The sequence below is a fragment of the Crinia signifera genome, unplaced genomic scaffold (genome assembly GCF_055691185.1).
Source record: "Crinia signifera unplaced genomic scaffold, ASM5569118v1 HAP2_SCAFFOLD_358, whole genome shotgun sequence".
Taxonomy (NCBI): Eukaryota; Metazoa; Chordata; class Amphibia; order Anura; family Myobatrachidae; genus Crinia; species Crinia signifera.
This window is the reverse complement of record NW_028142251.1, coordinates 1-113,157: the sequence shown is the minus strand read 5'-3', so window position 1 is coordinate 113,157 and position 113,157 is coordinate 1. Positions and strand designations below refer to the sequence as shown.

The window sequence follows — 113,157 nt, the reverse complement described above, 5'->3', positions numbered from 1 at the left end:
TGGATCCTAAACGCAAACCTGCAGACAGCCCCGTCTGAAGGAATAACAGAAGTCTGGCCTTTTTTTAATGCTGTTGTGAAGACCCCACGGCCTTCACACCAGGCCACATACGATCTCCAAATACGGTGGTAATGCTTTGATGTTACCTCCTTTCTCGCACTCATCATGGTCGGGATTAAAGTCCTAGGAATCCCTGCTTGTCTTAGGATGGACTTCTCAGTAGCCACGCCGTTAAATGAAGCTACTTTAAGTCTGGGAAGACGAAAGGGCCTTGAGTGAGTAGATCTTCTTGTAACGGGAGAGGCCACGGCTCTTCGACCAGCAGAGTTGTGAGGTTGGTGTACCAGGCTCGGCGAGGCCAGTCCGGAGCGATTAGGAGAGCCAACACCTTCTCCCTCCTTATGCGTTGTAGAATCTTGGGTATCAACGGAAATGGAGGGAACAGGTAAACAAAACTGAATGGCCAGGGAGCCATCAGGGCATCTACTCCCGCTACTGCTGGGTCTCGGGTCCGTGCAAAGTATAACGGAAGCTGATGGTTGAGACGTGATGCCATCAGGTCGACTTGAGGACATCCCCATTTTCGAACCAGTCGCTGAAAGATCTGAGGATGAAGGCACGACTCTCCCTGGTGGACATCCTGCCGACTCAAGTAGTCGGCCTCCCAATTCTCCACTCCTGGAATGAAGATCGCTGAAATGGCCGTCGCGTGGTCCTGAGCCCACAGCAGGATTCGGCTCACCTCCTTCATGGCTGCACGACTTCTTGTGCCACCCTGTTTGTTTATATAGGCTACCGTCGTCGCGTTGTCGGACTGAACCCGTATTAGTCGACCTTGAAGGAGAGGTTGTGCTTGGATGAGAGCGTAGTATACTGCTCTGAGTTCCAGGACATTTATATGCAGGCGAGATTCCTGACAAGTCCAGCGTCCCTGAAATAGATGGTCCAGAGTTAGTGCTCCCCATCCTCGGAGACTCGCATCCGTTGTGATGACTTTCTCACAACTTTCTCCGTGTCAGAACCGGGGTCCACTCTCTCCTTTGAAGTCTATAGTGGTGGACTGTATATGGACTTCAAAGGAGACAGTGGACCCCGGTTCTGACACGGAGAAAGTGCCCAGCTGCATTGCCTGTGGGGGATTTACTCTAGACGCAATTGGAACTGGTGACTTCTCAGTTCCCACAGGACCTGGTAATCCTCAGTCTCTGGGCCATATTCAATGAGAAAAATTTGCTGTGTTTTATGGCGAGTTTGTGCTATTTTCGTGTTGGAAGGAGCATTTTGCTCTCCAAAAGTGAACCACCCTATTCAATGCGATATTTTCGCCGTCTTTCTAAGTGATTTTCGCCGTGTCTCTCCGTGTAGCAATTCTCCATCTTTTCATGGAGAACTGGAATGTGAACTTTTAAACTAAAAGGTTTTTTTTTTAGTTTTGGTGTCAAAAAATCAGGATTTTTTTTCTGTGAAGGGGCATGTTATTTTTATTCATGTGCTTATAGCACATGAATATATATTTAATTTGAAAAAAAATATTTTTTTTATTTTTTTTGAAAAAAAATATTTTTTAAATTTTTTTTTTTTACACAGCAGCCAGCAGGGGGCCGGAGCTCTCGAGCCGCTCATTAGATATTCATATATTCACTGCACCCGATCATTACATATGCACGATCGGGTGCAGTGAATAATGGGTCCCCCGCTGGTTATAGGGGGGGGGCAGCTTGTGCTGCCTGGGTCCCGGGGAGCCCTCCTCCCCTCCACATATGTTCTGGGGCAGCCAGAGAGACTTTAATCTCCCTGGCTGCCACCGTCCCCCGGCTCCCTGCCAGCTCCCTACCGCGGACGCTCGTCCGCTGCAGGGGTTAAGACTCGCCGTGAGTGGCGGCGAGTCTTAACCACATTGAATAGTGGGAGCAGGAGTGGCAGCGAGCCCTCCGAAACAGGGCGAGTGCATGGCGTGAGAAAAAATCTCTCGCCATGCACGGAGAATATTTCTCATTGAATACTGCCCTTATTTGGATACCCATGCACTTTATTTACAGTGCAAATTTGTTTTTAACTTTTTAGAATATTTTTCAGCTGATGTTTTTATATTGTATACTGCTATTAAATCATGTGTTTGTGAATTACATACTTCACTATTGCATGTATTTATTCTTCCATATGTGCTGAGTGGATTTGAAAAAAACATCAGTGATACAAGATTCCAAGCGCCGGATAAGTTCCTTTCTCAATTTTTGTTCATATGGGGTAGTGAAGATGCCTGGCCCCGTTCAACAGGAGCTACAGGAGTAAGGGCCTTAGTTAACCCCTGTACTGCCATGGCTAAAGATATCTGCTGATCTCTTGCCTGCTCTCTGTCCTTCTGTGAGGCAGAAAGTTCAGAAGACAGACGTGCCATAACATCTGTAAGCTGTGAGGCCCACACAGGAACCTCCTGAGCTTTAGATGAGGAGGGGTTAACCGTACATTTTTCACAGAAGATTACTCCAGCTTCAGAAGGAGTAAACTTTCCTTACAGCCCTTGCATTTGGTGTTCCCTCCTGCTATACTGAACAGTATCTAACACCACACACACTCACTTCCACAATAACAGAGGATTAAGAGTGAGACTGACAGGGGAGACAGCTGAGAAAGAGTTAAGAGCTGGCCAAACTTGCTTTACAATAAAAGCACTGAAGCCTCTATTTTTTGCACAGCCCAATCTGTCTCACCCTACTCTAAACCCCCACTATGTACCTCACAGACTGGGTAGAGTCTTAAGCAGGACGGTCACCGGAGGTCTGGAGCTTAATCTAGCAGCGTGCAGAGGCGCCAATGACACAAAAATGGCTGCCCGCATCGCTGAGGAGGGTTGTACTATGCGGGGCCAACTGCAGCCTGCCCGCGTGAAGCCACGACCCCTCCGCCGCTCCGTTCCCGGTTAAAAAAACCAACCCTCTGCTAGCTGCCTTTGCTATCTGACCTCCTCCACTAGCTGGAGAGAGGTTAGTAATACTCACAGCTGGCCGGTCGGCGGCTGGGCTAGGGAAGCGTCCGTCGCCGCCATTTGCATTATGGGGCACGTGACGCCACACAGAGACGGAGGTCTCTTCAGCCGGGATCCCGGGCGCAGTGCTTTGAAGCAGCGACCGGGTCCTCACCGGCAGGGGGGGGGGGGGGGGGGGGAGGAGAGTTAGCCACACTGAAATTACATAGAGTGCCCTAGCTCCCTGTGGTCGCCCTTCTATCCCCACTGTCTACGCTCCAGTGACATTTAGTGGAGGAAGGAGAAATATACAACCCAGCATTAACATAGACATAAATAGATATAAAGGAGCAGGTACACAAACATAACACAAATAAGCCCTTGATCGGTCCTCCCTTGTTTGCATGGGGGACCGAGCTTTCTGCACTGCGCATATGCACATTTGCAGGGCTTCTATATGAGGGCGCCTTCGCTCGCACAGGGAGGGTGGTGGTGGGGGCACCACATGGGAACACCCAGCGTTTCATGGGCGTCTCCATGCAAATGCTGGGTGTTCCCATATAAATGCGGCTGTGACGCGGTGTGCCGGGGGTGGATGCCTGACGTCACATGGTTGCCAGCGGAAATGGGGGTGGCGGATATTCACCAGGCGGGCACTGTGGGACTCGGTAATCTACAGTCTTCAGAGCTAACTCTCTCTGCACAAGTAACATCTGTCCCACCTGTAGTGCACATGGTTTTGTCCATTTGAGAAGAAATTTGCCTTTGCAAGTGAACCAGAATAATGGATTAGATGTCTTCAAATTAGATCAGACACCAAAGATCTCAGACACTATGGATATTGCTGAATATTTCCAAACAATGCTTTCATTGCTAAAACTTGCACTAGACTAATCAAGCACAATTATTGGTTGCATGTTATATTAGAGATCTGCACCATCCGCAGTAAGTAATTTAAGCAATTCCTATACACGCCTCTTCCCAATGATGCTGGCATTGCCGAGTGTCCGTTATACCCCCAGCAGCACAGCTCACCCACAGGGGGCCAAAATCACTAAGGCCCACAGAATAGGGAAAGACGCTATTTGGCAAATTTCACTACTCTGCATATGAGCGCACGCCTTGACGTACATGTGCAACCCCATAAACTGCAGCAGCATTGCAAAACATGTCAGCACAACTAAGGGTTGGCTGGAGGCGCAACGGTTTTGCAGGCATGTCCAGACCGTTCACAGGGCAGACTGCCGCGGCTGCGTGATGAACCGGGAAGCCCCCCCTCTCAAAAAAAGTGCGGACATTCCTCCATTGTCCGGACTGCGCACCACAGTGCTGCCCATCCTCCCTTGCGCTGCAGTCAAATTTTCTTGCACGTGCGTGCAGTTTGCTGAAGATAGCCGAATAGCAATTTTGATAATCTGCGTCCCTTATTGAATTAGACCCACAGCTCGAAGACAGCAGACACTAAGATACAACAATTTATTATTTATTAACAGTTTCTTATATAGAGCACACATATTCCGCAGCGCTGTACAGAGAATATTTGAACATTCACATCACTCCCTGCCTCAGTGGAGCTTACAATCTATATTCCCTTCCACATGTACACGCACACACACACACACAGACATTCTAGGGTTAATTTTGTTGGGAGCCAATTGACCTACCAGTATATTTTTGGATTGTGGGAGGAAACCGGAGTACCCGGAGGAAACCCACGCAAGCACATGGAGAATATACAAACTCCGCACAGTTAGGGTTATGGTGGGTATTGAACCCATTACCTCAGCGCTGTGAGGCAGTAATGCTAACCATTACACCATCCGTGATGCCCCAACAACAATACAGGCATACCATACTGTAGCAGTAGAGCAGTGTAGATAGAATAAGCCTTTGCTTATTTATCAATGAGCTCGAACCTAGCTGCAAACTGTAGAAAATATTCATATTCATCCTTGTGATAAGATTGTCCCACATTACTTTGCTATCCAGTTGCCGCCAGTTGCAGGGGTGGGTGTTTACGCTATGTAAAGGCCAGTTCAGAGTAATAAATAGACCTGTTAGTATGCAGACAGCTGCCTAACACATACTGTAATAAGTGGCACATATCCCTGTGTAGAGACATATGAAAGCTTCAAACAAGTTTACACCAGTGACTGATAAGTTACGAAACAGTCACAACAGGAAAGCTGAGTTCAGGGCACCGTCTTCACACAAACCCTGTAGCTTTGTGCACTAGGTGCGAATTGTCTATCTGAAAGGCAAAGACTTGTTAATGAATTAACTATAATAATGAGCCAGTAGAGGGGGCCAATTTCCTTATAGTTTTCCTGAGACCTATTTAAAAATTCATACTATGTTCCAAGTAGACAAGTGCAAGAAAAAATCAACGCTGTAGTTTCACTTCTGTACATAGGGCCTAATTCAGTTAGACACGCAGATCTACGCATTAGGCGCCAGCCTAAAACTGAGGTTGCATTGCGATCGCAGTCTAAGGCGCAATGGTCTGTAGAGTGTTCGGACTGTTTGGGCGGGCACAGACCCTGCACAATGTCACATGCAGCCACTGCACCCTGCTGCGGGTTGTAGCTTTGTGACTCCTTGCAATGTCACAACCGTTACTGAATCAGGTCCGTAGCTGGGCAATTGCTGTAGATAACTGAGGGCCTTATTTTGGTTCATTCTTTCTGACAAAATCCTTCTTAGATGGGCAAAACCATGTGCACTGCAGGTGGGGCAGATGTAACATGTGCAGAGAGAATTAGATTTGGGTGGGGTTTTACTTCAAAGTGAGATCTATATTGCAGTGTCAAAATAAAGCAGTCAGTATTTTCCCTGCACAGAAACAAAATTACTCACCCAAATCTAATTCTCTCTGCACATGTTACATCTGCCCCCCTGCAGTGCACATGGTTTTGTCCATCTAAGAAGGATTTTGTCAGAAAGAATGAACCAAAATAAGGCCCTGAGTGATGTGTATACTCGCATCTCAGCCTTGCTCAGTGCTTCCAGTACTGTAAAGCTTTTCTTCCTCCACAGTGGGCCCATAATTATCTGCGATTCATCTGGATGTTTTTATATCATACAGTCCTCAATTTACACAGAAATGCTGAGCATTATAAAGCAATTCTAACAATTGCTGACTAGCCCTTGATCACAAGCAGAAGGAATACAAATAGCTGTAGTTTCCATCCTAGTTGGACTTCCATGATATACCAGGAGATTGTTACAGAACCCATCCTGCCAATCCTTTATAGCTAGTCATATCGACATTGGCACCAGGGGATACGGTCGTATTGTTGGCACCACTTAGGTCGTCATTAGGTTGACACAGTTGGGTCGACAGGTGGGAAGGTTGACAGGTGTCTAGGTTGACATAGGTGAAGGTCGACAGGTGGGAAGGGCAACATGGGTTTAGGTCGACATATTTTTGTTTTTACTGTATTCTTTTTGAGCCGACATGTGCCGACAGGCGGTATTTCATGCCCTACCATCCACTAGGGGGTGGTGGGAGAATAAAAAAGTGTGCCGAGCGCAGCAAGGCACCGCGCCCGAAGCATAGCGAGCGAAGCGAGGGGCTGCGGTTGACTTCCAACTGTGTCCATGTCGACTGTGTCAACATTCGGGTAAAAAAAACATGTCGACCTTCCGACCTAACCCATGTCGACCTAAATCCATGTCGACCTTGTCCCATGTTGACCTTCACCCGTGTCCACCTAGACACCTGTTGACCCAACGGTGTCGACCTAAGTGTGGTCGATAAAACGATCCACACCCGGCACCAGCCTGGGTATATATCCAGCTAGAGTGAAGCATGGTAACCTTATACATAGTGAAGGATTTATTTCATACTTCTAAAACTATTTAAATGGATAGAGTCACCTACCAAACAGGTTAAAGAAGGCTGTCATCTCTTGGCGCTGGATGATCAGACATGTTCCTTTCAGCCTCTTAGGTGCATCACTGTTACGCAGGCTTCTTTCATAAGTGTCTTGATTTTCTTTAAGCAGTGGGCGCTTCACAACTTTCTTCTGCTTCTGCTTCTGTGCTCTGGTTCCAGATTTCACATGAGCTGTATCTGTGCTGGGAGTCCGACAGCAGCTCTGATTATGTCTCATTCTGTAACAAGCGTATATAAGCAGACATCATGTTACTTCTTCTCATGCGGTAGACTAAAGCTGGGTACACACTAAAAAACATTGGAACAATATAACATCCACATCGTATAGTGTGTACCCGCATTTGCATGTTCACACTCATCGCCTGCATGGCATGCAGTTCAATAAATTGTATATTCTCCCTACTTGCATGGGCTTCCTCCGGGTACTCCGGTTCCCTCCCACAATCCATATATACTGGTAGGTTAATTGGCTCCCAACAATAAATTAACCCTAAAATTAATGTGTGTGCGTGTACATGAGGTAGGGAATATAGATTGTAAGCTCTGATGGGGCAGGGACTGATGTGAATGTTCAAATATTCTCTCCTGCGGAATATGTGTGCGCTATATTAATAACTGGTAATGAATAAATAAATGCAGGATATACTAATATATCACACCGACATATCATATATCATGAGGGAGGGAGAGAAACTTTTGTTTTTCTCTTTCACAAATAAAATCCTTTATTCATAGGCAGTAAAAATCACATAAACCACACTAGACAGACACGTACAAATACAAAATATAATTTAAAAATTCTGTGATAGATCAATATCATTGTTCCAGCACAGTGTAATTCACCGTAATCGAATAATTCATAAGATTTTATATTGCCATGAAGATAAATGATAAATTGACATATGGTTGATTGTGCACAATCCAATTGCAATGTGTGTGTGTGCGTAAGCAGTACAATCTTCAATCTAATCTGTGCCAACCAAATTCTCAAGGTGCCCACACACTAGAAAGATCTGCGATCGTAAGATGCGCGCATAAATTAGCCTTGAAATATTTTATCCGTCCTGGACAAAAGATTTCAGGCAAGTGCACATCTTCACAAAAGATTTCTCTTAAGATCCCGTGTGCGTTCCTATGGATCTTTTGCCAAATCTTCTGATCTTTCATGCGGCATGTAAGATTAGAAGATTTAGCAAAAGATCCACAGGAGCACACATCCGATTGATATGGACCGATTATTGGTTGGAAATCGGCCAATCAGCAAAAAAATCGTTCTAGTTTGTAGGCACCTTCAGAAATGGATACCCTGTATGCTATTATGTCTTCACATAGGAGAAGAAAGACACCATTGACTACCAAGTGCCTACATGAAACAAAGTATACAAGTAAATGTAACAGTCTAACATATATTTGCAAAGCAGTGTGCCTTATGGTGTGTACACATCGGCCAATCTCGGCAGCCGCCAACATTGGCTGGCAGCGAAGGAGGGGTCGGGGGCCATGCTGCATTGAGCCTCATGGCCGTCGTTCCGAGATAGCATAAATAGATGGTGCTGCACAGTCTATTTCTACTTTCCATTCCAATGCTGCGGGCCGTGCATTGGAATCGAATCAAGATCAGGTGCAGCAAAACATGGTACGATTTGCACTAACTTGCTATCGATAGCCCAAATCGCACCGTGTACATAGCTTTATTCATAAATAATCACATATTGACAGACTGAAGGAGTGGAGTGAGAAAAGATCTACCTGTTGGGTGGCGGACTGTATGGTATCGGTGAACACTGAATACCGTATAGGAGCGTGTTCACATCAAATGTGTTTTCAGTTGTAAGTATGTAACTAACATCTGCTCAGCTGTCAGTTTTTATAACTGCAAGCCATTGTGTAATTTGTACCTTATCTGATACAAAAGATGGTCCCGGACACAGAATTGGTCTCTGGCGCTTGGAGATGATGTCATCTCCAAGCAGTGGCTCAGAAACCGCCTGCGCCAGTGGGGAAAGCTCCGGTGTAAAAGGTAAGAAACACTGGGAACATGCATCGGGTCGGATTGAAAGTCAAACAGGACCGATTTGTCCAGTTTCCATCTGATATATTGGCCCGATCGGTCAGGATCAGATGAAAACAGGCCAAATCTGATATGTGTATGGGCACATATCAGAGATTTACTTCAGAGATTTGCCTTGAAAGTGTCAGTAACAAACCCTAAAAAAGCAGTAACCAATTTGTAAATAATAAAGTACTTTACTGAACCAGTGCCCCCGATGTTTCAACGGTGTGCCGCGCCCTGCCTAAATTAAAAATGTCAAAACGCGCTCTGCTCTTATGGTGACACCCCAGTGCCTCCCTCTTCTGTCCCCACGCGTGGTCCGCAGGTAGGAAAAGTTGTGCTGTAGCGCTCGCCACCAGTGAATAGATGTGAAATCACATCTATGCATAGCGAGGGTAGCACAGCATGATGGTTAAGTGTGGGTACACATTACCCCTCCTCGTGCCATTTTGGAAGTGCCTGTGACAAAGGCACGGGCAGAAGTTCTCACCATACCTAGCTGGCGCCCTGCCTACAGTTCACCCTAGCATGAACACTATGAACTATAATATACATACCAGTCTGGTTGAGTCTGAACAGTGTCATTAATTATTAATAAGTTGAATTAACCATGGAAAGTAGAATTACAGGTACTTGTTTCCTAGCAAGGCGCCCACTACGTAAATAGCTTAGTGAGCTATTCTGCATAGGAAAATCGCATAGCATACCGTCTATAGTGCTGTGCGATGCATGCCATGCGATGTCCATGTTAACTGCACAGGAGTGCTTATACAATGAAATATCGCATAGGATCGCATGGCACCAAATGCGATGCGATATTTTATTGTACAAGCACCCATGCCATGAGATGGGTGCTTACAATGAGATGTGATGGGTGCTTACAATGAGATGTGATGCTATGTGACGTGATGTGTGCATAGTATGTGATGTGTGCTTACAAGTGTAAGCACCTGCACCTACGCCATTGTTTAGCGTCAACCCCAGTATCCACGCCACCGAAGCCTGGCGAGCGGCGGTGGAGCGTGTCCTCTGAACTTTTCATACCCCCACTATCCACGTCGGCGTGGAGTTGATTTTAGATAGTGTTGCGAGCGCAGTGAGCCACCGAGCCCGAAGCATGGCGAGCCCTGCGAGGGGACGCGGAACACATGTAAAGTAATCCGCGTCCCATCACGGGGCTCGTTGCGCTTGCCACGTTTCAGGCTCGGTGGCTCGCTGCGCTGGCCACACTATCTGAAATCAACTACACGCCGACGTGGATAGTCAGGGTATGAAAAGGTCGGAGGCGTTGTGCACCTAAAATGACTCCTGTGGCTGTGGTTATGTCGTCTTGGCGCCTCTGGAGTTTTGACTAACAGGAGGCGTGAAATCGCATCGCATCGCATGGTAAAAACGTACCATGCGATGCGATTTCACTATATTTGCGTACGTAAGAAATCTGGGCGCCCTGCTAGGAATCAATAAAGAAAGGGGGAATTGGGGAGGTGGCCCTGCTAGGAAACAAGTACTCAATTACATACATGAGAATTTCAATTAAAGTATAAAATAATCAAATGGGAATGTGCTTTCTTGCTTGGGACTGGTTGCAAATATCAAATAAATCAGTAAATTTCAGCAGCCATATTAATAATAGTAATAGCATCAATAAGAGGCATTGAGATGCTGTCATCCAATAATTTGCACCAGTGATCACGCACTACAAGCGATACGCCCCATGACAGGTGCATGAGCGACTGTGCTGCAGCAGGCACTGGAGTCATGTGCATGAGCACGCTCTTTCTGTTGCTCTGCTCCCATCATCGTCCCTAAAGCAGAAGTGCAAATTGTAAGACTTTTATGTGCAAATGTGCAGTACGCACTTTAATGTGCAAGTGCGAATTTCCACACAAAGCAAGGTTCTTTCTACCAGTGCTGTATCAGTCCCAGTATGAGGGAGCCAGAACTGGGTTATTCTGTGGTTGTGTCCATAAATCGGGAAACTCATGTTGCTTTCACACCGCAAAACCTGCTTAGACCTGGTATTAAAACGGGTCTTAAAGCGGGTCAAAGCAGGCTTTAATGCCCCTTTCAGACCGCACTTAAACTGGGTCTAAACAGGTTTTCTGGTGTGAAAGAGGCATAACAGGTGAAGCTGAAACTGCACAACTACAAAAACTCTGCCCCTGACGTGACGTAGCTGCTGTATCCTCCACGCCCACTGCATGTTTCACTGATTTCAGATACCGATCCCCTGAGTGGGCGGGGCCTGTGCCGTGAGTTACATCTGTGTGTAGAACGTAGACCTGGGCATGCACACACTGCGCGGGACAAACCATCCCCCCCCCCCCCCCAACCTGGGCAGCGCAGCGCAGGGAATGATCGAGCTGGCGGTCCCTGCAGCGTATGTTAGATCAGTGACAGGGTCCCTGCAGCGGATGGGAACTACTAGTTGATCCCCCCACTGATCGACGATACACCTCACATCCCGCCAGCGTAATCATTCCCTTCCCTGCACTGTTCGGGGGGGGGGTTTGGAAGTATGCATATCTAACAACCGCACTGCATATTTAATGAGCTGGTCCCCACCCGCTCATTAAATATTCACTGCACTGGGTCCAGCTTATTAGATATGCACAGAGCGGGACCACTATCGGCTGGGTCCTGGGTTTCAGACCTGTTCAGACTGCAAAAAAAGGGTCTGAAATGGGTAGGACCCTGCTTTTTTACCGTTTCCAAATACCGTTTTTTTGGAAACGGTAAAATCACTCTGGACCTTTTAGACTGCACAGATTACTGTTTTAAAATGGTTAAAAAATCGGCAAAACACAGTTTTTTTAGTGCAGTCTGAAAGGAGCATCAAAAGTCTCAGAGATCCCAGGGGGAAGCACTTCGGTTACACTATAGGGAGTCAACAAAGTCTAGGTCAACCACTAATGGTCAAAAGAGATTAGGTAGGGATGGCCATCGACTATCGATGTTCCCACTTCGATGGTTGGGAGCTAGTGCCCGAAGTTTTGAGCATCGATAGGGGAGGTTCAAATAGTTTTATGCCATTAATGGATGGCATCCGATGGTATCGGCCGGGCTCATGTGCACTGTGTGAGCAGCGTCGCTTCCAGCCGCCTGCTCCGCCAGGAGGTGCGCACATGCGCTAAAGAAACTTTAACTAAATGCCCGCACTTCTAAGCGGGGCAGCCGTCCCATTCTTCTGCGCATGCGCTGCTAAGCGATAGCAAGAACCATCGATTGTAGGTAATAGAATGTTTTATAGCCATCGATGGTTCCTGCTTTAAAAGCCATCAATGGCAACCATCAATGGTGGATATGTCGATGGCCATCCCTATGACTAGGTCGACACCTGGAAATGGTCGACATACCATAGGTCAACATTGTCAGAAGGCCGACACAAGCTTAAGATCAACATGGACATGGTCAACACTCAAAAGGTTGACATGAGGCTTCCACAGTTTTCGTCTATGTGGACATAGACACAGTATAAGTGTAGCGCATCGATGTGGGAGAACCAGATGGTTTACCTACATCGATGGCAAAGAACTGATGTTTTGTTTTTTTAATGTGTCGGGACGTGGAGCATAGCTCCGCCCCCGACACCTGGAAGCCCCGTCCCCACATTTTGATTGGCCCTTGAGTCAAAGATAATAGATAACTGTCGATAGCTAAAACTATCGATGGTTATCCATCACATAGTTTATGACTATCAATGGCTGGATGCAGAATCACCATCGATGGCAACCATCCATTACGATCCCTATTTAGGTTGTCTGTCAATAGGTTATCAATAATAAATGGTCAACACTGACAAAAGGTCGACATGCAAGAGGTCGGCACAAGTTACAAGTCGACACGACAAAGGTTGACACACAAAAATGTTGGCATACGTTTTTCGTGTTTTTTTTTTTACTTTTTAAAACCGTATCATCCACATGGACTACAATTGGGAGCAAAGCGATCCATGTGAGGGTACGCACAGCACTAATAGAGGGTGCGTGTCAACAATGTGTCATCCGTTTTCTGCCTTTTACTTGTGTTAACAATTGTCAATGTCAACCGACTTTTGAAGTTTTGTTGTCGACATCACCTACCGACTGCTGATCTGGGCATTGTCAATCCACACCCTAACCCAGGCATGGCCATTACGTCCTGCTCATAGCAACATATACCTAGATGAACATTGTGGATAATTAATGGAAAATAAATAAATACAAATAAAAATGTAAGACTGCCAATCAATGGAAAGGGCTGTTGCAATTGGAAAACAAGTGGGGAAAGCAGAAGCCAGGTGTCTGGCTGAGATACGTGCCAACACTACACTAGCACACTCTGACACGTCATATGTAGTATCATACAGGCCACGTCACTCCTGCACGGCCACGTACTCTCCCACCTGGCTCCGGCTACTGTAACAAGGAGCCCGCCCCGGCGCCTCCCTCAGAAGCAGAATGGCGCCCGCCGTCCACAGAAGACGAGTCGGTCTGCGCAGGGTAGGGTTGGATTCCGCCAATCGCAGATAACTCAGGAAATAACAGCCAATCAGCAACGGCTACGAGCAGGCTGCTGGCCAATCAGAGAAGACCGGCGCTCCGTGGCCCCGCCTCCCGATAGGTACGCAGAGTGCCTGAGAAAGGGCGGGAAAGGTAGTCAGTCAGTCAGTGTCGGCCATTTTGTTTGACTTTGCTGACAGAGCTTTTTAATTCGACGTTTTATATGGGTTCAGTCTGATAATGAGGCAAAAATAGACTCAACACTGTAAAACAGGGTGAAATGGGAGGTTTATTGATTAGCAGCAAATAAAAGAGTGTAATAACGTAACATATGTAAATGTAGGCAGCACTTAGCAGATGCAAATCTGCATATACTAGTACTATACATGCCCTTACGTGTGTGTTTTATAAATGAACTCATCATGAAACAATAATACTTTATCCCCTGATCATCATTATCTCCTGATTGATGCAGCGGAAAACAAATGTGGCAAGGGGACGTGGAATACACGTCAAGTAATCTGTGTCCCCTCGTGGCTGCAGGGGGGAGTTACAGCAGCAGCTGCGGCCAGCATCCCCTCCGTCTCCCCTCTCAGTAGCCTGACAGCTCCCCTCCCCCCCTCAGCAGCCGCAGACACCCCCCTCCTCCAGTAGCAGCTGGGGACATCTTCACCAGTGCTGCACGCCGTGCATGGACCCTGCTGCTGGTGCCTCAACCCGCAGCGGGACCATTTACACCGGCCTCTAAACGGGTCCTAACCGTGTTCTACCCAGGTCAGGACCTGGGTAGAGGACCCGTGTAAATGGACACGGCTTGACCCCATTTACACCGCCGCAGATCCGGGTCTGACCTGCCGCTGACCCGGATTTTTCAACCGTGTAAAAGGGGTATTATTAACCCTAATTCATTTCATTCACCTTAATCACAAATCCTTCATCATCATCTCTTCATCTTCCATCATTCATTCACCTTCCAAAATTCATCTTACAAAATTCATCTTACAAAATTCATCTTACAAAATTCATCTTACAAAATTCCTCATTAAGGCCGACACCTGAAATAGGTACACTTTGACAGTGACTATGTCGACATTCAGGAAAAAAAAAAAAAAGTAAAAAAAGCTTATGTCAACATTTTGGGCGGTATTCAATGAGAATACCTGCGAGGTGCAGCGAATCCTTTTTTGGATTCGCTGCACATTCGCCACGTTCCGGAGCCTCGCAGGCTCCGGTATTCAACGTGTCAGGGGCTCGCTGCCCCTGACCGGCGAATATGAGCTCCTGCGGCGAACGCCGCAGGGAGCCTGAGGACGGTGGCAGGCAGAGAGATGGAAGTCTCTGTCTGCCCCAGAACGTTTGTGGGGTGGGAGGTGGGCTCCCCGGGTGCCAGGCAGCACAGGCTGCCCCCCGGGGGTGCCAGCAGGGGACTGTATATTCACTACACCCGATCGTAACGATCGGGTGCAGTGAATATATGAATATGTAATGAGCGGCTCGGCTCCGGCGCCCCCTGCTGGCTGCTGTGTAAAAAAATTTTTTTTTTAAATTAAATATATATTCATGTGCTTACAGGTTTTTTTTATCCTTAATTTACTGCATTTGCATAATTTTAGCCACTTTGCTAACGGCACATGCACAAAAATAATACGGATTGCGAGACAGATTGATAATGCAAAATTTGACTGTATTAAATACAGAAGTATTGATCTGAAACATTGATTCAACACTGCCGGCTCGCCACCCTATACCATACCTCCCAACTTTTAAGGTCCGTGAAGAGGGACACTGGCGCACGCCTGAAAATTAGGGGGCGTGGCTATCCGGAAAGGGGGCATGGCCTATACTCGCGTCTTCTCGTGAGGCCACGCCCCATTTTGACGAAGTGGGGGCATGGCCCAGAGGCACAGCGTTCATTTACCTGCCGGACCCGGTCGGGACGCTAGAATGTCCCCGAAACCAGGACATTCCCATGGGAATCGGGACTGTTGGGAGGTATGCCTATACCAAAATTGCCTACACTCCCAGAAAGCCCAAGATGCTCCCAAAAATCATATGGCACCCCGGATTTCCCCAGAAGAATGGACAAGTCTCCAAGAGCTGGCCCACTACATTCTGCCCAACTAATGTGGTATGGGCGGACCCGTGGCTAATGACTCACTCTGAATTGTGTCATGGTAGCCACGGTAGCACAGCCTTGATGGAATGGAGCAGATGGGGAATTCTGGATCTTGCATGAAATAGGCGTTACAGGAAATGACAATGTGTCATAGTTGCCTACCCTCCTGCATTCTGCAGGAGACTCCCTGACATAGCAGGAATCTCCCTCTCTCCCTCATTAGTCTATCAATATCCCTCATGTCACCTAGCCCACATTACACTGTTACACCATAGTTACCTCCCCTCCTGCATTTTGCAGGAGACTCCCTGACATAGCAGCAATCTCCATCTCTCCCTCATTAGTCTAGCAATCTCCCTCATTTCCCTTAGCCCACATTACAATGTTACATCATAGTTACCTCCCCTCCTGCATTCTGCAGGAGACTCCCTGAAATAGCACCAATCTCCCTCTCTCCCTCATTAGTCTAGAAATCTCCCTCATTTCACCTAGCACACATTACACTGTTACATAATAGTTACCTCCCCTCCTGCATTCTGCAGGAGACTCCCTGACATAGCAGCAATCTCCCTCACTCCCTCATTAGTCTAGCAATCTCCCTCATGTCACCTAGCACACATTACACTGTTAAATTTTTGGGGAAAAAGGAATAAGAGATAGATACAGCTACGTTGAATCATCAGCACCATTTCCCAGCACTTTAACAACTATAGTATCTCTTACTAACTGCTTTGGGGATCATCTGCATTTGGATATAAGTCATTTTAAAAGACTCCTCTCAGATGTAGAAGTACACACCTACGATTCTAGGTGCCACGTTCACAATCTCTTTTCACAATCTCTCCATTTATGGAACTAGACACGCCCTTTGGGTGGAGCATGACACGCCCCTTTCTATTCTATTATCAACTATAATCTCCCTGAAACTAGTTTTCAAAAGTAGGCAAGTACGCAATGTGTGTAGCTAGAGTCCCGCACTATTCTGAGTTATTTGTAAGGATAAGGCAAGGCGGATTCGGACTTGGATATGGTGCAGATGCCCTTACCAATGATGGCAGTGTCAGCTGTCAGTGGGAGGAGCGGCTCCCCGCTTGTAGCCACACAGGTTGTCTAATTAGCCCAACAGTAAGGTGCTTTAGCATAAGGCAGTAAAATGGAATCTGCAGCAACATGCAAACATAGTCACACTGGATGACCCATAACCAGGGCCGGCGCCACCACTAGGCAAATCTAGGCATTTGCCTAGGGCGCTGGCCACTGGAGGGCGGTATTTCGCCCCCCTTGCCGCCCAGGTACCTGTCCTGCGGCGCTGTGCGTATATAAAGCTGGCGGCGGCGGCAGTGGGGGGTCCCTGCAGTCAATAAGAAATAACGAGCGCTCTCCGCCGGGCTATGCGGAAGCGCTTCTGTTTTGGAAACACTGGCCGCACACTGAGATTTTGCCAATCAGCGTGCGCCGTGCGGCCAGTGTTTCCTAAACAGAAGTGCTTCCGCATAGCCCGGCGGAGAGCGCTCGTTATTTCTTATTGACTGCAGGGACCCCCCCGCTGCCGCCGCCGCCAGCTTTATATACGCACAGCGCCGCAGGACAGGTACCCGGGCGGAAGACACCGGGGCGCCCCCACCCCGACGCCTGGGGCGCTCCGGTGCCTTGCACCGGCCCTGCCCATAACCACCTCCTTTGCTCAATGGTTCTCCCACCCCACCCTGTTCCCAAAATCTGCCTGCAAAATCCAAGCTCATCAACCGGAGCGATGACTTGATTCAAGCTAAATCGCATCATCATAGCCCCACCCCCTGCTTTACATGTCGGTAATCTGGGCATTGTCAAGCTGCACAATGACATGATCAATACTCAATGCCCCAGGACTCTGATTCCCCGCTCCTTGTCTAACCAAAATGGCTGCCTCCTCCCAGAGGATTTAAAAACTGGGTAAATATACCTTGAGGGCCGCGTATGCAAATCTCTGCTTTAAACACAAATTAAAATATTGCCAGCAAAAAAGTCGTTTCCCAGCTGCCTGGCCAGAAGAGGTCACTCCATTTTGGATGGGTAATGTTATATTATAATCAACACTAGGTGATTCATCGCGCCCTACGGGCGCTCTTCACACCGTCGTAAGGGGCTGTGCCCCCTTAATTTGTCAACATTTGTATATGAGAAAGATGGTTAGAATTGTATGAAAGATGGCCTGTATTGCAACTTGAGTTATAGGTGAAATGTGTTAAATAGAGAGCATATGATGTGGAAGGGGGTGTGTATTGTTTTGTTTAATTAAAAAGCGGTTACAGAGTAAGATGTACATTGATAGTGTGGATGGTACAGTGACATTTGTGGGTGTGGGGGGGGGGCTGTGTGTGCAATAGTATAGTAGGGTGTTTCTGAGTCAGCGGCTCCCCACTGGCGGAGGTCACGACACAGGAAAACAGGAGGCTGGGTAGTGATAGGGGTGTGTGGGCATAAGGGGGACTAAAGAGGAGGGTGGGAGATACTGTGCAGCTTCTGCCAGTGGGTGAGGGTCCAGCGTGGCAGTACAGGAGTACAGGATGGTGGCCCTTAGTCAGTGTCTCCTCCTACTGGGTGGGAGTTCGGGTGCATGAGAGCAGGAGGCTGGGCTATGAGGCATGATAGGGGCATGTGGGCAAAACAGCGTCAGCGACTCCCCAGTGGTGAAAGTTACGGTTCAGGAGAGCAGGAAGCTGGGTAGTGATAGGGGTGTGTGAGTATACGGGGGACTAAAGAGGGGCTTAGGGGTGCCGTGAATTGCGGGAGGGGCGCGGGGGGTGCCGTGAATCAAGGGAGGGAGGGGGCGCAGGTGTCGGCGAATCGCGGGAGAGGGCGGGGGTCCGCAAAGCGTGGGAGGGGGCGTGAATTGCGGGAGGGGAGGTTGCGAATCGCGGGAGGGGGGTGCGCGGGGGGTCCGTGAATTGCGGGAGGGGGGGGGGGGCACGGGGCGCGATGAATCACCTAGTTGGTTATATATTCTTGTAGAAGGATGGTAGGATGTTGCTGTCATTCAGAATGCATTTACATAAACAGTAATAGTAGCAGTAAAAGGTCTGACTTAAAACACCTACAGTAAAACAGAACAGGTGTTATATATTATACAAAGAATTGGTTGATGATGTGTAGGTTGACGTGCACATAGTTCATAGTTTTCACTGGAAAAAAATTACTACAAGAAAAAATCAACACAGAAAGTTCAACACATGTAAATGTTGACATAAGTGTGGCACTTCATCGGTGTCCATGTCGACACATGAGAATGAATATGAAAACATTCAAAAAAAGAAAAATAAATCTTCAAAAACTCATGTCAACCTTTTTCATTGTCGACCATACCCGTGCCAGTGTTTTGCATGTGCCATTTAATCCTGGGGTTGCCGTGAATCACGCGCGGGGGGGGGAGGGAGGAGGTGAGCGGTGTCCGCGAATCACGGGAGGAGGGGTCGTGGGTGGATGCCGTGAATTGCGGGAGGGGGGGTCGCAGGGGGGTGTGTGGGTGCCGCGAATCGTGGGATGGGGGGGCGCGGGGGTTGCAGTGACTCACGGGAGAGTTGGTCGCGGGGGCGGGGGGTTGCCGCAATGACAGGAGGGGGGGGCAGGGGTAAGGAATCGCGGTAGGGGGGGTCGTGGGGGGCACCGTGAACCGCGGGAGGGGGGGCCCGGGGGGTTGGCGCGAATCGTGGGAGTGGGGGTCGCGGGGTGCCGCGAATTGCAGGAGGGGGGGGTGTCACGGGGTGGGGCCGCGAATTGCGGGAGTCACCGGGGGTGCCGCGAATTGCGGGGGGTGTGCTGCAAATCGCGGGAGGGGGGTCGCCGGGGGTGCCGCGAATCGCCACAAGAAAAAATCAACACAGAAAGGTCAACACATGTAAATGTTGACATAAGTGTGGTACTTCATTGGTGTCCATGTCGACACATGAGAATGAATATGAAAACATTGAAAAAGTGAAAAATAAATCTTGTCAACCTTTTTCATTGTCGACCATAGCCATGTCAGTGTTTTGCATGTGCCATTTAATCGTGGGGATGCCGTGAATGGGGGGGGGGGGAGGGAGGGAGGTGCATACCCAACATGACCCTCTCCAGGAGGGACACATTGCTCTGTTTCTGGACTTTCTTCTTAATTTATGGATTCCCATCACCTGTGCTTAAACACCTTTCTTTTTTTTTTTTAAGTTTTATTTTGTTATTATGCTTTCACCTTACGATACATTTGTCAAATGCATTATATGTACAAAATAATTGTGATGTTGTCATGAACACAGAGTTACTGGTATACATATTAACTTGAATCGCAATAAAGAGTAATGAGAAAAATAAAAAAAGTTCAAAATACAAATAGCATTGACAATTAACCTGTGTCCACATCAGTCATTGTTCGACACTTGTTTTCTGTGTTACCAAGTTAGTTTCAATTATTATATATCATCAGCGGGGAGGCCGTGTCCCCAGAAACTCCCGTCCCCCATTCCAGACCCTCTTCCTTGTCGATTTCCTAGGAAATTGGTGGATCTCCCTGTACCACTCTTGTTTCGTAATATTCTGTGTTTTGGAGGGTTTGCTTGATCCTGCTCTGAAAATCTCTCGGTAATGTATTAATATAACTCTCCCATGTGTTGAAATAAGTTTTTGTGAGTTTTCCTTTATGCAGTGTGGTCTCTAACCAATCCATCATGAATAGATGGTGGAGTTTTACCTTGAATAACTCTAAGGGAGGAGGGGAGGGGTCAATCCAATTTTGTAGAATAGCCTTGCAAGCTGCTGCACTGATTGCAACTGATAGCTTTTTGCAGCCTCTTGTTATCCTTTGTTGTTTAGGAAGTATGCCAAAAATCGCCCACTCCGCAGTAAATGGTATGTAGTTTAATAGGTGGTCTAGGGCGAAAGATTTTACCTGTAACCAGAATTTGCGGATAAATGGGCACGCCCACAGGCAGTGAAAAAGGTCGGCTTGTGGAGCTTGACACTTACCACAGTGTCCTGTGTTTGGCATGCCGGCCAAAAATTGTCTCTTGGGGGAATAATAGGATCTGTGTGTGATGTTCAGGAATAGTTCCTGGTACTGGGCGGCTGGGAATAGTTTGCGAGATATGGATAGTTGTTTAATAAATTGTTTGCAGGATAGCGTGGGGAAGTGCGTTAACCATTGTTTCATACCTGATTCTGAGTTGGAGTGATCGAGAGGATTGAATATCCTATAGTGTATTGAGATAGCTTTTCTAGTTATTTGTTGGGCGCGCAAAACCCCGTCGAGTGTGTTTGATAGGTCCAGTTTTGAAAGAGACTTCAACACTGAGCTTACGTAATGTTGCATTTGGAAAAACGCTATTGGGAAGTTTTTGAGAGTTGGAAAGGAGGTTTGTGCCTGGGAGAACGTCAGGGGTTTACCGCTGGATGGATCTGTAAGATCGCCAACATTTATCAGGCCTTCTCTACTTAAAGTTGAAAAAGGGAAGCTAGCCTCCCCGTGCTGGAAATCAGGGTTGCCCAAGAATGGGAGGAATAAGCTTTTATGTGAATTTAATTTATAGGAATGGCGTAATATATGCCACAAGCGATATGTAGACCACAGTAATGGGTTCTGGGATAGATTTGCAGGGATTTCCTCTTTTATTTTATGTAGAAAGGAAATTAAAGTGTCTTTTTCTAAAAAGGCTGATTCCAGATGTGTGTTGGCATATACTTCCGTATTTTTAAGCCAGTCTCTCAGGAATCTGGTGAGGGATGCGTAGTTGTAAGCTTGGACGCTAGGGAGACCGATTCCTCCATTGAACCTAGCTTGTTGTAGTTTATTCAGTGCAATCCTGGATTTCTTCCCTTTCCTTATAAAAGTTCTAAATAAGGTGTTAATTTTTTTGAGATCAGTATTGCTTAATAGAAGTGGCAAAGATTGTAGGACATACAGCAATTTGGGGAAAGTTGACATCTTAATTAAATTCGCCCTCCCTAAATAGGATAATGTTAAGTGTTTCCAGCTGTCTAGTTCTGAGGTCAATGATTGAATAGTTTCTTGAATGTTTTTTCGATAGAGTTCCGTAGGGTATTTGGGAAGTTTAATTCCCAAATAAACGATGTGTGATTTCTCCCAGGCAAATGGTAGGTTTCTACCCCAACCTGGTTTAGCTATTCCTGGTTGTAAAAAGAGACCTCTGGACTTCTGGAAGTTTACTTCGAAACCTGAAATTTTGCCAAATTTGGATAATATATCAAGAATTTCTTTGATCGAATCCTTTGGGTTTCCTATATATAATAAAACATCGTCTGCGAATGCAGATAGTTTTATTTCTGAATGGCCTATCTTGATTCCCTTGAAAGGAGTGAAGGTCTCCAGTATTCTAAAGAGGGGGTCGATGGATAAGTTAAAAAGGAGCGGGGATAGAGGGCAGCCCTGTCTAGTACCTCGCTGCATTTTGATGGGGATCCCTTTTTGGCCGTTTATTATTAAGGATGTCATGGGGCTAGTGTAAAAATATTTAATGAGGTTAATGAAGGTGGGATTAAAACCTCGAGCTTCCAGAATTGAAAACATGTGTGGCCAGGCTACTGTATCAAACGCTTTGTTTGTATCTAAGCTAAGTAACATGTTTTTAGAGTGAGGAGACTGATTAGAGGCCACAGTGGCCGCTATCGCCATACGTATGGCTTTAACTGAGTGACAGTCTCGAACAAAGCCAAATTGGTGCGGGGTTAGCAAGTCAGGGATAATACATTGAAGCCGATTGGCCATTATTTTTGCTAAAATTTTAAAATCGGTGTTAAGGAGGGTTATTGGTCTGTATGATTCTATCAATAAAGGATCCCTTCCCGGTTTAGGAATCAGTGTGGTGTGAGCCTGGTTAAATGTTGAGTATATTGGGTTGGTTTTGTGTATTGTGTTAAAGAGTTCTAGGAGGGTGGGAATTTGTTCCTGTTTTAATAACTTATAGTATACTCCTGTGAATCCATCAGGTCCCGGGGATTTATGAGCTTTGAGGCCAGATATGACCTCCGAGAGTTCTTCCTCTGTAATGTCTTTTTCTAGAATTTCTTGTTGATTTTGAGTGAGCTTTGGCATGTGTATAGGTGCCAACAACTCTCTCCGAATATCTTCTTGTAGTGGGATGGCGCTATAGAGGGAAGTGTAATAGTCAGTGAACCTGTTTAAGATATCTTGTGTTTTGGTGTGTGTTTTGTGAGCTGTAGCATCTCTAATTGCCGTAATATAGGATTTCTTCTTCCAGGGTTTGGACATGGTGGCCAGTAGTTTCCCTGTTTTATTGCCCCATCTGTAATAGTAGTTTTTAGTATAGTCCAGGCGGAGCTGTGCCTGAGATGTCAGGAATGATTCCAGAAGCTGTTTGTCCTGGAGATATAAGTTAAGATTGTCCTCAGAGGGAGTAGTATTATATGTTGCGAAGCTCCTTGTGACTGCGGAGTAAAGGGATTTGTATTTTAGTGTTGATTCTTTACGAGTCCGTGTTGTGTAGTTTATGATATGCCCTCTCATTACTGCCTTTGACGCCTCCCAGAACAGCACTGGGTTGTCCCAGTGTTCAATGTTGTCATCCATATAGTTTGCCCAAGATTGAATCAGGTATTTTTTTAAATCCTGGGATGAGGATAAGAAGTCTGGGAAGCGCCAAAATCTAGCAGGTGTTTGCATTAAGTCTGAGGTTATTTTTAGAAATATAGGGGCATGGTCTGAAATAATGATATTACCTATATCAACTTTTTCCAGTTTATTTAGTAAGGAATGGGATATGAGGAAGTAATCTATTCTGGATGTGGATCCGTGAGCTCTGGAGAGGTGTGTGTAAGACCTATCTGTGGGATTTAGGAGTCTCCAGGGGTCATTGAGTTGTAATGTGTTTTTAAATTCTTGGATGTATTTCCAGCACGGGGAGGAGGGGCGTAGGACTGGGTTTGATTTATCTAAGAGGGGGTAGTCTACTGTGTTGAAGTCTCCGCCAACCACTAGGGGGAAGTTAGTTCTTTTGGCCAGTAAGGAAGATATGGTGCGTATAAAATCACCCGTTGAATTATTAGGTGCATACAAGTTTACTAAAGTAAATTTGGATTCTTCAATTACCAGATCAACAATTAAATATCTTCCCTCAGGGTCAGCCATTGTATCTAGAATGTTATATCTGAGATTCTTATGGAGTATTATTGCCACTCCTCTGGATTTGGACGCATGTGATGCCTGGAGGCATTCTGCTATCCAGGGAGCTCGGAGCGTGCTATTGTCCCCTGACTTCCAGTGTGTTTCCTGTAGGAAAGTGATTGCTGAGTGCTGCTTCTTGATATGCATAAGAACCTTTTTCCGTTTAATTGGGGTGTTCAGGCCCCCCACGTTCCATGACATTACAGATAATGAGGCTGGTGGAGGGTTTGTTTGATTGGGTGTAGATATATTATGTACTGACATCTATTCTGTGTGGGTAGGGAGGGTCCAAATCCCCCCGACATGGCAGGGGTAGAGCTATATTTGCAATAGTGCGCAATAAGGCCTCTTCAGCCTTCAACCCTCTGTGTCCTATAAATCTTACAGTTCTACAAGGTCGAAATGTACATGACAGTGTGGTATCATTTTTAGCAGTGCAAGGTGAGGTAGCATATTTTTCAAAAACACAAAAGAAAAAAGGTGGGTCTTCAAACTGGCCCACTAAGTAAATCTGAGGATCCTCTATGGTGGCACAGAGGATGCTCCGAGGTGTTATCAACAACTGAACATGCAAAAGCATAAACATACATAAATGGGAGAAACATGAGAATAACATTATTACATAAAGAGAAGGTACTGATGTACCGAATAGTGACATTATATCCAATAATACTATAAAATAACATACATAGTTAGGCGATAAATATTGAAGCCACACCTATGACCTGAAGGGGGTGGAGTATATCGAAGGTCATTATAAAGCCGTGTGGCATATCCAGTGTAAGGTAATTACCTAGATTTAATCTCTAGAGCTAGCATTGGATCTCGCCGGAGAAGGTGGATTACTCCTTGAGAAGTAATTTTTTGCTGTCTGGGGGTCCTCAAAGAAACGTGGTTTGCCATTTTCCATGACCCTTAATTTGGCAGGGAAGAGCAAAGCAAATTTAATCTGCTTGTCAACAAGTATTTTACACACCCCTGAGAAGGCTTTTCTTTTCTGAGAAACTAGGGCAGAAAAATCCTGAAACACCATAATACGTTGATCATCGATTTTGAGTTCAGGGATGGAGCGGTATGCTCTTAGGATTTTTTCCTTATCCCTGTAATCGAGAAATTTGGCTATTGTTGGCCTAGAACGGGTGTCTCTTTCCCCACGATTAGCCCCAAGTCTATGGACTCTTTCTATTGGTATTGGGGTATCTGAGTCAAGGAGACCCAGGGCTTTTGGGATCAGCACCCCAACGTATCTCTGTAGTTGGGCGTCGCTGATCGCTTCTGGAATGCCAATGAAACGAAGGTTACTTCGTCTATTGTGATTCTCCAGTGAGTCTAGCTTCTCTGCCATAGATTTTATTGTTTGCGATTTAGAATCTAACTCTTGCTGGAGAGTGTGGAGTGTGTCCTCGGAGTCACTTGTTCTTTGCTCTAAGGTATTGATTCTAGAAGTATTCGAGTCTATTCTAGCCAGGGAGGCATCCAGCCTTGCCTGTAAGTCCTCGAATTTTTTGTCCATTAAGGGCATTAAAAGATTTATTACTTCTTTTGCAGTCTCGGCTGGGGTAGGAAAGCCTGTGACCGTGGATACGTCATATGACGTGGTATCTTGCCTACTCAATGGCGATGGGGGGGATGAGGAGAAGGTTCCAGCCATTGATTTATTGGCGGAGGTTTTTTTGGAGTTTGCGGATTTTGCGCTTGAGGAAGGCATATTATCGTGAGATGAGGTAGGCCTTTCAAGAAATCTGTCCATACCAAGATGGACAATATTAGTGTAAGAAGTTATATTGTCTTACTCGACCCCTTTAGACCTTATAATAACTATTTAAAAGTGGGTAATCCTTAAATTAGATGTACATCAGTACCTGCTAAGGTATTTATCACATCATGAAGGCATTATAAATCCAAATTCAACATCAGAATATGAAAAGGAAAACAACAACTTAAACACCTTTCTTATCAATTACCCTGTTTAAAATGACAGGTGATGACAATCATAAATTAAGATGGAAGTCCACAAACAGAGCATTCTGTCCCTCCTGGAGAGGGTCATGTTGGGAGGTATGGAGGTGTGGGGCGCTCACCTAGTGTTTCTGGTGAGTAGCTGTGTCTTTGCTGTGTAACATGGAGAGGCAGAGGGTGTCTGGCACTGTCTGTGGGCTCACTGGGCTGGTTCTCTGTCATGTGAGTCAGTCATGTGAGTCAAAGGCTCCACCCAGCGTTATAGCTCCAGACACACTTTGAGTGACAGATGTAGCCAAATATATAAGAGATGACAAATTGTATGTGTGGGTTTAGTAATACAAATGTACAAATATTCTTTGTCTGCACAGACCAACTTATGCTCCTTCATGTCTGTTTATAAATATTCTGTAGTTTAATTACTTAACTATTCATTTTATGGTTTTCGTAGAGGGTGGCAAACTTCACTTGAGCCAGAAGGTGGCACCACCACCCCACTTCTATGGATTTATGCTGAGTAATGGATCTCAACTGAAGATTCATAGTTATATAACAAGTAAAATCATATACATGGGTATTTCTTTAGATGTACCCAGAAGAACTCACAATCTTTTGTACCCACCTCATAAACAATAATCCAAATATAGTTATGCTTTCTTTTATTTAACATAATATGAACATATTGCTTGAACTATTTATCACCCGTTATTTATATAGCGCACACATATTCCGCAGCGCACAGAGAATATTTGAACATTGACATCAGTCTCTGCTCCAAGAGTTGTCCACTCCTGGAGACAGTGCATCAGTTTACTCTGACCCGCTGTCCCCTTCCCCCCGGCCGGCCAGCTGGACTGGGCATGTGCGGGATCTCGCTACTGCCCTGTCCCTTCTGTTGAGATAGGGCTTTGCCACCCAGTGGCGCTGCTGATCGTTCATACATTCCATTCGGCCTGCTATAACCCATACATTCCATGAATACATACATTGCCAACCAGGGCCGTCTTTTCATATTGGCTTAATGGGCACTTGCCCCGGGGCCCTATTCTGATAGTTGAGGATCCCCTTTTTCCAGGGATACCAGAATTTTGAAAATCGGCCCAGGGGAACTGGAGATATCCAACTTCAAAGCAGCAGTCCACATCTGACCTGTTAATTGCAATTCCCAGTCATATTTCTCAGGTTCTCTCTGACTTATAGTATATTCCAAAAGCTGGGACTCTTCCCTTTCTGTCGACACTAGCAGCTTGTCTCTATCATGCCCAGAACCAGAGATATCAGCCTTCCAGCAGTCGGTCCCTGCTCCAGCTCCAACGTCTGGTGTACAGTGTTATATTTTTGTCAATGGATTGCTCTGGCTCCTGATCTCTGATCCCCAAGTTCCCAGCACCTCCTGAAAGTTGGGACTCTAGGTTTTTATACTATTGAAGGCTAAGAAATCTATTTCCAGATAATGGCGATATCAAACAAGCTGCCCTTCCACCGGAAAATGACGAATATTAAGCCCACTCCATTATCCAACCCTCCCCTGCATATAAAACACCCCCTACCTCCCTGGAAGTCATTTGCAAGGGACCCTTCATTCAGCTCAGTGCCCCCTTCCACACGTTAGTGTTCTCCCTCCCACCACCTGTGCAGTAAAGGAGTAATCAGCAGAAGTTACTGCTCCAGGTCCTACATGTTGAATGGAAGATAGAGCACCCCCTGCCACCTGTGGGACATCAAAGCTGCTGCTGATAGCACCCCCCACCCCTAGGAGGGGAGAATGGGTAAGGGCCCCAGTGTATTGCTTTGCCCAGGGGCCCACACTGCTGTTAAGACGGCCCTGTTGCCAACATCTAATCCCTCTCTAGCTCTCCTACGTCTCCACGGGGTGTGGATTATTACGAAGACAATGTCAAAAGGGCGAGATGAAAAAGGAAGAGACAGGAAAAGGTCAACATGATTTGTTCACATTTTATTGGTGTCAATGTCGGCAACTGTCGACAAGAACCTCCAATTGGTTTATCGCGACCCGCGCATGGCTCACCTAGGCACACTATTATATTCTCCCTCTATGCTGACATGGATGGTGAATTGAACAAGTCTGTTAAAAAAAATAAAATCATGGAAAAACTCACGTCAACCTTGTCGTATCGATCTCCATCCTGTCGACCTTTTGGGGTAGACCTATCAACTGTCTATCTAGACACTGTAGATTTATCAACCAGACCCATTCTTATAGACAGGGGGTCAAAACTGCTCCTTTTACCACACAAAGTCAGACTAGAGACATAAGCTATGGACACACGGGCCGATGTGGTGGGCAACGATATCTATATGATATTGCTGGCAGGGAGGGCAGGTGGCATAGGGACGCATTTATCAACTAATATTTGCGGCTAAATCCCCGAAAACACCTAAATGTATCATAGGGGGACCGCAGCAGGAATCTCCGATCCCTGCTGCGATCCTCCCTGCAGCGCCGCCGGCCGCATCCCCCATAGGTTTCTATGGGGGAAGCAAAGCTGCCCAATGTATTAACATCAGGCAGCCCGGCATCGCACCCCTGGGCTATCACCATTCTGATATGGCGATAGCCCATTGTAGCCTATGGGCTATCGCAGTATCGGGCAGTACACATCGTACTGCCCGAGCAGGGCAGTGCGGTAAGAGGGGTCGGCGGGGGTCAGCGCATAACCGCGCATGCGCTGTCCCCCCGGCTTCCGGCTTAGCACTTCGCAGGGACAGGCTCCTTTCGGAGCCCTGTCCCTGCAGTGCCAGGGATGATAAATCCCAGTGATCTGATCGCATTTTACAATGCGATCCTGGGCGGTAATATTCCACCCAGATCGCATTGCAAATGCGATCATTGATAAATGTGCCCCTCAATCTCTTCATTAGCACCATGTAGCACCAGTATATCCATTGCTCTCTATTAGAATACACTCGCTGTAGGCAGCGATTGAATCATACCTGTAAGGCCGACAGGACAGCAAGTAACATCCTCACCTGAGCTGTAAGCTAGGAAAGGCATCTCCAGTGACGGTTTATTTCCAGTGGTGTACCGTTACTAGTGCAACATTTGTAGCAAATCATACACATTACAACAATTTAAGGGCCTGGATAGGCAACTGAACATCAGACACGAAAAATCATATTCGTATTCTTAATAGGAATGGATACGACGGCATATGGCTGTTTTACCCATATGCAAATTCGTGTTCCGGGGGTGACTGATTCGTATTTTCCGATGGCGTATCCATTCGTATTTTAGCCGATACGAATTCGTATTTTAAATATAAATTTGTATTTTTAAATACAAATTTGTACCGCCTTCAGTATGTAAAAAAATAGAGAAATAAATCATTTAAAAAAAACGGCGTGGTGCCCCCCCCCCCTCCCCCTCCCCCCCCCCCCCTCCCACGGTGGTCGTAACCAGCCCCAGGCTCAAAGAGCCGGTCCTGGTTGTAATAAATCAGGAAACAATTTTAATAGGGTACCTCTTATTTATTACAACCAGACCCAAGGGCCCGTCCTGGTTCCCAATATACGGGGGACAAACCGAGTAGGGGTCCCTCGTATTTTACGAACCAGCACCAGGCCCAACCAGCCAGCAGGGTAATGCCACAACCAGGGGGGGGGAAGACTTTTTACAAGTCCCCCCGGCCAAAGCATTAACCCCCTGACCGGTCAGCCTGGGCAGGGGTCCTGGGAGAGTGGAGACCCCCCCAATGAAGGGATCCCCCCCCCCTCCAGAATTACCCTACCCAGGTTGAAGCCAGCGGTCCCTTTAATGCTCCGCATGCTAGGACTTGTGTGTCTCCAAGTCCCTACATGTGGGGGAGGCTTGCTGAGACCATGGGTGGATCTAGACGTTTCTTCTGGGGAAGGGGGGGGGGGGCAACTCCTCCCCTTCCCAGTCCTTACTCTCTTACATCACACAAATAAATATATGACTCTGCACAGTAATAGGTGTATGTATACTGGCTATAACTACAGTACCTGCATATATGTATACTGGCAATATCAACATATACAAAAGTTTAACGTCCCAACATATTTAAAAGAAAAAAATAAACATCTGTGTGTAAGTGTGTATAATTACACGCAGCAATCTCCCATTGCCATACCCAGCACAGGCAGAAATTTACCAGGGACTGACCGGGTGCATGCACTTTCCTACTACTTCTCCATCCACTGCTCTGTCCTGTCCCAGCAGAAACTAATCTTGCTGCAGACAAGGAGAGAGAGGCACCAGGTGACATGGTAGGGGTATGTGTATTCAGTGCATAGTGCCCTGCACCCCCGCTGTACACACATCACACAACGTATAGTATTAGCCCAGGCACAGTCACCCGCACAGTCCAGCACGCAGCATGTAGTACCCCAGATCCACTGCATGCCGCGCACACCCGCAGTCAGCCAGTGACCACGAGAGGGATGAGCCACATGTAGCGGTGGGTGCGGGGACCTGTCATCAGCAGTACTGTGTCACACACAGCTTGGAGACGCAGCACCGTGCAGCAAACAGCGTGACAGCGCACACACAGCCACTTCCTAGTTCCCCGGTCATCACCACTGCCAGCAGTAGACCAGGCAGCACGCAGCATGGAGTGGGGCTGCTGCTGGCTGTCCGGGACGGCGGCCAGCATGAGGCGCGAAGACCCTAGGTCCTTTCGCCCCCTCTGTATCCGCGGCTGGCTGGGACTCATAGTTCCACAGCAATATACAATAGATTCAATCTATTTTTTTTACACACTTTAATCAGCGTCTGGGCACCGTTCCAGGGCCATCGGGGACAGCCCCAGGTTCCAACCTGGGTAGGATAATTCTGGAGAGGGGAACCCCTTCATTGGGGGGATCCCCACTCCCCCAGGACCCCTGCCCAGGCTGACCAGTCAGGGGGTTAATGCTTTGTAATGACTTGTATAAAAAGTCTCCCCCCAGCTCTGGCATTACCCTACTGGCTGGTTCTGACTGGTGCTTGTTCTTAAAATATGGGGGAACCCTACTCGTTTTCTTCCTCGTATTTTGGAAACCAGGACCGGCCCTTGAGCCTGGTTGTAAAAAATAAGGGCAAACCTATTAAAATTGTTTCCAGATTTTTTACAACCAGGACCAGCTCTTTGCCTATTTTACACTGAAGCCTGTCTGGATCTGACTGATCCGTGCAGGCTAATGCCAAATACGCCAGGAAATTGAAGTCTATTTTCCTGGCGTATTTGGCCGGCAATTAGCAGCCGCTTACCGCTAATTAGCGCCCGTATTTTCAATTTGGCCGCTTAGCAAATTAGGAATCACCCTTCTTTGAAAGGTGATTACTAGTCGTATTCTATCGATAGCGTATACATTCGTATTTGTAAATACTAATACAAATGTGCCATAACTACGAATTCACATATTTCTAGTAAATCCCGAAAATACAAATTTGTAAAAAATAGGTGGATTTCTGGATACGAATACACCTATTTTTTACGATTTGTCCTTAGTAAATTTCCCCCATTATCTCCTGCCCAAGGGAGCCTAGAAGGCCAGTTCGTATTGCAGGAGACAGGCTGGATTTTGTGTAAGAATATGGAAATCTGTTTATTGAAAAAGACATTCTATTAGTTTGTCAAAGATTTTTAATGTAATGTGTAGGTGGCATTATTGCAGCAGAGATATATCACATTTCTACATCCAATACAGGGGTGGATCCAAAACAAAATGACAGGGGAAGTGGGTTCTAAATGCGTATTTGTGGGCCTCCAAGGAAATCATCGCACCGAAAAACAATTGTCCTGCCGGACAACCGAGGGTAGCCATCAACTATTTGAAATCATCAAAGGTTTATGGCCGATGTCAAATACTTTTGCCATCAATGTGGGAGATCCAAATGGTTTCTACATCGATGGCAAAGGAGAACCGATGTTTCCTCTTTTTTTTTTTTTCAAGGTGTCGGGACACGGAACATAGCTCCACCCCCAACACCCAGAAGTCCCGCCTCCAAGTTCTGATTGGCCCACAGGCCGGTCAGTCAAAAACAATGGAGGACCATCGATAGCTAAAACTATCAATGGTTATCCATCAAATATTTTACCACTATTGATTGCTGGGTGCAAAATCGCCATTGATGACAACCATTGACAGCATCTGCACCGATGGCCAACCCTAGATCACAGTACATGCAGTTTGTTATGTGCAAGTCTGGAATTACCTAGATTTCAAAACAGGATCTTATTGGCTTACTCACACACATGTTTTGACTCCAAAACATGTGACTGCGGGATAGCCAATAAAATCCCGTTTTGAGAACCACATACATCTGGACCTGCACATCTCTAGTTAAAAGACAAAGGCATTTCTTTTATATATCACCCTGGTCTCTATCCAGTACATTTGGATCTAGTACGTGGAACTGCAAAGACTTTTTGTAAAATCCATCTTTTTAATTGCGCACCCAGGATTCATTACCAATCAGATGGATTATTATTGCTTATAGTGTAGGCAAATCACTGTGACATGCAGAGGCCGACAGTGGGGAAGCAGCACAAATAAATGTGTGGCAAGATTGCAACGAGTGGTTTGTAGGCAAAATAAGGATGAGGGCACTTGTTCTAAGTGCGGATAATCTACTCTTGTGGGCAAATCCATTCCAGTTCCAGGGAAGTAACATTTTTTGGAACATGTTCTCTAAAAATACTTTATAATAAGTTATAATTCATAGAGAATTATTCCAAGCAGCTGTAGAAGGTGTAACAAGGACGCAGGCTGTTGGGGGAGGGGGGGCAAACAACTGTGCTGCCCTGGCTGGTGACCGTGCTGGTCGGGGCAATGATAAGTCATGGGGAGCCTCTACTTGCAGCTGCTCCCGCAGAATCCACAGTCTGAGAACATTTTTCTCATACCTCCGTGTATTTGGTTTGGCTTTTCTTTCTCTCTCGTACTTGTCTCAATAGAGGCCTTTATGGCCAAGCGATTGTAATTTCACCATGACAGCAAAACACATCCTGCATCATGACAACAAGCCAGGAATGTACATAGGACAGCAGCCAAGACCTGTATACTGAAAGTACAAGGGGGCGATGATGGTGCCCAATTTTGGTATAGGTTATAGGGATGACCGTATGAAGGTCAATGTACATTAGGTAGACCACTAAAGGTCAACAGAGCTTAGGTCAACACAAGCATTGAGTCAACAAACAAAAGGTCAACATGGGGTTTTCACTTTTTGTGTGGCGAATGTCATTGTAAGACGACATTGACAACGTATCAATGTACGGCGTCCCCTCGCACGGCTCGCTGCGCTCGGCACATTCTATTCTCCCTCCTTGCCCTAGTGCAGGGGTGGGCAATTATTTCAGCTGGGGGGCCACTTAATACTTGTGTGTCTTTGAATGTATCGTATACACCATATACCCCTTTTACACATCATGCAGCACAATAGTAGGCCCCTTACATATTATGCCGCACAGATTGAGCAAAAGTCACATTATGCCACACGCAATGAGTGAAATTTCACACTGAAGTAGTAAAAATTCACATTATTCCAAACAGAATGAGCCAAAATTCACATGGAAGGAGTCAAAATTTACATTATGCCACACTGAATATGCCAAAATTTACATGGAATGAGTCCAAATTCATGTTATGGCACCCAGATTGAGACAAAATTCACATTATTCCACACCGAATGATTCAAAATTATGTTATGTGGTGGGAGGGAGTCTCTTCAAGTGTAAAGGCCCCCCTCTACTAGCGCAATTTGGAATGTTTTCATCTGACGCAGAGAAATCGAATTAAAATGCAAAATGGTGGTCGATTCTACCTCCATTTTACATTCCCTCTCCCCCAGGACCCAGATAGCAACATATTCTACCTGTTAGATTAGAAGATACTGCATTAGAAGATGCTGCTATCTGGGTCCTGGGGGGGAGGGGATGTAAAATGGGGGTACGGAGTACAACTGCTGCTGTCTGAATGGGGTATAGTCCTCTCTTCCTATTGGCCCATATTAATACACAACTCAGGGAGGTGACAAGCCAGGATGAGGTGGCAGGGCACATGAATCCAATGCCTAACCTCTGACCCCTACACCTTGTACGGTAAGGATACTGTACCACAGCTGTGGCAAGGTGACAGTCGTGGCTGCATTGTGTTCTCCGGCTTAACCCAAGGTGGAGATAGTCTATCTCTGATTTGGTAAAATTCCAGGCTCTGGAATGACAATCCTCTGTTCAGGCACCATTATGGCCTGGTTGAGAGGCGGAGGCAGACATTGCTCAGACTTGATGGTAAGGCATATTTATAAGGCAATAGTTTAGTGGCCGAAATTCTTGCATTATGTGACATCAATGAAGAGGACTCCACCAGAAGAGCAGGGGATAAGGGCCAAGAGGTTAGTAAGCTATATCCTATAGGTTTCTGCCTGGAAGGATGACGTGGGGACATTGCAGCCTTATGACTGCTGGTATAGGAGAGTCAGTTGAATTCATGAATCCAGCGGATGACCCTCCTGGCTAGCCACTGGGCTGAGAGGTAGACGTTCACATTTTCAATATGCTGTATAGGCCTCAAGTCCGCTGGAGCATGAGAGACCGCAGAGATGCCCTTCAGCTTCTTCTATGATGTTGTATGGACAGGAAGTGAGCCATCCTAGCCAGAGATGGTCTAGAACAGGGGTATCAAACTCAAATTCATCGGGGGCCGCATCAGCAGTTTGGTCACCCTCAAAGGGCCGGTTGTATCTGTAGGTCTCCCTGTATAATTATAATGCCATGACACCACAGGCTGCTCCCTCTGTATATTATAAAATGAATGCCATGACACCACAGGCTGCTCCCCATGTATAATAATAATGCCATGACACCACAGACTGCTCCCCCTGTATAATATAATAAAAGTAATGCCATGACACATAAATGATTATACAGGAGGAGCAGCCTGTGGTGTCATGGCATTATTATTATTATTATACACGGGGACCCCTCAGGAAACAGCAGATATATAAATTTTTTTATTGTGAGTGTAATCCTCATCCTCACTTACTGTTTCTCAGTCTGTCCTGCAGCTGCTGCGGCTTCCAGCTTTTCTTCACTGCTTGCTGCGGCCACACTGTCCCCGACTCCCGGTCCAGCTTCCCTGCCTGCTCCTACTTCTCTACAAACGCATGGGCGGGCGGCGTCATCGTCATGACGTCCCCACCCAGTGTCTGTCACTGCCGGGCATCAGAGGGAACAGGCGGCCGGGCCCTCCTCCACGTAGCCGTGGAGGCCGGCGGCCATGTTTCTGTAGCCGCATACATATGTGCCTACAGGAACATGGCCGCCGACAATGGAGGAACATGTAAGGCGGACGTGGACGCAGCCCGCAGCACTCCTGTTTTAGACACACTGCCCCTGCGTGCTATCTCCTCGCGCGGGCCACATGACGAGGTCTGTCGGGCCGGATTTGGCCCGTGGGCCTTGTGTTTGACACCCGTGGTCTAGAAACTCTCTAGACAAGATCGGTCATGGCTTGGCCGGGCAAGGGGATAGACGGAGGGTGAGTGAGCTCCGCTGAAACTCCAATAAATATCCTGCTTGTATGATCCTGGGGGACCCCTCACCGTCACCCCTAAAGGTTCTCTGCATCTCTTGGGCTCCCTGGCAGCTGTGATCAGGCCTGAGGAGACCAAAATTGGCTCCCTGGCCTGCGACGGACGGATCCTGTGCGGGCGCCATCTTGGTGTGATTCCCTCACCAAGCAGCTCCGTCTTCAGCCCAGGCCGGCGGCCAGCAGCGACAATGTCAACCATCAGAGGAGCCGCTGTCACTGATGTCTCCCTCCTGCAGGAATAGAGGGGTGACCAGGGGTCCTCGCGTAGGGAAGTGGCGCCTGCCCCGGCTGCATTGCTGGTGTGAGGCGTGATTTTGAGGTGCCTTCTGTGTCTGCCCTCCCAGGCCCCGGCGGTGATCCCTCGCTCTGCTGGTAAGATCATCCATGGCTGCTGAAGAGACTTGCGGCCGCTCTACTCCGGTGCTTGGAGTGCACTGTGTGGTCCCCCTGGCTCTGCGCTCCAGCCACGTGCAGTCTGACTTTATATATTATATACTTGTGCCTGCAGCCTGCCTGATTATTCTCCAGCGTCCCCTGTGACTGACTGTGCCGCTAATAACCTGTGTAGGATTAGAGGTATGCTAGCCACCTCCATCTTTTATCAAGACTCCGTCAGCGGCAGCTCACCTGCTCTCCTTTAATTTACAACCTAGTGGGGACTGTCATCTCCTTAACAATGGACACATCTGTCCAACAAATCCTGACGGCCATCTACACCTCTTCTGACAGGCTTATTAATAAATTGAATGCACTGCAGGGAGATGCTTCCCCTACCTTGTCTGCGTCTGGGGATTGTATTGCCAGAGACAACAAGATTCTGCATCAGCGCCATACACCCGAGACTCCTGCAGCAACTGTGATCGTTCTCCTGTCGGCTGAGAACTCTTGGAAAGACCTTCCTGTTTCTAGAAATGTTTGGTATCCTGAATATATGCAGCTGGAAGATGCTGTGGTGTACTTTGGATATTATCCAGTTCTCCTACCTACATCTGTACGATTGTGGAGACCATACTTTATCCTTCTTGGATGTGGGTGTGGTGTCGGGATCCTGACTGCCCGGACTCAAGACAGCATGGTGAGCGCAACAAAGCCCCTTGCGGGATTGCTGTGCTCGCTACCTATTCTATTCTACTCTATGACCCCACGAGGGAAAATAGCGAGTGGCCGTCGGGCACCCGTCTGTCCGCGTTTTTACTGTCAGGATCCCGACGTCGGGTAAATGACTGTCGGGACCGCATCCGGCACCCCTTGGTTGTCGTCCTGACTATCCTCCAGAACCTGGACTTGCCTTTAGAATCGCTTTACCTACCTACCTACCTGAAACACGTTGACACTAGGCCGGACTAAATGAATATGCTACATGTATCTGCAGAACTGAAGCGGTGTTTAAATTCTGTTTTACCTACATTTATATATCCTGTGTATTGCTTATCGCAGTGTTTTTCTGTCCGTTGGGTTCAGGGGACCTGCCCTTAGGTCTTAAAGTAATTTGATCCTGCTTTGTACTGCCCGTTAGGCATACGTTCTGTTTATCCTCTATATATGATGGGGGGGGGGGGGGTGGTGGGTGGTGGTGGTTTGGGGTTTAGATCGATACTATAGTGTAGGGGATGGGTGGTAGGGGTGAATTAGGATTTTAGGGGGGGGGGGGGGGGGGGGGGTAGGTTGTCCGGGATCCAGGTATACCTAGGTTGGGGTTAGGTCATAGAGGGTGGGGTTTTTTGGGGGGAGGTTTTTCTTCGGGCAGTATAGGTAGTATATTTAGATAGTGGGTTATTTATTTATATTTTTTCATACCCCGTCGGACCAGACTTGACTTTTTCCTAGTTTAGTAACTTCTCTTAGATGGGAAATGTACTGTCCTTTCAGACTTCAGCAGAGTGTTGTTTCAACACTCATGGTTTTCAATGTCTGTGTCTACAATACCTTACATCTGTATCGGGAGTTTATTTTGCATAATGCAAAATTTTCAATAAAAATTATTGAATTAAATAAAAAAGACAAAAGCAAGATCCTCTAGGACACCAATTCCCCTTCTGGCTGAGCGCAGGTTAACTTGTGACTCTGGAAGCAGCAATAGGGGATCACACATATTACGAGGATATACGCAGACTGCATTATTAGGATTCCAAGAAATTGTTTTGTCATGTCGTCTCCATGGCTCCAAGCGTCACCTTGAGACAAACTTAGGCACCAGAGCAGAAAACAAATGCTCTCCTAGAAAATGGCGGTAGGAATACCATTACGCCAATCCCTGTAAGCTAGAAATCACCACTGTGTGAAGTTTAACCGCAAGATTGCATGAGTATATATATAAAAAAAAAACCAAGTGGCACGCTGCCCAGCAGATTGTGAGACGTTCTCAGTTTGAAAGCCAAAGTCAGTCTCCAAAGGAATGTCTAATTTGGTTCACATAAAGCAACGCAGCAATTAAATCTAAAGACAGGAGCAAAATTAAAATCTAGAGCGACTTCCAAAAATAGCAACACAGCGTACTACAGCAGAGGCGCTCGTTAGTATTTAGACTGCATTCTGCTAGCCCACGCCGCACAGCTTCCACCGTCTCAGAGCGCGGCTGTGCATAGACTGGGAAGCAAACTTAATTGGAAATGCGCTTAGTCAGTTAGACAACTTTTATTAACAAAGAAATGAACCGAACCCCGGAGTTAAGTCCTGTAGTGGAAAAATCTATTCTCGCGCGGTGCACGTACATTTCTAATTCCTTTTAAGGTGGTCCAGCTGGGTTCTATAATAGCAAGCATAGGGAAGTGTGCGTCTGCATGTTAGCAGTGGGAAAACGGGTACTACAGTGTTAAAATGTGACTTCCCACAAACTCTGTCCTCAAGGACAACCCCTCCCCCCGAACAGTGCACGTTTTCTGGGTCCTCTCACAAATTCAGAAGCGAAATAATTAGCTCCACCTGTGAATCTTTTAAACAGTCAGAATAATGACTACACCTATGCACCTGCCAGGTGACCTGGAAAATGTGCACAGTTCGGGTTCTTTGAGGACCACATTTTTGAACCAATGATTTAACAGATCAGACAGCAGTGTCCATTCCTGTAATGTGTTTCATTTGAACATGACTTAAATGAAAGTCTGTTTTCATATCAGATGTGGGCTTATTAAAACGGCTCAAAAAAAACGACTCTATAAAACTATCTGGATAATTTCAATGGCACTGATGTGCGTGTATTTGATATATGCCTGCAGCAAAATCAGGTTTTCGCACACCTCTAATGAGTCCAAAAATCTGCTATCCAGCTACCACCCTGAACCTACACGCAATTAAAATAAAACCCCATATCTAGAGAGGAACACATGTAAATGGTCTCTAAAAACATACAGAAAACCTTGGGTTAGACCAGTGATGGCTAACTTCGACACTCCGGCTGTTTAATTACACATTCCAGCATGCCCTGCTACAATTTTACCATTTAGTCATGCTCAAACTGATGCAGGGCATGCTGGGATGTGTAGTTCAACAACAGCTGGAGTTTCAAGGTTAGCCATTCACACAGTGGTCAATATTTCCCCCAAACCAGTGGCCAGCAGAAATTAAATGGGGCTTCCACCTTCATACGACTTGTATTACACACCCTTCCCCATTGGTTAAACACAGCCTTGCGAGCTCAAGCAGAAAGATCTCCACGAGTCCACTCTGTTTTTTTGTTCCTTGCCCTTTGGAGAAATCTGGCACAGCAAACATTAAAGCAGTGTACACTGTAAAAAGTTGCATTACGGTGCATACAATCAGATTATTGAATGTCAACTAAAGGTGTAACCCCATTTATACAGTTTTAAGGCCGTCAGTGGGACATAATCCACTAGAGAGGAACAAGCAAACTGGTTTTCTTTATGACATTTTATTGAAATAACGAAAAGAAAACAAAAAAGAAAAAACAAAAATAAAGATATTTAAAGCAGTTAGTCGATGGCTGAGACAGAGTACAGTTGATTTTTAATCATGTGACTGCTACTTGCAAATAATTTAAAGTCTACATATATCCTACACAACGGAGATGGCCAGTTCACAGGTTGAACCAGTTTCGTTAGTGTATTACACTCGCTAAGAACCACTGAGGCACAAAGTGGCTCCTAGTGAACGGACCTCTCTCCTCCCCGGAAACCTGGGCACTCCGTTGTGTAGGCGACGGGTAGACTTTAATCCTAAAAACAAGGCAAGGGTAGACTAGCAGCACGTACAATTTGCAAACGGTCGCTTCTAAGCTTCCCTTCCAGAGTGTCGTGGCTCCAGATGGGATCTAGAAGCGATCGTGCAAATGATGCCATTGTAACGTAGAGGCGTTTCATGTGCAAACATTTATTGTATACATGCTGTATTATATCGGAACTGAAAACAGGAACAGGATAGAAATGGTAGAAGCAGAGGGAGACCGTTATCCATAGAGATGTCTCAGGACACGGAACGTCAGTATCAAAAGGGTACACCTAAGTGAAGCTGGATGTGTGGGGACATTACAGGAAAGATACTTTGCGGTTATCAGTTCATTCTCCTCACAACAGGCTGTACATGTCAGAAAAGCAAAGCTGTACACCGGCCGTATGTACCAAGAAGAGTAATCTTTAATGTCAAAAAGCAGATTAGAACCGAAAAAGTGGTCGTTTGTCAACAGAGTGAGACAGGAAGGAAAACAAAAAACAAAAAAACAAACTTGAAAAGCGTGGAATAGCGAAATACCACAGAGCACACAATCGTGATTATTATTCTTTCCGGAGACAGAAAATTACAATGCACGCTTTAATAAAACATTTTTTTAAATGTGGTGACGTTTTGGAGACAAAGGTAAAGTGTAACCCCTTCAATGCCGGGAGGAGGGATTAAGGAGGGGGGAAACTGCAACCGCTCGGCTGTGGCTGTTGCTATTGGAAATTCGTTTTTTGGGGGGTTCGTTTTTTGCAGAGCTAAGTCATGCAGATCCGGCCAGCACTGAAAGGGTTAACGCGACAGACTAACAGGTGACGCTGCCGGCAAGGCGTGGGGACTGATTTAGGACTAGGGACGAGGACTCGGCAATGCTGCTGGGGCACTTTTAGATGTGCATACTATTTACTGGTACTTTGGGGCGTTAAGCAGATTTTTTTTTTTTTTTTTAAATATGAAACCTCCTTCTGGAATCTTTTACCTGTCTCGTGAAGGTAAAACGTGCGTGACATTTTTAAAACGGGTCAAAAATAACTGGGTGATGTTAACAGTGCACACTTATTATAAGGTGGAGTTTTGTCTTGATGGGAGATCAGCTGCTGTCGTTGGGTGGGTAGGCTTTTCACCTCTTCTTAGGAGGGTTGGCTGTCCGAGGAGGCGTCACGGGGCGCCCAGAGTTCAATCCCCCGTACTGGTACTTCGCCTTCTTTTCTGATGGTTTTAGGATCTAAAATGAAGGAAAAAATAAATAAAAAATTAGTCACTTGAAGCCATCTGTAACCAACCCACCATCCCCCCTCCCCTGCCATAACGCACAGGGATAGCGAATATTCCCCTGATTGACAGTTAATAAGTCTACCCCAGAAGGGTAGATGTATGAAGCATTGATCAGGCGATACAGTTCCTGGTACTTTATTACCGGCCAATCAGCTCCTGACCGTCCCTTTTGAAACCCAGTCAGGTGCTGATTCATACATGTACCCCAGAAATATTAATAAACCTTTGCCACAGTTTTGCTAAAACTATGGCAAGGCATGCTGGGATGTGTAGTTTCACAACAGCTGGAGGGCCAGAGTAGAGACGTTACTATAGCAGCAGGCTTGCTACATCTCCCTTTTCATTATATAATACACTGATTATTGATGTGTGGTCATAAAAACTAGAAGGTTGTTGTGCTATACACAGATCTGCAGCACTGGAGGATGGCATTGTGACACCAGTGCTGCTGTGTACCGAGCCGTTTCATTACCCACCCTCTGCACACAGAGACCGCACACTTACTGGATGACCTGTCCCGCTGCTAAGCAACCACCTTACCTGGAAAGAGCACATCAAGGTTTCATCCACACTCATCATGCCGCCGGCATTATCAAACTCCCCGCAGTAGTTGGGGGCAGAGAACAGGGTGACCAGCTGCCGCTTGGCAAAGAACTCGTAGCCATCTTCTACCACCTGCGCAGGGGGACAGGACAAGGTCATTATATCATAGCGTATGTCAAATCAGCCTTTCCAAACTGTACCTCCATTACCACAATTATAACAGAGCAAAGTGCGAGGAATATTAACAGATCGGTATAAGAATCTGGGGCAGCATCCGCACGGCTTCTACCCATATATGAAAGAAGTGTGGAAAATGAAGCGCTTAGCTCCCCCATCAGCTCTGGTATCTACCAGGCAGCATCTTGTTCGGAGGCAATGTAGCACTGACCGTTACGATTCCTGCCGCTATCGATAAGATATCGATAGCTGCAGCTGTCTTTACCCATACACTGAAGGGACAGCTGCGGTGGGTGCTGGCTAATGTTCCCGCCTCCATTTCGGCATGGGAGAAGTTACCACATGTTGTTGGTGCTGCTTCCTCAGCAGGAAGCGTTCTACCCACACCTACAAAAATCATTGTTTATGTGCAGTCCTTTAATTCCATAGTTTGTGTTTTGCAAAATGATATTTCGTAAGTGTGGTATTTTGTATGGTACAATTAGGTGTAATCGTTATACCTATGTGAGCCAATCTGACCAATGAGGTGCTGTGTATTGAATCATGTGATCGCATCCATTCAGCCAGGATTAGGGGCAGATGCGGGAAGAGTGCTGATAACCACCTGCACTTGAGAACCTACAATGTCTGAGCCAGTGCAGTCATTACCATCACCCACAGGACACAATATACATTTATACTCAAACGCCAAATACATCCTTCGGGGGTTAATTTACTAAGATGCGAGTTCGATTAAAGATGGGAAGTTGCCCATAGCAACCAGAGTCTACTTATTTATTTAGCAACGTCGAGAAGAGAATAGATAGAACTCCCATGTTAGCAGATTTAACCCATCTCCAAGTACAGGAGCCTTTCCTGGTCTTTTTATATAACCACCAAAATCATTCACTGCTCATCCCTCCTGCTGCACGCAATTAGACAGTGGTTCCCAACCGCGGTCCTCAAGTATCCCTAGGTGGCTACACACGCAGATTTATCTTCAGATCTGTCTGGTTGGAACAAAAACCTGGTTATGGATGAGAGCAAATGACAGTTGACCATTTGCTTGGAAATGCTGGAAAACTGACAAACTGCCACTCATCCATAACCATGTTTTTGTTCCAACCAGCCAGATCTGAAGATAAATCTTACTAGTGTATGGGCACCTTAACCCTTCAGGTTTTCCAAGTCACCCAGTTGGTGTGCCGTGTATCATATGTGACCTGGAAAGCTGTTGGTGGTACTAGAGGACAAGGGTTGGGAACAACCGAGAGAGACGACCAACATAATAAGTTCATACAATGGGCCAGACATATAAATCTTCAAACATGATAAAATACAAAGTGATAGACAACCAGCTCATATCAGTAATTTTTCAAGCCCAGCCTGTAACATGGCAGTTAGGAGCCGATTGGCTGGTTGTTTATCACTCTCCACTTTTGAAGCTTGATACACATTCGGCCCAATATGTAAAGCACCTATAGGAGAAAAGCGGGTTTACCACAGCATTATACAAGTGTGGGGCCCCACTGTGCTACATTATAGAAGTATTCAGTTGGACTATAGGCTCTGAACTGTCACTGCTGTGTGAGGTCATTGGCTTACGGTTTCCTACATACTTGTAGTGTAGCATAGCTATTAGTCTCTTACTGCTAGATGTGTCATCACTATTGGCAACATATTTCACCCTTCGCTGATTACTCCTCCTCTCACCCCGCCTCGCAGGCTGCCCTGCGTACCACCGAGAATGCCGCCTCCCAGGCTGCCCTGCGTACCACCGAGAATGCCGCCTCCCAGGCTGCCCTGCGTACCACCGAGAATGCCGCCTCCCAGGCTGCCCTGCGTACCACCGAGAATGCCGCCTCCCAGGCTGCCCTGCGTACCACCGAGAATGCCGCCTCCCAGGCTGCCCTGCGTACCACCGAGAATGCCGCCTCCCAGGCTGCCCTGCGTACCACCGAGAATGCCGCCTCCCAGGCTGCCCTGCGTACCACCGAGAATGCCGCCTCCCAGGCTGCCCTGCGTACCACCGAGAATGCCGCCTCCCAGGCTGCCCTGCGTTCCACCGAGAATGCCGCCTCCCAGGCTGCCCTGCGTACCACCGAGAATGCCGCCTCCCAGGCTGCCCTGCGTACCACCGAGAATGCCGACTCCCAGGCTGCCCTGCGTACCACCGAGAATGCCGCCTCCCAGGCTGCCCTGCGTACCACCGAGAATGCCGCCTCCCAGGCTGCCCTGCGTACCACCGAGAATGCCGCCTCCCAGGCTGCACTGCGTACCGAGAATGCCGCCTCCCAGGCTGCACTGCGTACCGAGAATGCCGCCTCCCAGGCTGCACTGCGTACCGAGAATGCCGCCTCCCAGGCTGCACTGCGTATGGAGAATGCCGCCTCCCAGGCTGCACTGCGTATGGAGAATGCCGCCTCCCAGGCAGCACTGCGTATGGAGAATGCCGCCTCCCAGGCAGCACTGCGTATGGAGAATGCCGCCTCCCAGGCAGCACTGCGTACCGAGAATGCCGCAGCGAATTGTTACTTGTGCTCCATTTTGCTTACTGTAATGTAATGTTCTGTGTACCCGTCCCAGTGTTGCCAGATGTACAGCCCTGCGGACCACGTGTTATACTGTAGTAGCTGCTATCACACAGCGTCAGCTCTTATTCATTTCCAGCACAGTTTAGGGGTCTATTACTTTTCATGTGCTTATAAATCTGCGCAGTTCCAGATGTGAGCAAAGTGCTACTGACTCAATGTTTGCCAGTTGGGTTTACTACACATCGGACAAGTCTTTCCCTTTCCACCAAGACAACTTGTTATGTCCATACGGAGGGTTACGAGCAGCTGGATGCAATCATTACATCCTCAGGAATACCACAAGTGGCTCCAGAGTTGCCTGGAAGGACAATTATACCTAGAAGAGTATGTTGTAGAACTACAAGTTACACAGCGCAATCTAATGGACACTTACCTGATGAGCTCGACAAATCAGATCCAAGTCATGTCGGTTCAAGAATTTGCTAACAACGTCTGCCCCAAAGGTGAAGGAAACCCCACGGTCGTTCTCGCCCCATCCTTGGACATCTTTATCAGGATCTGACCACAACAAGTCGCAGAGCAAACCTGGGAGAGAGAAGGAACAGCAACATGTGACCAAAGAACAGAACCGGGAAAAACTAAGCCAGATACATACTGTATGTGCCCTCACATCTAGAAGTGAGCGATAACCATCGCAACCACATTCTAGCTATGGTCCTCGAGAAGGTGCTAGAAGAATGATCGCTACAATCTGATTGGTTATTATGGCCAACATCCCCCACTTTTAAAAATTCCTGGGTCTGACCGGTGTTTGTGATGTGCAAGGGGTATTCTTGTTCTCGTGCGACTGTAGTGCCCCCTATGTTCTTGGCTGTCCCCCAGCACCTGACCGGAGACCCCCCTTCTATTATCCCTTTCAGATCTCAAAATCAGGGCCGGACCAGGGTTTGGAACATGGATCAGACCTGGGTCCCACACGGGTCAGATGTTTATAACGCATTATTGACCCGGGTTATTGCAGGTTGTGCTTTTTTACGCAACCCGGGTCACCCATGTTAAAACCAGTGTGATGTCATTTTTAACGTACTTCATTGGTCTCTGAGGTCTGAACAAAGGAGGGGGTGAGGTCTATACAAAGGAGGGGGGCTGGGGAATGACTGATCCTAATAAAGACAGATCGCGCTAACATTTTACTGATATTGCGATAAATTATCGCATCCCTGACTGTGCCCGTGATTTGCCTACAGATTTCCTCCTCACCCCTGATCTGCAGCAACTCCATGATTTCTTCATCACTCCAGTGACATGGCTGTACGGTAGGTAGAAAGTACAGTACACTTCTTGCGGTTATGCTTTGTCCCCACAGTGCAGTGCAGTACTGTGCGCTCTGCAGGCCTCAGCGGATTGGACACGGAAACTGAAATCAGCACTCTACCCAGAGTAAGGAAATAACCTGGGTCTGCCGTTTTAAAATGCACAATAACCCGGGTCTGACCCGTGTTTTTCCTGGGGTTGACATACCGGATTATTGACTGTAACCAGAGTCAAATCAGCAATAACCCCGGTTATTTTTGCGACATGAAAGGGGTATTAGCTTGCAGTAATAACAGTGTGTGGAGGTGAAAAGACAACAGACGGAGGAATATTTTCCTCTAATACCACTTTTGATGCGACCCAGCAGTTGTTCCCTTTTACAACGGTAGGGGACGCCGGTGAATCCGGGCCCTGAGCTGACATCTCCAAGCGCTGGGAATCCCGCTGACCGTCACCCCGCAACGCCACCTGACACCCCTGCAACGACCGACACGCTGGCCGTGCATGAGGTGAATGAATGCCGCACACAGGCATCCATTCACCTCTGCTGCTGTCTGCATAGTACCGTAGAAAGCAGCGGAGGCTGTACGCAACCCCTGCCCAACCTCCAGACTGACCTCAGGGTGCTGCGGTCCGGAGGTTGAGGCTCCCTGATTGTAGGAAATGGGTCCCTGGGTCGGATGACCCGGGTTACTCATTTACACAGCCCCTGACTCCGGGGAAGCCCCGTGTCCGACCCTGTCCGACCCTGAACATTTGCCAGGTCGGACACCGGGTAACAGGACCCGGGTTATTTTTTTTTTCCCCGCCCTTTTACACCAAGCCCCGGCCTGGACTGGAGCAGCAATAATCCGGGTCGCGGCTGTGGTGTAAAAGGGGTATAGTACAGACTGTGGTCTCCTTTTTATATTGTCCAGCAGCTACTGGGGGCCTACGGCAGAGCCAACACTACAGCATACTGTACATCACTTATTATATAAACAAGTGCCGAGCTGCAGAGAGACAGCGTAACCGCTCTGTATACTATACTCTTACTAGAATAAGGATATTTCCACATTACAAAGCGGCTCACTCAGCCAGTCCATTCATTACCCCTCCCAATAAATTACATTAACATATATACACACACCCCCTGTGCATTACAATCTATACAAGACCCGGAGAGCTCATCTCAGCATCTTAAAAAGGTCCACAAATGGCAGCGTGTCCTGCTGTGTAATCCCAACCTGTGCACGGTTCTAGCTGGGCGCTGAGAGCAGAGCCAGGGACAATACGCCGTCAGGCTCAATCACTAATCCGCCCAACCACGGGGTGTGGTCACAGGCCACGGCGCTGCGGCAGCCGGCGGGGAAAGTGCATAATGGAAGCTTTCATTGTACAAACCCACGTTGTGTTAGCTAAACAACATTACTCACACACCGCTGCTGCCAAGGCAACCTGCCCTGTTTATGTGATGTCAGCAAACAGATTATGGGATGCTCACCCCAGGGCGCTCGCACACACAGACAGCCTGCGATGGATGATTAGAGAAAGACGTTCTGTGTTATTCCCTCGCTGCAGGGATCAGGGATACGTCAGTTGCAACTACACAATCCCAGGATGCCCTCCAGTATTTAGCTGTTAGATGTAAACATTGTGGTGGGGAACACTGGGATGGATAGTTCCACAGCAGACGGAGCGCCAGACTTTGCCTACCCCGGCAAAGACAAATCGCTTATAGACACAGGGTTAACTATAGGGCAGAGTACTAGAGTCAGAAGCTGTCAGAGGCTGCAGATAGAACGTTACATCAGATAGACCAGGGGGAGCGGGAGGAGACACAGAAAGAGGAAACAGACTGCCCCCAAATTCCAAGCATACAGCACAGCATGTTCTATACCTCGGGCAGGTGTGATTGCAGGCTGCAGCCCATGGAATCAGACTAGCAGTGACATGCAGGCTTACAGGAGGGTCTGCGCGGAGACCATGCATCGCAATCACATCCATTTGTCAGAGATCAGACCCCATAGAGTCACTTCTTACTGAGATCTCAGCGAGAGCAGCCATTCGCTAACCTCAGCACTGCCATGTCAGCACGAGCAGCCATTCGCTAACCTCAGCACTGCCATGTCAGCACGAGCAGCCATTCGCTAACCTCAGCACTGCCATGTCAGCACGAGCAGCCATTCGCTAACCTCAGCACTGCCATGTCAGCGAGAGCAGCCATTCGCTAACCTCAGCACTGCCACCTCAGCACGAGCAGCCACACGCTAACCTCGGCACTGCCATGTCAGCGAGAGCAGCCATTCGCTAACCTCAGCACTGCCATCTCAGCACGAGCAGCCACACGCTAACCTCAGCACTGCCACCTCAGCGCGAGCAGCCATTCGCTAACCTCGGCACTGCCACCTCAGCGAGAGCAGCCACACGCTAACCTCGGCACTGCAATCTCAGCCACACACTAACCCTCAACACTGCAATCTCAGCCACACACTAACCCTCGACACTGCAATCTCAGCCACACACTAACCTCGGCACTGCAATCTCAGCCACACACTAACCCTCGACACTGCAATCTCAGCCACACACTAACCCTCGACACTGCAATCTCAGCCACACACTAACCCTCGACACTGCAATCTCAGCCACACACTAACCCTCGACACTGCAATCTCAGCCAAACACTAACCTCGGCACTGCCATGTCAGCGAGAGCAGCCAGGCGCTAACCTTGGCACTGCCATCTCAGTGAGCTTAGCCACGCGCTAACCTCGGCCCAGCCATCTCAGCGCGAGCGCAGGCCACGAGCTAACCTCGGCACTGCCATCTCAGCGCGAGCGCAGGCCACGAGCTAACCTCGGCACTGCCATCTCAGCGAGAGCAGCCACGCGCTAACCCTCGACACTGCAATCTCAGCCACACGCTAACCCTCGACACTGCAATCTCAGCCACACGCTAACCCTCGGCACTGCAATCTCAGCCACACACTAACCCTCGGCACTGCAAAGCACTGATACAAATACTACATCCGAAACATCCCCTGATCCCAATGCAGCAGGGCTTTCTGTGCATATCAGGCCAAGACATGGGCCGCATGGAGCATTGCTTAGTGGGTCCCACCATGTACGAGAACCGTCACACTGCCCCCTTAGATGTACAGAGATCACACTTTATGTATCTATTTCCTGGCTTGCAGTGTGTAATGGGAGATCTAGTTATCAGCATCTGGAAAATCCTATATAAATGAGATGTTTCAGATGCTGTTAAACCATCAATATGGAACTTCAGAAAATGCCATCATTATCCTGAAAGTCCCAGTAATGAGGCATTGGCCTGAAATAGGACCCAGACCTAGCTATAAATCCCTCTCCGAAACAGGCTCCTTGAATTTCAGTGACGTTCATCCCCTTGTCTATTTATACCCAGTGCTGGGATGGGTTGCCGTCCGTCTGCATGTTTCCTCCATCTCTCCGCCCTGATTACTGACTGCATGGTCACAGACATTACTGCCCAGTCATAAAGACTAGTATGCGATGGGGGGGGTGCGCTGCTTGGTGTAAACATAGAAAGGGGTCCATCACAGGTCTGCTGCTTCTGCGGATGAGCATAGCTCAGAGTTGGGCCAATTTCTACCCAGAATTGGCAAATAAGCATAAGAGGCATAATATGCTATATGTGTATACAGTTAGAGTGGCACTATCCAGCACTAAGGCTGGGTACATACTATGCCACGCCTGGCCAACCTGTGGCACTGCTGCTGTTGTAAAACTCCAATACCCATAATGCCCTAATCGTTTTGCAGTTGGGGCATGCCGGGACGTATATAGTTGGAGAGTCACAGGATGGTAAAGGCCGCAGTATGCAGTTAATGAAGGACGTATAACTAACTGCAACTGTCCACTGTGTACAGACGACATGTTAACAACGTCACTCCCAGACCTATCAGGTTGGCCCAGGAGCAACGCCATACCCTCCAACATGACCCATGACCTGTTCCTGGACTTCCCTGCCAGTGGCAGTTAGAGGTTGGACTCCAGCACAGTCCAAAATTCAAAGAGGGGGGTCACATCAACTGCCAGTGAGTCCAGGGCAGTGATGTTTGGTGTGGCAGTAGGTGTGGCTCCCCTTTTTGAATTTTGGACTTTGCTGCAGCCCCAACTCTGCAACTGCCAATGGCAGGGAAGTCCAGGAACAGGGCATTTTGTATCTAATGGAATGGGTCATGTTGGAGGGTATGCAACACATGTGAATATACCGGTACATCTACCTGTATGTATGGCTGACCTGTGGCCCAGGAGCATAGCCGATGCAGATATACCAGTACCATCTGCCTATATGTATGGCTAACCTGTCAAGACGCTGAATCTATCAAACCTGTTGCATAATCACTAACAAATAGTAGAATAAAGGAGGTGGCAGAACACACCAGCTGACGCACAAGATCTATGGTAGTTTTGCATCACCAAGCGTCTAACATTCGCTCCCGATGTGCCCGGACGCTGGTACACCTATTATGTTACCTGGTATCCCTAGGTGCTGCAGTGTAATAAACAGTGCAGCCTCATTAAACATTTTGTTGTTTTGATTGGATAGTGTTATGCTGTGATGCAATTAATGGGATTTGCTGAAATAACAAATTGTTTGTAGAGATTGCATTATGCGGCTAATCCAATCACACTCATCCCAGCGGCCACCATAAACCTGGCTCATTACCCAGGAATTCTCCCAGCGTAGCCCGATACACACAAGTGAGGCTGCGGCTGGGGTCAGCGGCAGACTCTGGGAATGGGGTGCAAACTAGGAGACTAGAGAGAGAAAGGATGTTTATAGGAAGGCAGCAAGACGCCGGGTCGGTCATATTCAACCTCTACTGGAAGGCAAAACAAACCAGTGTGACGGCTGCCAATTACAGCCACAGGGGGTAGAGCACGCAAGAAAGTCATATGAATTAGATTCTCTAGAACAATTACACACCCCCCCCCCCCCCCCGCATGCCATCCACAAATTGCAGTTGCAGATACCGGTGTGTAGAAGGGCTTCCAATCTATTTTTACCAGTCAGTGAATTGGTCATGAGTAGGGAAGCCGATCCCGGGGCATTTTTTCATTCCCGGAAATCGGGGTTAAAAAATGCTCAATCACCGGGATTCCAGGGATCCAGACATTGCCTTTCCTAATAAAAAGAAAAAAATGCCCCGGCCTCCCAGCATATTTACCTGCACCGGGAGAAGTGCTGGCGGAGCCGGGCGGGGAGCGTTGCGGAGATGTGTCACTGTCTGGTGGGCGGCTGGAGCAGGGCCGGGGAGCAAAAGGCTGTGGGCGGATCAACTGTTCGGCCTGCAGCGTGACCTCCGACCGCCACGCTGCTCAGAGCCGCAGGCCGGGCATCGGGAACTGCTGGGCAGCGTCTGAGCGAGTGTTCAGACGCTGGCCGACATTAGACTGCGCACGAGCAGTCTAATCCCGGGATTGGAAACCCCTATCCTGGTATTGAAATCCCAGTGTTTTTGGGGCCAAATCCGGGGATCCAACAGATTCTGACCCTGGGATTGGCCACCCTAGTCATGAGATAAAGGCCCTTCCTGCACCAATATACAAAGGCTCTTCCATACGAAATAGACCACCCACGTCCACGGGCGCAGTCCTTACTATGTTGTCTCTGGTTGAATCAGAACATCATAGACTGGATCGCTCAGTGTGTATCCCCAATATGCCCTCCCCTGCTGTCATTGGCTTACAGTCTGATAAGGCCGCGGACAGGTAGTCACTAGAAACTGCTCACTTGGTTGCACCAACATTGCTCTGGACTCACCCAGTCACATTCATCTATAGGAATGAGGTCACCGTACCTGTGTCCGGGACATCTGTGGGCCTCATAATTCGGCGGATCTGTTCCATGGACTGGAGATCGGGGGAGAGCCCTGGAGGGAGGAAAGCAGTCATTACATATAGACTACAAGACATGTTTAGGTGCACATAGGAAACTTCATTATAGCATTTGTAATGGCTGATATTCCCAAGGACAAATAGTGATCCCGACCAGGGTCTCTGCCAGATGATGAAGTGGTGTCAGGTCCCCGGGGACAAGGGAAGGCTACAAATAGTACAGCTACTAATGCTTGTGAGTTGGCACCAGTGCCCAGCGCTGGATACAGCATTAGTCACCCTGCTAGCAGGTGGTGATGAGCAGCGATAATGACAGAGCAACGAACATTGGGGATATAGAGGGAAAAAAACAGCTTATCAAACGGTATTAAATACTGGTTGTACTTTCCATCAGCAGTCACCTATGAACAGGCATATAGAGAGGTCAAACTGCAGCCGACACCTACATGGACCGTAAGACACCAGAACAGGCACATAGAGAGGTCACACTATAGCCGACACCTACATGGACCGTAAGACACCAGAACAGGCACATAGATAGGTCACACTATAGCCGACACCTACATGGACCGTAAGACACCAGAACAGGCACATAGAGAGGTCACACTATAGCCGACACCTACATGGACCGTAAGACACCAGAACAGGCACATAGAGAGGTCACACTATAGCCGACACCTACATGGACCGTAAGACACCAGAACAGGCACATAGAGAGGTCACACTATAGCCGACACCTACATGGACCGTAAGACACCAGAACAGGCACATAGAGAGGTCACACTATAGCCGACACCTACATGGACCGTAAGACACCAGAACAGGCACATAGAGAGGTCACACTATAGCCGACACCTACATGGACCGTAAGACACCAGAACAGGCACATAGATAGGTCACACTATAGCCGACACCTACATGGACCGTAAGACACCAGAACAGGCACATAGAGAGGTCAAACTGCAGCCGACACCTACATGGACCGTAAGACACCAGAACAGGCACATAGAGAGGTCACACTATAGCCGACACCTACATGGACCGTAAGACACCAGAACAGACACATAGAGAGGTCAAACTGCAGCCGACACCTACATGGACCGTAAGACACCAGAACAGGCACATAGAGAGGTCACACTATAGCCGACACCTACATGGACCGTAAGACACCAGTAAATTCCACGTCCCAGAGCAGCCGACTGACATATAGCCATGCTGAATACATACGCATATAGTGAGATGTGGCAGAGTAGGGCGCCACACCTTGCCTAATTTTACAATGACAAAAATGACAATGACAACAATGACGTCCTCTGCCACCTCCACACGTGTGCCGCAATGCCCATGTGGGGGAAAACTTGCACAAGTGCATGACATCTATTCAGTGTTAGGAGAGCATGGGCAAAGTCCAAAATCTCTGTGTTGGGCGTGCCCCCAAAAGATACAAATATAAGGCCATGTTCCCTATTTTACCAAACAACGCCCTGTTCACCCTAACGTGGGCACAGAGCATTGCCAAACACCCCTCCACCTTTATTTATATCACGGATCCCACTCCACAGGTCTGTTAGAACTACCTGAGATCAGGCGTTCGCTCTACATAACACAATGACCGCAAACTGTTCTACTGAGGATGAGGGAAGACCAGTCCCTGCGCACACACATCTCTGGCCCCTGCACAGGCTCAGAAGGCTTCTGTGATGGGAGGCTCTGATTAGCACAGTACTATAATTCAGCAGGGCACTCCGTTCCCTCATATCATACGCAGTAAGCTCCCGGAAGCTCTCCAGCACACCCTAGCATTAACACACGGCCTTGAGTAAGAAAAAAAATCAATTGGTCAAATGAATGATTTGCTGCAATCACCATGAATCACGCAATGGTGGCTAATGTATAACTGTGTGGCCATTTCCATCTGCTATACAGTAATGTTTCTCCAGGCGGCTGGAAGATCACCGCTTACACAATCTGCGAGCATTTGTCATACGGTGGCTCGCTGACCGGTTCCTGTGTAACCAGAATGCACCTCAGCCAGCCACATAAGATGCAGGCAATGGATGCTACAACGGAAAAGTGTGTGTGTATGTAACAATCATTCCATGATATATGACATGACATGATTGTGATTTAGGGGGGGGGGGGGTGTGTGTGTGTGTGTGTGTGTGTTCAATCTTGCGGAATGAGACACTCAATAGACTGCATTCAACTCTGTTTATTTTCTACAAAAACCAACGCTATTTCGCCATGGACCGGCCATTGAATAACCGCCTTATCCTCACTCATTCTGTCCCATTAGGTGCTAGACATTTTTTCCTTGCACACTACTGTAACCGTTTTACAAACTGTCCCCCTTGTGCGTTCTGTGGTGTGAAGAGTTATGTCAGTAGAAGACCTAGCATGAAATCATCGAGCACGAGACCGTACTTTTGGAACCGGTCTAGCAGGTCCATTCGCACACAGTGTCCCAGTAACCGGATGTAGGAGGCAAAACATAACACATAAAACAAACTATTTACCTAAAAGAGATACACACAACATAAAGGAATAGCCATCTCTGGAATCCACACTGCGATACCCTGCACTTGTGCATCAGACAGGAAGGATTCCAGTGCTTTCCCCAGCTCCGATATAAATACCAACCTAGAGTTTAAATACCGATCAGTGTTTATCTCCAGGGCTGCACTAAGGGCCTTATTCTGGTTGACTTATTTCTAGTATGTCAGCTGTCCGCCCCCCTGCACGTGCGTCACGGATGCATTAGCATGTGTAAGCCTATGAAACGCTGGTCGTTCACATATGCTAATGACCTAGGCCGGCTCCCCGCTTGCAAGGCTGGGCGCGTGCACCCGGCAAAACATCGGTCCCTATGCGAACGAGCGGCCTCTGCGAATGAACCAGAATAAGAGCCTAAATGTGATGTTACGGGTAATTATCTGCTCTGGCCAGATCAACTGTTAAATGACATTATCCAACCAATCAGCTTTCACCTGCCCAGTACAAGTAGGTAAATTAGGGAAGACTCATTTCAGTGACGCAATCTATTAGATCGCACCCGATCTCCCGTCTGTAGTGATGGGAGATCGCGGGGATTTATTCAATTGATTTTTCTTTATGGTCGGATTTCGCCGTGCATAGAGGCTAAACCTGACTAAAGTAATGGGTGCGCCGTAAAAAGTGCCATTTGAGTGCTTAAATTGGTGGCTTTTCACGCATTTCAGCTAAAAGAAACCCATGTAATGGCCCGGATGGCCTACGCAACATACTTCCTACCACCATCCCTACCTCCGTGGCAGCAGAAAATCTTCTCATCTACAATGGCGGCAATAGGGAGGCAATTGAAGCAGTCAGTGAAAGTCTTCCACAGCTTTATGTTAAACCTCCGTTTGCCTAGAGAACACGGGAGAGGGTGAAAAAGGTCAGACACACAGAACATGAAGATACAAAACATTATCGCGCAGTATGGAAACAGAAGCTGGATACACACCAAGATATTTGTTAACCAAATAGCGCCTCCCCCCCACCCCGCTTACTCAATGCTGCCGTTTCTGACAGCATTGAAGGCAGTTTCTGACAAAACAGATCAGATTTTAAAACAAGTCGGATCGGTTTAGTTGGAAAGTGCCGCGGATTGGCAAATTCACCGCCGTTTTCCGACAATCTGCAGCAGTTTTTGCCAAACCTCGGACTTGACGACGCTCGGAATATTGAATTCCAACCATCTAGTTCCTGTCGAGCGGGATGACAACCGCCTGGGATTCTGAATGTCAGGATGTTCCGACAGTCGGAATCCCATATTGACTGCCCCCTATATCGTTAATGAATGACCATCTGAAAATGCAGTCAAAATTTGATTAGATTGCGAGAGATTCTGGGGTCTGGGTGATGTCACGGGACAGTGTTAGTCAGTGTGTATTCGCACGGTGTGTACCCAGCTTTACACTGGCAGTTATAAAACGTTATTGGAGAACTTTTAGGTTTCAGAAACTTCTATTGTTCTGTATGAAAGCTCCCGAGAGTGTACACGATGGGGCGGAGACTCACACTCATCATAGAAGCCGTAGATACGGTTGATGCTCGCACACTCGTGATTCCCTCTGAGAAGGAAGAAGTTCTCTGGGTATTTTATCTTGTAGGCCAGCAGCAGGCAGATTGTTTCCAAGGACTGTTTCCCTCTGTCCACATAATCCCCCAGGAAGAGGTAATTAGCTTCTGGAGGAAAGCCCCCGTATTCAAACAACCGGAGCAAATCCGTGTACTGCCCGTGGATGTCACCTGTGAGGACAGAAATAAAGTTTAGATTATGAACACAATAAATGTATATATGCAGTTTACACTGGAAGCAGTGCTGGCCTGCCACCTGTTCCCTCAATATCACTGCATGTAGTGGGTGTAATGCGTAGTGCTACTAACATATCAAAGTCTGTATTATACATAAAATACCCAGTGTTTATACTTCACATGCCCATCATGCTTTGCTTCACCCATCACACAGGCTGCCAAGTAAGGAGGGTGGAGCTTCTCTAACTGAGCAGCCAGAGAGTGACTGACAGTTTTGTAGACCTACACAGAATGGATTGGTGGATGCATAGACAGAGGCAGGGACCAATGATGTCACAGCAGCTTTATGACTTGCATCACACCGCACTGTCCTAGAGGTGTGGGAGAAGTAGTTGTGCCTGCAATGGGCGGGAGTTAATACTTTTATTATTTAGGAATGCTGAGGTGGAAGACTGAAACTACATATATACTGATACAAATCAGCAAGTGTTCCACCTCCATACCCCGGGCTGAGGTCAGCCTGCTATAAGCAATGTATTCCTGACCCTCTCGTATATACAGCTTCTGCTGGCTGACAACTTACCACAAATCTTTAGTGGGGCTTCCAATTCCAACAGGATGGGCTGGCTGAGGAAGATTTCCCGGGATTTTATGCAGAGTCCCCGGACTTCTGCTTCCGTCATTTGCACAATCTTCCCCGGGCGGCATCCTCGCACTGCAACAGAAGATTGGGACAGTGACACGGCAGCTCATTTGGTGTCATCCTCCTGCCGAGCGACAGTCCTGGCTGGGTGAGCAGCAGTGGACAAATCAGACAGTCGGATTTGGCCGCTGATTGAATAGGTAGTGTCTGATCCATTTCCACAAAGGGATCCGACACTAAGACGATGGACAGAGAAAGGAATGTCTCTGTGTGGCGCACCAGAGAAGAAGGATTACATAAAATATAGCTTTTAATTTATTATTTTCTAAAAAGGAGCGAAATAAAAACACAAATTGACACATACATACACAAACATGTATTTAAAACGGGATAAAGCTATCCCTGCAACGTGAGACCCCACTGTTGCCTGTACCTTCCAAATAATATTTATAATTTTAATATGACAATTTTTCAAAATAAATGCTTGGTTTTATACTGTTGTCTGTTTTTTACACATGGGCATTGGTGGTTCGCAAATATGTTTCTCTGTAGTGGGTATCACAGTTTATTTAGTTGACACTCACTGTGTCAGTAAGTCAGTAAATCTGATTATTTTTATTCCTCTGTGATATATCGAGGTGATAGAGAATTTTTACAGTCACTGGCCGTGATTTTAATAATGTGTTCGGGGTTTTGACATATATACGTCCCCCGTAATGCTGCTGCTGAGGAACGAGACCCGAAGCAGACAGTGGTCTGTCTTCTGTATCTCGTCTCCAACGCAGTTTCTAATAGCCGCCAGAGACTTATCACGAAGGCTGCAAACGCCGGGGAACGGATACCACCGGGTGTGCGCCTAAGTTAGCTGGGCACAGAGGTCGCGGTCACGGACGTCAAGTGCCGCGCCTCTGGTTCAGCTACTACAGAGTGCGATGCACCACTTAGATACTATGCCCTATCTAAACAGATCAAAATGCATTCAAATTGGGGAAGGGAACAGGGGGTCACACGGAGTGTTTGGTCAGCGCACGCTTCGCTGGGGAGCTTCGTCAGGACCAACCTGGAGGGGTGGCCGGAAGCTGTTTAAATACCTGTGCCACTCATGAATATGCATGATTGGTTCATCAGGTGAAATTAACCACTCGCACCTGTGTGCGATGTCACACCTTTATATGCAATGGTCTATTTTTGTATCATTTCATTATCTCAGGGGTATGCAATCCCAGAGGCGTATGATTTGCTAAGGATCCTTTCCCGCATCAGTACACAGGAAATAAAATGAAATAAGATACAATGGATATCTCCCAAAGAATCTCTTGATTGTTGTATTGTCTATTTGCGTACACACCGGGCAATTTCGGCCTAGGGTACATACCAGGTGATTCCCATTTTGTGCACACACCATGCGATTGCTTCCGATAGTACTTTGCATGATTGGTTCATCAGGTGAAATTAACCACTCGCACCTGTGTGCGATGTCACACCTTTATAGGCAATGGTCTATTTTTGTATCATTTCATTATCTCAGGGGTATGCAATCCCAGAGGCGTATGATTTGCTAAGGATCCTTTCCCGCATCAGTACACAGGAAATAAAATGAAATAAGATACAATGGATATCTCCCAAAGAATCTCTTGATTGTTGTATTGTCTATTTGCGTACACACCGGGCAATTAAAATGGGAATCACCTGGTATGTACCCTAGGCCGAAATTGCCCGGTGTGTACGCAAATAGACAATACAACAATCAAGAGGTTCTTTGGGAGATATCCATTGTATCTTATTTCATTTTATTTCCTGTGTACTGATGCGGGAAAGGATCCTTAGCAAATCATACGCCTCTGGGATTGCATACCCCTGAGATAATGAAATGATACAAAAATAGACCATTGCATATAAAGGTGTGACATCGCACACAGGTGCGAGTGGTTAATTTCACCTGATGAACCAATCATGCATATTCATGAGTGGCACAGGTATTTAAACAGCTTCCGGCCACCCCTCCAGGTTGGTCCTGACGAAGCTCCCCAGCGAAGCGTGCACTGACCAAACACTCCGTGTGACCCCCTGTTCCCTTCCCCAATTTGAATGCATTTTGATCTGTTTAGATAGGGCATAGTATCTAAGTGGTGCATCGCACTCTGTAGTAGCTGAACCAGAGGCGCGGCACTTGACGTCCGTGACCTCTGTGCCCAGCTAACTTAGGCGCACACCCGGTGGTATCCGTTCCCCGGCGTTTGCAGCCTTCGTGATAAGTCTCTGGCGGCTATTAGAAACTGCGTCGGAGACGAGATACAGAAGACAGACCACTGTCTGCTTCGGGTCTCGTTCCTCAGCAGCAGCATTACGGGGGACGTATATATGTCAAAACCCCGAACACATTATTAAAATCACGGCCAGTGACTGTAAAAATTCTCTACCACCTCGATATATCACAGAGGAATAAAAATAATCAGATTTACTGACTTACTGACACAGTGAGTGTCAACTAAATAAACTGTGATACCCACTACAGAGAAACATATTTGCGAACCACCAATGCCCATGTGTAAAAAACAGACAACAGTATAAAACCAAGCATTTATTTTGAAAAATTGTCATATTAAAATTATAAATATTATTTGGAAGGTACAGGCAACAGTGGGGTCTCACGTTGCAGGGATAGCTTTATCCCGTTTTAAATACATGTTTGTGTATGTATGTGTCAATTTGTGTTTTTATTTCGCTCCTTTTTAGAAAATAATAAATTAAAAGCTATATTTTATGTAATCCTTCTTCTCTGGTGCGCCACACAGAGACATTCCTTTCTATGTCCATCGTCTTTCTGCCATTATCTGATGTCCAGTGGCAGCACACCCTCCTGGTAGTATCCATAATAGATTGTATTATATCACAACTGAGGGGTCATACATCTCATTTCCGAAATTCTTTCCAGTGAGATTGGTCCCTGCTTGTCTTTGGGATCCGACACTAACTGAATATACCCCATTGTGTCACGGGGTGGAGCACACAGACGTCACCCTATCCCAGACGAGAACACCAGATGCACATTGGATACAAGTGCTTAAATGTAAAATATGAAAGTCAGCACCAAGCCTGCAACAGTGCAAGATTTAATATTCCTATATTAATAGGCCGGAATCTACAACATTTCCCTCTGATATTAAGCTGACCCTATGAGAGAGGGTTTACCGCAATATAACTCCTACACAAGGGGTAGTAACCCACAAGTGAATGTCAGCAGGTCGCCTGGGCTACATCGCCCCCTCTGCACACACAGCTCTCAGCACTGGCGGACTATTTTTAGACACTGGGAAGATCTGGCAGACACCCAGCTGCCTATGAATCTCCCCATCAGAATGGAAGGAAGGTTATGGGGATGACGTCACATGCCCAATACCCCGGGACTGAGGTGGAGGACACTGCTGTCGCACAAGGAGAGCTTACACCTGTGTTTGATGGCAGTCTGGGGGATTAATCAGTTCTGTGACAGGGACAAATGCAGAGGACACAGAGGATCTGATGGCTCAAGACAGGTTGTACAGCAGAATGAAACAAATCGCTTAACAGGATGTACACAGCGCTCTTAACCCCTGACTCACTGGGGCTGCATGCGCATGAGGAACCGCAGCCAATCAGCAGGTAGCACTAACTTGCTTCAAGTTTACATAGAAAGCAATTGGCTGCGGTGGCCAAGTGTAAGTGTTTCACACAAAGGCAGGGATAGCAAATTGTGTCTCAAGGGTCCCTGCGTCTTTACATGGGCAGATACAAACACACAAGCAATACGTTCATAGGGAGGAAACAAGTTACTGTAAGGAGCTATTCATTTAGCTGCCTGCAACTAGCCAATGGCCACCATTAAGTACTTCCTCAGGGCTAGTCCTGGATGGCTAACCAAACCGCTATGGTCACTTTACCTGCGCGGCCGAGGTCAGAGAACTGAATTCCCCCTAAGCCTCCTGTAAGTGGATCAGTATTTAGCAAAGTGCAGTAATGCAGACAAAACCCTCTAAATTTAGGGTGAAATGTAATCAAAGGGAGAAGCTGCAAACATTCAGCCTTAACACTGTATATTCTATGGGGGGGGGGGGGGGGGGGATATTGGGCTCCTTATCTGCAGCTTAGTATGGGAGAACCAGACCATCTCTACCAGCGGGTGGGGGGCTGATCGCTCAAATAGCTCCCGTCAATTTAGGCAGGATAGAGAAACAACCTCACCGCCCCTTCCCCTCCGTAGTTAGCGCAGTTCCCCAGTCTCTACACCAGAGGAAGGATAGGCAGGATCAGGAAGATAAAAAGGAGGAATTAAGACCTCACCTGGTATAATGAGGCATTAAGTGGAAGATGTGATTCCAGTATTATAGCAGCAGAGGACACACACTGGGGTCTAGTTGAACAAGTGCATTAACAGACGTTCAGGTTGAACGCGGAGAATGAGACTAAAACATTGGAGACCAGGAAGAACGATGGGGTACAGATGGCAAAACACTCTCCCTTAGATCAATGATGTTTAAAAGATCTTCAGACCCCGAGTAGGACCAGCAGGTACACTACATATACCACCATCATCCCCCACACATACACACATTTAGAGACCCCCTAGCATTACAATAATGCCCATGTTTATAGTTTTCTTAGCAGCCTCCTTAATTAGCAATTAACTTGATAAGAGATGCGCAGTTAAACCTCTCGCTATATACACAGTTCCCACATTTCTACAAGCTTCTGTCACTAACTGGGAATGACTGGAAATAATCCATACGATGGTGAATAAGATGCCATACTGGAAGGATAGTGCATTATATCGTACCATGTGTATCCGATGTACGGTGCACCCTCCCGCAGTTCGTATGGGAGGGAGCTGCTCGGATAAACATGTAACGCAATTCTAGCCAGAAAGTGTACAATAGTACAGCGTAGAACAGCTGTAACGTCATATCGTATTCCAGACGTTCCTGGGAAATCGTATACGATATTGTACGAAGAACGAATCGTACCATGTGTATGCACCTTAGCTTTAATGTAGCCAATAGCTGGGGGAACAAATCCATGCAATGATCACCCAGGACTGGGAGCTCAATAATGGCTAACACATGCTTTCAGCATTACATGCCACGCACACGGTCTCATACAACTAAAAAACCCCCCCATCTATGCTGGAAGAGGCATGATCTGCAACCAGAATAATTAAAAGTCCCCAGGCCAATAATGCAGCATGTTACTAGGGATGTGCAGATCCGGTTTTACCCGGATCTCAAAACAGGCTCTTACTGACTATCTGTAAGGTTTTGAAGCCAAACCATGTGACAGCTAATGGCTAATAAGATCCCGTTTTGAGATCCGGATCTGCACATCCCTACATGTTACTAGCTGAAAAACCATCTCCGCAAGCAGCCCGTGTCCAATCTGTACACCCATGCCGAGAGGCGACCGCCAGCAGCGAGTGGGGGTGACGGGGGTGCTTTATAGAAGTGATGGGGAGAGAAGACACAAAAAGCCACTATTCGCAGCAATACCTTTAATAGACAACAAATTTCCCAGCTTAAGGTTCTTTACAACCATCTTAAAAGTACAAGATAACAGCACCCACAAATAAAAGTTGTGTTTTGGGTGGCATTCAGAGTCTTGTGGCCCAGTGTTCCCTGCCAGCAGAGAATGCTTGCGAAGACTGCCTGGAACAGGCACGTGACAGGAGCAGGGCTGAGGCCTTGTAAGAATGTCCAGGGAGCTGCCTACCCAGGAGCAAAGATCAATCATCTCAGGTCACAGACTTCAGAACCATTAAACAAGGCCACACAGGCTTTATGCCATCCCCGTTTCAGTCTGGCTGAGCAGCAGAGACCCACTGCTTCTTCCACTACGCATCACCCACTCAGGACAGCAAAACCAACAGGGACTGTGACTGCAGACATACTGTAGATCAGTAAATAACTCAATCACTTCAAAACAGGGTTGGCAGGTTTAGACTGAACTGGGCGACACTACAGAAGGTAACCATACATTCGGCCGACACAGATAATAGGTCAACATGGGTTTTTCACAATTTTTTGGGAGCAGACAGGCGGTATTTCATGCCCTACCATCCACTAGGGCGTAGAAGGAGAATATAATAATGTGCTGAGTGTAGTGAGGCACCGTGGCCGAAGCATGGCGAACGCCATGTCAACATTTGCTACACAAGAGTGAAAAACCCATATCGACCTTTTTACCCTGTCAACCTTTTGTCTGTGTCAACCTACATAATGGCATCATAATGATCCATAACCCAAAGGAGTGGGGGCTAGTATGAAACTCCAGCACCAACAGACACAGCCTGGGTTACAGCATTAATGGGTCAACTGTATCTGCTTCTACCTCTGACTATAAGGCATGGACCCCACATCCTTGGCTACTCAAGGAGCACCTTACATACAGTTAGAGTCATGGGAACACGATCCAGATGAGTAGTGTCATACAGGCAATGCTGCCACATCTATCACAGCTTCTGTAAGGGGCGATTCATTCCTACGCGATGGCAGGGATTATTTCATTCTGAAACTGAACATGCAAGGTTTGCCTAGCAACAGGTGTGTGCAGGAAAACCTGCAATGGACAACCTATTATGAGTGGCTGATGTGTGCCGTCGAGCTTCACAGCGATGTTTGGCGGCACGCCGCACTGAACAGGACCTATATAGCCCGGACCAGCGTTCCATCTGAAATGTCCCTTTTTAATACTGCCCAAAACCATTCCTCTACATCTGGATACAACCCGACCTTACTACCGTCACTATAACAAGCACATGACCATTGATGTGGATCGTAGTTTCCAGAGTCTTCCTCAATATATATTTTTCATGCCCAGAAAGAGGGGAGAGGGAGGGAAAAAAAAAAAAAAAAAAAAAAAAAAAAAAAAATCGGGAAATGTCATTTTATTTGCATGGATTATCTCATTGCATGGATACAAAACGACTGTACACTTGAATGTGTCCAGGAAATATACAGGCATAATCCAGCCACCGCGACAAAAACAGACAATTGCGGGTCGACTGGGGAACGTGAGCATTGCCTACTGCAGAGCTGGGAAAGGTTACAAGTGTCAGGTCATTTGCTTTCAGCCGGTGTCTGGGCTTCAGTCTGCATTTACACTGTATGAAATAATAGCTTCCAGCACCTTCTGTTACCAGCGGCTGCAGCGTTCCTTCTACACCGGTCATTACAGCAGCTGCTCTGGCCCCAGATAAGGATTTACTGCCTTATGATTTACTCCATGGGGACTCATCTAGTTACAGGCGAGAACCAGCCGCAGCCTCTGATCAACAATGGCTCGGTGGGACAGCAATAACCAAGGTGTGGAAATCCCTTATTAGAGCACCATACAACATAGCCACTTCTTTACAGCTGTAAAGTATACAGTGGAGGAAGTCCATCTTGGTATTCCTTTATACGGGTGATGTGAGGGAATAGGATCCATACAATACACATAAAAGGGGAAGTTACGCATTAGCACTTTGAAGAGATTTGTGAGAAATGGTGACTAGTATGACAGCCTAGCCCGAGCAGCATTGCCAGAGGACAGACTAAACCAGTCTGGCGTAATTGTCGGATGCTCTGATCGGCCGCACAACCAGATTTGGTGTCCATAGCGGGTGCGCATCCGCCAACCAGTTCCAATCAACATCCAATAGCAATTGCCATAAACAGTCAAATGACACATCATAATCGGAGGGCAATCAGACCAAGAAGACCTAAATAACCACTTGGAACTTCTATTAGAGGACGGTGGTCAAACACAGGTTAATACTTTGCAGATTTGGCGGTACTCTTTACCTAGAAGGGCGCCCGTTAGACGCATCGCGTCTGTCGCATCGCATGCGACCAAAATAAAAGCATTCGATGCGACCGACGCCCGCGATTTCCCATAGGGAACAATGTTAAATGTCCCAATTGACCCGATTTTCCAGAGGAAACAATGTTAAATGGGCCACAGAGGCCAAATAGGCACCTTGAAGTGTGAAATGGCCCCCCAATTGTTAACGCCACCCCACGATCAACGCCAACCCGAAGCGTGGCGAGCAGCGGCGGTACGCGTCCTACGACCTTTACATACCATCACTATCCACGTCGGCGTGGAGAATAGAAAGTGCGGCGAGCGCAGCGAGCCCGAAGCGTGGCGAGCGCAGCGAGCCCCGCGAGGGGACGCGGACAGCTGTGAAGCCCGCGAGGGGACGCGTATACCTGTGAACGTGTCCGCGTGCGCTCGCCACGCTTCGGGCACGGTGGCTCGCTGCGCTCGCCACACTTTCTATTCTAAACTTCCCGCCGACGCCAGAAGTGAGTTCCATAGAGTCGGAGCCGCATGGCTAAAAGCTCCACCCCCAGATGAATTATGGGAGACTCTAGGTATTGCTACAAGTCCAGTGGCCAACCCCACTTGGATCCAACCTTACATTTCTGTCTACATATCCTTGTTACCTCTAGGATTATAGAAATGGACTGCAGGTGTACATCAGAGAGATTAGTGAGTGGCCAGGACAGGATTATGTACGATGAACAGGGGTCATCAGTAAAATGAGGAAGGACTCAGACACCCGGAGATAGGAAGAGTGGACAATGGAGGAGTCTGGGAAATGCAGGTTCAGCAATAAGATTCGGCTTCAGTCTACAGTCTGTAAACGCTCAGAACCCTCGTCTAGGAAACATTTACAACGTTGTACAAGCTGCAGAACTTTCATTTGTTTTCCTTCTGTAGCCTGATCATATAGGCAGCTCTTATCTTCAGAGATAAGACCTAAGCAGAGAATTTATGCTCTCGCTAGAACCCAATACTCAGCACCATCACTATCCACTCAGTCTCCATGCCATTGATCCCCTTTCTAATCCTCTTACCAGGTCTCATACATACCAACCCCCCCCCCCCCCCCCCCCCGTTATCATCATAATGGACTCCCTCAGCCTCCACAACTGGTCATTATTTACCCACCCCCAACCTTAACCCCATCATACAGTCTCCATATTCTCCTGTCTCACACTTGCTCCCCCCTGTGATCTGTGGGTGTAAGATACCAGTGCTTATTACAGGGCTTTTAATAGTGTCCCAAGCATAGCGAGCCACGTGACTGACCAGGTCTCTGTGTCCATGTCGACCTAGTAATCGATCACGTCCCCGTCGATCTAACATTCGCATATAACTTTTGTTACTTAATCTAGATGCTGTCTACCATCTTTATGTATCTAGCTAAATGCGTTCGACCACATCATTGTCCATCTAGACTCAATTGATCTGCTACACCCGCACCTTCCCAATGCACCGTTCCTATAGGATCCCAGATAACCCAAATCACAACATTTGTTATGCGATCTACAGGTCAGAACGAATCCCGTTGGCCCAAGGAAATGTCAGACCTGTTTCATCATCTGTAGCCATCCTGATTTTTGTGATTTGCTTTCTTCTTTTTAGATTAACTTCTGATTTCTGAAATTGCCAGGTAATTCCTACGTCCTACATGGAGATTGATCTGTAAAGTGGTATATAGTAAGGTGGGCGGGATGTTTGAGAACATTACTTCTTCCAGCTGGGATAACGCGCTGCCTGCAAACGTCCTGCTTAACATTCATTGGGTTTGTGTTGTAACAGCAGCAGCTTAATCAGCGCACGAGAGACTGTAAATTCCCCTAAATGGCAGGAAATGCACGGTACATGGCAGGCCTGGGAACAATGAGCTATTCACAGGCACTTCAATGGGAACTAGTTACATAGCAACATTACCAGCGTATTCCCTGGGGCGAGTCACCTTTACCTAATATACATACGGGGCATGCAGCAATATTACATAACTGTTATACGCATCGTCCAGGCCCACCTTCCGCTTACCGATCACTGCCGCCATCAAGTTCAAAGGATATCCATGCTTAGGAACAGGTGAATTAATTAGTATCTCATTCAGTTTAAGATCTTTGCACAAGCAGGGATGTTCCCAAAACTTGGACTGTTGGGGCGTCTGAGGACCACATTTGCCAATAAAAGTCCTAGATCAAACCTTAGGGTACGGTGTGAGCTCAGCTTTCTAAAAACAGCATTTGCCTACACCTAAAGACTACTCCCTCTACCTGCAGCAGTGCTCGTTAAAAACCGGGGGGCCAGGTCGCGATGGTGACCAGATTCTGCTTCCTGGTGACCAGGAAGCAGATTGTGACGGGCAGAGTGGCGCACAACCCACCCGGCTGTATCAGAGCAGGTCTGCAGTGCGGCTATTTCCAATCTCAAGATGCTTTGCGAGCGAATCGGAGTTTGTGGTTCGGGAGCTCCTGATTGGCTCGCGAGCCACCTCGATTTTTTTTAAATTGCCACACGCCTGTTCCAGTTATTGAGCATGGTAACTGTGGGGAGGCTCTTCCCGGCTGTTCCAGTTATTGAGCATGGTAACGGTGGGGAGAGAGGGGTAATCCATGTAGGTAAGCTGAACTTTTGTGTCTGGCTCCTACACTTTCACTCTGGATCATATATATATTTTTTTTTAATGGTCGAGTCCTGACCTACAGTAACAGAACCGCAGGGGTCTCGCAGACACTGAGGCTGCAGTCACTTCTACTGGGCTGGAGAGTTACTGTACAAACATAAAACAGGTGTTAAGGGTTAAAATGCATCTGAACAAGGGCGCAAATCCCACACAACACTCATGTTACTGAGTACAAAATGATTTTTTTTTCCTTTTAAATCAGAGCCTGACAAAGCCAGATATTACCTTGTTCAAGGCCAGAAGTGTTTCCACGTGTTTACCTGCATCCCTGGAATTATGTTTTCCATTGCGTTGTTGTGAGTCAGAGCCACTGGAACACAACGTTCCCAATAACGCACAAAAGCAGAAAACGCAGATACAGAAGTTGGTTGAAAGACTTTGTTTCCACAGTTATTAGCGCCAGTCCATACGAACCCTCAATATCAATACATTTGCCATATACTGTAACGCAGAGGGAAGTAATTCACTGTTCTGGGTGTGAGCCGCGGTACGGCGTGACTGGTAGGTGTCCGGCACATGGGACCACAAACTTCTATTAGCCGGAGAATCCATCTGTAATGACAGGGCCCATAGAACGGGCTAAACGCACAAAGCGTTCTAGTTAAATCCGGAGTTCCAGAAGGAAACCCCCACAAAACACTGAGAACATACAAGCTCCACACAGATTGGCCATAGCCGCTAATAGAACTCATGACCTCCGCTCCGCGAGCCAGACAAGATAACCACTAAGCCAACTGTTCCGCCATGTTCCTGACGTTTCCGAACCACGATGGCTGCCTACGCCAATTTCAGGCAACACGCGAGCTATAAGCCAGCCTCAAAGATTAATAAGAGCCATCAATAGACTAACAGCTGCAACGAGGTGCCAAAACGACATTCCAGCACCTCAGCCAGGGTGATTAACCCTGTGTGTCCCACCCAGTTAAGTGTCAGAGCTTTGCAGTGAGCCGAAGCCATATTCTAGGCTGACCACTGGAAAATCACTGGCTCGCGCAGCGGAACTTTACTAGGCTGGCAGGAGTGGCAGCAGCTGGTGCCACGCTGCGTTCATCAACCAGGATCCCTCTAATACAGGGGTGTCAAACTCAAATTCATCGGGGGCCGCATCGGCAGTTTGGTTGCCCTCAAAGGGCCGATTGTAACTTTAGGACTATGTGTCCACTCTTTATTAGCATAAATTATTGTCACTGCATTCAATTATTACTGTTTTTTGTAATAATGTAAGTAATAACTAGCTCTGAAAGCAGAAACATAGTCAGAATAATGACAAGTAGATATTCAAATGTACAATTCTATATACACAAAATGTCCTGGTACTCCCCTTAGGAAAAAAAAAACTTCCCTGGTTCCCTGGGCTGGCCATTTATTTACTAATATAAATATATTTTTGTGCCCCCTCATTCTTTTTTTTACTTTTCAGCCCCCTCCTATTTAATTTGACATTTGTGCTCCCTTTTTTTTTTTTTGCTCCAGCCTCCCTCCCTTATATTTAATTGTGCTGTGCGGCCCCCAGCCCCTGTTGTAGTTGAGGATGTTTTGTCCGTGGCTCCCCTCCCCTTAAATTTACTTACCTCGAGTCTGGCTGCCTGTGCCTGGTGCTCCAGTGACGAGTCGCTCCTCTGCTCCTCCTGCCGCGTGCTCAGCCTGACAGCCTCAGAGCAAAATCACTTCCTGTCGGTCTCATAGCAGCAACAGGCAGCCTTGCGATTGGCTGTCTGTTGCTAGGCTACCCGAGACCAGTCCCAGGCCGGAATGGATGCAGACGTGCAGGGCGCTGCGCCGCTGCATACATTACATTTCTGACACATGCCATTGCTGCCTACCAGTGCAGCCACCGCTACCCGCCGCGTACCCCCCGCACGGCGCACATTGAAAAAAAAAAAAAAAGAGGAATTCCTTATTCCGGGCAGAAGGCGGCGGCTGTGCGGGCCACATTAGCAGGTCTGGCGGGCCGGATTGGGCCCGCGGGCCTTGTGCTTGACACCTATGCTCTAATAGGAAGGCATGTGACCACAGAGAGGAAACAAAGCCCAGAGCGTTTAAGGCTTTCTGACCAACTGAGCATTAACATGAACCGCAGCGGGATTAATAACTACAAGAGGAAGGATCTGGGAGACAGGAGGACGGAATGCTGCAGTGATGGGAACAAGGAAGCATAGAAGTGGCACCACCCACAGGACTTTATATAAGCAGCATTAGGCTCAGCATATAGGAGCTGTGCCTAATACACAGGCAGATCATACATGGCACAGAAGCATGAGGAGGAGAACATGCGGCGTTCTGAGCCGGATAGCACAAAATACACCCAAAGCAAGCCAAAACTGTGCCCAGTGCCTACACTATGGTACAAAGGGTCAAAAGGTTGAAATTATCTAGGTCAACACACTACAGGTTGATACGGGGTAAGAGCGTACGTTGACCTTTTCATGTGTCGACAATATGCGTGTCGACCTATTGCCCTGATACTAGATACAGCGAACACTAAACATGTGCAGCGGCTGATGGCGGGGAAGTGTGGCCGGCAGCTTTGTGCGGCAGGTTAGATACGTCAACCATCAGCGATATTGGTTTTGTACACACATACAGAATGCATATGCAGCTAAGTCTAGGTCTCTGTAGTAACCACATACCCCAGTGTTCTCCTCCCACCCTCAGAACACAGTATCCATATTCCAGAGTCACCAATACTCTACTGAACTACTGGATGTGCCCTGCCGCTCTAGTCTGGACCGCTGCTGCCCCTCCCACCACGCTGACACAGCGTTGAGGTCTGTTTACCAGAGACACTTGGAGGGGGGGGGGGGGGTTACGTGGTTTACGCATGACGACTTCGTTGCCGTCGACCTTTTGCTTGTGTCGATTTTCTGTTACTGTCAATATAGACTCTGCCGTATATTTTTTAGCAGCTAACTAGTCGCGGATGACCAGGTCATTGTTGATCTAGACATCACGATCTTCTATACCAGGCGTAGGTAACCTGTGGCTCTTCAGCTGTTGTGAAACTACAAGTCTCAGCATGCCTTGCCACAGTTCTGCTATAAGGGAATGCTAAAACTGTGGCAAAGCATGCTGGGATGTGTAGTAGCATAACAGCTGGAAACACAGGTTGCGGTGCCTCTTCTATACCAGAACCCTATCAGTGCGGACAGTAAGATGGGTGCGCATTGCCAGCTAGGTATAAACACTCAGTTCTATACTTCAGCATAGTTATACATCAATAAAAGCCGGTACATTATAAAAACAGTAATGGTAAAAGAATACATCTATACGCACATATGCTGCACACATACACCAACAGTCATTTAGTCACATGATCGCCCCACGGCTAAACCTGCTCTTCCAGTAACCATGTACGGCGATATTACAGCAAGGCTGTAACTCGGCCCTGTCCTCTGCAGTATCCAGGTATATTATTATCCAGCTCTTCCCTGTCCTGTCACACACACAGAAATGAAGGCAGACACGTGAAGGGATTGGCAGATGATACTGCACCTCTACAGACTGGCTTCTTAGGTGCGGAGTAATGGGGATACAGATAGGACCATATTACTGGGCTGCACTAAGGTGTTCAAACACAGATAACAGCACCACATCCACACAATTGTGTGCGCTGCTTACTCTTGCAGTAACAACTCACAGGAATTTGGTGTGTGTGTGTGTGTGTGTGTGTGTGTGTGTGTGTGGGGGGGTTTGCCTGTTTATGCTGCAAAGCAAGTTGCATTCTTGTGCGGAACAACTGGTGAAAGCCTAATCCACGCGCAAGGAATTACAGCTAGTTTCATTAAGGATCTACAGGAGAGCGTCTGAGGAGTCAGGCCCACCACATTCCAGTATGCTATGCCAGTTTTGCTGTTATGGGATGCTAAAACTGGCAATGCATGCTGGGATGTGTAGTTCCAGTACCGCTGGAGGGTGGCATACTGAATACATAAAACAGACGCAGCTGCTGCATCAGGTGTGCGCTGTACCCGGAAGGAGCTTCTGATCCATCTATGCCTACCTAATATTACAGCCGCACAGAAGGCACTGCTCCCAACTGCCATCTACACGTCAATTAGTATAGAATAGCAATTTTACATATACTGTTATTAGTAACCCCAGGTTTGAGCTGTTTAGAGCCACACCTAACTTGGCGTTTGTCTTTTTGTTTTTATGGCCATTTTATTGCCACATGACAGCGATTCCCAAAAACTTTTTGGAATCACAGCGCCCTAGAGCATCAAAAGGTTTTCAAGGCACCTTTAGGCTAAAGGTTTCTTATTGAGAAATTTAAATGAAGTACATTGTATTTATAGATGAGTTATGTGGTGAGGGACAGGATTTGCTTCTGTTTGTATATCATATGTTCTGATTGGCAGCCACCAGCACTGGGTTTGCCTGTTACACTGACCATAAATATGAATTTATCCTGGTCCACCTTTGTTATATTTTTACCTATTTTGGCCCTGAAGCCCCGTACACACGGGGGAGATATATTGCTGAGTGTCTCTCCTGTTCATCAGCGACCAGAGATGGTCGCTGATAATCAGGAGACTCTGCCGGGGGAAGAGGCAGGGAAATAGCTGATCACCATCAGGGGCTGCACACGGGAGCGCGCACCCGGCGATTCATCGCCGACAGCACACACAAATCACTGCTCCTGCGACCAGCGACCATCAGGGGCTGCACACGGGAGCGCGCACCCGGCGATTCATCGCCGACAGCACACACAAATCACTGGCAATATGGTCGCTCAGCGACCATATTCCCAGCGATATGTGCTGAAATTGCACCCGTGTGTACGCACCATTAGAGATCAGGATCTAGTGAAACACTAAAGTGCAGCTGGTACTAGAAACATTGTCCAGGCGCTCTGCAGCTACTGGCAGAATGACTGGGGTGCTTTACACTAGCTCACACCAACCGTTCATTCTCCAGCAGGTACAGTTCAGTAAGATGGTAGAACAATATGTACTCAGAATACCAGGGAAATAACATGCCTAGGAGAGGATCTCACTACTACAGGCGGCAGTATACACCCACCTACCCAGGAATGCCAAGTAGGTTTATAGTCCCAGAACATGGGGCACTTTCGGCACTACAGCTGTTGGCACATATAGGGCAAGATGCCAAATGGTTGTACTCCCAGACACAGCCACGGGGTAGTGAAAGCTTGCCGTGTACAGGATGGCTGGGGGAGGCTACAGGACACATGCTACTACTTGGTTCTTGTTGTTACAGGTGGAGAAATCTTTCAAACCCCCTTCACTGTGCAACAACTGGGCAGTCAAATGATGATGGGGGGGGTTTCCTGCTCACCCTCCCTCGTGACAATATCCAGAGGGTGGTATAAATTGGCAAGTCAGCACTAATGACACTATGAGAATGCCAGTATCTTATTAGACAAATGTAACCCCAACGTCAACATTTTAACCATGTCAACAGCACAGTGTTGACATAAGGACAGTCAACAATAGGACTGCACACCCAATGCAGACAATAACGGTTAGATTTATTTTGCGTGCAATTTAAGGACACGGAAAGCGAGCAGGGCTAGAACCTGTACAGGCTGCATGTAAACTATAGAGGGGGCTCATTCACATGCCTGCTGGGATTAGCGCTGTAGTCACAAACATTAGATGTGTTAGTTACCTAACAAAGCTATAAAGGTGTCAGTGCACAGTATGTGTTATGTATGTGTAATATCCCTATTACACCCGCACGATTCATGAGTCCATAACAAAACCAGGTATTTCAGCCTCTCTAGGCTGTCAGATGGGTGGATGTGCAGATGTCACAGACTGAGTGATAACAGACAATGGCTTATGAGAGGAAAAGGCTGTGCTGGGACTTCCTAATGAAGGAAACTAGATGGAGAAGGTGGTACACGCCTGTCACCAGGAGAGTGCAGCAACTGTCGCCTGCGCAGAACACATTACAGCCACTTCCACTTTAGGCAAATTCGTTCAACATACAAACTGGCATTACTGGCGTGAGCCACTGGCGAGTGGTTTACAATGGAGGTTTTGTCTGCCACATTGGAGGGTGAGAGTTACAGAAAACCACCCAGAGCCAGCACAACTATGGCTACAGGTACTGTGTCACAGAGTAGATCAATTATCCAGCAAAGGCCACAAAGCTAGAACACTGTGGGGGCGATTCTGATTCACACACACATGAGGCCGATGTTTGAGGGTCTGCACATGTGAAGCTCCCCTTTGGGAACGGTTTCAACAACTTGCATAGTCGTCGAACCGTTCGTAAGTATCGGGGTGGGAGGCGGAGGTAGGGGTGTCACCCATGGGAACTCCCAGCATTTTGTGGCCTCCCCATGAAAATTCTGGGAGTTCCAATGGGTACATAGGTGGGATGCCAGGAGCGAGCGGATGGCATCACAGGACGTCAGCTGCCCACCCTGTCTTCGTCCCAGCGCTTGCAATTAAGTTAGTTCCCACTGACTTTTATTTGTGAACCCAGGAGAAGTCATTTGATGGTGACCATCGAATTATTCCTCCTTTTTTGTTACACATCAGATCACATGGTTGCGAGGGTAATTGCAATCTTTGCAGCTCACTGAGCCAACCAGAACCCAGGGACGGTCACAGATCCCGACAATCTGTTCTATACAGAGCACTATCTGCAAACTAGATTTCATGGTCAAGTAAAACCTCTCACATCACATTGCTGGGACGCAACAAGGATTTTGTGGGGGTCCATCCTGGGTCTGACTCAGCGGAGACCCCTTTCAGACTGGCTGTCTGACCCAGCTTATTTCCAGGTTGGTGATGCCCCTGCTGACGGGTCTCTAGCTGGTGTTTGGAGATAATAATGTCCTAGCGCCAACCTGTGCCAGGTTCTTCAGCCTGGCTTATTGCAACTGGGTGCTTTCATACTATATCGCAGGTTGCTGGGTGTTCAAGTGCAAGAACCCAGGATATTGCTGGCAGTGTGAACGGTGTATAACGATTATCGGCAAAACCTTAGAAATGGTCCTTAGACTTTAGCATTGAACAGCAGAAATTCAGTTACATCGATGAGGCATTTTGCTGGTCACATAATGGCCACAGTTACAGCAGACCCGCGTGCAGTATTCTGGTTTGCAGCACATTTCCGTATACTGCACATATTTGCTGGGTTATTGCGTCGGTAATACTGTAAAACACGCGCAGTGGCCAATCACGCGTGAGACTGCAGACACGAAATGGGCTGAATACCAAGCGTCGCTCCTCTGTTGAAGCCCGAAAGCAGCGATAACATCACGTGCATCATGAGAGATAATTCAGTTTTCCCGTTGTGTGTCAGCACTAATGGGATTACGCCGGCTGTATACAGGAGGCCATGGAGCGCTGTCACTTCTACTCATTCCTCCGGCAAGGCTAGGACTGCTGATCTCTGCACGTTTTATAGGAAATCCCAACTCCCTGTAAACAATGGCCAAATATAGTATAAGCATCTCTCTGGAACATTCAGCACATCGCCGTGCAGTCACTTCCTCACAGGCTGTAGTCATTATAGTACCGGGACAATTCCCAGCTTTCAGATGCACAGCTCCAGCCGGCAAGTAAAGGATACAATAAAATGCCACTTCTAGAGGGAGTTTGCAAAATAAAAATATAAAAATGGGCAAATCATTGCAACAGAGGTGTGCAGGAAGTCTGGGGCACAGTCACTAGCCGACAGCATTGGCACATCCCGCTGGACTAAATGCCTACCTACCCCCGGAATCTGAATATTGCTTCTGTTACACCAGAAGACCTGTCCGGTAATTGTTTCACAATGTGTTTTGTGACTGTAGTCTTGTTGGTACTAATGAACTATCAGCAAATCTGTTCCCCCCAAAACCAGAGGAGGGCACAGCTAAATTAACCCTTTAAGTGCCAACACCTGTGAGATGTGCAAAAACATCCGCTAAAAAATATGTCACATTTGTTATATAAATTCAAATAGAACAATATTTTTATTGACAGCTCTATATAAAAAGGGAAAACATTTCAGGTCATTATAATGAATATATATATATAAAAAATAAAAAATCTTTGCTTGCCAATTTTCACACAGTCACTTGGCACTCAAGGGTTAATGACCGAGCTTTACTGTTCCGTCCTATAAATACAACAGGGTACAAGTGCAGAATCCCGCAGTACAATATTTACCATTGGACGGTCAGTGCCTTGTGCAAAGTTTAACACGTTACTGCGCCAAGAAGAAACAGAACAAGTGAGACCCTCAATATTAATTTTAGGCCGGGTCTGTTGAGCTGCAGGTATTTCATGTCAAGCAACGCTCAAAGCGCAGCTGTATTGTACGTTGCCTGTTCCAACAGACATTCTTACGCCCCAAAATAGACAAGGGCTGCTGAGCTGGCTCTAAAGGCCAATGTCGCATTGCTCCATCTATACAAAACAGATTGTATGAAACGTCTAAAGCATTAGAGAATGGGGCCTTTACCTTAATTGCAAACATAGCATTTTTCCCTATGAATTATTAAATATAAAACTGTGCTATTAATTTCTTTATAAATCCAACGGGCAGCGTCAGTGTAGTAGTACGCAGTAGTGTTAGTGTACACTTATCATGAAGAACTTTGTCACAAAGCAAAGAAACACACCCACTAAGCTAATGAACGCTACACCTGGACACCATTTGCTTTCACGCATACTCGTTTCATTACAGTGTAACCTGCTACAAACACTGACCCATCACCCAAAGCTGTATGGTGGACACTGCAGGTATGCGGTTACTAGGTCGACTACTATTGGTTGACACTGGCAAAATATCGGTCGACATGGGTTTTTCATGATTATTTTGGTTTCAACTAAATTACTCATATTTTATCATCCCAGAGGGCATAGAGAGAGAATATAATATAACAGCGCGCAGAGAGGCACCGCAACCTAGGGGATGAATTACACCGATACATCAAGTCCCACTAATATAGATTGTTAACCCTTTGAGTACCAAGTGAATTCATCAAAATAGGTGTGAAAATTGCCAATAAAACATTTTCATTCATCATATTGACCTGTAACGTTTACCTTCTATAGGAAATGCAATCTTTTCTTCACATTTTTTTTTCCATTGGAATTTATATAACAAATGTGAGCGACGCTGGCATTGTTAGGGGATATTTTAAATCTCACACAGATGCTGGCACTCAAAGGGGTTAATATTAGAAAGCATTCAAAACATGGTTGCTCAGGGTATCAAATGCAGACATCACCTGACCCCCCCTATAGGCCATATCTAATCTAAATGCAACACACGAGCAAGTATGGGGACATTCTTGGAAGCAATCAGGGGAAGCAGCCAGGACAGTAGTAACCTTTGATGTGTTCACTAAGGTCAATCAATTGTAGCTCCTACACTATTGAGTTCCGATATCAGTGATTGCAGGATGTGATCCCCATACGAATAGGTGCGCACCAGCACTTCCAGCAAAATCCAGTGCCTGTTATGCATTTTACCAGTCACACACCGAGAATGAAGCCAATGGGGATAGGAGGAAGAGACAGGTGCACTACACAGGGAGAGACTGACGCCCAGCTTTGTGTTTCTGATCACCTAGACAGAATGGAGACGGCCATATGTGAACTTTAGTCTCCAAAGTCTCGGTGTTCCCCACAGCAAAGCCACAGGAGTGTCTGCTCACTTGGGCACAGAACTGCGGTTACATTAACCCTCTCTTGTCCCAAACAAAGGATAGGTTGGGTGCAATTCTGGAACTCCTCCAGCCTGGTTATTATGGCTGTATCCGAGCATTTACAGAAGGGACACAGAACAAAATTCTCCAATACACATCTTATGTTACAGATCTGAAAGCTTTAACATATCAATTTGTTGTAACTAGTGTTTCATGGACAACAACAAGTATATTCGGTATCTATAGGGACAGCATGTAGTAAGTACTGAAATAGAGCTAAACGTAGAACAAGTGATACTAATTGTTATCCCCATGTGTCACTGAATACATCAGGAGGCGGCCCACCCCTCATCAGCGCTCATACACAACGACACGGCCTGCAGACCGTACAACAGGGAACGCACAGCTCCTTACATAGAGTTCTGCAATTCCCCCCACATCACCTAGTACAGTACAAGACTCAGGATTTGTACCCAGTCCCTCCCCACAGTGCACAGCTCTCTGCCACTCCTTATACATGGCAGCTGCATGGGCACTGCAGGAGGAGAGTTACCCGCACAAGGAATCACCGCAGGGCTCAGACCCAGCAGCACCCCAATTTGTAGGTACATCACCCAGCATTGTCGGTCCACATGCCACGTTACCCAGCTCGCTGCAATATTTACTGCTGGTATACAGAGTGCCCTCACCCATGACTTCTGCGTGTACCATCCCACTCCCCAACCATATTATAGACAGCGGTAGTCACTTGCAGAAGTCACCCACCCAGAAGACAGGGGACTACCCTTCCAGGGTGCCAGCAGGACCACTTACTTCTGTATCACCCAGTCATCTCATGTAACCATATCTAATATTAACAAGCAATTCTGACAGCTACTGTACACGTTACACTGCAGTTTGTGTTTATTACCAATGCCAAGTGTCCCCCTTCCATCAGTAGCGGTGCCCAGCCTCCGCATACATGATCTGGTTACACGTCTCATCTTTCATACATGATCTGGTTACATACACTGCCCCACCTTACTGTGCACAAGCCAAATCACTATATGTCAGTGCTGCATGTACTTTATTCTGTGTACTGTATATACTATAGAACATCTCCCTTCACAACCCCAGGCACGCACATCCCTAGCACTATACTCCGATAATATGGGGCCCCCCAAAACCTCAGTCACCCATCGCCACTGTCTTCTAGCAATCACGCAACCCTCCTGTACTACATCTGCATCCCAACACTGCCAACCATAACACGCCCAACACTGCCCATAAGCCACCAGACTCCAGGTAGTGGACCTTTACACTCAGCTCTGACCCATTGTGGCCACCATCATCTCCGGCTTGTGGCCCTCACCCTTTACTCGCTGTGATGCCCGTATCTGCCAGCCTGTGGCCCTCACACACCCTCCGTCACCCCCAGACTGTGGCATACAGCACCACCAGCTTGTTGCCCTCACACACCCCCGGAATGTGGCACTTAAACCACCCCTTCTTCACCCCAGTGTGTTGCCCATCACACAACCCCTTCACCCCAACCTGTGACCCTCACAAACCCAACACTATGTGGCCCCAAATCACCACCAGCCTGTGGCCTTCACACACCCCCTTCACCCCAGCCTGTGGCCCTCACACACCCAACACTATGTGGCCCCAAATCACCACCAGCCTTGTGGCCGTCACACTACCGTGCATAGTTAGGCCCTCAAACACCCTAACACTAAATGTGGCCCCTGTTACCCAGATCCTGTGGCCCGTCACCCCCCCTATACTCAGTGTGGCCCATCACCCCCAAACTGTGCCCCTTTTACCCCCATCGCTCCCTTTCAGCCATCGCCCCCCTTCCTGTGACTCTCACCCCCTCCCCCTAGCTGCGGCCGGGCCCCCGGAGAGAGGAGATACGGGCTCAATGTTACTGCTCCTCCCGAGCCCGCGGCCCCCATTTGAGAAGGGCCAGACTCCCGCCCTCACAGTCCCGCAGACAGCTGTCATACGCGCCGCTCCATCCGGAGACACTCCGCCTGCTCAGCGGCCGCCCCGGGACACTCACCCTCCAGCAGGCGGCTGATCAGGCTGTCCACGTTCAGCTCTCCGTCCGCCATTTTGCGCTTCCCTCACCAGAGCCAAGCAGTACTAGGCGGGCGGAGCTGCGTCACAACACGGCAGGGCACGCCCAGCGGGGGCGGCTCCAGAGAACAGCAGCAGCCAATCACCGGTGACAAAGGGCGTGAACCCATCGGAACACGCCCGCAGAAGGAGACAATGGCACATTTCAGGAGAAGGCGGAGATACCAAAAGCAGGAGCCGCCCTGAGAGGCGGATCTAGTAAAGGAACGCTTCCGCAGCCCAATCATTTGGCTTTATGCTTGTTTAACGTACAACCACGCCCACTCTGGGCGGAAATATGACATAGCCACACCCCCGAATCTATCCGCTTCCCGCGTCCCCGCTCTGTTTGTTAACCAAGTGCAGATGGCCGCGCGCTGACGTGGGCCCCGCCCCGCCTGTAGTCATGGATACTGCAAGAGGATGAGCCGTGGAGGGTTTGGCTGCTCTTCTCCTCCGGGCGTCATAGCAACAGTGACGTCAGTGTGACAGAGCTGATGGTGGTAGGAGGGGCTGGGGATAGTGTGCTATCTCTTTAAGCGGGAGAAATGTCTCACACAGGGCGCCGCCATTGTTGTGTGGGCCTCATTGATGTCACACGGAATACGTTATTGTGTCTTACTGAGCAGTGAGCCCCCAATTTAAACTTTATCTGCTCTCCTGGCTGCCCCAAACCTTTATCTGTTGTGTCTCATAGATAAAACTATACCTATTAGGTTTGTATTAAATAAAACTTTGCCTCTAGACCAGACATGTCCAAACTATGGCCCTCCATCTGTTGCTGAAAATACACGTCCCATCATGCCTTGCCACAGTTTTGCTATTAGGGAATGCTAAAACTATGCCAGTGCATGCTGGTATGTGTAGTTTCACAACAGCTGGCGGACCACAGTTTGGTGGACATGCCTGCTGTAGACGGTATGCGGTCAATAAGTCAACACTAATTAGTTCACCACTATTGGTCGACAGACTGTACATTAACACCTTAAAAAGGTCAACATGACTTGGCTCTACTGAGACAAAAGGTCCACACAAGCAATATGTCGACATGAAAAAGGTCAACATGAGTTTTTCTCATTTTTTCATTCAGAACAGGCGTTTTTTCATACTTAACTATCCATGTGGACATAGAGGGAGACCATAATAGTGTGCCCGATACGGCATCCATGTCGACAAAAAACATGCAAAAAAACTCATGTCAACCTTTTCTATCTATGTAGACCAATTGCTTGTTGGGGATCATGAGCCATTTTCTGTCGCTGTTCACTCCTTCATAGTTGGGGGTACTGCGTCCATTTACTGGAGACAGAGGGTCACTCTGGATGAATGCAAACACCTCACAGAGGGGGTTATTCTAGTCCATTCTTTCTGACAAAATCCTTCTTAGATGGACAAAACCATGTGCACTACGGGTGGGGCAGATGTAACTTGTGCAGAGAGAATTAGATTTGGGTGGGGTTTTTCTTCAAAGTGAGATCTATATTGAAGTGTAAAATCATGCAGTCAGTATTTACCCTGCACAGAAACAAAATAACTCACCCAAATCTAATTCTCTCTGCACGTTACATCTGCCCCCCTGCAGTGCACATGGTTTTGTCCATCTAAGAAGGATTTTGTCAGAAAGAATGAACTAGAATAAACCCCAGAGTGACAAAAACAAGAGGCATAGCTATTGGATATGTCATCCAGAGAAGCCACACCCCCTTTTACCTGAGACCATACCCATTTGACACAAAAAGGAGTCCTGATTAGGACAATTGTGATGTTGGGAAGTGTGCTTATATAGATCCTTCTATTTGGCTAATTTTAACGTGTGTATTCATATGACTTTGCAAATCCCCCATTTCTATTCAATTAGATTTTTTTTTCTTTACTTTGTCAGTGCATCTATTCATTTTGACATGTTACCTATACCACCCCTCAGGGCCAGCGCCACCACTAGGCAGCTTTAGGCATTTGCCTAGGGTGCCGGCCACTGGAGGGCGGTAATGAGCTGCCTGGAGGAGCAGCAGCAGGAAGGGTCCCGACTCCCGCCGGCGCCGAGGAGAGCAGGAGGAAATCACCATCCTGGGAGCAGGTGAGTGAGCCTACCCCCGCCCCTGGAGCCTCCCCATGTATAGCGGCCACATTGACCCCCCTGGAGCTGCGCCAATTGCCGCATCTCTAACCGCCCCCCTGCCTGGAGGCAGATGCTGTATTAAACATGCCGCATCTCCCTCCAACAACCCCCCTCCCCTCCCAACTCTGCAGTCTCTGCCCTGTGTCCACCCATATCCCCTATACATACCTACCAGCCATTATGATCTCAGTCCCTATTTGTCACCATCTGCCGGGAGCCCAAAGTAGGGTTGGGGGAATCACTCACCATTGGACACATATAAACAGTGTGGGAGGAAGGATGGGGTTACCGAAGTGACTACAAATATCCACATCCCCAATGCTGTGTGCAACTGTGGTGTGACATATGACCATGCCCCCATAATGTGCAGCCATGTCCTATTTTTGATTGCTCACCTTTGCCACAAGCTGTCAAATTCAAAATAGTATTTAAAAAGTAAATAACATTATGGCATTTTTCAGCAGTTGCGTGTGTACGCAATTTACGTATGCATGTGCTTTGAATGGCATACTACAGTACACTTTGCATATATTTTGCTGAGCATGCGCATTGTAATATAATATGTTATCGCTATGAAAGGCCATAAAAACAAACATAACTGCATTGTATGTATGTTACATAGTTACATAGTAGGTAAGGCTGAAAAAAGACTTGCGTCCATCTAGTTCAACCTGGTATAGATATCCATTGCTGATTTGGTTGGTTCTGGTATTTTACAGACAAATTATATTTCTTATTTGTACCCATGGATGTTTTTCTCCAGTAAATGTTTGTCCAACTTTGCCTTGAACGCATTTAATGAGCCAGCCGTTACCACCTCTCTGGGAAGAGAGTTCCAGAGTTTGACTGTTCTGACCGTAAAGAAATTCTTTCTACTAGCTGAATGAAATCTTTATGTGTGTGTGTGTGTGCAGTGGCGTAGCTAAGTTTTGGGCGCCCCCCCCGCCGTTAGGGGGGGGCGCCCCCCCTCGCCGCAGCCCCGCCAAGCACCCCTACCCCCCTGCCCTGCCGCCCCGCCGCCTATGCAAACCCCCCAATCCCCCACAGCCTTACCTATCGCGCTGGTCCCAGCGGCTCCGTTCTTCTGCTGAGGACCACCACAAAATGGCCGCCCCCATACAGCAGACAGTTTCAGAGAACTGTGTGCTATATGGGGGCGGCCATTTTGTGGTGGTCCTCAGCAGAAGAACGGAGCCGCCGGGACCAGCGCGATAGGTAAGTCTGCGGGGATTGGGGGGGTGTTTAACTATAGCCCTGCAGCCCCCGGCGCCCCCACGTGCACAGCGCCCCCCCGCGGTGGCGGGGGCTGCGGTGCTATAGTTACGCCGCTGTGTGTGTGTGTGTGTGTGTATAAATATGTATATATATTGTTTACTTAATGTAAATATCACCATGTTTGAACTCAATATGAATCAGTATTTTACCAGCAGTAACCCGATCATTAGGGATGAACAATTGCATTCACAAGTTATAAGTATATACAGTATGTGGATAGATATACCTACTAGATAGTTATGCCTGAGTTGTAAGGCGGGACCAAGCAAGTCTAGTATAGTGATCAATTAAGAAGATATTACAAAACTGTTAGATTTTCGAGATTGTGTCTGAAGCGGTGAATGTATGGTACTGCATTTCTGGGAAAAGGTACACTGTGAATTGTGGACCAAGAAATTGTCTAAGTCTGGTTAATATACTGGTGCTAGGCGCTAGTGTCCGGCGGTGCCTCCCTCAATGGCCGCGGGAGACGGGCGACTGGAGCAGGACACAGAAGCGGCTCTGCCATTTCCCAGCAGCAGCCCCCAGGCAGAAGTATCGGGGCTGTTGCCTGGCGACAGGCCCCAACTTCCGGGTATGCGGAGGCGTTCGTTGCATCGGATACAGGGTGCGACTGATGTCACTGGCAGGCTGGGCTCCTGATTGGGCCTATTTTTACGTGCAGGCCTAGAGCTGAAGTCCAGCCCACCTTATTGTTACTCTGATCCTGAATAGATTATAAATAGATAGATTACACATCTATGTGTCTGCATGGAGGAAAAATCACGTCAGGGGGTTTCCACATGCGCATAATCACATAATGCGGATCGGCTAAGGGGCCGAATGCAGACCCGTGCGAATGGGACTGAATTAGGCCCTAAGAGTACGATCATTGGTTATAGAGAATATTTTATTAATATTATGTATTGTGGCTTATTACGAGAGAGTTAAAGCAAATGAGTTTAGTGAGAGTTGCTGTGTCATTGAAGAGAGTTACCGCGAGGCTCAAACAATGCGTCAGTCCCGTTATATGTGCTAAACTCCTTCACAGCTACACGTTACTATGGAGACGGCATGTGGAAAACACTCACTCAGGCGCCTCTGCCCCCCCCCCCCCCATATGTCTTCTGTAAGTTCATCACAACTAGTGCAGGGAGAGCGTCATCGTGTCAAATCGTGTGAGCGGAACAGAGAAGCCAGTGCATCTGAGAGCAGATTAGCGCTGCCCTCTGATGGACACAGAATACGCACATGGGACGAATACAGTCACGTGGAATCGTGATCGACAATCCGCACATCGACGATCCGCACAGATTTCCCAATGGTGGCTGATTGACAGCCAAAGGTTAAGTATAAAGGGAGATGGGAGTTAGATCAGTGCACAGGTTGTAGAAATATAGGTAATACGTATTAGTATGAAGGATCCACAATTCAAGAATGGTCTGGGAGTCCTGTGTAAACAGGGTCTCTTGAGATAAGTAGCGTGGAGGTGCACCCTAGAGAGTAAATGTAAATGCAAACAAGAAAAGAAAAGACTCTCTCTGTTTTGGGGCACTCTTGGATTAAGATTACAGACTGTAATCTATTACGACATCTAGTGAAGTATGTATTAATGAGGTATCAACGGTAAGTTGTACATGGAGACACAAGTTATAGGGGTGACAAGAATGGTTACACCGCTCTTCAGAAAAGATTCTGACCGGGGGCCAGTGTCATTAGAATGGATAAACTGTTATGAGTGCTAGTTACACATGGAGAAGTGGGGTGGATGAATCCATCCCAGAGTATAATTGAAATATTTAAATTTTAGCTTTTATTAATCTTCAATAAAATAAACACTAGACAAGAACGTTTTTTTTAGGCGTTCACACACACAAACATGTAACATATATATTATCACACTGGATAGTTAGTGCCCTGTGGCATACTTCACTCTAGGCCCTTATTCTGATCGGTGCGGCCGGAGCCGCATATGCGGCTCCGACCGCACCAGACGAATCCCCGCCTTCCATACGGATCGCCACGGCCGTCCGTACGCGGCCATGTGGCGATCCGCATGATTGTGGACGGGGATACGCCTCCTCCATGGTGGGAGCAGCCCCTGCATTCGATGGTCGCCGAACATCGAATGCAGGGCCGCACGCTCCACCAGGTCCCGCAACACAAGACCACACGGACACTTGTCCGTGTGAAATCTTGTATGGGGGCGGGCAGCTGACATCCGGCGATGTCAGATGCCCGCCCTGTACCCACGCGTCATAGCCTCATTAGCATGCGTACGCCCCGCGTTTGCATGGGAACGCCCATGAAACGCGGGGCGTATGCATATGCAAATGAGGCTTCGTAGCCCCTCACGCCCCTATCCACCCCCTTTGCGGCGGACAAAATACGTGTACGGCGATTTCGGCTGCACATGCGCAGAGTGGCCTCTGCACATGCGCAGACCGAAAACATCGGCGGAACGGCCGCATGCGGCCGTTACCGCTTCAACCAGAATAAGGGCCCTAGATGTCGTAATAAATTACAGTCTGTAATCTTAATCCAAGAGTGCCCCAAAACAGAGAGAGTCTTTTCTTTTCTTGTTGACAGCCAAAGGTGTTAGCTGGGAGGGACGTGGCAGGGCGTGCGTTGTATCCAGAAATGGAGGGGGTATTGCGCCTGTTTTCTGGGAGTGGCCGGACAAGAACTGCACTGCGGCACAGCTGCTTTGGCCTCGCATAGCCGCCCTGTAACAAGCAGCCTGATGAATGGCCCCCATACACTAGCCGATTTTGGTCAGATTTAGGCCAGATCAGTCGGATCTGGCCTAAATCGGACCAAAATCGGCTAGTTTTGATGTCCCCTCAGATCCGATGCGCGGTCCCGTGCGCATCGGATCTGCGTCGGGTGGTCGGACCTGCTGCACGTCCGACCACCCGACTTGGGACCTAGTGGGGCGGTGCGGCGGTGGAGGGAGCAGGGGGGGCTAGGGACGCTGCGAGGGACACAGGCGGCATAGAGCCGGGCAGGGGGAGCCGGGAGCTGTCAGCACTGAATAAAAAAAAAAAAAGCCCATACAATGAATGGGCGGCCTGTGATTGGCTGAGCGCTCTCTCAGCCAGTCAGCAATTGGCTGAGAGAACGCTCAGCCAATCACAGGCTGCCCATTCATTGTATACAGTAGGCTTTTTTTTCTAGCACTGACAGCTCCCGGCTCCCTCTGCCCAGCTCTATGCCGCCTGTGTCCCCCGCAGCGTCTGTGTCCCCCGCAGTGTCTGTGTCCCCCGCAGCGTCTGTGTCCCCCGCAGCGTCTGTGTCCCCCGCAGCGTCCCCAGCCCCCCTGCTCCCACCAGCAGCCCCCCCCCCTCTCCCCGGGTTTTTTACATGTGATAAATCGTGACGATTTATCACATGTAAAAAATGGCACATCAAGTGCCAATCTAATCAAGCTCCCCCGGGGAGCAGCCGGGGAAGCTCAGGGGGAAGTCGGGGGCGACTTGTCCTAAGGACAAGTCGCCCTAGTTTATGGGGGCCTTAAGGTTATACTCAGGCTGTAGTCGCAAAGGGGCACGGCCACTGATGGTATGAGCAAGAGTAGAATCTCTGGAAGGGGGAGAGTGGGTAAATGTTTGATATTAGAGTGGTTCCTGCCAACCCATGAAGAATGCATAATGAGCTCGGGAGGGGAGACCCCTTTATTGGGAGGGTCCCCACTCCCGCAGATACCCCAACTAGGGCTGAGCAGCAAGGGTGATTTTAGTTCGGCCGGGGAGCCTTGCACAAAAGTGTCCCCTGGCTGTGGCATGACACCGCTGGCTATTAGAGCCCGGTGCTGGTTCCAAAATACGGGGGGGGGGGACACCCCTAGTTTTATCGCCCCCCATTTTTAAACCAGAACCTGTCTAAGAGCCCGTTTCTGGTGTCTTAATACGGGTGACCCCCACTATTGTTTTCTCCCATATTTGGGGAACCAGGACTCGCGCAATGAGCCCATGGCTGGTTATGCTCAGGGGTTATTCGCACACTCCTGGGAATTTTTGCTGCCTGCCCGTTTCCCGCACAGGATGCCCGCAGATCTAAGACCACAGAGGTGCCTTAGATCTGCGAGCGCTGGCGAAATCATTTGGCGACAATTGAATGATTTTGTCCCCGCACGCAAGGCTGCAAATAGATGTTTATGCAAAACACTCATTCGCATACCTGTGGGGGATTGCGGCGTGTGAGGGGGGGGGGGGGGGGGGAGGGGCGGGCGGCCATGTGGGCGGCGTTTGGTGGTCTTGCAAAGCTGCAAAATTTGCAGCTTTGCGATTCAACCAGAATAAGGTCCTTTGTCTAAAAAAACGCACCCTATTACCTATTACACCACTTGTGGTGCCATGTGCAAAGTGTTGTCATGTGCAAAATGGGCCTGATTCAGTACCGCTCGCTAAGCAGCAGTTGCTTGAGGACCGAGGTTGAGAACCACTTCCCTTTGCGCTAGCGCAGAGCCGCACCATCGGTCCTCGGAGCGAATACGCCAGGGACCTATCACTAGGAATCAGGCCCAATGTGTGCAGTATGACACACACACACATTTCAGAAAAGATTCTTTTGAAGTACTGCAAAACTGGGGCAGAGATCTGTTCCGGGCACATTCGCCTGCTCAAGTCAATTGCTCAATTACTCCTATGCTGGTAATAATCTGAGTTTCTGTTCATTCCCTCAGTCTGTTCTGTAGAGAAGAAGCGATACCAGGAGCCGGAGTAATAAAATGTGCATTAATATTTATCATCCGCTATTCAAGCTCGTCACCGTTTCCCCTTGCAGCTGGGAGGGAATGTGTAACAAAAGGCACATCCCCTTGCATGCTACTGACCACCGAATGATTCCTCCTGCCTTCGCAAATAAAAGTCCGTCTGAACTGACTTTTATTTACAGGTGCCGGGACAAAGACGACCATCGTTTTCATGGGGACACCCATAAAACACGGGGCGTTCACATGGCTCAGCACCGACCTCCCTCCCTGATGCGAACGGCCCGGCGAGAGAGTAACTCCCAGTACATAAAACAAAAGTTTCTGGGTGTCACTGGGCAGATACTCACCATTCACACAGAACATAACCATCTCCACGATGTGTCCCAGGGCCGGATTAATGGGGGGGGGGGGGGGGCAGAGGGGGTCAGTACCCCTAGGTCCCCCTCTAGCTAGGGGCCCCCTGTGTTTGGCATGTATTTAAAAAATATATATATATTTTTTTTTGTAGCTAAAGGTTTTGTGCATGGGAGTGGGGTAGTGCTGCAGCCTCACCTATCTATCAATGTGACAATGATTAATGGTGCTGAGCATTGGGAGCCAAGGCACACTTTGCACAAGAGGGCAGAGGCTGAGAGGTTTGTGCTGAGCTCTGATTGGTGGAGTTCATTATGCTTCTCAGGCCCATGAAGGACAGCAGCAGCAGGGGCCTCATCTTGGGAGGGTTTTTATAAGAGTCAGCGCTGAGCGTGTGAGGGCTCCTACAGGCCTACAGAGTAATGTGCAGAGGGACAAACACAGGCTTTTCATGTAGGTATGTGTGTGTATATATATATATATATATATATATATAAATATATATATATCTTATATATTTGGCTACATGTGTCAATCATCCTGAGAGTGTGTGTATAACGCTGGACAGGGTCACACATGAAACTCCACCCCCCACCCAGCCTTATACACACACACCACACATAATACACACACACATGTAGCCTAATATATAAGAGATAATACACACATATTGGCCCCTGCCTGCCTGCACTACACCCCCCGCAATACCACACACCTATAATACTCACAGACACATGTAGCTCAGCCAGCGTCGATGGGGGCGGAAGGGAGTGCAGTGAATAAATTAAGTCTGCGCAGCTGCAGATCTGTGGTGCTGGCAGCCAGGGGGAGCAGCTCTGCCTCTGCCTCCTCTCAGGCTGACCTCGAGTCGCAGACAGAGTCACATGGTCACAGCCTGAGAGAAGAGAAGCATGATGCAGCTGTGACTCGGCAGAGCTGCCTCCTCCTTTATAGTAAAGCTCTGGGCTGGCTGTAGCTCCTCTCAGGCATTTCCAATCTGTCGCTGGCCGGGTGAAGCAAGACTGCCCTGTGAGTGTCAGGCGCCACAGGTATGTCACATGTGGGAGGGGGATGCCAGCAAGTCTGGGGAAGAAGGGGGAGAGGAGGAGGTTGTCTATAATAACTTAGGGGGGTGCACAAGGCAGCAGCAACCCGCTCCCCCCCCCCGGCCTGCACACCCCACCGTCCTGCACACCCACCCCTGGCACACACACCCCCCTTCCTGCACACAGCAGCAGCAGCAACCCGCTCGCCCCCCCCCCCCCCCCCCCGGCCTGCACACCCCACCGTCCTGCACACCCACCCCTGGCACACACACACACACCCCCGCCTGCACACAGCAGCAAGGTCACCGGGCAGACACACACAGGTGTACTCATTACTCACTGACACACTTCCCAGGTCACCAGGCAAACACACAGGGGTACTTGTGTACAATCACGGCTCCCACGATGTCCATCGCATAGCAAAAATAATCGCATGCAATCGCATCGCATGCGATTTTTAACAGAAATGCATCCAAATGCATTGAAATTAGTATCAAACATGTTCAATGGCCCCCAAATGTAATTTTTGAGGCTGTACCACCCCCACTATCAACGCGAACCCGAAGCGTGGCGAGCGGCGGCGGTACGCGTCCTACGACCTTTTCATACCCCCACTATCCACGTCGGCGTGGAGTTGAGAATAGAATAGTGTGGCGAGCGCAGCGAGCCACCGAGCCCGAAGCGTGGCGAGCGCAGCGCGCCCCGCGAGGGGACGCGGATACCTTCACAGGTAAACGCGTCCCCTCGCGGGCTTCACAGGTGTCCGCGTCGCCACGGACACCTGTGAAGCCCGCGAGGGGACGCATATAACTGTGAAGGTATCCGCGTCCCCTCGCGGGGCTCGCTGCGCTCACCACGCTTCGGGCTCGGTGGCTCGCTGCGCTCGCCACACTATTCTATTCTCAACTCCACGCCGACGTGGATAGTGGGGGTATGAAAAGGTCGGAGGACGCGTACCGCCGCCCCACGCGGGCTCGCTGCGCTCGCCACGCTTCGGGTTCACGTTGATCGTGGGGTGGCGTTAACTAATTTTGGGGGGCCATTTCACTGTTCTGGGGTGTTTTGGGGGGTTTCTAGACCATTTAACATTGTTCCCTGTTCATTTGGGTAAATTGAGGCATTTAACATTGTTCCCTATGGGAAATCGGGGGCATCGCGTCGGGACCATCGCATGCGATTTTTTAGCACGCATGTGATGCGACCGATGAGATTTTTTTTACCTGCGATGCCCCCAATTAGAATCGGTGTGGCCGTGCTAGGAAACAAGTACAGAATATTTTATTAATATTATGTATTGTGGCTTATTACGAGAGAGTTAAAGCAAATGAGTTTAGTAAGAGTTGCTGTGTCATTGAAGAGAGTTACCGCGAGGCTCAAACAATGCGTCAGTCCCGTTATATGTGCTAAACTCCTTCACAGCTACACGTTACTATGGAGACGGCATGTGGAAAACACTCACTCAGGAGCCTCTGCCCCCCCCCCCCATATATGTCTTCTGTAAGTTCATCACAACTAGTGCAGGGAGAGCGTCATCGTGTCAAATCGTGTGAGCGGAACAGAGAAGCCGATGCATCTAAGAGCAGATTAGCGCTGCCCCCTGATGGACACAGAATACGCACATGGGACGAATACAGTCACGTGGAATCATTGGGGCGCATTTATACAACATGTTGCTCAGCTATTTTTCTATAGATCACATCGACGATCCGCACAGATTTCCCAATGGTGGCTGATTGACAGCCAAAGGTGTTAGCTGGGAGGGACGTGGCAGGGCGTGCGTTGTATCCAGAAATGGAGGGGGTATTGCGCCTGTTTTCTGGGAGTGGCCGGACAACAACTGCACTGCGGCACAGTTGCTTTGGCCTCGCATAGCCGCCCTGTGACAAGCAGCCTGAGTAAGGTTATACTCAGGCTGTAGTCGCAGAGGGGCACGGCCACTGATGGTATGAGCAAGAGTAGAATCTCTGGAAGGGGGAGGGTGGGTAAATGTTTGATATTAGAGTGGTTCCTGCCAACCCATGAAGAATGCATAATGAGCTCGGGAGGGGAGACCCCTTTATTGGGAGGGTCCCCACTCCGGCAGATACCCCAACTAGGGCTGAGCAGCAAGGGTGATTTTAGTTCGGCCGGGGAGCCTTGCACAAAAGTGTCCCCTGGCTGTGGCATGACACCGCTGGCTATTAGAGCCCGGTGCTGGTTCCAAAATACGGGGGGGGGGACCCCTAGTTTTATCGCCCCCCATTTTTAAACCAGAACCTGTCTAAGAGCCCGTTTCTGGTTTTTTAATACGGGTGACCCCCACTATTGTTTTCTCCCATATTTGGGGAACCAGGACTCGTGCAATGAGCCCATGGCTAGTTATGCTCAGGGGTTATTCGCACACTCCTGGGGATTTTTGCTGCCTGCCCGTTTCCCCCACAGGATGCCCGCAGATCTAAGACCACAGAGGTGCCTTAGATCTGCGAGCGCTGGCGAAATCATTTGTCGACCATTGAATGATTTTGTCCCTGCACGCAGGGCTGCAAATAGATGTTTATGCAAAACACCCATTCGCATACCTGTGGGGGATTGCGGCGTGTGAGAGGGGGGGGGGTGGTGGGGAGGGGCGGGCGGCCATGTGGGCGGCGTTTGGTGGTCTTGCAAAGCTGCAAAATTTGCAGCTTTGCGATTCAACCAGAATAAGGTCCTTTGTCTAAAAAAACGCACCCTATTACCTATTACACCACTTGTGGTGCCATGTGCAAAGTGTTGTCATGTGCAAAATGGGCCTGATTCAGTACCGCTCGCTAAGCAGCAGTTGTTCACGGCTGCTTGAGGACCGAGGTTGAGAACCACTTCCCTTTGCGCTAGCGCAGAGCCTCACCATCGGTCCTCGGAGAGAATACGCCAGGGACCTATCACTAGGAATCAGGCCCAATGTGTGCAGTATGACACACACACACATTTCAGAAAAGATTCTTTTGAAGTACTGCAAAACTGGGGCAGAGATCTGTTCCGGGCACATTCGCCTGCTCAAGTCAATTGCTCAATTACTCCTATGCTGGTAATAATCTGAGTTTCTGTTCATTCCCTCAGTCTGTTCTGTAGAGAAGAAGCGATACCAGGAGCCGGAGTAATAAAATGTGCATTAATATTTATCATCCGCTATTCAAGCTCGTCACCGTTTCCCCTTGCAACTGGGAGGGAATGTGTAACAAAAGACATATCCCCTTGCATGCTACTGATCACCGAATGATTCCTCCTGCCTTCGCAAATAAAAGTCCGTCTGAACTGACTTATATTTACAGGTGCCGGGACAAAGACGACCATCGTTTTCATGGGGACACCCATAAAACACGGGGCGTTCACATGGCTCAGCGCCGACCTCCCTCCCTGATGCGAACGGCCCGGCGAGAGAGTAACTCCCAGTACATAAAACAATAGTTTCTGGGTGTCACTGGGCAGATACTCACCATTCACACAGAACATAACCATCTGCACGATGTGTCCCAGGGCCGGATTAAAGGGGGGGGGGGGGCAGAGGGGGTCAGTACCCCTAGGTCCCCCTCTAGCTAGGGGCCCCTGTGTTTGGCATGTATTTTAAAAAAATATATATATTTTTTGTAGCTAAAGGTTTTGTGCATGGGAGTGGGGTAGTGCTGCAGCCTCACCTATCTACCAATGTGACAATGATTAATGGTGCTGAGCATCGGGAGCCAAGGCACACTTTGCACAAGAGGGCAGAGGCTGAGAGGTTTGTGCTGAGCTCTGATTGGTGGAGTTCATTATGCTTCTCAGGCCCATGAAGGACAGCAGCAGCAGGGGCCTCATCTTGGCAGGGTTTTTATAAGAGTCAGTGCTGAGCGTGTGAGGGCTCCTACAGGCCTACAGAGTAATGTGCAGAGGGACAAACACAGGCTTTTCATGTAGGTATGTGTGTGTGTGTATATATATATATATATACACACATATATATATATCTTATATATTTGGCTACATCTGTCACTCAAAGTGTGTCTGGAGCTATAACGCTGGGTGGAGCCTCTGACTCACATGACAGAGAACCAGCCCAGTGAGCCCACAGACAGTGCCAGACACCCTCTGCCTCTCCATGTTACACAGCAAAGACACAGCTACTCACCAGACACACCAGATGAGCGCCCCACACCTCCATACCTCCCAACATGACCCTCTCCAGGAGGGACAGAATGCTCTGTTTGTGGACTTCCATCTTAATTTATGATTGTCATCACCTGTCATTTTAAACAGGGTAATTGATAAGAAAGGTGTAAATTAAGGTGTAAATTAAGAAGAAAGTCCAGAAACAGAGCAATGTGTCCCTCCTGGAGAGGGTCATGTTGGGTATGCACCTCCCTCCCCCCCCCCCCCCCATTCACGGCATCCCCACGATTAAATGGCACATGCAAAACACTGACATGGCTATGGTCGACAATGAAAAAGGTTGACAAGATTTATTTTTCACTTTTTCAATGTTTTCATATTCATTCTCATGTGTCGACATGGACACCAATGAAGTGCCACACTTATGTCAACATTTACATGTGTTGACCTTTCTGTGTTGATTTTTTCTTGTGGCGATTCGCGGCACCCCCTGCGACCCCCCTCCCGCAATTTGCAGCACACCCCCCCGCAATTCGCGGCACCCCGGTGACTCCCGCGATTCGCGGCCCCACCCCGTGTCACCCCCCCCTCCTGCAATTCGCGGCACCCCGCGACCCCCCCTCCCACGATTCGCGCCAACCCCCCGGGACCCCCCTCCCGCGGTTCACGGTGCCCCCCACGACCCCCCCTTCCGCGATTCCCCACCCCTGACCCCCCCTCCTGTCATTGCGGCAACCCCCCACCCCCGCGACCCACCCTCCCGCAATTCACTGCAACCCCCTGCGCCCCCCCATCCCACGATTCGCGGCACCTACCCCCCCCCCGCGACCCCCCCTCCCTCAATTCACGGCATCCACCCACGCGGACACCCCTCACCTCCTCCCTCCCCCCCCACCCCCGCGCGTGATTCACGGCAACCCCAGGATTAAATGGCACATGCAAAACACTGGCACGGCTATGGTCGACAATGAAAAAGGTTGACATGAGTTTTTGAAGATTTATTTTTCTTTTTTTGAATATTTTCATATTCATTCTCATTTGTCGACATGGACACCGATGAAGTGCCACACTTATGTCAACATTTACATGTGTTGAACTTTCTGTGTTGATTTTTTCTTGTAGCAATTTTTTTCCAGTGACAACTATGAACTATGTGCATGTCAACCTACACATCATCAACCAATTCTTTGTCTAATATATAACACCTGTTCTGTTTTACTGTAGGTGTTTTAAGTCAGACCTTTTACTGCTACTATTACTGTTTATGTAAATGCATTCTGAATGACAGCAACATCCTACCATCCTTCTACAAGAATATATAACCAACTAGGTGATTCATCGCGCCCCGTGCCCCCCCTCCCGCAATTCACGGACCCCCCGCGCACCCCCCTCCCACAATTCGCAACCCCCCTCGCGCAATTCACGCCCCCTCCCCCTCCCTTGATTCACGGCACCTGCGCCCCCTCCCGCAATTCACGGCACCCCTAAGCACCTCTTTAGTCCCCCGTATACTCACACACCCCTATCACTACCCAGCTTCCTGCTCTCCTGAACCGTAACTTCCACCACTGGGGAGTCGCTGACGCTGTTTTGCCCACATGCCCCTATCATGCCTCATAGCCCAGCCTCCTGCTCTCATGCACCCGAACTCCCACCCAGTAGGAGGAGACACTGACTAAGGGCCACCATCCTGTACTCCTGTACTGCCACGCTGGACCCTCACCCACTGGCAGAAGCTGCACAGTATCTCCCACCCTCCTCTTTAGTCCCCCTTATGTCCACACACCCCTATCACTACCCAGCCTCCTGTTTTCCTGTGTCGTGACCTCCGCCAGTGGGGAACCGCTGACTCAGAAACACCCTACTATACTATTGCACACACACACCTAAACAACATGCACACACAGCCCCCCCCCCACACCCACAAATGTCACTGTACCATCCACACTATCAATGTACATATTACTCTGTAACCGCTTTTTAATTAAACAAAACAATACACACCCCTTTCCACATCATATGCTCTCTATTTAACACATGTCACCTATAACTCAAGTTGCAATACAGGCCATCTTTCATACAATTCTAACCATCTTTCTCATATACAAATGTTCACAAATTAAGGGGGCGCAGCCCCTTACGACGGTGTGAAGAGCGCCCGTAGGGCGCGATGAATCACCTAGTGCATATGTATTAGTCCTACGAGGTGAAGTACCGCCACTGACCACTAGAGGATGGATCAAATTACTCCTTGGTGTGTTAAAAATGTCATAACCGAAAGTGAAAGCAATATTTGCATGGACACATCTGTTTTTAAAAAAGCAGACCCAGGGACAGGGTTCTGATAGGAGACTAACCCTGTGATCTGCTGCATTGGGTGCCGGGGTTGGGGGGGGGGTGTATGCATATGCGCAGTAAGTGCCCCCGGCTGACCTTGCTGCCCGCACTGTACTGCCCTCCAGCGATGCGTTAAGTAGCCCATAGGCTACATCTCAGAATGACGGTAGCTCTGGGACCCGATGCGATATTGGTACATCAGGCAGCATTGCTTCCCCCATAAAAACCTATGGAGGATGTGGCTGCGAGAGCGTGGCAAGAGGGATTGCAGCAGGGACCAGAGAGTCCTACTGCGGTCCCTCCATCATACATTTCGGAGGTACCGCAAATATTCAGTGATAAATGGCCCTTAAAACACCTGATCACCGGGGACATTGTATGACATTTTCTTCCTGTGGTGTGAAAGGCAGAGTATTCTCTTACTGATAGCTGCAGACGAACGAGGGGATTGTAATATTAATGGGACCTCAGCACCAGGTTTTCTCAATTTTTTGGGTGATAAGACAATAGCCCGGTTGTTCTATTTACTCACAATTACTGGTAAGGTTGGTGCGATGGTGTTTACACAGCTCCACCCTGCTAAGCATCAGGAGCAAACCTGTTTTCTGTTTCCGGCTGTGCTCCTGATTCAGAGCTACACGCTGTGTGATCGCAGTGTCGATGTTCCTGGGAGGAGGCTAGTAGTGCACACTGCAATCGGTCCTATCGATGGGCATGTTATGTGAATGTCATGGGCGTTTTTAATGCAAGCTGCTGTGTTCCCAGACGCACGGGTGTAAATGGTCAGATGGATAAACTGCTCCTGCCGTAGGCGTCAATGGTAAACTTGACCCCAAACAAGCTCATTGCCAGGCGTTTCTTCTTCGTTGCCAGGGGTAACATTTATTTTATTTATGTATTTACAGTTTCTTATATAGCGCAGCATATTCCATTGCACTTTACAATTGGGAACAACAGTGATAAAACAAACTGGCTGGTAACAGACCAACATAGAGGTAGAAGGGCCCTGCTCACAAGCTTACAATTTATAGGGATAATAGGAGGGATACAGAAGGATAGGAATCTATAGCATGGCAGTTCCACCAGATTACAAGACATTTTGCTTGTTACCAGGGGTTTCTTTCTCATTGCCAGGGGTTACGTGCATGTTGCCACAGTATCAGTGAGTATTGCTGTGTCCTCCCATTACAGGGCCTGATGATAATTGCAGGCATCACTCTGAGCTTGGCGCAGATGGCTGACAGTGGGAACCCTTTGTCTGGTGACGGTTACATAATCCATGCTATCTATTGCCGGAGATTGGCTCATTCATTCCATCAGAGCTCTACTTCTAACGCATACAGCAGGGCATACCAATAACATTGCTAATGGCCGCCATGTATCATCTTTACGGCGCACCACTAATAGACAAAGAGATGTGAAGGGCAGGTTAATGGGTGGAAGGGCGGCTGCTTATTAAAGGCTGGCATCACAATATCGTATCATTCACGTGCAACGTTGTGTTTACTGGCTCCTTCGGAAATGACCGAACGCTGAGCTGTGACAGATGGTACAGCGGAGACAACAACATTCAAACAAAGGTGCCCTCCCCAATACGAAGCCAGGGTACATTCCAGCACAGAGGTGCCCGCTGCATGGTACCAGAGGTAGTGCATGCCGTGTGCTACCGGCAGTGGTGCATGTCATGTGCTACCAGCAGTGGTGCATGCCACGTGTTACCAGCAGTGGTGTATGCCACGTGTTACCAGCAGTGGTGCCCATCTTGTGTTACCAGCAGTGGTGTTTACTACATGTTACTAGCAGTGGTGCCCATCTCGTGTTACTAGCAGTGGTGTTTACTACATGTTACTAGCAGTGGTGCCCATCTTGTGTTACCAGCAGTGGTGCCTGCAATGTGTTACCAGCAGTGGTGCCTGTCTCGTGTTATCAGCAGTGGTGTTTACCACATGTTACTGTAAAGGTGCCCATACACTGCTGCAACGTCTCGCAGCAGTGTTTGGACACCCGATACCCTGGCAAGCCGCCAGGACCTTCCCGGCGGCAGGGACGCATGCGATCCGTTGTGTCCCTGCTTCCCGCCTCCCTCGCCGCCAGGAGGGAGGTCCCAGGACGGGTGGTTCGACAGGCAGCAGGTCCGACAACCCGGTCGGGTTCGATGCACATGGGACCGCGCATCGGACCCGACGGGCTGATTGTTCGCAATCAGTGTATGGGCACCTTTAGGGCGCAGAAAATTCACTTACGGTAGTAGGCGAGGCTCCCGTCGCTTGAGAGTAGTCAGACGTGGGGTGAACAGCTTCCTGCAACCCAACAGGACACTGGGTAATACTGAAAAGGAAACAAACTAGTGAACCTCCACCAGCCCACACAACCAGACGGAGAGTGCCGTGGGCACCCACAGGTGGCTGCGATTTTCATGTGAAAGTCATCATTGGCACAAGGCCTCAGCCACCGAAACTTCACCTATTCACACGTAGACAGGACACACACACACAGTGAGAGAAGATTAACGGGTACTTGTTTCCTAGCACGGCCACAAATCTTATGGATCGTGTACCTTTAGTTATACAGTTTAGGATACACAGTTATACGCGTCCCCTCGCGGGCTTCACAGGTGTCCGTGGCGACGCGGACACCTGTGAAGTCCGCGAAGGGACGCGTTTACCTGTGAAGGTATCCGCGTCCCCTCGCTGCGCTCGCCACTCTTCGGGCTCGGTGGCTCGCTGCGCTCGCCACACTATTCTATTCTCAACTCCACGCCGACGTGGATAGTAGGGGAATGAAAAGGTCGGAGGACGCGCACCGCCGCCCCTCGCGGGCTCGCTGCGCTCGCCACGCTTCGGGTTGGCGTCTATCGTGGGGTGCGGTGTACGCCGTTCAATTTGGGGGGGGTTGGGAATATTTTTACATTGAATACAATGTAAAATCGGGTCCCATGGACCCGATTTACATTTCATAAAAAAAAAAAATCGGGTCCAAAATTGGTCGGTCGCGACGATCGCATCGCATGCGACCAAATCGCATGCGATGCGATCGACCCGATTTTTCCGACACGACCACCCCGATGTAAATCGGTGTGGCCGTGCTAGGAAACAAGTACCGATTAACGTAATGCCGGCAATAGGCGTTGAGTGGGTTAAACATCCAAGGCCGTGTGTGACTCTTGGGAAGCATGTGACTCGGGGATCCAATAAGGGTAAAGGGAATGGCAGAGCTAGCTGAGATATTAGGGCAAGAAAGGGAGGAGTCTTCCTCTCTTTCCTGTGGAGTTTTGGTGAGTGGCTGCTTCTCCCTGAGCTCCCCTTGCCAGCTATTTGTTTGCCCCTTTTTTGCATTCTGCTTTGCGGGGTAATATTGCCTAGCCATGCCCGAATCCCCGATCACCCCCTCCCCGCGCCCAAGGCGATCTGCCCGGCTGCCCGCCAGGTTCGCGGCTGACGGCGGCCAGGACAGTTCGATGGATCCCCCTGACATGGCACCCGTGGTGCCCGCTTCCGCTCTGCCCGCTCCCAGCCGTCGTAGCTGCGGGTCCCGGCTCCAGAGCCATGGCTGCAGTCGTGGCTATCTACAGGACGGCGGGTGGTCGGAGGGGTGTTGCGCTGCGGGTGACGTCATTGGGGCGCGCCAGGTCCAGCACCATGCTACAAGTCCCATCGCCGGTCCCTGCTCGCAGGAGGTCTGGCAGGAGGAAAGTGGAGCCTGTGCCTGATGCAGAGGCTCCGATGCCGCAGCATACTCCTGGTATCTCAAGTTATCCTGCACTGCTGGCATCCCCAGCTTCCAGCTAATCTTCCAGCTTCCAGCTATCTGGCTAACCTATACTCTTGGCGTCCCCAGCTTGCAGCTATCTGGCTAACCTATACTCTTGGCGTCCCCAGCTTCCAGCTATCCTGCTTTGCTGGCATCCCCAACTTCCAGCTATCCAGCTAATCTGCACTGCTGGCATTCCCAGCTTTCATCTAATCTGCACTGCTGGCACCCCCAGCTTCCAGCTATCCAGCTAACCTGCACTGCTGGCATCCCCAGCTTCCAGCTAATCTGTACTGCTGGCATCCTCAGATTCCAGCGAAACCTGCACTGCTGGCATCCCCAGCTTCCAGCTAATCTGTACTGCTGGCACCCCCAGCTTCCAGCTATCCAGCTAACCTGCACTGCTGGCATCCCGAGCTTCCAGCTAATCTGTACTGCTGGCACCCCCAGCTTCCAGCTAACCTGCACTGCTGGCATCCCGAGCTTCCAGCTAATCTGCACTGCTGGCATCCCCGGCTTCCGGCTATCTAGCTAACCTGTACTGCTGGCATCCCGAGCTTCCAGCTAATCTGCACTGCTGGCATTCCCAGTTTCCACCTATCCGGCTAACCTGTACTCTTGGCGTCCCCAGCTTCCAGCTATCCAGCTAACCTGCACTGCTGGTATCCCCAGCTTCGTATTTTATCTATATAAATAAGGCTCTCCGGCCCTACAGGAGGAAGACACAGGGCCTTATTCTAGTTCACTCTTTCTGACAAAATCTTTCTTAGATGGACAAAACCATGTGCACTGCAGGTGGGGCAGATGTTACTTGTGCAGAGAGAATTAGATTTGGGTGGGGTTTTACTTCAAAGTGAGATCTATATTGCAGTGTAAAAATAAGGCAGCCAGTATTTACCCTGCACAGAAACAAAATAACTCACCCAAAATCCAATTCTCTCTGCACATTTTACATCTGCCCCCCTGCAGTGCGCATGGTTTTGTCCATCTAAGAAGGATTTTGTCAGAAAGAGTGAACTAGAATAAGGCCCTGTGGGCCACTGCATTAATGACACATTGGAAGATATTTTGCATATTACATGCGGTGTAAGATTAGAAGTGACATTTCCCTTCTGATCGTGCAGCCTTATCTGTGCGCCAGATAAAAACATCACCTCAGACGGGAACCTTCCAGCTCCGCTTCCAGTCACCGTGAGCGGATTCAGCAGAGCAAATTGTTCCTAGCTGGGAAATAACGGTAATCCCAGGACACTTTTTAATTGCCCAGATCATTATTACTGAGAACACAGCGGCAAAGACAGTTGTGGCTTCAGCAGAAAAATCAAAGTACTTTAATTAAAGTCAAGGGAGAGGGAAGAGGCCCTCGATGGTGCGAGACCTGGATAATGTTGTGTCCTGTCAGATAAAAGTCGTGACACACTGCGCAGTCTGCGGCTGTGGACTCATACACAGCCGAGACAGAGCTGTGACTGAGACAGGCTGGAATTGGTCAGCGTTGATGGCAGAGACCCTCCTCATAAACACCTGGGGATGGGCAGACTAGAAAAAGGGGCAGACTAGATGGGCCAAGTGGTTCTTATCTGCCGTCAAAAATTCTATGATGCCTGTGTTTGTTTACGACGCTCCCAGAAAACGCGAGTTTTTTACCCCGCCCACGATTGTGAAACTCACCGAAAGCGTTCGCTCCAGGGGTTTGCACCTGCGTATATTCGCACATGCGAAAAACCCCAAGCATGGGGTAGCGAACTTGGACTATACCGAGTGGTTCTGAATTGTCCCCAAAGTGATGGACAATGGGCCAGATGTATCAAGCTTCACAAAGTGATAAAATGGAGAGTGATAAACAGCCAGCCAATCAGCTCCTACCTGCCATGTTACAGGCTGGTTTTGAAAAATGTCAGGTGAGAGCTGATTGGATGGTTGTTTATCACTCGCCACTTTATCACTTTGTGAAGCTTGATACATCTGGCCCAATATGAGACCATTTGTGGGACGTTTCGGTAGTGTGGCAGGTTTTGGCGGTATACTGCTGTTAGCAACTGCATCTTCTTGCGCTGTGGTTCTGGCCCTGGCATCTTACTGTCTAAGTAACTCTAGGGTTTCTCAGAGTTTTGATGGTGCCACGAATGTTTGTCCGATGCAGGGTCTTTGTATGAAAGCAGCAAATGTGAGGAGCCGGCGGTGGGCTTCTCTGTACAAAAGATGCGTAATGCGACATTATCTTATCTTATCAGATCTGCTCAGGGCCGGCGGCGCCACCACTAGGCAAATCTAGGCATTTGCCTAGGGCGCCAGCCACTGGAGGGCGGCACTTCGCCCCTCGCCTCTCGCATGGAGGCTGCAGGGGTGTCCGTGCTGGGTACCTGCGGCACTGTGTGATCTGGCGGCGGGGTCCCTGTAGTGATGCGCGCTATCCGGCAGCCAGGCGGCGGCGCGGGAAGCGCTGCTGGGTTTGAAAACATTCCGCATGCTGATTGGCTGAGATTCAGCCAATCAGCGTGCAGCGAGTTTTCAAACCCATCAGCGCTTCCCGCGCCACCGCCTGGCTGCCGGATTGCGCGCATCACTGCAGGGACCCCGCCGCCAGATCACACAGTGCCGCAGGTACCCCCCCGTAGGCACCGGGGCGCCCCACCCAACCTCGCCTGGGGCGCTCCGGTGCCTTGCACCGGCCCTGGATCTGCTGCATACAAAAACGCAAAATGAGAGCTCAATCCTGGATCAGGCACCTTATATATTCAAAAGAAGTGGATGAAGAAGAAAATATGCTCTTTAGCAAATAAGCAATAAATAATGTCAAATAATGTACAATAAATATATTTTCAGCCATCAGGTACTCAAAAGATATGGTTGCCCATTTATTAACATTATTTCCCTAAAATAATGTAAAAGGGTGTTTACAAACCCTTCCCAAATTATTTTAGTATGCATTAAAAGGATTTTGGAGCAGTTTTGAAGTAACCAGATTGCATTTTCCCCTACTTATAATGGGAAATGCGATCTGGCCAAATTTGCTAAAAACAAAAAAAATAATGTATATCTCTTATATATTTGGCTACATCTGTCACTCAAATGTTGAAACTGGGGTGAAGGTTAACGTGGCGCTAAATGATCTGAAGTTCGCCCTTCCGAATATATTGGGGTCTTACCCTAAAGTACCCCTACAAAGGAACACAATATATACAGGTTGTATTCGGATGCTAGGCGCTCTTCATATGGGCATAATCTCGCAGATCATAGGGAAATATACATAAAAAGTTTTTACTTCCCTTTGTGTTGTGATGAACACCTCTTTCTGACGATGTTCTTTGTTTCTTTCTTGTATCCTCTCAGACGAATTTTGGAATATGTGAAAAATACATATACATATATGTGTTATATCTTTTCACACTTTTTTTGAAAATTCAGAACAAGATTTTCTTTTTCTTGGTGGTTTTAAAAGCGTACCAGAACTCACTATAAAGAGTGTATACCATCTTCCGTGAATAAATGACGGACACTATATTTTGGTGCCGGTTGAGCACAGTGGATATATGTCATTGGTAGCCACTTTTCTTACAGGAAGCGGGGGGGTGTATATAATGGTTATACTGACCATTATATACTGTGTATATAATGGTTAGCATTACTGCCTCACAGCACTGAGGTCATGGGTTCTATCCCCACCATGTGTTATACTGTATATACGGGGCAGTACGGATGGTGTAATGGTTAGCATTACTGCCTCACAGCACTGAGGTCATGGGTTTGATTCCCACCATGGCCGTAACTGTGTGGAGTTTGTATATTCTCCCCATGCTTGCGTGGGTTTACTCCGGGTTCCCCCCCCCACACTACAAAATATACTGTTAGGTTAATTGTCTCCGAACAAAATGAACCCTAGAATGTCTGTGTGTGTGTGTACATGTGGTAGGGAATATAGATTGTAAGATCCACTGGGGCAGGGACTGATTTGAATGGCCAAATATTCTCTGTAAAGCGCTGCGCACCAACAGCACCTCCATGCCCCCAGATTCTTCTCCTATGCCAATGCCACACCGCACCTCCCGTTGTGCCAATTTGACTGCCTCGGTTTTTTTTTTAGTTGAAAAATGAACTGGGCTAATAGGATCCCGCCTCAATCTCTAACGTATTACCCCTCTCGCTCCCATTCACACGTGTTCCCCATACACATAGCTTCTATCACCAGCCCCTGCTAGCCGCCAGCCCCCGCCAGGGGGCGCGTGCGCACAAGACGCTTGCGTGCCCCGTGGCGACGGAGCTCCCCGCCGCCTCCCCGTCTTCACCGACAGTCCCCATCGCCACCCCGATCCCCCCCCCCCCCCTTAACCCTGCCCGTCTCCCTGAAGAGGAGACGGGCAGGGTCCCGCCGCCCATTTGCCGAGAGCCGCCGGAAGTCTGATGGAGTCTCTGCCAGCGGGGACAGGGGCTCCATCTGTACAGTAGCTTACTAGTATTTGTCACACAAGGCAGAATTAGTAATCGGTACAGAACAGCCACGGCTGGCGGCATCAGTGATACAGCCGGCCACAGCTGGGACACACCAGTCATGCTGTCAGACAGTTTTAGCCGTACAGGGCGCAGGTTATTTGGAAGGCCAGAGGCAAAACAAATCAATATGTCAGAGTGAGCGAAGTTATTAATTAAGGGCTGTGTAATTCCCCACCCAAGGGAGGTCGGAGGCGTGAAGGCTCTCAGTCTATTCCTTGTAATTAGGGAACCTGATGGAATTTATAATGCAGCTCCGCCATCCGGGCTGCGTACATCTCATCCTGGAGGGTGGACGTGCCTTCTACAGGGGATGAACGTGACTCTTGTTCAGGAAAAATCAATCCTCCAGTGCTGCGACTGTTTGCATCTTAATGAGGAGAATGACATTGTGGAGCGCTTATAGACAGAGCACGCAGCAGGGGGACAATGTAGAACTCAGGGCTCATACCATAGATTGGGAGAGAGAACAGCCTTCTGCGAGGACAATATGGCGATTGCACAGCGAGAGCCTCATTCTCGGGACGGATAGGCTCACATTCTGCATGCAAATATATTGCGACCCATCTATTGAGGATCGTATTCACAATACTATCTGGGTGGAATATTATTGCCCGGGATCGCATTGTAATATGCAATCGTATCGCGGGGATGTATCATCCTGCACAGGGCCAGCGATGTGCTCAGTCAGGTGCCGGGAGTCTGCGCATGCGCGCTTAGGGCTCACCACGCCTCTGACCACCGCTGACCACACTGCCCCCGAGGCAGTGCGATGTGTAGCCCATAGATTACAATGGGCTACCGCTATTCTATATCGCCCTCAAGTTGAGGGTGTGCCCACCGTTCTCGGCAGCAGGGGACAAGGAGTGTGTGCCCAAACCACTATGGCCCATGTGTTGGACAGCGCCCGAAAAGCAGAAACGCCCCACCAAAAACATGACGGTTCGGGGACATTATTATGACACGCGTATAGGGGCCCATTTATCATTTAATATTTGCCAAAGGCGCTCGCTGCGCGGCTTTGCACATACGCATTATCGCGAATGCGCTCGGACAATAGCAAAATAGGCGATGGTGCCCCCAATTCTTACTCAGGGTATGCGCAGTATCACATCTGACGGGGCAAACGAGAAAGTAATGTGATCTCAGCTGCAATTGGAGCCCGTGTCTGATAAACAGCCCCAAAAGTTTTATATTAACAATTATTGCACCCATTGTCCAGCACAGAAATTGAAAAAACATTAATCAGCACGGAGAAAAAAAACACATTGGGGCAATTCAATTGTGGCGCGTGCCAACTGCTGGGTGTCTATACAAATGGGTGTTTATTGGAACTATTGAATTGTATCTCCTATCAGTCATCTGTTACTAGTTAACACACCGGACAGCTCAAGGTTCAGCCACTGAAAGTCGTTAATCCTATCTAAAGATCTTGATTGGGCTTCTAAAGTTCTGGTATGGGGACCCAAACAAACTGCCGACTTTAAAAAAATAATAATTCAGTACTCTTTACCTAGAACGGCGCCCATCGCATGTACATCGCATGCCATTATAATGGCATGCGATGCGACCGATGCGATGCCTGCGATTTTACATAGAAATGCATGTTAAAATGTAAATTGCGTCGGTCGCATCGCATGCCACCAAAAAAATCGCATGCGATGCGACCGACGCGATTACCGCGATTTTACATAGGTAACAATGTTAAATGGCCCAATTGACCCGATTTTACATAGGGAACAATGTTAAATGGCCCACAGACCCCAAATAGCCACCCTGAAGTGTGAAACGGCCCCCCCAATTGTTAACGCCACCCCACGATCAACGTCAACCCGAAGCGTGGCGAGCGCTGCGAGCCCGCGAGGAGCGGCGGTACGCGTCCTCCGACCTTTTCATACCCCCACTATCCACGTCACCGAGCCCAAAGCGTGGCGAGCCCGAAGGTATGCGCGTCCCCTCGCGGGCTTCGCAGGTATGCGCGTCCCCTCGCGGGCTTCACAGGTATGCGCGTCCCCTCGCGGGCTTCACAGGTATGCGCGTCCCCTCGCGGGCTTCACAGGTATGCGCGTCCCCTCGCGGGCTTCACAGGTATCCGCGTCCCCTCGCGGGCTTCACAGGTATCCGCATCCCCTCGCCACGCTTCGGACTCGGTGGCTCGCTGCGCTCGCCACACTTTCTATTCTCAACTCCACACCGACGTGGATAGTGGGGGTATGAAAAGGTCAGAGGACGCGTACCGCCGCCCCTCGCAGGTTTGCTGCGCTCGCCACGCTTCGGGTTGACGTTGATCGTGGGGTGGCGTTAACAATTGTGGGGGCCATTTCACACTTCAGGGTGGCTATTTGTGGTCTGTGGGCCATTCAACATTGTTCCCTATGTAAAATCGCGGTAATCGCGTCGGTCGCATCGCATGCGATTTTTTGGTCGCATGCGATGCGACCGACGTGATTTTTTACCTTGCGATGCCTAAGATAAAAATCGTGGGCGCCGTTCTAGGTAAAGAGTACCAAAAATTCTTGCACCTCCGAACACTTCCGCAGCTAATGGGCACCTGGTCAGAGAAACAATTGAACCTAATAGTACCTAGCCCTCTTATACAGTATATCGCCACCTAAACCTAACCCTCCCTGGAGACTAACCCTAACCCCCTTCTAAGAGCACCCCACCAGCCTAAACCTACCATCATACTTAGGTTCAGGATGCCGGCAGTTGGGGGGTATTCGGCACTGGTCTTTGGTCCTTCTTCAGATCTGATTGCAGTACAAATTTGTTCTCAAAATGGGCACTGCATGTGCACTGCAGGTGGGGCAGATGTAACATGTGCAGAGAGAGTTTTTTTATTTCTGCGCAGGGTAAATACTGGCTGCATTATTTTAACAATGCAATTTAGATTTCAGTTTCAACACACCCCACCCAAATCTAACTCTCTCTGCACATGTTACATCTGCCCCACCTGCAGTGCACCTGGTTTGCCCATTTTGAGAACAAATTTGTACTGCGATCAGATCTGAATAAGGGCCTTAGTCAGGATGCTGCCGTTGGGAATTTGACTGCCGGCAACCCGACTGCCAGGATGCGAACCACCTTCCATATTGCTGCTATATATATCAATGATAATGTTACTTTTACATTTATCAGAACATTGAAGCAACGCAAATGTACATGTTTTCTGCAATTCCTTTATTAACTATTACTAATAACAACAACAACAACAAAAATAATAATAATAATAACAATCATAAAACCGGTAAAAAAGGAAAACGATTATTTGAGAAGAACCCAGAGCTAGACAAGTTAATAAGATGACAGAAGCGGGTGACAAACAATAGCGGTTTCCTCGTTTTCGTCTGCTGTAGGAAAGTAATTATTCCTGGCGCTGCGCTATAAACAACGCCAGAGCCAGATTGACAGATGGGATAGTAAAATCCTGGCCCAGAATGCCTCCTTCTCAGCTGGAGGTATAGGACCTGTCACTTTGCAGGCGAGAGGTGAGAGATTAGTGTACTCGGCATGATAAATCACGCCGAGGCGTACAGGCAATATAAGCAATTCCACCCCTATACCAATGACTGTGTTATTCTTCCTGCAAATTCTGCAATAAACCATCCCGGAGATGTGGCACAGGTTTACGGCCTTATTCATTGTGAGGGGAGAAATGAGATGGCCTGCTGCATTTAGTTGACTCACAGTGACAGTAATAGGAGTAAGCTGACAAAGACGGATCTCTCCTCGGAACACACAGCCCATAGTCACTTTTATATTGTAGCGGCGGTTCTGAGATAAAGAGAAAGGGGTAGAAGTCCAAGGGCACTGTGTGGTGAAGGTCACACTGGATAAAACCAGCCTGGACATCTATCTATCTATCTATCTATCTATCTATCTATCTATCTATCTATCTATCTATCAACAGTTTCTTATATAGCGCAGCAGATTCCGTTGCGCTTTACAATAGTAGACAGTGATAAAACAAACTGGGTAACAGACAGACTTGGTGGTGGGATATCTATCTATCTATCTATCTATCTATCTATCTGTCTGTCTGTCTGTCTGTCTGTCTATCATTTTCTGATTACATTTAAGTTAATAGAAGGATACCTTACAATGTGAGATGTCATATCAGCAGGTACAGTTGATAGCTGACCATTTTCTACAGAGCAGTGACCTTTCTATCAAAGCTGAGTGACATCACAAAGGCCGTTTAGGTCACATGTTCAGCATATAGAGTTGAAAAATCACATACCAAAACTTTTCCAATTCTAATCTATAGAGTACTGTTTGGTACTCTTTACCTAGCACGGCGCCCACGATTTTGATCGTGGGCATCGTCGGTAAAAAAATTGCGGGCATCGCGGGCATTGAATGCACTAAAAAGCGGGTGCGACGCAACCGACGCGATGCCCGCGATTTCCCATAGGGAACAATGTTAAATGTCTCAATTGACCCGATTTTCATGTTCAATGCCTCAATTGACCCGATTTTTCCATAGGAAACAATGTTAAATGGCCCACAGAGGCCAAATAGGCACCCTGAAGTGTGAAATGGCCCCCACAATTGTTAACGCCACCCGATCAACGTGAACCCGAAGCGTGGCGAGCGCAGCGAGGGGCGGCGGTACGCGTCATACGACCTTTTCATACCCCCACTATCCACGTCGGCGTGGAGTTGAGAATAGAATAGTGTGGCGAGCGCAATAGTGTGGCGGGCTTCACAGGTATCCGCGTCCCCTCGCGGGGCTCGCTACGCTCGCCACACTATTCTATTCTCAACTCCACGCCGACGTGGATAGTGGGGGTATGAAAAGGTCGTAGGACGCGTACCGCTGCGCTCGCCACGCTTCGGGTTGACGTTGATCGTGGGGTGGCGTTAACAATTGTGGGGGCCCATTTCACACTTCAGGGTGCCTATTTGGCCTCTGTGGGCCATTTAACATTGTTTCCTATGGAAAAATCAGGTCAATTGAGGCATTGAACAGGAAAATCGGGTCAATTGAGACATTTAACATTGTTCCCTATGGGAAATCGCGGGCATCGCGTCGGTCGCGTCGCACCCGATTTTTAGTGCATTCAATGCCCGCGATGGCCGCGATGGGCGCCGTGATAAGTAAAGAGTACCTACTGTTTAAACAACCCAGGGAATTCCAAAATAAATAAAAAAGAAATACAGACCTGATTCAGAGCTGGACGCTATCACGCAACCGCAGCAGTACTGTAATATGCCAATGCAGCATGCGGCGTCTTGTGTAAATAGACACCTCCTGTCGGATTCTGTAATCCGCTGCTCCACCTGAGAAAGCAGCATTAGATGATCTACATGAGCATCTGAGTAACCATTGGGTTGCTTACGTTATTCGACCCCAACCCAAGCACAGAAAAAATGTGGCGATGTGTGGCTTCATGGGGAGAACACAGGGCTTAAATGACGCGAGTCAAGTCATGTAACCCCGCCCCTCTACGCAGCATTGCATAATATTTTAATAGGCAAAGCTTCAGGATTTAGAGAAAGCCTGTGAAAGCACTGGCTTTCCCTGCGGGTGATAGCGACGCACGGGACCGCGCATCCCCATCACTGTGGGGCTATACAAACAGAGCAACCTGTGCTCCTTTTTTGGTCTGTACACACCCTGTGTGTATGCCCCTTAAATGTGCAGGTTCAGCAACAGATGGTTAAATCTCATGCTCCTTTCACACCAGCCAAAATTCGGAGGTTGGCCCCAGGAACAATCCGCGAGTGTGCAAGGTTCCCGGGCCAAATTCCCAGGAAAATTTGCCAAGATTTCAACCCTGCTAGCTAGCAGGGTTGCTCCCGTGACCATTCCAGGTTACTGGCTGGTGTGAAATGGAATTTCCCAGGTCCGGGGCGGCGGGCAGTGGGGTCCGAGCAGGGCAGCTGAATTTAAAAAGACTGTCTGGACACTCTCAGCCAATCAGCATCCGGCCAGTCTTTTCAATATGTTTTAAAATTCAGCTCTTCCCGCCCTGCAAATAGCGCGACAAGCGCCCAGCCGCCGCTGCCCAGATGCCCGTAGTCTAGACCCCGCTGCCTGCCACCCACTGCCTGGATGCCACTGCCCACCTCACACAAGAAAATGCAGGGACAAGGGTGGTGTGAAAGAGGCCAACCCGGGAATGTACCTGCTTGATCCAGGGACTATTTTCCCAGGTAAGTCCCTGAATTTTCTGGTGTGAAAGGAGTATAAGTGACTGAGGTACTAATGAAGTAATCTGTGGCCAAGCATGGATATAATTAAAATATACCTCTCAACCGTCCTGACTCCAGTTGGACAATCCCATTTTCGGACACTGTCCCGCCTGCGGAATTCTTTGCTGCTCGGCCCCTTTTTCATTTCATTGTGTCCCACTTGTGCCCACCTCACCAATCTCTTTCCCCTTATGCTCCCCCCTTACCTGGCAGACACAAGACAAATGATTACACACCACAAAGTTCTGTGTGCGGCGAACCTTCTTTATTTCGCGATCATTTGCACAAAGATGAATATTATGAGGAAAGTTTATTTTTCTTTGCAAAGATTATTTCTATCTATCTGCTGTTACTGTGAGTAGGTGATTTATTTCTGCCATAAGGAAGAATTGTTCCTCTGTAGACACCGCAGCGTTTGTCGTGATTCATATGGCGGTATAACGTATACAATTACACAGGGAAATCAGTGATCTGTCAGCACGATGCCACCTGCGCACATCCTAATGAAATTATAGGAGCTCAATTGTCTTATTATCCCAGGACTCGTGGGGGGAAACTGTCGATGTGGTGACCGCGAGATTCCAGCGTTGCGTATGGTTTCAGGCAACACTTAATGGTCATTGACAAGAATGAATTACCCCTATGAGTCTCTTTCTTATTGCAGATAGTATAAAAATGACATTTGGTTTCCAAGGTGTTTTATGGTATTGCGGTGGTGGTATTGGTGGTGGAGGCCTCTCTTAGAAGGATGAGCCGCTCTCGCTAAGTCGTTTCTGTTTCCGTGCCCGCTTCCGATATGTCATCGACATCGCAATCCCAACAATAGCGCATCCCAGAGCCACACCACCAATGGAGGCCACGATCACGGCCCAGTACGGCACCTGGTCGTCATCTTTTGGCACAGTGACTACCGGCGGTGGGTTCTGGGTTGGTTCTTCGTCCTCTAGGGAAAAACTGTTCTTCAGAGTGAAGAGGTATGGGTGGTCCTGAGAGAAGAACACAAGGTGAAGATCAGCCATGGAGGAACGTCAGTAAACCCGAAGCTTGCAGAGCTTGGCCATGAAGAGCCAAAAATCTAATTACAATAGTAAAGGTGACAGAGTGACTGCAGGACAAAGGAAAGTCCTTGCCCCCTTCCAGGACCTGCCAGTACACAGGCACAAGGACCGCCCAGTTTACAGACACAAGACATGTCCATAACCTCACTACAGAGGGTGGGGTACTTCAAGAAATCATCTTAGGTCCCTTTTTGCCATGGAAACCAGCACTCACGGTCGCTAAGTCTCTGATTGGTGCTAGAACTTCAGCCTGATAGGTTGTTAGGAACTACAGCAAGAGAGATCACTACAGACGTACCTGCAGCTACACACGCAGACTACCCTGCATCAAGGGCACAAGCACACCTTAGCGCACGTTCTAATTATACCATAAGATCGAACATGGCCCATTCCATTAGGTACAAAATGCTCTGTTCCCTGCCATTGGCAGTTGCAGAGTTGGGGCAACAGCACTGTCCAATATTCAAAAAGGGGAGCCACACTACTGCCACCCCAAACAGCTCTGTCCTGGACTCACTGGCAGTTGATGTGACCCCTCTCTTTGAATTTTGGACTGTGCTGGAGTTCAACCTCTATAACTGCCACTGGCAGGAAGTCCAGGAACAGAGCATTTTGTAGCTAATGGAATGGGTCACGTTGGAGGGTATTGTTGTATACCAGTCCTCAATAAACACAGCCACCTAATTTCTACAGTGAATGCCTCCTGCTTGGTTATACAGTGATGGCCTATTGGGCACAGCCTGGGAACGAGGTTTCAGCAGTCAGAACCCTACAGGCATGCACAGAAGCCCCTGGGGCTCTGGCTGTAGGGAGTAGCAGGGCTGTAACTGGGGTGGCGCGGATGGTGCTCTGCACACACTCATGTAGAAAGAGTTGTATATCGGACACCACTGTGCAGTATAATGTAAATTATTATTAGAAGTGGCTATGTCCCTGCCCATGAAACCACACTTTGGTGCACACTGTCCCTAATTCCAATGGGGAGGGGGCAACAATTCTCTTTCTGGCAAAGGGCACAAAAATTACTACTTATGGCTCTGCGGAGTAGACACCCTAGGGACGAATCTCATACCCTCCAACATGACCCATTCCATTAGGTACAAAATTCTCTGTTCCTGGACTTCCCTGCACAGTCCAAAATTCGAAGAGGGGGGTCACATCAACTGCCAATAAGTCCAGGACAGTGATGTTTGGTGTGGCTCCCCTTTTTTAATATTGGACTGTGCTGCAGTCCCACCTCTGCAACTGCTACTGGCAGGGAAGTCCAGAAACAGAGCATTTTGTACCTAATGGAATGGGTCATGTTGGAGGGTATGGAAACTGTGTCACCCGCAGTCTCAGAAAACGATGGGGGTAATAGGTAGAAGGTAGCGTATTTATACGGAACGTCCTGGTGTAACGCTTGGAGGAGTATATGTCCGATCCTGACTGGAACTACTTACATTGGTCGGACATTTCAGCTTGGTGCGATCGTGGGTGAAGTTGTTATAGTTTTGCTTCTGGCTGACGGGCTCCAGCTGTGGAGAAAACGAAAAATAGGCAATCGTTATAACTTGGGTTTATAGCTATTGGGCCTACGTACGTCTACGCCACACGTCAATGCCATCAGCTTCCTGCGGTCCCAAGTCCCATGTGGTCACCGCCTTCCCTTCTATACGACCGCATCACCGGCAGCCCTTACACTTACAAGACCAGCTGATCCTATCCTTAGCTTTTGCAGCAGCCCCGTCCTTTCTGCAGATCTGACGCAACCATGCGTTCATCCCATAATAGGACACAAGTCGTACCCCCAGTTACATAGTTACATAGTAGGTAAGGCTGAAAAAAGACTTGCGTCCATCTAGTTCAACCTGGAATAGATATCCATTGCTGATTTGGTAGGTTCTGGTATTTTACAGACAAATTATATTTCTTATTTGTACCCATGAATGTTTTTCTCCAGTAAATGTTTGTCCAACTTTGCCTTGAACGCATTTAATGAGCCAGCCGTTACCACCTCTCTGGGAAGAGAGTTCCAGAGTTTGACTGTTCTGACCGTAAAGAAATTCTTTCTACTAGCTGAATGAAATCTTTTTTCTTCTAATCTATACTCATGCCCTCGCATCCTAGATTCCTTTCTAGTAGAAAAGAGGGTACGTGACAGTTCCTTATATTGGCCCTTGATATACTTGTACATGTTGAGCATGTCCCCCCTTAAACGTCTCTTTTCTAATGTAAATAGTCCCAAATTGCTTAATCTCTCCCCGTAGCTTAAATTCTCCATTCCCCTAATAAGCTTTGTTGCTCGCCTTTTGGACTTTTTCTAATTCTATGATGTCCTTTTTATAGTGTGGGGCCCAGAACTGTACTCCGTACTCTAGGTGAGGTCTCACCAATGCTTTATATAGTGGCATAATTACCCTTGAGTCCCTAGTTTCCATTCCCCTCTTAATACATGCCAGAATTTTGTTGGCCTTTTTTGTAGCTACATTACAATGGGCACTACATCCTAGTTTGCTGTCTATTTGGACTCCTAGATCCTTTTCAAGTATGGAATTACCCAGTTCCTCTCCGCTAAGGTTGTAACTTGCACACTGGTTGTGTCTCCCAAGGTGCATAACCTTACATTTATCTACATTGAACCTCATCTTCCATTTTTTTGCCCACTCATCTAGAATTGCAAGATCATTTTGAAGCATGGTGACATCTTCTGATGATTTGATGACTTTGCTAAGTTTTGTATCGTCCGCAAAGATGGATACACTAGGTGATTCATCGCGCCCTACGGGCGCTCTTCACACCGTCGTAAGGGGCTGCGCCCCCTTAATTTGTGAACATTTGTATATGACAAAGATGGTTAGAATTGTATGAAAGATGCCTGTATTGCAACTTGAGTTATAGGTGAAATGTGTTAAATAGAGAGCATATGATGTGTTTTTGTTTAATTAAAAAGCGGTTACAGAGTAAGATGTACATTGATAGTGTGGATGGTACAGTGACATTTGTGGGTGTGGGGGGGGCTGTGTGTGCATGTTGTTTACGTGTGTGTGTGTGCAATTGTATAGTAGGGTGTTTCTGAGTCAGCGGCTCCCCACTGGCGGAGGTCACGACACAGGAAAACAGGAGGCTGGGTAGTGATAGGGGTGTGTGGGCATAAAGGGGACTAAAGAGGAGGGTGGGAGATACTGTGCAGCTTCTGCCAGTGGGTGAGGGTCCAGCGTGGCAGTACAGGAGTACAGGATGGTGGCCCTTAGTCAGTGTCTCCTCCTACTGGGTGGTGTTCGGGTGCATGAGAGCAGGAGGCACTATGAGGCATGATAGGGGCATGTGGGCAAAACAGCGTAAGCGACTCCCCAGTGGAGGAAGTTACGGTTCAGGAGAGCAGGAAGCTGGGTAGTGATAGGGGTGTGTGAGTATACGGGGGACTAAAGAAGGGCTTAGGGGTGCCGTGAATTGCGGGAGGGGCGCGGTGGGTGCCGTGAATCAAGGGAGGGGGGGACGCAGGTGTCGGCGAATCGCGGGAGAGGGCGGGGGTCCGCAAAGCGTGGGAGGGGGCGTGAATTACGCGAGGGGGGGTTGCAAAA

The 113,157-nt window shown here is 48.2% G+C and overlaps 2 protein-coding genes across 2 annotated transcripts; both read right to left on the bottom strand.

Moving 5' to 3' along the window:
• Nucleotides 1-39,745: 39,745 nt before the first annotated feature.
• Nucleotides 39,746-78,274, bottom strand: LOC146055213 (serine/threonine-protein phosphatase PP1-beta catalytic subunit). Its single transcript, XM_083168219.1, has 8 exons — nucleotides 78,120-78,274; nucleotides 55,896-56,027; nucleotides 55,076-55,306; nucleotides 54,317-54,421; nucleotides 50,998-51,069; nucleotides 44,291-44,442; nucleotides 41,165-41,299; nucleotides 39,746-40,574 (listed from the first exon to the last, which is right to left on the bottom strand). Exons 1-8 carry the CDS (start codon nucleotides 78,169-78,171, stop codon nucleotides 40,470-40,472), a joined length of 984 nt encoding a protein of 327 aa, XP_083024345.1. The 5' UTR covers nucleotides 78,172-78,274; the 3' UTR covers nucleotides 39,746-40,469.
• Nucleotides 78,275-108,796: 30,522 nt separating this feature from the next.
• On the bottom strand, nucleotides 108,797-111,111 carry LOC146055212 (phospholipase B1, membrane-associated-like; the record flags this gene model as incomplete). Its single annotated transcript, XM_083168218.1, has 2 exons — nucleotides 108,797-109,522; nucleotides 111,037-111,111. Coding segments are annotated over 2 exons (321 nt in total), but the record flags the coding sequence as incomplete, so codon positions are not given.
• Nucleotides 111,112-113,157: the final 2,046 nt, after the last annotated feature.

Coding starts and splice junctions, on each gene's coding strand:
- LOC146055213 (XM_083168219.1), bottom strand. CDS start 78,171: ATGGCGGACGGAGAGCTGAACGTGGACAGCCTGATCAGCCGCCTGCTG. Junction 54,422..55,075: donor CTACGGCTTCTATGATGAGT/GTGAGTCTCCGC, acceptor CGTGTTCTCTAG/GCAAACGGAGGTTTAACATA. Junction 51,070..54,316: donor GATTTTCTGCTGCCACGGAG/GTAGGGATGGTG, acceptor TCCTCCCTCCAG/GGCTCTCCCCCGATCTCCAG.